Raw genomic sequence first — 128,134 nt, 5'->3', positions numbered from 1 at the left:
ACTCGGGATCTCCCCCTCCCTCCCAGGTTTGAGAGCCTGGGAGGGAGGGGGAGACCCCGAGCCGCAGCGACGCGCGAAACATCTGATTCGCGTGCCGCTGCTCCCCCTCCCTCCCAGGTTTGAGAGCCTGGGAGGGAGGGCGAGTAGTGGCGCGTGAATCAGCTGTTTCGTGCGCCGTGGCAGCAGCAGCGGAGGTGAGCTAGGGCGGCCGGGGCACATTTTTAGGGGCGGCATTCTGGCGCCGGCCATGCCGCCCCTAAAAATGTGCCGCCCCAAGCACTAGCTTGTTTTGCTGGTGCCTAGAACTGGCCCTGATTAGGTCTACCAGTCATTTACGTCTACCCTTAGATACTAATACATTTTACCAAGTTATCTGGTTTTCTGGCATTCTTATTGCTACTTTTAAACCCCCCCAAAATTGGAATGTGGTGGAAACATGTTGCCATGATGCTGGCTGAGCAGAAGTGAAGGTCTTTTAAAAATTGACAAAACCCTGACAAGTGTTCTATTTTTCATGATTTTTCCACCACAATTTTCCAACATTTTGGTGCAACACACTGCTTTGCAACTATAGATCTTTGATTTTAAGTGCTGGAAGAGAAGGAGCAAACTCAGGATTACATTCCATCAGCCATGTTTCAGCCTTTTTTCCTCTTCTGGGCTCAATGTACAATCTTTGCTTTGGGGTTGGTCAGTCTGGCTAAATTATTGAAATGGTCCATATCTTCCCTTAATAGTTTTTTGATTTTGTCCTTGTGTGGTTCTCAGTTCTTTGTAATTTAGATCAAGCCAGATTTCCACTTAGACTGTAACAGTAGTATGAACCTATAAACTGTTAAGTCCCTCCAAAACTTATTTAGTGTCTTTCTGCAGAGTCCCTTGATGAATAAAAGGCTTGCTGTGTTTTTAACAAAGTTCTCCTCTGGCTTGGTGCATATTCTAATCTGTTTATGGCAAACTGGATGCAAATGTAAAGACACAATCTTCCTGAGATGTCTAGGGAATACCACTGGAAAGCTGAGGCAGCAATCCTCCTTTTTCAATCAATCATGAGGCTGAAGGTGGTCATATCCAGGATGAAGGACTTCAATTATTTCTTTAAAATAGTTCATTTTGTGTTGCATCAAAGGCAGGTTGGTGGTATAAAAGAAGTTCAAGTCTTTGCCTTTTAGTTGTTTTTGTGGTCTACGCACTGATTAATCTTTACCATTTTTGGGTGTGTCACTTGTAGCATCCTCAAAGTCACCAATATTCTCCTCTTCACAAAGTTTCATTCAGTGAGGCGTGACAATATCATCCTCCATCCTACTTTCTATTTTGCTACTGAACTTCTGCTTCCATTTTACTTTAGAAGAATCATCTGTTTATGTCCATCGAGCCAATTCTTTCTTTCAATTCACTTCCTTCAGGTTTAGGCATGCTGAGTCAGAAAAAGTCACACACTAATGTCTGGTGATCACTGACCATTCGTTTGCAGCTTTCACATATATCACACTTAGAATGAGAAACAGCCACTTAGGGTATGTCTTGCAGAGTGAATTTGGGTGACTGGCACCCAGATCTCAGCACCCAGGTTAGTCTAGCCTGGGTGCGAACAGCCACGCTGCAAAGCCTTACCCAAGGTACTGAGCCTTCAGTGGTGCTGCACTCACCTGTATGTGCCTCCAGGACTTCTTGGGGCATATCCAATAGTTCTTTGGGCTCCAGTATCTGAGCTGCTGTATGCTTCTTTCCCAGTGAACTGTAGAACTTGTTGTCCATCCTCCTGGATACATGGGAGGGATTATGGGAAGGCACTGGAGATCTACCACCAATGATGTGGTTTAGCCCATGCCCTCACTGCAAAGTGGGTGGGTTACCAGCCCAAGGGAAAAGCTCACTCAGGCTTTAGCTTACAGCCCAAATGGGTCAGCTAGCTTGGCTTGAAAGCACTACTAAACTCAGGCAAGAGAGACGATTTTCTTCATAGAAAGGAGAGTGGCTAGTGGCAACCCCCATGTAATAGCCCAAATTAACACTGCAATGAAGACATACCATTAGTGAATTCAACCCTGTCAATACTGAGCTTTATATATAACCATGTTATCAGATGCCCAACCCTCTTTCTAAACATTTCTACATTATGGCAACCCAATACTTCTCTTTCTTTTAAATGTAATGTGTATATCCAAAATTACAGTTAGCTATATCACATACACAAACCTACATTAAAAGAACATTAATAATGCAAAGTCAAGTACTCAAAAGTTAGGAAATACTAGAGTAAAGATTGCCTGTGCAACCTTAATTCAACACTCCTGTGTATATGAATTATGACAGTCTCTAATTACATGTTTTTCCACAGGACCCCGCCGCATTCAGTGCACAGCATGGACAGTGCTCAGTTAATGAGCAGCTGTTCAATATATTGTTTTTCCTCATTTTTCAATGTGTGGCCCCATTCCTGCCTTACTGCATGCTATTCAAACCCTGATCTGAAGACAGAATTATTAATTTCCTCCTGGACTTTTCTATGCCGCACTTCACTATAGTAACTGAGGGCTTCACAAACTTTATTTTATCTTCATAAAACCCCTGTAAGTTAGGATGGGGGGGATAATTATCCCATTTTACAGATGGGGAACTAAGGCACAGACAGATGAAGGTCAAGAGTATTAGTATTAGTCAACACTAATTTTGGTGCCCAATTTGAGAAGCCTGGGTCTTGACTTTTCAGAGTACTTAGCATCACAGAGCACTTTATATTCAAAGAACAGCTCCCCTTGACTTCAGCTGTGAGTGCTTAGCACTTCTGCAAATCAGGCCCCAGGGTCTCAAGTCAAGCACCCAGAAAATGAAGGACACACAGTTAGTGGCCACCTGTGAAAAGTCTGGTTTAAATGATTTGCCAAGCATCACACAGGAATTCTGTGACATAAGCCAGGATAGAATCCAGTTCTCCAGGCCCATCTTGCACCAGCAACGTGAATTCTGGCATTTCCTAACATTTGTATGCTTGACTTTGACTCCTTCATGATGTTCTTTTGATGTAGCTTGTACGTGTGTGTATAATTTCCTAAGTTTTAAAAAAGCAAACTGAAAATGTCGACATTCCATCGTGTGGCTGTCATAGTTTCAGGGTAACTGCACCTGTACCCTCCTCCGTGGTCCCTGGGAGCATCCAGGTAAAGGTTTCTGACTCCCAGCCATCACCTATGTTGGACAGAGACCTGAATCTCATGCCCTTCTCACCAGGGGTTTTAAGGCTGCACAGCTCCCTGGATCACACTATGATATCCTCAGCAAGCTAGACTACCTAAACTGTCCCGTCCTTGCACTTTGCTTTCAGTTCTTCAAAACACACAACTGGGTTTTCCCCTGGGTTACAAATTTATTCATCTTAGATCCAGAGCCAGAACCATGGCTGGGCAGATCAGCCTTTTGATGTTGGCCCTCTGGACCAGGTAATCAGCAGACAAAGACCCTCTCCTCAAGGCATAGCTTCAAAAGGCTGGGTTTTTGCATAACCAGAGATGTGTAACACTAAGCTCTCCCTAGGGTATTCCCCAGGAAATCCACTTAACACTTCTTGTCCCAAAAGTCCATACTTGTCTGGCATATTTTCAGTATAGTCTTTTGAACTCCCATTGCAATGACATCCACATGGGTCACCAGCAGGATTGGCACCTTTAGATCTATCACACAGGCCTGTGCCATTTGAACTAAAGGAGTCACTGACAGCAGTAGTAAGTTGTCCTCCGCAATGTGGAACAGCACAAGAGGGGAATAGGACACTGCCAGGAGATTTGACAGATATTTGCTGACAGCAGAGGAATGGTGAGACTTGTGAATCTTGAGTTGCATTCTAGGCTCTGGAGGAGTATGTCGCTAGTGGGTACAGACTCATAAGAACATAAGAACGGCCATACTGGGTCAGACCAATGGTCCATCTAGCCCAGTATCCTGTCTTCCAAAATGACCAATGCCAGGTGCTTCAGAGGGAATGGCTAGAACAGGTAATCATCAAGAGATCCATCCCCGGTTGCCCATTCCCAGCTTCTGGAAAACAGAGACTAGGGACACTTCAGAGCATAGTTTTGGATTCCTGCCCATCCTGCCTAATAGTCATTGATGGATCTATCCTCCATAAACTTATCTAGTTCTTCTTTGAACCCTGTTATAGTCTTGGCCTTCACAACATCCTTTGGCAAAGAGTTCCACAGATGGGCCATGCGTTAGGTGAAAAAATACTTCCTTTTGTTTGTTTGTTTAAAATAATTAATTTCATTTGGTGACCTCTAGTTCTTGTGTTACGAGAAGGAATAAATAACACTTCCTTATTTACTTTCTCACACCAGTCATGATTTTATAGACCTCTATCATATCCCACTTTAGTTGTCTCTTTTCCAAGCTGAAAAGTCTGAGTCTTGTTAATCTCTCCTCATATAGAAGCTGTTCCATATCCCTAATCTTTTATGTTGCCCTTTTCTGTACCTTTTCCAATTCCAATAGATCTTTTTTTCAGATGGGGGCAACCAGATCGGCACTCAGTATTCACGATGTGGGCGTACCAGGGATTTATATAGAGGCAATATGATATTTTCTGTCTTATTATCTATCCCTTTCCTATTGATTCCCAACATTCTGTTCTCTTTTTTGACATTGAGTAGATGTTTTCAGAGAACTATCCACAATGACTCCAAGATCTCTTTCTTGAGTGGTAACAGCTAATTTAGACCCCATAGTTTCAACCAATTTGCCTTATACTGAAGTTAGGCTTACTGGCCTGTAATTGCCGGGATTGCCTCTGGAGTCTTTTTAAAAAATTGGCAATACATTAGCTATCCTCCAGTCATCTGGTAAAGAAGCTGATTTAAATGATATTTTACATACCACAGTTAGTAGTTCTGCAATTTCACATTTCAGTTTCTTGAGAACTCTTGGGTGAATACCATCTGGTCCTGGTTACTTAGTATTGTTTAATTTATCAGTTTGTTCCAAAACCTCCTGTACTGACACCTCAATCTGGGACAGCTCCTCAGATTTGTCACCTAAAAAGAATGGCTCAGGTGTGGGGATGTCCCTCACATCCTAACCCTGAAGATTGAAGCAAATAATTCATTTAGTTTCGCCACAATGGCCTTATCTTCCTTGGGTGCTCCTTTATCATCTCAATCGTTCAGTGGCCCTAATGGTTGTTTAGCAGGCTTCCTGTTTCTGATGCACTTAAAAAAATTTTTTTGCTGTTACTTTTTGATTTATTGGCTAGCTGTTCTTCAAATTCTTATTTGACCTTCCTAATTCTGTTTTTACATTTCACTTGCCAGAGTTTATGCTCCTTTCTATTTTCCTCAGTAGCAGGGCCAGCTCTGGCTTTTTGGCCGCCCCAAGCAAATAAATAAATAAATAAATAAAAATAAAATGGGGCAGCCAGAACGGCAAAGCAAAAAAAAAAAAAAACCCTGTGGTGCGGCCGGAGCGTGAGTGCAGGGGGACCAGCTATGGGGGGGCAGGGGAGGGAGCTGGCGGGGGAGAGAGAGAAGGGGGGCGACCAGGGCTACAGTGGGGCGCGGCCACGCGGCCCCTACCGCCGTGCCGTGCCGCCTGCCGGCAGGGCTCCACTCCAGTCGGCAGGGAGGGAAGGACAAGGACTGCCCTGCCGGGCTTGCTGCAGGGCGCTACTGTCCTCCGTGCCACCGCCCCCTACAGGGCAGCCGGAGCGAAACAAACAAACAAAAAAAACGGCCGTGCCACTCTAGGATTGGGCAGATGCCGCCTCGTTCAGTGTGCCGCCCCAAGCACCAGCTTGCTCGGCTGGTGCCTGGAGCCGGCCCTGCTCAGTAGGATTTAACTTCCACTTTTTAAAGGAGGCCTTTTTGCCTCTAACTACTTTTTTTACTTTGTTGTTTAGCCACCATGGCATTTTTTTTGGTCCTCCTATTATATTTTTTAATTTGGGGTATACATTTAAATTCAACCTCTATTATGATGTCTTTAAAAAGTTTCCATGCAGCTTGCAGTGATTTCACTTTTGGTGCTGTACCTTTTAATTTCTGTTTAACTAACTTCCTCATTTTTGTGTAGTTCCCTTTTCTGAAATTAAATGTTACCGTGGTGGGCTGCTTTGGTGTCTCTCCCCACACACACAGGGATGTTAAATTTTATTATGTTATGGTCACTATTTCCAAGTAGTTCAGCTACATTCACCTCTTGGACCAGATCCTGTGCTCCATTTAGGACTAAATCAAAAATTGCATCTCCTCTTGTGGGTTCCAGGACTAGCTGCTCCAAGAAGCTGTCATTTAAGGTATCAAGAAACTTTATCTCTTCACCCCATCCTGAGGTGACATGTACCCCGTCAATATGAGGATAATTGAAATACCCCATTATTATTAAGTTTTTTATTTTTATAGCCTCTCTAATCTCACTGAGCATTTCACAGTCACTATCACATCCTGGTCAAGTGGCTGGTAGTACATCCCTACTGCTATATTTCTTATTATTCAAGCATAGAATTACTATCCATAGAGATTCTATGGTATAGTTTGGTTCATTTAAGATTTTTACTTCATTTGACTCTGCGCTTTCTTTCACATATAGAGCCACTCCCCCACCAATATGACCTATTCTGTCCTTTTCATATATTTTGTACCCTGGTATTACTGTGTCCCATTGATAATCCTCATTCCACTCTTCTGCCAGTTCCCCCCAAAACTCTATCCCTTCTGCCCAACCTGTCCCAGTCCTGTTTCTTCTCCACTCCTGGCTCCTCATCCCAGTTCCATTCTCCTTACCTAGTCTCCATTCTTCAGGATTCTCATCCTTAGGGTGACCAGATGTCCCGATTTTATAGAGACAGTCACGATTTTTGGGTCTTTTTTTTATATAGGCTCCTATTACCCTCCACCCCCTGTCCTGATTTTTCACACTTGCTGTCTGGTCACCTACTCATCCTTGTCCCAGTCTCCTTGTCCAGCAAGACCCAGTTTCACCCCTCCAAACTCCTTATCCCATTCCCACTTCCCCTCACCCATCCCAGCTTCTTTCCCCATCTCCTTGAATAACCAGTCCCCATTGTCACTCCACTCCCAAGCTACTCAAACAGCTCTGTCCCCCTCCCCCTCAGCATATTCTGCTCCATGCCAACTCACTGCCTAGTCAGTCCCAAGCACCACCCCCAGATTTCTCATCCAATTTCTGTCTCCTAGTCCCCGAACCCATCCCCAACTATTCCTTCCCAGCTCCCAGTCTCCTAACACAGCCAATCACAGTCCCCTTCCTCTGGATCCCAGTCTCCTTGTCCAGCCAGGCCCAATGTCCCCAGCCCCAACTCCCAGTCCCAGTTTTCCTTCCCCCACCAGTCTCCAACCTTAGTTTCCACCCCCAGCCCTCCTAATTCCTTGTCCCAATCTATTCCCTCCAACCCTCCCCCGCCCCTCAAATCCAGCTCTTGTCCCTTTTGCATTTGAATCAGGAAACTTCCTCTCCCATGCTGCCTGGACCCAGAGGGTGGGGACGAGGGTGTCAGTGAGAACACAGGGAGACAGGTCCTCTGCTTTCCTTTCAGGTGCCTGGACTCAGTCCTGGAACAGCCTGTAGCAGCCCACAGCTACAATTGCAGGGATAGTCCTGATCCAGCTATCCATTGCAGACAGCATCTTCAGGGAATTTGGCTGCTAAATACTAAGAATTCTGTACTCAGCATCTGTTAACTGTGTTTTTTCAAAGGCAGATAATTTGGCCAAATTTGAACAGATTTCCATGGATATAATAAAAGGCACATCCCTAACACAAAAGCCACCTGCCAGCCAAACTTTAAGTCCCTCCTTCAAAGCATGGGGGCTGTAGAGCTTTTCAAAGAAAAGGTCACCAGAATTTCACATTAGGGAAAATAAGTTGTCAGTCTTATTTTTGGAAATATCTAAACCATTTTGACTGATTCTTTTTTTCAGAAAAGTTCAGTCTGGGGCAGACACCCAGTATAGAAAATTTCAACCCAAATGGTTTAAATTTAGCAAAGTTTTAAGCAACTAGAAACAGGATCTTAATAGGAGGAAGGGCTACTGTGCTGGCAAGATCAAAATTATCAACAATTTCCTACAGGAGGATCCTAGTATCAGGAGCTCTCGGATGAGTGATTGTTAGGCCCATGCTCAAGAAACCATCTCTAGCACTGACAATCTCAGTCCCTCACAATCTCTAACCTTTCTTCGGGAAAGATTATGACAAAGGGACTTTTGTGGCATTATCTAGTCTTGAACCTTTGATTGGTTCTGAAGGCAAGTTGATCATCTGACCCAAGGACTACATGGGGTCCATCAGGGTTCTATAACTTCACCTCTTTTGTCACAATATGTATGCAAAGCCACTAGGAGAGAGAGTAAAGTTTTGGGATGCTGTGCCAGCAATATATCAATGTTTGTCCTTTTCATCAGATCCAAATGATAGTCCCCGTTCTTCCCTTTTTTCAATTGTCTAGCCATAATTACAGCTTGGATGAGAACTAACTATCTGATGCTCAATCTAAATAAATCATAAGGGATGTACTGGACTGGGGGAAACATTGGGAAGAGATAACAGAGGTGATGTCTGCGCCTTTGGTAAGGAGGTTGTGGCCTTTCCTTTCAAACCAGGGTCTCACTGCAGCAATCCATGCCTTTGTCACTTCTAGAATGGCTTATCACAATGAGCTACTCCTGAAGTTCATTTGTAATTTCAGCTACTACAACAGCCCTGCTTAGTATAACTTCTCACATGGGTCGTAGGGCATTTGTACTTCACAAGACTGTAGTGGCTTTGAATTTGTGGGTATAAGGTACTCATTTTGATCCATAAAGCCCACATAGTATGGATCCTGGCCCTTTTAGATACAGACAGATTCTTTGTGATCCATCCACACAGTTGAGATGAGGTGAGATGTTCATGCTTACAGTCCCTAGATTTAAATAATTGGTTTTGACCCTAAAATTTGCTTCACAAATTGGTCTGAGAGAGCTGAAGCTTGTTGTTCTTTAGAACATGGGCTTTTGCCTGAGGGGTTTTGTCTTTTTTTATTTCCAAGTCCTGGCAAATTTTGAGTTGACCTTGGTTTATTTGACATAGGCTTTAATTCATGTGCTTTTTATCACTTGTGTAAACTCACAGATTGCAACAGGTGCAATTTAAAAAAGTACAAATACAGAAAAAACACCAACATTTTATTTTAAAAACTTCTTGCTAAAAAGCCAAGGCAGCTGAAACAGTGAAATCAGCCTAATATGCTTCCAAATAGTGTCCTAATGTGCTTCCCTTTTACATTATTATTTTGACCCTTCTATTTTTATTTCCATTTTAAGCAATAAGAGCATGATAAATCTTTGTCTACTTGTTCCAAATAACTTCCTCTCTGAGAACAGTAAGCCTCATTTTTAACCTCCTTGCTTTGAAAAACATTCACTTTATGAAAACAGAGAAAATTAACATTTTCTTGACTCTGTCAGTTGGTGCTTCTCTTAGTTCAAACCTGTGAGGAAAGTGTATCACACCTGGAAAAAAAGAGGGTGGGGCTTTTCCAGATCCATGTAATATTTACACAGTACAGTCACAGATAATCACTGAACTTAACTGTCTCCTTATCTACTACATAGTAGCACAGCATCACTTAGTTCAATACAACACAGATGCAAACAGCTTAGATGAGGAGAAGTCAAATCTGAGTGAGGAGAAGTCCTGACTGCCCAGATTTGCCTATCAAGGTTTAAGAAAAGCACATTATGTACCTGAATAATGTGCCTGATGTTGCATACTGGCTTCCAAGTCCTAAATTTCATGCCTTTGATTCTTTGTGTAATGGATTTGATTTGTTATGTAAGATTCATTTACAGACACCTCTATATTTCTCTTTCCTCCCCCGCTTGTAGTTTTATTTCTGATAAAAGATGGAAGGAAAAAACATTTTCTTGAAAGTAAAAGTTTTAACAGACATTTTTGAAACAGCTCTAGTCCTGATTATTTTCATCTGCCTACAACATAATTTAGTGTGGAACCCTTTCTCAAAGACACAGAAACAATAAGCAAAGGAAAATGGTAATAAAAGCCGTGATACTGAAGTCACAAAAATCAGCCCCTCTAACTTAAGCAGGAAAAAGCTTCTGATGAACTTCATCTCCTGTGGAAAGAGGTTTAGAGAAAGCATAAAATGTTGTAGAAAAATCAGAGAAAAAACTCTCTGCCAGTCTGCCACAGAACTTAGAACTGGAATTCCATGGAACCCATGGGGCATTGCAAATAATTTAGATCCAGCTTGCCGCAGGGTACACAGGGCATTGGTTAGGGTTCAGTTTCCTGTTGAGGCAGTGCAACTACCATCTCTTACCACAGGCAGCTTTGCTGTAACATCATGTGTCAGAGGTAACAGAAGTAAGCGCAATCTATAACAAATGATGCCTTTGCAATACTGTTTCCTCTGGAAATGTCTTGCAGATAAGTGGCCCAATGCAAGATCCCGTGAGAATTCCAAGCAGCATATGGCTAAAGTTTGTATTGTCTCAGGCCAAGCATGTTACTGATGCTCAATAGATAGTCATGTGTGGGGATTTTTTTAAATGTGTGTTCATAACAACTATCCCTATGGTATGATTAGGATGTTAATAGGAAGCTTTCCTAATCTCCCCTCCCCCAAAAAATACAGTTTGCAAACTCATATTGATAGCCAGGTTTCACCTTGCATTGATACAGTCTAACATATGAACTCTTTATAGTCCACATCCAGATATGTATTGAACTGAGCCATCTGTTCCATCTGAGACACAAAAGAGATCACATAAAATGAACTCAAACCCCAACTCTGGTTCTGAATAGGTGGGCAAATAATCAGGTCTACAATAAAACAGAAGTTATTTTGTATTGGTGTGGATGGCACTTTACAGACAACTGAGAAAACAAGGTCCCTGATCTGAAGAGCTTGTAGCCTAACTGAGAAAGAATCATGAGCAAATTATGACAGATGATTGGGGAGAGAGGCTAACAGCAGAAAGCAAGGCAAAAGGCAAAACTGCTCTAGAGGGATTGCTGTTTACAAAAGGATGTGCTGTGGGTTTGAGATTTTTCAATCTGACATGTATGTTCTAGATGTTTGTTTGGCCTTTTCTTTCCATGTGTAGTCACAGATGAGAAGGGGATTATTATTATTTGTAAGGCTATGTTTTAGTCACGGGTATTTTTAGTAAAAGTCATGGACACGTCTTGGGCAATAAACAAAAATTCATGCCAGTGACCTGTCTGTGACTTGTACTATAAATACCTCTGACTAAATCTTGGAGGGGGGACGCTGCTCGGGGGGGGCTTCAGGGAAGCCACTGCTGGGGGGAGGAGCCAGCGGGCCGCTGCTGGGGGGAGGAGCTGGGGCCAGCAGCACCAGCTGCCGGGGGCTGCTGACAGCAGCTGCTCCAGTCGCCCCTGGGACCGCTGGTCAGGCAGTCCCCGGACCAGCTGCACCAGCCACTGCTTGGGCGGTCCCTGGGGCCAACTTCCCGGGGCTGCTGAGCAGCGGCCAATGTGGCTGGCCACAAGGCCGCTCCAGCAGCGGTCACTGTGGCTTTCCCTAAGGCTGCCCAAGCAGCTACCCCCCAGAGCCAGCTGCTTGGGCACTCTGGGGTCAGCCATACTGGCCACTGCAGAAGTCATGGAGGTTGCGGAAAGTCATGGAATCTGCTACTTCTGTGGCTCCATGACAGACACGGATCCCTATTTATTTGTATTATCATAGCACCTAGAATTCCCAGTCATGGACCAAGAGCCCATTGTGCTAGGCACTGTATAGACAGTGCCCCAAAGAGCTATCAGGATTGTACCAGAGCAAAGATTAAGAAGGGGAGGCAAGTTGAAAGAAATGATTTTTTACTGGCAAATTGCAAGAAATATCATTGTAGGCAAAAGGGGTAGCATGGAAATAGGCATCAAATCATGTGTCAAAGCAGAAGACAAAGGAGTGTGGTCAGGTAAGAGGTATGGGTGGAACAGAGTATGAAATGGGAAATGAGAGAAGAGATGTAGATATGAGGCTGGAGCAGAGCAGAAAGGGATAAGGTGCCAGTGATGGGTTTCTTGGAGTGGAAACTGAGCTCGTCAGAGTGGCAGGAAAGGAAGAGGATTATAAGCAGGGCCGGCTCCAGGCACCAGGCACCCAAGCACATGCTTGGGGCGGCACCTGGTAAGGGGCGGCGGGGGGAGCGCAGCGCGGCATTCCGCGGGGGGGGGTGCTCCGGCTGCACGGCGCTGGGGGGGTGGGCTCCGATTGCGCGGGGCCTGGCGAGGGGGCGGCTGGCGCGCGGCGCTCAGTGGGGGTGCGGCACGGCGCTGGAGGGGGGTTCCGGCGGCGGTTGGCCGCCGTGGCACTCGGCTGGGGGCGGCGCGGCGCTCGGCAGGGGGGGGGGACTGGGGGGACGGCGCTTTTTTTTTGCTGCTTGGGCAGCAAAAAAGCTAGAGCCGGCCCTGATTATAAGAGAGCGATAGTAAAGCCTGTGGTGCAATCTGACAACTGAGCAGTGAGTTCAGCTGCTCATTGCTGTTGGAGGAAGAGTGCAGAAGGGTATGACTGCAGGGAGTGCTGTCAGATGACTTGTCCCTAGTGGTATAGAAGGGTTTTGGCAGATTGGGGTGGTGTCTGCTCCACGGACATTTCCCCTGATCATCCACTTGCCTGACAGTTTTCCCCTCTTCCTACCTCCCCCAGATCTCTCTCTGGGGAGATTCAAATTTTGGTCTTGGATGATACAAGCTCTGGAATACCTAGAATCTAAAATAAAGGCAGATGACAGGTAACAATGTATCTAGGATGCTCTGCATCCCAGTACAAATGCAAGTGGATCCCAAGTTCATTGAAGATGGGCAAAGAGTCACAGCTGGACGAGAAGGGATCACTATGTGGTGGCAGGTCAGACATCTCCTAGAACCTATGCAGGTTGGCTCTTGCCCTCCCTCTCTGTTGGCTATCACTGCAATAGATAAACGTCGTCCTCAAGCCCTGGGTATGCAGGAAGCACATGCACATCATAGTACTTCACTCTGTGTTGATAACTTTCTAGTTTTCTCTAACATCAATTCACTGATATCGAGCTCAGTTACTGAGGCTCAAATTACTGAACCAATTAAACCCAAACTTACACCAGTACAATCCTGTCCGCATCAATGGAGTGGCACCGGTGTAGACAAGAAATGAAATGGTTTTGTCCCTCTGAGTAATGAGTTCTACTACCTACCTGGAATCTCCCTTACTATAACCTCCAAAGACTTTCTTTACCTGGAGGTTTTAATAGTGAGGCTGTACTAGAAGTGACTACATGAAAGTAACACTCTCTTACTCAAGGGATGTGGAATTGTACGTATTCAGAACAATATCTGATGCATGAGACTAACATACCTTTTTACTGCTTTGTATTTATTTGTATCGTTATTAAGCTAAAATGAAAAAGCACCCATTCAGTTCCCTATAAAAATACACTAACAATCTGTTTAAAATACACTAATAAAAACATGTCCATTACCCCAGATCATAATAAATAACCCAGCAACAACATAAATATAACAAAAATTAGCTGACTTCCTCAGATAGCCCCCAGAATCCTACACCACCTCTACCAAATCTCCATCTCCTTGTGGGCCAGGGGAGAAAAAGTGAGTCTTTTTACTCTTATTAGCTAGGGTTACCATATTTCCACAAGCAAAAAAGAGGACACTGGGGAGGGGGAGGAGCCCCACTCTAGCCCCGCTGTAGCCCCGCCCCTGCCCTGCCCCCATCCACTCCTTCCCACCCCCGACTGCCCCCCTCAGAATCCCCAACCCTCCCCCGCATCCCCTGACCAGGGCCAGCTTTAAAGAGCCCAGGAATTGGGCTGCACACCGGCCGGCGCTCCAGCCGGGGTCGTGGGGCTTGGGGCTGGGCCGGAGGTGCTCTGCCACGGTTGGGCTGGTGCGCTTGGCAGGAACCGGGGCCGCCGCCCTGGGGCCCAAGCCAGGCCGGGCCGGAGCGGCTGGGGCCGAGGGTGCTCGGCTGGCGCTGCTCGGCCAGGGCCGGGGCCGCCGCCATGGAGCCTGAGCCGGGCCGGGCCGGAGCGACTGGGGCCGGGCTGGCACGCTCGGCCGGAACCGGGGCCGGTGCCCCGGGGCTCGAGCCGGGCCCGAGCCGCTGGGGCCAGGGCCAGAGCCATTGGGCACTACTCGGCCAGAGCCGCGCCTCCCCGGAGCTCTCCTCCCCACCCCTCCCCGACTTACCTGCTGCTGCCGCCCGCCTGCCCCTACTTCTTTTCAGACTTCCCGTGAAGATCTGATTCGCGGGAAGTGGGAGCGGGAGGAGCAGGGGGCCGGAGTGTTCAGGGGAGCGGAGGAGGGGGAAGACAGCTGCGGGGCCGGACGGCGTGGTAAGGCTGCAGGGGATGGGGGGAGCAGGGAAGGGGCTTTGGCTGCCGAGCGGCGTTTGGCTGCCGCTTTTCTGTCTATAAATAGCCAACGGGGGGGAAATCCCGGATATTTTTAGAAATCCCCCCTGGACGGCTATTTATAGACCGAAAAGCCGGACATGTCTGGGGAAATCCGGACATATGGTAGCCCTATATTAGCTATGTTGCCTCTGAAGTACTATTGGAGAGGGAGCTGGATTCTATTCCGTTCCTTTGAAAATAAAATATTAACTAAATTTCAACTGCAACGGCAAATTTTTCCCTCAGTTAAAACTATGCACACCCCTTGCCTTCATGGAGTAGCACAGATGTGACCAAAGGCGAAACTTGGTTTTGCAGAATCGTTTTTACTGTGATATTGTTACTGTGGTACATGGGAAAAACCCACGTGGCTTGACTGACATAGTCCAGGTAGAATTTGCATAGCTAGGAAAAGCATTTTTACTTGTAAATGGAGCAAGCTGGCTCTGGCATTCTCAGAGGCTCAGAAACACCCAACCACGAACACAGAACTCCACAGTATGTTTCATACAGTCACTTTTCAAAGTAGAACCACACTTTACTATTAAAAATCAGGCCTAAAAAATGCCATTTCTGTGCAACTTGAGCTCTCATTTTACATATTTAAAAGAAATTATCACTGAAAAAATATGACTTACAAAAGGTATTTAACTGACAGAGTTCCATAATACACTGTTATACATACATTTTAAAATATTATGCCTATGATGGACATGTTCAAATATTAAAGAGTACATGGATGCAATTCATAACCAAATGCTACAAAATGGTGGTTATTTATTACCAAATGATCCTAAGCCTCCAGGGACTTACCAGTCACACTCAGAGAAATGAAGAATTAATCTTTTATTGGCAAGCAGCTGCTAGACTATTGGTAGGTTCTCAATGGAAAAAGAAAAATAGCCCAGTATTAGTGGGGTAGTTCCAAAAAATATGGAAGTTTATTATTATGGAAATATTAAGGCATCAAGTATGTACCCAGCAAAATAGACAGAGGATAAGTAGACACTTTGCTACTTGGTTATTATTTATTTATTACTCAGAATACACCAAACAAGACTCACATCTGATTAATGTTTTTGAATATTAAGTTTGAGATACATGCCTGCATTAATAAACATGACTAAAGAAACGTCTGATGCTTTGCCAGTGATGATTTGTAAACCTGTTAAAACTTCCTATATAAACAGTTAAATTTTAAAAGTTTATACAGCCTGTAGTTGCAAAATCTTACATGCAGATGTTCTGTGTAGTTACTTAGAAGGCCCCCAACACTGCAATATCTGAGTGACTATGAAATATTAAAAATAGACTCTTACAGTGACCATCTCTCCCTCTTTCTTCCTTCCCTTCACGTAGCTTGATTCATGAGTAAGCGTTTGTTTATGTTCATGTGTCAATGAGTGGGTGTGCTGTGGGTCTGAGTGTGTGAAGAAACTGGAGGAAAGCCAAGTCAAAGAAGTGAGCTTCTGAACACATTGAGATCAGTGGTCATCTCATTGCTTGTGGGAGCGAGTTTCCCAATCCAGATCCAGCACTTATGAAAGTTCTGTCTCAGGCACACACAAACCTCCCAGCTCTTCCTTCAGAACTATCATACACCACCCTACTGAACTGAGTTTTGCTGAGACTGGGTCAGTAGGACCCTCAATCTAGGATAAGTTAGATTCATTCTAGCCTTTATTAAGGGGAAATGGCAACATTTCTCTCTTATGGTCTTTTTATCAGGCCACATTAATGAGAGTTGGAGTATCTAAAAATTGGAACAATCAACAAGGTTCTTCCCCTTGTTGCTTTATACGTGAAATATCAACAGTGCTCCGTGAATCCAAAAGGGATAACACTACCTCCCTTAAACAAAACATTTAAAACACTTCCAATGTCCCCATATGTCATCTTGCCTTGCAGTGATCTTGGTGAAAATACAACAGCACACACTAGCTAATCTACTAGTCTAAAATCACGATCCATGAGGTTGTGTCTCATATGCTTGCTTGTCTGTCTCTCTCTCTGACAGACACACACTCTTTATACACTCCCATGTGTAAAGTCTCCCTGAGTAATGTCACAGACACACATCTTTATTTTAGAAACATGAATATATTAAATGCCATTTTGTTTCCAGTTAACCTCATTCAAGATAATGCCTCTCTCCTTTCTAACTTTGATTGGTTCGCTGTCATATATAGCCCATCTCAACTTCATTTATTTTGCTTTATTTGATGTATTCTATGCTATTCTCTCTCCACCTGTATATAAACACATGTATTAACGCTCATGTTATAGCCACTGCTGTGACTGCATTATTATAACATTATTTTGTTCGCAGTAAACTCCCTGTTGTGTCTCTGGTGTTCTGTGATTAGGATCATTCAGACACACAGTTTGGTTATGGTTCATTTGATCAACTTATAACAGATTATTTTCAATGGCTGCATTTTTATTCCATGCTTTTGATGTTGAATAAAAAATGAAAATAATGGAGAAGAAAACATTACTTACCCTGCATCTCGGTCTAACATATTGCCTGGATCATACAGGAGGGCAGCAGGGATATCAGGAAGATGTTGTTATGGAGAGAGGAACTTGAGAGACTTTATTGGACAATATCCTAGGAAGAAATGACAAGCTAGTACCCACGTTTACCGTTTCTAAATCTGAGCATTGATTCTGCTTTCACAAGTGGCTTTCATCAAATGCAAATCACAAGCTTGGCATCTGCTTGAGTAACCAGGCAGCCCTGTCCCCCTTGAAGGGGAACAAAAGCCATCGAATCAAAGGGTTTTAAAAGGACGGCAAACTTATTGTAAGCAAAGGAAGGTTAAAAGTCTGCCAGGCTAACATATACCTCTCAGAAACCCCAGCGATGAAGCCACACTTATCTTTATGATTCTGTGCAGGAAAAACTTACATACATTTAAAGCATGACAAAAAGCACCTAAACAAAAAAGTGATAGATTAATTGGATTCCTCCTCACATACCTCCTCCTCAAGCCCCTGCCAAAAGCTCCACTATGCTAGCCTTACTTAAATAATAAAATCTTAATTCCATATTTATTTTTTCAATACCCAAAAATTCTGACAATCCAGCTGTGACCCTCTCCACCCCGCTATCCTGTTAGGACTCACTTTTGTTCCCATTGCAATTAATGACAATATTTCTCTTTGAGAGGAGGTGTAAAGGCTGCCACACCTGCCAAACAATGTTATTTTTATGATCTGACAGATTTTCTCTAAGGAGGAGTTTTTTAAACATATTAGGAACAAAAAGAATCCTGACAATGGTATTGGTCCATTACTAGATGGAAATGGGAAAAGACAGAAACGTTCAATAAATATTTCTGTTCTTTATTTGAGGAAAAAACAGACAATATAGTCTCATCATATGGTGACGATCACACTCTTTCCATTCCACTCCTAGCTCTGGAGGATGTTAAACAGATCTACTAAAGTTAGACATTTTTAAATCTACAGGTCCAGATAACTTGCATCCAAGAGTTTGAAAAAAGTGGACTGAAGAGCTCACTGGACTGTTAAAGCTGATTTTCAGTAAGTCTTGGAGCATAGGGGAAGTTCCAGAAGACTGGAGGAAAGCTAATGTAGTACCAATATTTAAAAAGGGTAAATGGGATAACCCAGGTAATTATAGGCCTGTCAGCCTGATGTCGATCCTAGGCAAGATAATAGAGCAACTAATACAGAACTTGATTAATAAAGAATTAAAGGAGGGTAATGTAATAAATCCAAATCGATATAGCTTATGGAAAATAGATCCTGTCAGACTAACTTGATACTTTATGAGATTACAAGTTTGGTTGATAAAGGTAATAATGTTGATGTAATATACTTAGACTTCTTTAAGGTGTTTAACTTGATACTGCACAACAGTTTGATTAAAAACTAGAATATAAAATTAACATGGCACACAGTAAAAACTGGCTAATTGATAGGTTTCAAAATGTAATTGTAAATGGGGACTCATCATTGAGCAAGCATGTTTCCAGTGGGGTTCTGCAGGGATTGGTTCTTGACCCTACACACCATTTAACATTTTTATCAAATGACCTGGGAGAAAAAATAAAAGCATCACTGATAAGTTTGCAGGTGACACAAAAATTGGGGGAGTGGTAAATAATGAAGGACAGGTCACTGATTAAGTACTGTTAAATGTAAATATATGCATCTAGGAACAAAGAATGTAGGCCATATTTACAGGATGGGGGACTCTATCATGGGAAGCAATGACTCTGAAAACGAATTGGAGGTCATGGTGGATAATCAGCACAACATGAGCTCCCAGTGAGATGCTGTAGCCAAAAGAACTAATGCAATCCTGGGATGCATAAACAGGGGAATCTCAAGTAGAAGTGGAGAGATTATTTTACCTCTATATGTGACACCTGCTGGAATACTGTATCCAGTTCTGGCGCCCACAATTCAAGAAGAATTTTGATAAATTGGAGAGGGTTCAGAGAAGAGCTACGAGAATGATTAAAGGATTAAAAAAACATGCCTTTATAATGATATACTCAAAGAGTTCATAAGTCTATTTAGCTTAACAAAGAGAAAGGTAAGGGGTGACTTGATTACAGTCTATAAGTAGCTACCTGGGAACAAATATTTAAAAATAGACTCTTCAATCTAGCAGAGAAAGGTATAGTATAATGTCTAAAAGTTGAAGCTAGACAAATTCAGTCTGTAAATAAGGCATACATTTTTAACAGTGAGAGTAATTATTCACCGGAACAATTTATGAAGGGTCATGGTAGATTCTCCATCAATTTTTGTATCAAGACTGAATGATTTTCTAAAAAAAATGATCTAGGAATTATTCTGGAAAAATTCCATGGCCTATGTTGTACAGGTGGTCAGACTAGATGATCACAATGGTCCCTTCTGGCCTTGGAATCTATGAAACTATAAGAGATCTTGAAAAATCACCTGAACCAAATTTGAACAGATTTTCAGGTATGCTGAGCACTTATGACTCCCATTGACTTCAGCTAGAATAGTGAGGTCTCAGAACCTCTGAAAGTCTGATTCAGGGTATTTCTATTGAAAACCTTATTGCTGACCTTTCAGAAAACTTCCTAATACAAATTCCTATTTACATTTATAGTGAAAACAATATACAGGCTTATTATCCCACTATTGTGAAAGTAAAGCTTTCGTTATGTCAAGTAAAGGCTCAAGACAGAAAATTAAACAAGAGGAAATTAAAGGGAGGGGGGAAAAACTCAATGAACTCATCCCTCAGAGTCGCTTCATAATGTCTTTACTCCCCGTTTACTTGAGAAACTTTGCAAAGATTTTAATTACTATGAAGTTAGAAACTAAAACCAGATAGCAGATCTGAGAAGGGTCTACGTGGGTTTATGGCTTATATTTCTAGTGTTTTTTTTTTGGGGGGGGGGGGGGGCGCTGTTTTAATTATTGATTCCAGATTCACAAATACAGAGAGGAACACCATTCCTCACACATGTTTTAGTTTCACAGGGAACCCAGTTGACTACATTTTATTATTTTCTAGCTAGTTAATAATGATCACAGAAAAGTTTGAAGGCTTTCACTGCTGAAAGGCCAACCATACTCTACCATTATAAATGAGATTTAATTTAAAACAGATCACAATTCCTTCTGTCTTGAACAAATTCAGTGTGTGACAGGGCTATTTAGGATTATCTCTGAAGAAACCATAAGTGTTCGTGGTACTTTACACAACTATAAAGCAAAGAGACAAAGTTTTTAAGTAAGATGATATGATCAGGAAAGAAAAAGAAAAAAGACTGTTTTGCTGCCATTTCATACAATATTTTGAGTTTGAAGGTGATGTGGGGCCAAAGCATTCTTACTCAGTGGGATCTGGCTAGGGAACTAACTTCCATAGGAGAGCAGGTGAATCCAGAGTCTAACCAACTTTAGGAAATGCTATAAAACCTTCCTCTTTGAAAAAGCCTTTGCACCATAAGAATGACACACAACATTGACATCCCCTCATCCCCAATAAACCCCTAACAACAGAAATCTTAAAAAGTTAAAACCAAAACCCCTACCCCAAGCAGGGTTTTTACTTTGATAAGACATAAGTGCCAGGGACTCCATGAAATCAATTAGGGACTGTGCAGTTGCTATTGACTTTACATGGAAGGTGCTGAGGTGTGGTGATGGGCTGCAGTATAAAACTAGAAGATAGAACAGCACATAAATGTTAAAATGGAATTAAATTTTGAAGTGCACAGAATCCACCAACAAACTAGGCTATAAAGAGAGGGAACTTGCCATGCCACACAAACAACGTGAGGGTACAACTACATTGCCAAAAACAAAACAAAACAAAAATAAAAAAAACCGTGGCGGCAGAGTCTGGGTCAACCGACTCGGGCTTACGCTATGAGGCTAAAAATAGCAATGTAAACTGTCACATTCTGAGGATCGCTCAGACCAAGAAGGGTTCTTCACCACCTGCCTTGTAACTTGGGGTGCTTTAATGCTGTACTGCTCTGTCTCAGAGTCCTGACACCAGTAGTCAGCCCACATAAAGGTCTCACTCTGGCTTCCTCCAGCCTAACTACTCCTTGCCAGGTGACCACAATAGCTTCTGGTCCCAAGTGTCCCCAGATCTGTCTACCCTGAGTTCTTAACTATAAGACACACTTTTGCCATCAGGTTCTTCACCACCACAAGTATGAAAACAGCGCCCAGTTATCAGTTCACTTTGGCACATGCATTCCACACAGTTTGCACAACAGGGACCTGCTTGTGGTAAAAACAAACAAAAAGTTTATTTAATAGAAAAATCATGGCTTCAAAGATGAAATAGTAAGGAAAGCAATCCTTACATCCACCTTACACAGAAAAGAAACATAAAGATGAAGCTTCAGGCTTTACACTTCCATATTAGCTAAATTCCCTTTTCTAATATGTTATCTATTGCCTTTGAACAGTTTTCCGTGAACCCCTCATCATAGAGGGGACCAAGAATTTCATGGACCACTTGCTACTTCCCCTCCATTTCTGAATGTCCTCCACTTCCCACCCCTTCCCTTTTAAGGGTTTGCAATTTATTCCCTTTCTCTCAGACTGTGGTGATTCATGGTCAGGGAAATTCCCTACTCTTAGTTTTCCAAGACTGTTTTTTTCTTTTCCGTTTCACATTTTTTCAGTGTTTTCCCATCAACTCTAATGGTCCACCATTGTCTTTTCCTGGCTGGACAATGTTCTCCCCTTGGGGTGTCTGGACTCTGATTGTCACATAAACATTTCCATTTGGGCTGGAGCCCGGGCTCTGAGACCAATCCTCCTTGCTGGTGTTCAGCGCTTGAGCTCCAGCCTGAGCGGGAATGTCTACACTGTTATTTTTAGCCCCATAGCATGAGCCCTGCGACCCCAAATCAGTTGACCTGGGCTCTGAGACTTGGTGCCGTGAGTTTCTTTTTACAGTATAGATATACCCTGACTCACTTGGGACCTATGAGCCACATCAGTGCAACTGCCGTGTCTTCTACGATCTGTGACATTCCAGAATATAAGAAACCCAGAACCACACAGCCTTCACTCAGTATCACTGAACCTTCACTTTGGGATCAGGAAAACTTCTCCTCTCATCCATAGACTATAGCAGCATTGCACAGCTGGGTCGCTACAAGGTTTTTGTAACTTCCTCTGAAGCATTCAGCTTACATGAATAATTGATCAGTTCCCTAAGGCAATTCCTAAAATTTCTCGCTTCTAAGAAGACAGATATGTTTTACATTTCCAGTTTTAATGTTCTCCATCTCAACCCTCACACCTGCTAATCTCCCAAGCGAATCATGAGTACAGTTTCATGCATACAGATCACTTCTGAACTATAGGTTTAGTGATCTGCTCCCTCAAAAGTGTGGGACTCTGGTGTGGTGTGCTTTTCAGAAATCTGCTTCAGACACATCCACAGACAAAATAACTGGGCAACTCTGTGCTGAATCATAACCAATATATATATATATATATATATATATATATATATATATCACACTTTGCTCACTTCACTTTTCAGCTGTGGACACTGTTTGCTAGGTGTAGCCTTGAGCCCTTTGTGAAAATCCAAATAACTCAGTTTCCTCCTGGCATCTCAGAGATGTCACTTCCACCAATCAACCCTTGCACTGAAAAAAATTAATTTAAAATAGTTGTCTCTCTGATACTTGGACCTTCCCTGAGACTCTTCCCCATGAGTCCAAAAAATGTAAGAACAGAGCACAGGAAACATCTGTGCTCTGTCCATTTGGATTTTGTCACCAATGCACAGATGAGGAGTTTAGGTGGTGTGAGAACTAGTAGCAAAACATTTAAGACCAATAAGCACCTTGCTAATATTAATTTGCATTAGCCTGTTCTATACAAGGCAATTAAAAGCAAGGAATTGTTCAAGCTATTGAGTGGAAACCTCTCCATCTCAGTGAGCTATATATCTGATTTAGCTGCCTGCGTGATGTACCTTATGTTGGCAGTGTTGAAGGCTGGTAGTGCTAGACATTAGTGTTATGTTTGCTTAAGATAACTCTCCTGGTGTATCTGTATTGATGCACAGTGCACAACAAGCATGCTATGTTTTACTAATGTTATCCAAAGTGCTGATAGCCTAATGTTAAGTACAGTATCCTTCTTCGTTGTGTTTACATGAGATAGTACTGTCTATAATATAAACATGACACATTGCGATACAATTTTAATATTAATACAGGCAGATAGTAAAACCTGTATATCAGTTGCATGATGCTCCCATTTTAGCTAGATCTCACTTGAATCACTGAATGAGGTGTATTAGCACACAATACATGTCAATTATCCAAAGTCACCAAAGTTTTACATACAATACCAGTGTATCTAGGCACTGTGCAAAACAGAGGAAGATTTGGTTTTGCCCCAAAGAGCATAGGGCAAGCTTTTTAAAGGTATATTTAGGTACCTAATTCCCCTGTCAATGATTAAAAAAACAAAACAAAAATTCTTGTCTTAAATTTGGCTCTAATTTTACTCTTATTCAATCATTCTCGTAGCTATTTTATATGCTTAAAATTAACTTTATTTTGGAAAAGAGGCATTCCTCTTATTCCCCCCTCTCCCTCCAAATAAAATGTTCACAAGATTAAAGATCTTTTTAAATCTAAAATGTTAAGCCATCCTCCTTTGGGTCTAAACATGCAACATGTAATTTGTATCTCTAATCAACATATCTAATTTTGCTAGTGCACCCTGACTGGGATGTCTGAGTGCTAATGAGAATCCCTGAATGCTAATGACTGTGAGACTAGATGCCCTCTGAACAACACATGGATTGTCTCAAATTTATTTACATGTCAGATCCCCAGCACCATTCAGATTCACCTCAGTTTGACCTTGACATTTCATAACCCAGAGGGAACAGTTGTGTGACAAAAGAAAAGCACAAACTAAATAGATCAAGAAAAAGGCAGGCAAGGAATACATCCACTCTAGACAGATTTAAAATAATATATTGAATGGAGCATTTTCGCAGTAGAATTTGCACACTTTTCAGTGTACTGTACAGGCGTTTAAGTAACAATTCCCAGAGAGACAAGCAACCTAATTTTATAAAGATACACAATGCAGGTAGACAGGAAAAAAATTCAAATAGGATATCTTGACTCCTCAAAGTACTCAAGTAATTGATGAATGTTTATGGAATATACAATTCATATGTCAACAAGAAATAACCCACCCTAGTATATCGATGTATTTATTCATTGTTAGCTGTGCATTATAACTTTACAGACCAATAAAAAAAAGTGTCCTGCCTACAGGTTTTACAGTGCTTGGCTTCCATAATAGTGATGAGTAGAGTTGCTTGGAAAATGGATTTTCTGTCTCATGAAAATTTTTGAGATTTTGTTGTGCTGTTTTTTTTAAACAGCACAAAAAGGCAAAATTTCAAATGTTTTTCACAAAATGAAAATTACAAAAAAAATATTGTTTCTGGTAAATTAAAACATTTCCTTTCAATTTTTACCCTTATTTTTTATTTTCTGAATATGAAATGAATTTCACTGGTCTACAATTTTTGAGAAGTCGTCTGCTTCAGAGATAAAATGCGCTATTTATTATGTATTTTGATGTGCTGAATTCAAATATGACAATTAAAACAACTGATTGGCTACTGTTTCTAAGATATTTAAGTTTTTACATTTTATGTCTATGTATATTGTGTAGATAGTAGAGTTTTAATCATAAATTGTAAACCTAGATCTTTTCATGTGTTTATGGTTGCTTTACATGATAATATTTCACCTGTCCTGTTTATGTAACACTTTAAAAATCAGCAAAAGGGTTATATAAATAAAATTGACTATGAAACAAAAGGCAAAAAAATATTCTGTACATAGTTTAGTCCTATTCAGTGTCTACTCAGCGCTTCTTGGCTTGTCTCTTGTATTCATTAAATGGAGCATCTCTTGTCACTGTCCAGCAATAAGAAGAACAGGAGTACTTGTGGCACCTTAGAGACTAACAAATTTATTAGAGCATAAGCTTTCGTGGACTACATATATTCTATATGCATCCGAAGAAGTGGGCTGTAGTCCACGAAAGCTTATGCTCTAACAAATTTGTTAGTCTCTAAGGTGCCACAAGTACTCCTGTTCTTCTTTTTGCGGATACAGACTAACACGGCTGTTACTCTGAAACTTGTCCAGCAATAGTCTGCAAGCATTGGTGGGCTCCATTTGGCCTGATAGTATTTCTCCACTGTTGCAATGTCCTGGTGAAATCGCTCGCCGTGCTCGTCGCTCACTGCTCCGCAGTTTGATGGAAAAAAAATCTAGATCAGAGTGCAAAAAATGTATCTTTAGTGACAACCAAGCCTTTTGTATGCCTTGAGGAGGTTTTCCACCAACAACCTGTAGTTGTCTGCCTTGTTGTTTCCGAGAAAATTTATTGCCACTAACTGGAAGGCTTTCCATGACGTCTTTTCCTTGCCACGCAGTGCATGGTCAAATGCATCATCTCGAAGAAGTTCACTAATCTGAGGACCAACAAAGACACCTTCCTTTATCTTAGCTTCACTTAACCTTGGAAATTTTCCACGGAGGTACTTGAAAGCTGCTTGTGTTTTGTCAATGGCCTTGACAAAGTTCTTCATCAGACCCAGCTTGATGTGTAAGGGTGGTAACAAAATCTTACTTGATTCAACAAGTGGTGGATGCTGAACAATTTTCCTCCCAGGCTCCAATGACTGTCGGAGTGGCCAATCTTTCTTGATGGAGTGGGAATCTCTTGCATGACTATCCCATTCGCAGAGAAAACAGCAGTACTTTGTGTATCCAGTCTGCAGACCAAGCAAGAGAGCAACAACCTTCAAATCGCCACAAAGCTGCCACTGATGTTGGTCATAGTTTATGCACCTCAAAAGTTGTTTCATGTTGTCATAGGTTTCCTTCAGATGGACTGCATGACCAACTGGAATTGATGGCAAAACATTGCCATTATGCAGTAAAACAGCTTTAAGACTCGTCTTCAATGAATCAACGAAGAGTCTCCACTCATCTGGACCATGAACGATGTTGAGGGCTGCCGTCACACCATCGATGTTGTTGCAGGCTACAAGATCACCTTCCATGAAGAAGAATGGGACAAGATCCTTTTGACGGTCACGGAACATGGAAACCCTAACATCACCTGCCAGGAGATTCCACTGCTGTAGTCTGGAGCCCAACAACTCTGCCTTACTCTTGGGTAGTTCCAAATCCCTGACAAGGTCATTCAGTTCACCTTGTGTTATGAGGTGTGTTTCAGAGGAGGAGGATGGGAGAAAATGTGGGTCCCGTGACATTGATGGTTCAGGACCAGAAGTTTCATCCTCTTCCTCTTCCTTGTCTAACTCAAGTGAGAATGATTCTGGTGCATCAGGAACCGGCAGTCCTTCTCCATGGACTACTGGGCATATAGCTGATGGAATGTTTGGATAATGCACAGTCCACTTTTTCTTCTTTGACACACCTTTCCCAACTGGAGGCACCATGAAGAAGTAACAATTGCTGGTATGATCTGTTGGCTTTCTCCAAATCATTGGCACTGCACTGTTGGTATGATCTGTTGGCTCTCTCCAAATCATTGGCACTGCACTGTTGGTATGATCTATTGGCTCTCTCCAAATCATTGGCACTGCAAAATCGCTCTTTTTGAACACTGTCACTCTTCCAGTCTTCTGGAATGTCCATGATATTCCCAGATACATTAAATATTAACATCACTGAGCCAGAGATCTCAGTCAGATCTCTTAAGACTCTTGGGTACAAGTTATCTGGGCCTGCTATCGTAAACATTTTTTATCCCCAATAGGTATTTTTTAACATCCTACTTAGTTATTAATGGATGGGAAAGTACTTTATCATCTTCTTATGATACAAATACATCATCCTGCTTCTTTCCAAAATACAGAACCAAAATATTTACTGAACACTTCTGTCTTTTCTGAATCATTAATAATTTTACCATCTATATCTAGTAATTGGCCTATACCATTGATAGTATTTCTTTTGTTCCTAATATACTTAATACCTTCTCATTTTCTTTAGCCCTGCCAGCTCTGGATTTTTTTATTTGCTGGTATCTTAAGCTTCCCTGATCAATTGTCTATACTTTATAATTCTAATTTAAATTGACTGCTATCTATTTGCTGAAAGTACCACTCAGTAACTCATACTTATTGCATTCCCCTACATAAATACAGTCAATTTTAGAATATATCTGGGGACCCCCAAAACTCTTGTGAAAATCAGCATTTTGGCAGGGCTGAAGGTAAGCTCTACAGGAGTGGAGCAGCAACAGATCTTAGCTTCAGTCTGACAAGACTTAGTCTGAGGCCTGAAGCTGAGTTACTGCAGGCCTGGAGCTTCATTATTATTTGCATTATGACAGCTTCTAGAAGGCCCAGTCAGGAATCAGGGCCCCATTGTGCTAGACACTGCATGCGCATAGATGCACAGTCCCTACACTAAAGATAGAAGTCAATATAAATTAGAGGTTAGGGCCTGTAGGGACTTGATGAGGGGAATTGGCTTAAATATTTGATGAGACAACAGAGGTAAATAAATTTGGAGGACAAAATAGTGGTGAAACAAATATAGTTGGTAAAGTAAGCAATAGTCACAGCACATACACAGCATATGCCTAGCTTCAGTCAGTGCAGCCTCCGAGGACAGAACCAACCTTTGTGTAACTGGTATTTGTGCTTAATGGGTGATAAGAATTTGAGTTATTGGAAAACATATAAACAGTTTTTAAGAGAGTATGGAAAAAAATCATCCAGATTTGTAATATTCCAATGCATATAAAACAGTGGTATTGTTCTACCATCAATTTTGATGTGACATATTAAGAAAGTAAATTATTTGGAATGTGTGAAGTGTCAGGAAAATCCATATTTCTAAAGTAACTACATTCATCTTTTTCAATTCCTTAAACATTTTTGTTAACTAAAATCACTAAGAAGCAAGGCATTTGGTTGACCTGAATCACAAAGAATAGATAATCATGCTAGAATCAATGGCTAAATGGTATATTGTAACAGTCATATTGACAAAGTCTGTGATCATATACTATCCTCTCATTACTGGCTAAATAATTTACTCAGGTAAACGCCCATTAGTGTTAATGGGAGTCTCCTGATAAATCCTATATGTTTATTTTAATAATCTACAAATCCTTGTTATGCATGATATAATAATCACCTTCTGCAGTGCAATGTACATGTGTTCATTTCTTTGATATTTAACATATTATGACATTTAAAAACATTAAGCAAAGTGATTAGAGTTTATTGCTAAGTACTCTAATCAAGAAGTGACAACATTAAGGTTGTACATACAAACCTTAATCCTGCTACCTATTATGTGGTCATTATATTAGTATTTAGTTACATTATCATTTTCCCCCTATAACTACATTTGATACATATGTAGCATCTTGCAGTACACTCCAGGTATGTCAAAGAGGCCATCAAAGTCACTCACATGATAAGTAAACAATAATCTCTGTAGTATGTGTATAAGAATCATTTAAGCCTTAAAGAATAATAGTGAAAATTTGATAACATATACAATCTTTTTAAGATTACAGTAATTCACACACAATAGTTATACACTGACCCAACTACATTAAAAACTATTCCAAGATACTACATGTATGTCTAAGGTAGCAGCGGTAGGGGAGAGTGTGTTGCACTTACAGCAGGCTGGAAAATTTTAACATTTTGTCCTCTCCCCCACTTCCCTCTGAAAATTTTCAGATTTAAAACTGATCTGCTGGCTCTAATTGGCGGCAATTCAGCAAGGTACGTAAGCACATGCTTAACTTGAAGCATGTGAGCAGTCCTGCTGAATTCACTGAAAAAGTGAAAAATCCCAGAATTTAGACTAGGGTAGGTTTAGTTCCTTATGCATTTGTTTTATTATTTCTAATATGTTTATTACTGTGATATTTGTTTTCCCAATAAAGCTTTTTTATTTGTTTCTTACTCCTGAATATGTGCACAAGCACTTTACATGCTATCAGATTAACTAAGATCCCTGGCCCATGGAGCTCACTAGTTTTTAAATGTGATGTAGCAAGAGGGAACCAATGGTGAGGAAGGGAGAGGGCACAAAACAAGATCAAACTACCTAGAGACATAAAAGGTAACAATAAAACATTCTACAAATACATTAGAAGCAAGAGGAAGACCAAGAACAGGGTAAGCCCATTACTCAATGAGGAGGGAAAAAAGAATAATAGAAAATGTGGAAATAGCAGAGATGCTTAATGACATCTTTGTTTCCGTTTTCACCAAGAAGGTTGGTGGCAACTGGATGTCTAAACATAGTAAATGTCAGTGAAAATGAGTTAGGATCAGAGGCTAAAATAGGAAAAGAACAATTTAAAAATTACTTAGACAAGTTAGATGTTGTCAAGTCATCAGGGCCTGATGAAATGCATCCTAGAATACTCAAGGAGCTGATTGAGGAGATATCTGAGCCATTAGCGATTATCTTTGAAAAGTCATGGAAGATTGGAGAGATTCCAGAAGACTGGAAAAGGGCAAATATAGTGCCAATCTATAAAAAGGGAAATAGGGACAGCCTGGGGAATTACAGACTGGTGAACTTAATTTCTGTACCCAGAAAGATAATGGAGCAAATAATTAAGCAATCAATTTGCAAACATCTAGAAGATAATAAGGTGATAAGTAACAGTCAGTGTGGATTTGTCAAGAACAAATTGTGTCAAAACAACCTGATAGCTTTCTTTAACAGGGTAACAAGCCTTATGGATGGGGGGGGGGGGGGGAGTGAGGGGGGGTAGACGTGGTATATCTTGACTTTAGTAAAGATTTTGATACTGTCTCACATGACCTTCTCATAAACAAACTAGGGAAATCCAACCTACATGGAGCTACTATAAGGTGGGTGCAAAACTGGTTGGAAAACCATTCCCAGAGAATAGTTATCAGTGATTCACAGGTCCCACAGGGATCAGTTATGGGACTGTTTCTGTTCAATATCTTCATCAATGATTTAGATAATGGTATAGAGAGTACACTTATAACGTTTGCAGACGATACCAAGGTGGGAGGGGTTGCAAGTGCTTTGGAGGATAGGATTAAAATTCAAAATGATTGGGACAAATTGGAGAAATGGTCTGAAGTAAATAGGATGAAATTCAATTAGGACAAATGCAAAGTACTCCATTTAGGAAGGAACAAAATTGGAAATTAGTGCCTAGGAAGGAGTACTGCAGAAAGGGATCTGGGGGTCATAGTGGATAAGCTAAATATGAGTCAACAGAGTAACACTGTTGCAAAAAAAGCGAACATCATTCTGGGATGTATTAGCAGGAGTGTTGTCAGTAAGACACAAGAAGTAATATTTCCACTCTACTCCGTGCTGATTAGGCCTCAATGGGTGCCACATTTCAGGAAAGATGTGGACAAATTGGAGAAAGTCCAGAGAAGAGCAACAAAAATGATTAAAGGTCTAGAAAACATGACCTGTGAGGGAAAATTGAAAAAAATGGGTTTGTTTAGTCTGGAAAAGAGAAGAATGAGAGGGGACATGATAACCGTTTTCAAGTACATAAAAGGTTGTACAAGGAGGAGGGAGAAAAATTGTTCTTGTTAACCTCTGAGGATAGAACAAGAAGCAATGGGCTTAAATTGCAGCAAGGGAGGTTTAGGTTGGACATTAGGAAAAACTTCCTGTCAAGATGGTTAAGCACTAGAATAAATTGCCTAGAGAGGTTGTGGAATCTCCATCATTGGAGATTTTTAAGATCAGGTTAGACAAACACCTGTCAGGAATGGTCTAGGTAATACTTAGTCCTGCCATGAGTGCAGGAGACTGCACTAGATGACCTCTCGAGGTCTCTTCCAGTCCTATGATTCTATGATTAATAACATATCCTAGTTTATAGCATAAACATTACCTACTTAAAAATAAAAGCAGTGCTCCTACTATAAAGGAAATGAAGGAGGTCTAATCATGCTCTTGTATGTCAAGAAACATGTATGCAAATCAATAGGAAAATCTGTCAATGAAACTTTTATTGTCAAATATTTTATTTTTTCTTGCTGTATTCCACAGGAGTGTTTTTTCCTACTGGCTCTCTCACCTATCAACAAGGCAGATCATTAATTCTATAGCCAGCAGCTAAAGAAAATTAGTGTGTCTCATCTCAGATATTATAGATCTTTCACATCCCTTCCTGATCATTGATCTCTGTATTGCAAAAGAATAGAGCTTTCCCTTCCTCCTAGAAATTAACAAATCAGTAGCACCGGACTATCATTCCCAAATCTAACAAAAGCTATCAGTTACACACACTATTTCCATTGGGGTATTTTTATTCCAAAGTTCATGTCCATATAAAAGTAGTATAAAGGAAAATATAGGTATAATGTATAATGACAACAATTAAAGTTATTTATACATTTAGGTTTAAGACTTTAACATACTTCCTTTAATGTATTTAGCTACTATTCTGTGGACTAAAACAGATTGCTTATAATAGCAACTCAGGATCACAAAGAAATACCAATCCCCACTTGTCCTTAACATGAAAGGACCATGAAAAAATTTTACCTAGGTAGTGTCTATTTAAAATTAGAGTCAGTACCTGAATCTTCATGATGAAGGCCAGGACTACAGTTCAGAAACTCCATCTCCCAAGGGGTTAAACACTGAACAACTATTAACCTATGGAGGTTACCCTGCACTCAGGGCCGGCTCTGGCTTTTTTGCCGCCAAAGGCAAAAAAGCCTCCTGCCACCCCACCCCACCCCCCAGCGTGGCAGGGGAGGGCGCCGAGCCCGACCGCGGGCCGCTCTCCCCGACCGGCCGGAGCGCCAGGGGGGAGGGCGGCGAGCTGGCCGGGGCTCTGCTCTTCCCGGCGGCGAGCCCGCCACAGATTCGCTCTCCCCGGCGGCCAGAGCGCCAGGGGGAGGGTGGAGAGCCTGGCCGGGGCTGCGCTCTCCCTGGCGGCCAGAGCGCCGGGGGACGGGCGGAGAGCCCGGCCGGGGCTGCGCTCTCCCCAGCGGCCAGAGAGCCGGGGAGAGGGCGGAGAGCCCGGCCGGGGCTCCGCTCTCCCCGGCGGCCAGAGCGCCAGGGGACGGGCGGAGAGCCGGGCCGGGGTTGCACTCTCCTTGGCGGCCAGAGCACCAGAGGGAGGGCGGCGAGCCTGGCCGGGACTCCGCTCTCCCCGGCGGCCAGAGCGCCGCGCTGCCCCCCTCCAAGTGCCGCCCCAAGCACAAGCTTTGTGGGCTGGTGCCTGGAGCTGGACCTGCCTGCACTGACCATACCCGCTCCCAGAATTTGACATAAGGACATGCAGTGTGAGGTAGCCATTCAAGCTGCAGGATCTGGGATCATATTGGAGTAGTAGTGACAAGAGAGGACAATAAACTGGGAGCGGAAAAGAGAGAAGAATAGGGATGGGGGGAAAAAAGAGGGAGAAAGAAGTTAACCTCCAGTAAATAATTCTCTGAGGGGATTGCCTAGCCAGCACAGTGCATTCATGAATCAAAACCATCTATCATGTGGTCACTTTGCAGATTTTTATAAAGCTGAGGTATTGCATCTTTCGACTTCCAGTTTATTTAAGCTTGTATGCTTGCCTGGATGTAAGCCTGACATTGATTTCTCAGCTGTCTACGTGATATGGAAAACCACTTCAGCTGCAATATTGCAAAATGAATCTTTGTCATGTGATATTTTTAAAAAAAATCTCAGGCAAGAGTGTTTGAGTGCTTTAAACTATAAAATCCACCAGTGGTTAGTTTTGCAAAGAAAAAAAAAGCATGTCACGTAACTGAACACATTCTGTAGTTATTCCCAGAAGCTAGAAAAAGTAGCTAGAGGCAAAAATCTGACAATAGTTATATTGCCTAGAAACTGACAGCATACATAAATCCACTACATTAAGCCTTTGTTCATTGATTCCCTTTCCAAAGCTCATTGCCACAATTTCCCAGAAGTAACTTTTGCCAGACATTTCTTTGGGTTTTAGAAATTTTAAGTAAATTTTGATTCTTCAGACTGCAATAATTAAAGTTTATATATGCTTGTTCCCTCCCTTCTTTTTGCACCAACTGCCAAGATTTTTTACTGCAATTTTCCTATCTGGTGAATTGTCAGCCATATGTGAAATAGAAAGCAGACGTGGGCTTAAATAAGGGTAATTCTGCCTTCATTCAAATTGTTATAGATACAATATGGGCCCCCAGTGATGGCAAGACAACAATTCAGTCTTGAATTTCTGTTGATGTTAGATCACAAGAGCACAGTCCAAGCAGTTTAGACACAGCAGGAATTCTTGGTTGAACTAGTTTTAATATTTCATTGAGAGATTTTGCATTAGTGTTTGTGTAAGAAAAAATTAAGATTTGTGGTACTGTAAAAAAAGAGCTTATAGGCATCTGAAGAGAAAAAGGCTTATAGCACATTGTAAGAGGCCATCTGATCGAAGGATTTTTTAAAACCCTGGAGTCTTCAGGCAACACAGTGTTAGAGTAATTAATGTTTGGTGCACAGTATATAATATTACATTAGGAAATGCCATAGGTAAGCTTACCAGATTCTTTCAGGTTTCAGGTTCTTTCAACCATTTTTGAAAGCCCAGGATCTAACATCACCAGTGCAGAAGATACTAAATACTAAGGAGTCTGAGTACTATGGTGGCAATGATCTGTTGGCTCAGAATCTTATGGTATCACTGGGATTATACCAAGTGGTTTTAATTTCTGCTCCTACAGATAAGCACTCTTTGAATCATAACTTTAGAAGAGAGCTAGAGACAGAGGGTGAAATCCTGGCTCCATTGACTTTAAGTAGAATTTTGCCATGGACTTCTGCAAGACCGAGGATTTGATGTCAGGCTAATATTGTTCTTGTGGCCTGCCCTCGAAGGCTGGTGGAGCCAGAGGGATTCCAGGTTTGTTTTACTGAGACAATGGACCATTCCTATTGATGGCTGGCTGGTACCTAGATGTCCCAGCATTTTCCACAGGTCACCATAGTTTAGAGATAGCCTTCAATGGCTAAGAGATAAAATTGGAAAACAACAAAGTCTAGCATTGTCCCTTCTGTCCAGGTACTAGATCCAACCTGCACTGTCAGTGCTCAGTCACAGGTTTGGTGGGGTGTACTGGCTGTTGGCCACCAAGGATGGTCTAGTGGGTCGGATGCTAGTTTAGGATGTAGGGTCCCTTGGTTCAAGTCTATGTTCTACCACAGACTTTCTGGGTGACCTTGGGCAAATCACTTATTCTCTCAGTACTTTACTTTTCCCCTGTGACGTTATCTAATAAAATATGACCATATAGATCATTGTTGCTACCACGGTTATATAATTGCAACAAAACTGTACAAAGGTTGTCAAGTAAGATATCTATGGAAAGATTATGGTTTGCTGAACATAATTATGCTCTTTGTATGCAAATACATTTTTGTATTTGAAGTTACGAGCACTGGCTTTATACCTGTATTTCAGATGTGGGCGTTACCACAGGAACAAACATAAGGTATTTAGCCTGAACATCTTGAAGTGACTATTCAGATTAAGTGGCCCATCAAAAGAACACTTAACTCACAATGGAAGATGCCCATCTACACTGCATGGACTTTCCTGTGAACGTTCCATCTGAAGTATAGGTAATGGCCTCTGCTGTGACTAAGCGAAATCATGCATGGACATGTGACTTGCCCATGTGACGCCAAACTCCATCTTTTACCTGTAATTTTCCACTAGCTGTGCTGACGGCTTTGTTTGAAACAATGGATTTCCCTCCACAGGGCAGAAGCTATAAAATGGGAAACATCTCCATTTTGCCTCTTTCCTGCTCAAGCCTCTGGACTATGGCCTTATACTAATGAGAGCATTCTAACCAAGGGACTGAGGTCCTTCCAATGATTTGGAAGCAGCCAGAGACTTGATTTAAGCCAGCAGTTTATTCCATCACTGCTACAAGTTGAACCAAGAACTTTGCAATTACTGTATGTATTTGATTCCTTTAACCAATTTTAATTCTCACCTTTCTTTCTTTTTATAAATAAACCTTTTGATTTTAGATACTAAAGGATTGGCAACAGCGTGATCATTGGGTAAGCTATAAGCTGTATATTGACCTGGGTGTGGCTGGTCCTTTGGGATCAGAAGAACCTTTTATTTGATGAAATTGTTTTTAAGTCTAGTGGTTTTGGTGGTGATACAAGGACAGGAATGCCTAATGAAACTGCTTTTCTGACTTCTTGTTAGCCAGTGTGGTGAAACAGAAGTTTATTTTTGTTGCTGGTTTGGTATATTTGTTTTAGAGTGTGTCTGCCCTATTTCTCAGCAGTTTGTCCTGAAATTGGTATTCTCAGTTGTTACCCACAGAGGCACGGTGACACTCCCCACCCCACCCCCATCTATAAATTAGGGATAATACTTCCCTACCTCAAAGAGGTGTTGTGAAGGCAAACACATTAAAAATTATGAAGTCCTTTGGAGATCTACTGTTGAACAGTATGATATAAGAGAGAGGTATTATTATTACCACCTATGGGTGTCTGGCAACTTTTTATCCACTGAGTAAAGGTTACTCAGACAAACAGATCATCATTTGATTAAAAGTTTGGAGAAAAAAATCTATTTCTTACATTACATATTTACTTATATTTATTATGATCATCTGTGTTCCTGCCCTTTGTGTGTCCTTCCATATTTCCTTTATTATTCATCAATATTGTTCAATATTACTTAATGGCTTCAAGGAAAACACTTTTTCAAATTAGAGACTTTCACCCTGGTGTTAAAATTTGTAGCATTCCAAGACACCAATTTTATGTATTGGATTTGTATGTAATTAAGTGCTGTGCAATATCCTTTGAGATGACAAGATAAATATGTATAAATTATTTTGATATAAATTGCAGTCCACTTGCAATGATGCTAAAAGGTCTGTGCATTGCCCATTATGCAGCTTTGTAAAAGCTGTTTGACTATAAGGCCAGACAGAGGAAAAATTTGTCATGCAAGATAGGTACTGCAGTTATGGTACAATAACTAGATATGTCCAAGACAACTAGAAAGTGTTATGTAAATAATAGCAACAGAGGGTCCTGTGGCACCTTTGAGACTAACAGAAGTATTGGGAGCATAAGCTTTCGTGGGTAAGAACCTCACTTCTTCAGATGCAGGTCTGGCATCTGAAGAAGTGAGGTTCTTACCCACGAAAGCTTATGCTTCCAATACTTCTGTTAGTCTCAAAGGTGCCACAGGACCCTCTGTTGCTTTTTACAGATTCAGACTAACACGGCTACCCCTCTGATACTTGATGTAAATAATAATATACCAGGAGGTGAATTGGAGGATCGCAGTGGCAGCAACGGTGACGTGTGGGAGGGAGCTGTAAGCTAACCCAGGTGGAATCACCAAAATAAGGCACTACTCACATGTTCAAATATGATCTTGCATGCTCTCTGGGATCCTCGCAATTGGCTTCTCACTGAGATCTGAGTATGCCCACAGGGTCTGCTGGACACTTGGGCTTGGTTTCCCCCTCAGTTGTTCTGTGCGCTTTGCTAGACTACTTGGGCTGGCTCCTTCTTGATTTGGGAGAGGAAAGGGTGAGAGTGGGAGTATCTTTCCCAAATATAGCCCTCATGCCTGGTGCCAAAATGAGATAACACTATTATATTTTATTATAGGATGTGCAGGTAGCAATGCACCAGAGAAGAGCCCACGATGACATTAATAATTCTGCAATCAATGCATGGTTTGGATGGTGTGCAGCAAATGATACACAAGGCCACTGTGACCCTAAGACCATCTCAATGCCAATCGACAAAAAGTCCACTGTTCTGTAACAGCAACTCCTATTAGGCCTGAAAAACTCATTACACCCAACATGCTGCTTTCAGAGTATTTATCCAAAAAGTATCTTGTAAGGTGTCAAGTGAAAGCTGGTGACACGCTGTTCATTAATGTCACTGTGAAGTGTATGTATTGACACTATATAAGGAGTTGTGTCGATATACACACTGAAATTATGTTTTAAAGTCTGTAAACTTTTGAGAACGGCGAACCGCAGGCCACTGGGAGCTGCAAGTGGCCGTGCAAATGTAAACAAACAGTCTGGCGGCCTGCCAGCGGATTACCCTGACGGGCCCTACAACTGGTCTAGTGGATGTTCACAGTGATGGATGGGGAACCAAGTTAAATGGACTCCAGTGAGTGTTACTGTGGAGTGAGGGGGGAGTGTTTCACTTGTTACTTAGATATATTGTTGCTGTTTTCACAGGTCCATGCTGTGTTCCCTTTTTCCCTAATAAAGTTTTCCTTGTTTCATACATAGACTCCATGTGGGGAAGTATTACCTGATAAGGGTGTTGTAACACTCCCTCACTCACCCCGGAGGAGGGAGATCACTGAAGGGTTGGCAGTAGCCCGCCTCCAAGCTTGTCTCTGTTTAACTGGGGCCTGGGCTTGCCTAGGCTCAGGCAGCCGGCGAACAATAGTCTTAAGGGGCTGGCTATAGCCTGGGCAGGGCTCGGGCAGCCAGCAAACAACAGTCTTAAGGGGGCTGGGGACACTTCTCTTCAGAGCGAGAGCCCCTTGCAGAGGAACGAAGGTTAGCCACCTGGGGTGGGAGGGCAAGGGGACGCAGGCCCTCCCTACTCTACCGCGTCCCAGCCCAGGACCCTGGCAGAGGTTGCATCAGCTGCCCCGGGGTCGGCAGGGATCCAGCTGCAACACGCCAACGCTGGGACTCTGGGCTTTGCAGCCGGCCCTACGGCGGCTGCTCCTGGGCCACTTCCTGCCTTCCCTGGGGTGGGTACCTCTGATGTCCAGTCGTCGTCCGGCTCCTCCGGGTAAGCGGCGGCGGGGACTCCAGGCCAGTTGTCGTCTGCGTCCGGAGCGTGGGCCGAGCCAGGCGGGAGATCCGCTCTGTGCTGCTCCAGAACCGGCGGGACGTCCTTCCCCTCTGTAGGCTTCCCCTTGAATGGGCTGTGGGCCTGGTCTTTTATACTGCCGGCCACGCCCCTGTCCTTCCAGCAAGGGGGACGGGACGGCCTCGGCTCCACCCTCCAAGGGGCGTGTAACATTCCCTCACTCACCCCGGAGGAGGGAGGCCTGTTCGCCTCACTACAGGTGTCCACAAATTCTGGCTGTATGCTCAAGTCAGTGATATTTGTTAGTTGTGAGAGTGACTATCTCACTGAGCAAAGTCATTCCCTTGGGCCAGAATGAAACATTGCAGAGGATTTTCTGCTCTGGCACCTGTGGCATGTTTAGCAGTCTGCTTCTTCAGTGCCCTGCTCCTCAGTCCACATCACCTGTCAGTGTAGTCCCCCTCCAGGAGGACAAAAAAGTACAAACAGAAAATCTGAAGTTCAGTGGTCTCTGTGCTAGGTCTTTGGTCCCCATCTGGGACTCATCTGTCTTTGTCTCTAAGGGTGTGTATACTCTTGGAACTGGGAATTACACTCCTAGCTCCAAGGAGACATACCCATGCTAGCTCTGATCATGATAGGATGCAAAAAATAGTGTAGTCTACTTCCTACCTTTTAAGAGATTTGAAAATGTCTATACAGTATGCTACAAAAATACCTCAGATAGAAGGCCTTCTGACTGAGCCTTGAATCATCCCAGTCAGAGACCAGTACAAGTACTAAATGATTTAAGTTAAACAAGACTCTTCTTACAGGTTGTCATGCTGTCTAGAGTGGCTCATGAACATGAGGGCAGACACCCCAAATTGATGGCATGCTCTATAATTGGATTTCACCACCTCAGTAACAAATGCGAACTCCTGAAGGACTATAAGGGCATGGCTACACTTGCAGATGTAGAGCGCTTTGAGTTGAACCAGACTTCGGAGAGCGCAGTAGGGAAAGCGCTGCAATCTGTCCACACTGACAGCTTCAAACGCACTGGCATGGCCACATTTGCGGCACTTCCAGCGGCATTGGGAGCGGTGCATTATGGGCAGCTATCCCAGCATGCAAGTGACTGCAACGTGCTTTTCAAATGGGGGTGGGGTGGGGTGGGGTGGAGTGTGACAGGGAGTGTGTTGTGTGTATGTGGGGGGGAGAGAGAGTGGGTTTGGGGGGGCTGAGAGCATATCAGCATGCTGTCTTGTAAGTTCAGACAGCAGCAGACCCCCTTTCTCCCTCCCGCCTCTCTCTCTCTCACACAGAATTCCACAGTAATGGATGCTTTGTCTCGGAGCAGATAAGCATGCCGGCTGTCAGAAACGGAGCTTTGAAAGGGCATATCCGCATTCCTGCAGCGATTCAAAAACAATTACAAGAGTGGCCACTTGACTTAAGGGGATTATGGGACCTTTCCAGAGGCCGATCAGAGCACAGTAATGCAACATCTCATTCACACTGACGCCCGAGAGTTGTAGCCAAGGCTCAGCAAACGTTATTCCACTCGCCGAGTACCAGAAGTGCTCTAGCTGAGGAGTCAGAGCGCTCTACATGCCTTGCCAGTGTGGACAGGTCAGGAGTTAGGGCACCTGGGACTGCTTTAATGTGCTCTAACTTGCAATTGTAGCCAAGCCCTAAGAGTCTTACCATGGAGTCAGAGGCCCCTTGGGCACCCCAGTCTATCTTGCCACTCAGGCAAGCTGGACTTAGTGATAAATGGTCACTTACACCAAAAATCACAAAATACTTAAGTTGCTCCCAGTCCCAAGAGATCAGTCACTTACACCAGGTCAATTTGTACCTCAGATCTCACAAAGACAATGCTTGTAGCCAATCCTATAGTAAACTCAGGATTTATTAACTAGGAAAAAGGAATGAATTATTACACGGTGAAAACAGGCAACATATATACACAAATGAGTTTAGTCTATAGTTCCATTAAGTGACAGTTCTAATAATCTGTCAGCACTGTATATATTCTAGGGCCAATCCAGAATGACGTTGGGGATCATTGCTTTTATTTCCTAGCGCCAGCCCTGTGAGTTCACACAGCAAGGAGATGAAAAATTTTCATGTGAGCTATCTTTATTTCCTTCTTCCAGGATTCAAGCTGAGTGGATGAACTTTCTTGCACAGGGAAAGTTCAAGGGTGTGAGGAGGCCATTAACCCAGTCTTTGTATTTTGATGTTCCACAGTGGCCCATGTAGTCCTGACAGCCCTTCTTGATGGGCAGGGGAACTACTAAAAGTTCAAAGCAGGCTTTTTTTTTTACAGTTCTAAAGCAAAACTTACCTAGTACCTTTTAGCATCAGCTGCAGACATTACAAGATTAATGCATGCAGCAACTTACAAACATTTTATAGAGTCTAAACACTGAACACATCCTTACACATCTAACTCCTCTCTTGAACGATACTAGCATATAGATGCGCAGGTCTGGTTTCCAGCTATGAATCTGTCAGTGCTAGGCTGACACCTAAGGCCTTGGCAAGAGCTGGTATTCCAGCATCCCACAGGTTTACTCAGTTCAGCTCTCACACCCTTTTTCTTCCCTCTCTTTCAAATTGCTGATGCTGTAAATCCTTGGAAAGGAGAGGTTGGCCTGGTAGATGTTGTCAGTTACTTGCTTATAATTAACTAGGAGCTGTGTTCAAAGCAGACTTCTACTGCTGCTCCCTCATGCACCTGCACCTACAGGTTAAGTAGCCAAGTTCTCGAAGTAAAGCCTGAAATTACAGCACCAATGCATCTCTGAGGGGACAACTAGGGTATGCCTATGCTGCAGTAAAACACCCACAGCTGGCCCAGTGGCTATAAAACTGCAGTATCGATGTTTGGGCTTGGAGCCTCCAGCCCAAGCCCAAGCATCTACACTGCACTCTTATAGCCCCACAGCCCAAGCTTGTAGATACAGGCCAGCCACAGGAGTTTTACTGCACTATAGACATACCTCTACTGTTCAGAGTCTTCTGATATTCATGTTCTACCAAATTCACCATCCATTTTGGTCAATGTCACAGTCAGAGGATTTTAAAAATCATAAATTTCATGATTTTGGCTATTTAAATCTGAAATGTCATGGTGTTGTAATTGTAAAAATCCTGACCCAAAAATTAGTTGTGGGGGGGGTCACAAGGTTATTGTTGGGGGAGGGTTGGGGTACTGCTACCCTTACTTCTGCGCTGCTGCTGGCAGCAGCACTACCTTCAGAGCTGAGCAGCTGGAGAGTGGTGGCTGCTGGCCGGGAGCCCAGCTCTGAAGGCAGAGCTGCCACCAGCAGCAGAGCAGAAGGATGGCATGGTATGGTATTGCCACCCTTGCTTCTGCACTGCTGCCTGCAGAGCTGAGCCCTCAGTCAGCAACCGCCACTATCTGGCCACCCAGCTCTGAAGGCAGCAGCGCTAAAGTAAGGATGGCATGGTATGGTATTGCCACCCTTACTTCTGTGCTGCTGCTGGTGGTACACTGCCTTCAGAACTGGGTGCCTGGCCAACAGCCGCCACTCTCTGGCCACTCAGCTCTGAAGGCCACATAGAAGTAAGGGTGGCATTACTGTGACCCCACTAAAATAACCTTGTGACAGCCCCCTCCCCGCAACTCCCTTTTGGGTCAGGACCCCAAATTGAGAAATGTTGTTTTGCCCTGTGAAATCTGCATAGTATAGGGTAAAAGCACATAAAAGACCAGATTTCATTGGGGGGAGACCAGAGATTTCATGGCTGTGAATTTGGTAGGGCCCTATTCACGTGGCTCTGCAGTGGTAGCAACCAAGGATTTGTTATAAAACACATCTAAGCTGTTTCAAGCAGCAGTGTTCCAGCTGACAAACGCTTATCTTAAATAATGCCAGGTAGTTCTATCTTCATTGCTGCAGCACAGCTACACCACTGTTAAAGAATCCAGTGATAGCAGTAGTCAAAAACATTCTGGCATTGGTCTCTCAGGCTGGGACTTGGATAACACGCTGGGAGTTGGGCTGCTTGCCTTATCTCAACCAAAGTATGAGTGTATAGACTGCTCAATGTACACTCCTTCATGACTTATTGTTTAGACACACAATATTGTGTTCCCCTGAGGCTATAAAAGTTAAATTTCCACATATCCTCTAGTCTAACATGCATATGTCTCCCATCCCTGTATATTTTTAGTGCTACATGAGTGCATGACGGGTGCATTGACTTTCTCTTGTACAGCAATAATCATCATCATATTCAAAAGTCACCTCATAGTCAGGTACTTATTACTTGTTAGATAGACATGTCCATTAATCTAAATCTTCTAACAGCTGAGCTTTTATATTTTGAAAATTCTTTACTAGTAGAGTACTAGCAGTGTCTTCACAATGCACACTTCAGGCTTGATTTGCTATTGCCAATGCTACCCAATCAGAATGGAAGTGTTTTATGCACGCTTGCACAGGTGGAATGATGACACAAGGTGAAGGGATATGACAACTGAGTCTTCCACAAAGAGGTAGTCTCCAGAAGTGGGCAGTGAACAGGACTGTATTTAGTGTGACTCAAAGAAGTTAAGAGGATATACAATCAATGTAGTATACCCAAAATAGGTGCAAATACTATCACCACCCCACAGATGGAGAAGATTGCCTCCTATACTCTCCTAATACATGAGAGATGGGACAAAGGAGCCCTGGGGAATCTATGCAGGCAGTATACTAAGATGAAGGCTTAACCTTCTCTAGATCCCCACTCTCATCCCTTTGCCAATCCATCTTTTTGGAAAGGATCAAGCAACACCTCCCCCTCTCTCTGCAGACCCAAAACCCACCATCAGGAGTGTGCCACTTTGCCCTGGGATATTGTAAGAGGGGGATGTAGGAACTCAAACCATGAAAGAAGAAGGATATTTTCCTTCTATTGTCCATCATAAATTTCATGAAGATAAGCTAGGTGGAAAGAGAACTTGCATCCCTGATGCTGCTTTATGCACAAGAGAAATTGTTTAAGATCAGTTTACCCATGTTAAAATACCAGAGAGAGTCCTATGTGGTAATCTGATGCATAAGAAATGGTCATAGATGTTAAAGTTGCCTTTAATGTGCAGCTTTATTACGTGCACCCAATTTTCCCAGTATTCTTCTTTTTGCCTCTCTCTTTAACAGCAAAATACAGACCACCACCTCCTCATTACCTTATCCTCTCCAAGTCTGCAAAATGTACGGGCATGTGCAACAAGCTTTAAGGAGGGAAATATAGATGTGGATGTGAAATCAAGTTAGCATCATCACATTTCTAGTCAAGTGATGCAAGTATGAAGGATGCACAAGGTAAATGAAAGCAGCACAGAGCTTTTCCACGCAAGAGGGACTGCTCACAGTTTGCCAAATTCCAGATGCCTGAGCAAATGGACCTTGCACAGAGGATCTTTCTGGGGCATAATGGAGATGGAGTCCTTCCCAAAGTCAGAGTACCAGTGCAGCAGCCAGCAAAGCTCACCCTTTACCTGTGTCTGTTTTCCCCATTTTCCAGGTGGCAATAATGATGCTTACCACCTTTGTAAAGAACTTGGAGATGTACAAATGAATAGCTCTGTGTAACAGCTGAGCATTAACTATCATTTTCTGCAGTATGGAGAGGTTTGGGCTTGTGGATACATGAAGTTGCAGAGTGCTGGTCACACCACCTCCACACTTCTTCTTTGCAACTTCTCCAAAGTCATCCTGCCCGCCCCTCCCATTAGGCAGAGCCAGCCATTCTGTTGTATTTACCTGTAGTGAGGCGGGGCAGGATTGCAGACTGTGAAAGTAAATGCACAGAAAGGCTGCCATACCACTTGGAAAGGGTGGTTGTGTCTTCTGCCATTTAGTTATTTGACTACATTTTCCACTTGTATACTTTAGGAATCTCTATTGGGGGGAGTGAAGGCTGGAGGGCTGTGTGAGAAGAACATTTCCATCTTCTAGAACAACCTATAATTTCCATTTAGCTGTGGCTGACAAGGCTGTGTGTAGTAGGGCAGAGGAATGTTGCTGCTCTCTCGCTCAGGCTGTTGAAGAGATCGACAACAGTGACTTGGTTATAGAATTACAAGAGAAGAAAAGGTTAAACTGGGTTAAATCCTGCTCCTGGAGGCTCACTAGGGACAAAATCTGGCTCTTTATGGTTCAAGGAAGGGTCTGATACTTGGCTGAGATTTCAATATCCGATGCTGATGTAAGCAGAGTCAGGATAAGCTCTACCCTGACATCTGGTGGTGAATTGTGGCGAGTTGTGGAAAAGAACTTCTTGTTTGCCTAGGCACACCCACCCCGCCTAGCCTGAACCCACGGCAGCCCAAATGGTCACTTTGACTGCTGTGGGATCCCCAGTTTCTCTGTTATTGGGGCAGGAAGAATTAAGTGTTACCCTGATTACACTGGTCTACAATTTTTGAGAAGTCGTCTGCTTCAGAGATAAAATGTGCTATTTATTATGTATTTTGATGTGCTGAATTCAAATATGACAATTAAAACAACTGATTGGCTACTGTTTCTAAGATATTTAAGTTTTTACATATTATGTCTATGTATATTGTGTAGATAGTAGAGTTTTAATCATAAATTGTAAACCTAGGTCTTTTCATGTTATGGTTGCTTTACATGATAATATTTCACCTGTCCTGTTTATGTAACACTTTAAAAATCAGCAAAAGGGTTATATAAATAAAATGTATTATGAAACAAAAGGCAAAAAACTATTCTGTACATAGTTTAGTCCTATTCAGTGTCTACTCAGCGCTTCTTGGCTTGCCTCTTGTATTCATTAAATGGAGCATCTCCTGTCACTGTCCAGCAATAGTCTGCAAGCATTGGTGGGCTCCATTTGCCCTGATAGCATTTCTCCATTGTTGCAATGTCCTGGTGAAATCGCTCGCCATGCTCATCGCTCACTGCTCCGCAGTTCGGTGGAAAAAAATCTAGATGAGAGTGCAAAAAATGTATCTTTAGTGACATGTTGCAACCAAGGCTTTTGTATGCCTTGAGGAGGTTTTCCACCAACAACCTGTAGTTGTCTGCCTTGTTGTTTCCGAGAAAATTTATTGCCACTAACTGGAAGGCTTTCCATGACGTCTTTTCCTTGCCACGCAGTGCATGGTCGAATGCATCATCTCGAAGAAGTTCATGAATCTGAGGACCAACAAAGACACCTTCCTTTATCTTAGCTTCACTTAACCTTGGAAATTTTCCACGGAAGTACTTGAAAGCTGCTTGTGTTTTGTCAATGGCCTTGACAAAGTTCTTCATCAGACCCAACTTGATGTGTAAGGGTGGTAACAAAATCTTCCTTGATTCAACAAGTGGTGGATGCTGAACACTTTTCCTCCCAGGCTCCAATGACTGTCGGAGTGGCCAATCTTTCTTGATGGAGTGGGAATCTCTTGCACGACTATCCCATTCGCAGAGAAAACAGCAGTACTTTGTGTATCCAGTTTGCAGACCAAGCAAGAGAGCAACAACCTTCAAATCGCCACAAAGCTGCCACTGATGTTGGTCATAGTTTATGCACCTCAAAAGTTGTTTCATGTTGTCATAGGTTTCCTTCATATGGACTGCATGACCAACTGGAATTGATGGCAAAACATTGCCATTATGCAGTAAAACAGCTTTAAGACTCATTTTCGATGAATCAATGAACAGTCTCCACTCATCTGGATCGTGAACGATGTTGAGGGCTGCCATCACACCATGGATGTTCTTGCAGGCTACAAGATCACCTTCCATGAAGAAGAATGGGGCAAGATCCTTTTGACGGTCACGGAACATGGAAACCCTAACGTCACCTGCCAGGAGATTCCACTGCTGTAGTCTGGAGCCCAACAGCTCTGCCTTACTCTTGGGTAGTTCCAAATCCCTGACAAGGTCATTCAGTTCACCTTGTGTTATGAGGTGTGGTTCAGAGGAGGAGGATGGGAGAAAATGTGGGTCCTGTGACATTGATGGTTCAGGACCAGAAGTTTCATCCTCTTCCTCTTCCTCATCTGACTCAAGTGAGAATGATTCTGGTGCATCAGGAACCGGCAGTCCTTCTCTGTGGGGTACTGGGCGTATAGCTGATGGAATGTTTGGATAATGCACAGTCCACTTTTCTTCTTTGACACAGCTTTCCCAACTGGAGGCGCCATGCAGAAGTAACAATTGCTGGTATGATCTGTTGGCTCTCTCCAAATCATTGGCACTGCAAAAGGCAAAGATTTCCTTTTCCTGTTCAACCACTGGCGAAGATTTGTTGCACAAGTGTTGCAGCATATGTGTGGGGCCCACCTCTTGTCCTGATCTCCAATTTTGCAGCCAAAATAAAGGTGATAGGCCTTCTTAACCATAGTGGTTATACCGCACTTTTGTGATGCAAAAGTCACTTCACCACAAACAGAGCAGAAGTTATCTGCACTGTTCACACAAGTACGAGGCATCTATGCTCACTTTGGCTAAACAGAAATGTGTCCCTTTGCAAAATCAAACACTGACAAATAAGAGAGCACGACACTGTATGATTTCTAGAGCTGATATAGGGCAATTTGTTCAGCAGAGTGATGTAGGCTTCGTTATGATTGCATCATCCATGACTTCTAGGAATAACATGATGCAATTCATATCATGTATGACACAATAGCAGCTTCAGATTGCATCATTCATTGTTTTGCCTAAAAAGCAAGTACTGTCCAAACCCAGTCATAGATTTATTCATAGATCCAGTCAAAGATGTATTTTAGTCATTTCTGGTTTAAATTGAGATCCTTTCCCTTTATAACTCACTTATCCTCCGCCATTCCCAAGTCAGGGGTCGTATATACTGACCCAATAGCATATCTTGAAAACTAGAGCCAATCAACAATTTTAAGCATCATTTTCATTCTCAGTGACTCAGAATTAGTAAAGTTTGACTACATTTATTTCAGAAGCATTTTGGCTGTAGAGCAGTGTTATGTGAATCAAGGGCAGTAGAACTGTACTTGGCATTTTATGATGGAGGGACTCGCCATCAACTAAGTAGCATTCGCTAGAAAAGGGACATGGTTTCCAAAACCCAGTAAATTGAGAGAGAGGTTGGGGACATATATTTGTACAAGATGGCATGGGCCCCTTTTGAGGGCCTGAAACACCAATTGTACCTCCTTCTCTCTTTCTCTCTTCCCCTTCTTCTCCCCCCACCCCCCGGCCCCGTGGAATATCAGAGCTAATCTTGATTCTATTAGGAGTCTAGTTACAAGCTGCTAAGCTAAATTTACCTTGGGCCAATGGTGCACTAGCACTGGGGCTCCCCCTACTACAAGCTGCATTCACTGAGTGCTGTGTTAAGTAGTGGGGGGGGGGGGCTGAGACTCTATAGCTGAGCAGCTGGCAGAGCGGCACAGTTGGCGGGACAGCTGGTGGAGCAAGCGGCACAGTTGGCAGGACAGCTGGAGCGGCTCATAAGACGGCTGGTGGAGCAAAGCAGCTGGCGGAGTGGCGCAGTGGGACGGCTGGTGGAGCAGAGCAGCTGGCGGAGCAGCTCATGGTGAAGGCTGCAGCAGAACCCCACAGAGAGGTGGGGCAGTCGGCCTTGGACCATGTAAGGTGCCCCTTAACACCCCGGGGGGGGGGGGGCATTTCCACCCAGGCTGGGAGGTAAAACTCTGCAAATAAACTTTTGAACTCTGGGGCTGCACCGACTAGGAACAGAGACTTTTGGGGTGTTGGACTTTTGGGACTTGGGGTTTTTTTTTGGGGGGGGGGTTGTTGGACTTAAAACCCTGAGGGGAAAAGGACACGGCCAAACTTACTTGGGGGTGGGTCTTTTGCTCATGGTCTGTGTTATAAATCCTGTTTGTGGTGTTTCCCCAATATAATGCCGCATTGTTTCCCTCCTTTATTTAAAGAATTTTGCTACACTCAAACTCTGTGCTTGCGAGAGGGGAAATATTGCCTCTAAGAGGCGTCCAAAGGGGTGGTATGTAATTGTTCCTGGTCACTGGGTGTGGGCTCGAGCCGGTTTTGCATTGTGTTATTAAAACGGAACCCCTAAATACTGAAACCGGCCCTTGTTGCTGTCAACTCAGACGGGCAGAAGGGTTACACTAATATAGTCATTTTATGACTTTAAACTGTCAGCCGTAGACTGACATGCTGTAGTTAATGTATTATGTGGAAAGGGGCATTCAGATGAAATCTGGTTAAACTAGAGTATTTAAATAGTTGCTGCAGCTTTTATCTGCAATTAAAAATCCTAATATATAATACAATCAAGAGTACAGAACTCAAGTCATGCTACATAAATATGATGTAACTGCTTACTCTGCAGCCTCACTCGGCACTGCAGTCTCATACTGCAGTGGCAGCAACTCATGCACATCTTTTGATACGGACACTGGCAAAATGAGGACAGACACATGGATGGATTTAAGCAACAGGCTGCAACTTCTATTAAATTTCAAAACAGGGGAGGGGCACTCCCCCCCCCTTCACCTATGCTCTCCTATACCAGGCATTTAATTGGCTCCAGGGTAGGGGTACAGGGGTCCCACCATATAACCTTTAACTCAGGGTGGGCTCTCCTCAGCTTATCCCCCAGCACTCAGTTCTCTCTGAGTCTTAGCACACTCATCCTGTGAGGGGGACAAAAGGGTGGGGACCTCAGCCCATGAAGGCTGACCCTATCCCAAGAGCCCAAGGCCTTTCACCAAAATCCCAGGTCTTTTGCCTCTGGGAACCATTCATTTTATTCTTTTAACCACTGTGGAACCTAGTCACAAAGGGGTGCCAGCAACTAGCTTGGTCGCACCCCACCCAGCCATGAGGCCTGGAATCAAACTCCTGGCCAGTCCCTTCCCTCACATTCCTTAGCCATGCCATCATCCCTGGGAAATTCAGGCCAACACTAACAGATGTGCCTGTGCTGTATCACTGAACCCCCCTGGCTCCAGAAATATCCTGGTGACCTCCCTACTCACTTTCTTCCTAGCCTTGTCCATGTGGGTTGTGTGTGTGGCTCCTGGCCGAACCCGACTTGCGAGCGTTTCTGGCCATATGAACCTCATCTCCAGCCACAACTGCCTGATCATGCTAACATGCCTCTTGATTCTGTCCCTGAAGTTGATGCCTGTACAGCTCCTGAGAGTGCTCCCTCCAAGGTGAGCAGCCAGGACATGAGGTGAGTCAGCATAGCTTGTCAGTGAGTTCAGAAGCAGCATGAGTTGATCCCACTGCCTTCCTCTTCTGCCAAACCATTGGATGCAAACAGCTTCAGCCCTGAAGCCCAGCTTAGCTCTGCCTGTTGTCCTGGCTGCCCTCTTGTGAGCCCAATGCACTATAGAGTGCCTGCAAATCCAAATACCGAGTACGCTCTGGCTAGCCTGTGATGCAAACAAGCTCACTGGGTTAGTTACACTTCCTATTCCCTGTCATCTTTTCCCTGGTGCGAATGTAAGTCCTGTAACACCTTGATTTCCAGATCCTTATCACCTGCACTGGCTACAGGCCAAAACCTCCTGCAGCCACTGATGTCCTGAAAGAGCGAATACCAAGTTTAAGTGGGTCGAGACCACAGTAGAGCAAGGTTTTTTTCAGTACTGTGGCAAATTGGTACCTTGTGAGAAAGCTGCCATCAGTGTGTATGAACAGTGGACTTGACTGCTGGCCCCAGATTTTTAGTAAAGCTTTTACAGGGCACAAGAGTTCATCTGCAAATTCCTTTGACACTACCTAAGCCCCACTTCCTGCCAAAAGAGGCTCCATGTGGCCTCTGTCCTTGATCCAAGTTAAATCCTGGGAGCTGGACATGCTGGCAAATCAACATCCCTTCTCCCAAGTTAGCCAGTGGGTGCCTCCTTCCCAAGGTGGGGAGGAGCTACCTGGTGTCTTTCAGCCAATGTCTCCCTCCCTCACTGCTGGGCTTGTCCTTTTTCACCCTCAGCCCCATCAAGTTCCCCCATCCGTTGAATCAAGTGGGTTGCTATTATGCACAAATTGAGCAGTTCAGTGGTTCTAGAGATTTGAACACTTCCCTGGTGATCTGCAGCTCCACTGCTTCTCTTGCTCCCATGGCTGAAGTAAGCCATTTCCCCAGTGAAATACAGCCACTCCTGTCTTCCCTCAGCTCCTTATTTGGAAAAGAAAGTCTGGGACTAAGACTCAGCCTGATCCCATGTCTCTTCCACTTCTTCCAGTGAGGACTAGGTGGGAGCAGAACAGTGGGCCAGACTTCCCTCCCCTCAACACAGGGAGCGAGATGCCATGATTACAAGCTTCTAAGTCTGCAGTGAGCTCAACCTAAATCGAGACTTTTGTCCAGACAGATATAGAGCAGAACTAGGAAGACAAGGCCAGAGGAGAGGGCATTTGAAGAAGAGAATGGAGCAGAACTGGGGAGGGAGGCTGAGTTAACAGATATCACTGAAGGGATGCAGAAGTGCTTCAAATAGCACATCTAGCTTAATGCCCTAGTCTTGATCTTCAAAGCCGAAGGAGATTAGGTCAAGTCTGCTTCATAGACTGCCTCTCCCACTGCAGCCAAGAGACAGTGTCTGCTCAACCTAAAATTAGTCTACAGCCAAAGGATGTATTCTTATCCCTTACCAGTCACATGCATGTATGTGCATTTTCTGGTGGTTTTGTTTTGTTTGGAGGAGGGAGGAGAGATGAGGGGATTTGTTTAATCACAAAAATTGTACCAAGTTTTGGGAAGTTAGCCTGGTCTGTCCAAACCCCTGACTTTCAAGTGAATAACATTAATAAAGCCTCTTTTAATCCTGCCAAACTTCTATTGCTCTTCATAATATGCAATAAATTAGGCTCATTTTAACAGAAATATTAGCTTTTTAGTCATCACTCCATCCAGCTACAAATCATGTGGCTGACAGTTAAATTGCCAATACGAAGATCCTGTCTGACATTGTTGTGGCTCTAGTTTGCCCCAGGATGTAGGTCACTGTTAATGCAGAGCTCTGCTTGTATCCTTCGCTCCTGTGCTGCATTTAGATGATGGTTTGTAAATGTGACATTGTTTTGGAAGGAAATTGGAAAGATGTAAATCCAGCTTTCTACATACATGAGTCTTAATCTGCAATTCACATGACTCTTGACATCTGCCATCAAATGAGTTTGGCTTGTTTATCCGAGGGTGAGTGGGCAGATTGCTGCCATCTCAACTGCCAGCCTTGGTCTGATCCTTGTTCTTAAGCTGTTGGGTCCTTATGTTCAGAGGTGCTGAGTGCCTGCCGCTCCCATGGATATAAACTCGATTTCTGCGCGCTCAATAGCTCTGAAAATGAGCTCATTAGAGTTTCTGTCCCTGAGTGGGCAGTTAGACATATGGACCAGAGGTACAATCGCTGTTGCCGGAGATTCAAGTCTCACCTCCTGCACCAGGAAGGGCTGCTGTAGCCTGGGGAAGGCAAGTGGTATTTCTCTCCCCAACCCCTTTTGAGCAGCCCCTGCCAGCCCCTGCTTAGCTGCGATAGATTTCATTGAGTCAGCACTCATACCCCAGCTTTCTTTGGCCACATTCCCTCCCTGGCCAGCTTTGGCTTCTGACCCACACCCTGGTGGAGAGGAGGTTGCAACTGCCTTGGGATGTTTGAACTCTCCTACTGTCTGCCACGGGGAGACCCAATGCCTGGCTTTAGGCCAGCAGCTAAGAAGCACCTCTCACTGAATAAACTGAAGTATGTTTTTTAAAAGGTTTTTATCTGAGCCTAGTGCTCGTAGCTGAAGAGAGACAAAAAGATGTGACAGTGACACTACTGGAACCCATTGTCAGTGCCTGAAAAACAGTTTCCTCCATCCTTGGTTAGCTCATCTGACAATCGCGAGAACAGCTCTGGTTATTGTCCAAGAAAAGGATTTAATTTTTAAACACTGAAGTTCTTTTTATGGTTGAGAGAATTTCCTCATTACATTGTGACAGGTTTCAGAGGGGTAGCCGTGTTAGTCTGTATCAGCAAAAACAGCAAGGAGTCCTTGTGGCACCTTAGAGACTAACAAATTTATTTGGGCATAAGCTTTTGTGGGCTAAAACCCCCTTCATCAGATGCATGGAGTGAAAAATACAGTAAGCAGTATATATATTACAGCACATGAAAAGATGGGAGTTGCCTTACCAAGTGGGGGGTCAGTGCTAACAAGGCCAATTCAATTAAGGTGGAAGTGGCCTATTCTCACCAGTTGACAAGAAGCGGTGAATATCAAGGGAAGGAAAATAGATGAAGTGGGTTTTAGCTCATGAAAGCTTATGCCCAAATAAATTTGTTAGTCTCTAAGGTGCCACAAGGACTCCTCGTTGTCATTACATTGTGTTTCAAAACAGTCACATAACAGGGCTCCTAGTGTCACTAATTTCACTTGTAGCACAACGGTTGTCAGCAGCAGGCTTAGAAATTTCAAAGCTTCATTTTTAAATACACATCAAGGTCTGTTTGCAGTGGAATGTGCTTTTTATCTTCCAGTTTCCAAGTGCCGGGGTAAACACAAGAGGCATCAGTTTCACCACAGGTTAAAAATTGAAGCATTTTGGGCAGCTCCACAAGTGACACTTTACACTGTTGATGACAAGCTACTGAGTTCCCTTGCAGGGTTTCTCCTGTTGGGAGCAGTGTGGGGAGAGGGAACTTTATTCCTTGTACCCCTTAAAAAGGAAGAGGGGCGCATTGTGGAGAACACACACACACCCCTTGTCCAGGAGCTAATGGTCAGAGCCAGAGGCGAAATGTGAAATAATAGCAGCTGTGAAACTGATAAGAATGTCAGTTTCACTGCTGGTAGGCTCCCTGCTTTGCAATTGAGCCCTGTGCCTACCTGGCAGACAGCTCAGGCTGTCAGCACTGGTGGGGGCCAGTTGTGAGCCATATGCCCGCCCAGCTGACAACTCAGGCTGTCAGCACCCTGGCGGAGTGGGGTGTGGAGTCCGGCTGTCAGCCCCATGAGGGGCTGATAGCCAACAGGAAATGTAAGTAATGCAGTGTCTACATGGATACTGTGTTGCCTCTCATGGAGGTGGAGTTAAGCCGATGTAGTGGGCAACTTACACCAGCGGGACTGCCATTGTAGTGTAGACACTGATAGAGCTAGGTCAACGCAAGCTGCCTTTCATCGTCCTAACTCTGTAGTGTAAATCAGGCCCTACGCTCAGGTCGATAAGAGATGAGCAGGGTTTATTTCACCCACTGCTGAAATGGATCAGGACAGCTCTTTAACAGCACACGGTAAGGGTTTAGAACAGGAAATAAACAGAGGCATCTCAAAGAGGAGTAGAGAGGTTACATTATATCTGTATTTGGCACAGATGCAAATGCTACTGGAATACTGGCATCCACAACTGAAGAGGAATGCTGATAAATGGGAGGGGGTGCAGAAGAGACCCATGAGAAAACATGCCTTCTAGTGATAAACAGTCTCAAGCTGCTCAATCTGGCTTAACAGAAAGAAGGTTAATGGATGGGGTGGAGGGCACACTCACCGTTGGAGCACACCTTTGTATCAGTGCAGGGTATTGCTGCTTCTTCGGCTTCCATGCTTCCTGTCTGCCTCTGATTCCAGGGTCATTCTCTCTTTTTCTGTCTGTCTCTGGCCGAATGGCTATTCCACTGTGGATAAATACTTAAATAGTCATTGGGCCAGAGAGAGCGAGAGCGAGAATGATTCTGAAATCCAGTGGTTAGGAAATCCCCTCTGGGTCCAGTCCCCTTGCTCCAATTACTCGTCCACTGTGAATAAATGATGAAACAGCTTCAACAGGAGAGATTGAGGGTACCCTACATCAGAATATCCCATAGCTCAGTAGTGAAAACATTGTCCTGAGAAGCAGGCGACACCTGTTCAAATCCTTTTGGCACCCTCTGAAAGAGAGGGGGGAACTGCACCTGAGTGACCCACATGACAGGCGAGCGCGCTAACCACTGGGATAAATGTTACAAGGTGACCATCACCACCTTCTCCTCCTTTGGCAGTAGCCAGATTTAGAATGGGACCTGATCCAGTCAGTGTGCTAAAGGGCTGCCATACACTCAACTGATTTGTCCACCTATCTTCCACTAGCATGTGGATTGCTCTGGGCCTGTGGTGGGAGATAACTGTGCAGGCTCTTAGAGGGAGGCAGCAGTGCACATGCTCAGAGGCAGAAACTTAGGCAGCTAGGGAATTTTACTCTGAAAATGTTAGCGCCAAATAAGTTTAGATGCCTTCAGGGTTCAGCGGGAGTTTTGTGAGTTGCAGTGGAGGCTAAAACTGGTGCCTAGGTGTGAGACTGGATAAGGCCACTCCCCCTCCCGTCCTTGCAAACCTGATTAACCTGGGAGTGGGGAGTGCTATTCCAAAACAAGGACACACAATTAACTACAGACTACCTGGGAGGGTTTGAGCCAATGAGACAATGTGGATGAAGGATGGGAAAAAATCGCAGGAAGATTTGGAGAGAGAACAAAGAAAGAGGACTGGAGAAGAAGAAGCAGGGCTGAGCTGGGGCAGAGAGACACAAAGAGTGCAGGGGTGAAGAGACTGAACTACAAGCTGCTTGGAGGAGAGCCAGCCACTGCACTAGTGTTTGCAAAAGGGGTCTCTTACGGATATACAGCCTAAAGCTGACAGGACAGATGAGACCACATAGCAACACCCACCAGTTTGAGCACACAACACATGCCAGCATCAGAGCACATGGACAGGTTGGACTGACCCAATTAGAGGTTTGTGTTGGCATTGGGCAAAGAGTCTGTGTGTCTAGCCAGGCATGGGAGAGGAAGGGGTGGGAACTACATGCTGTATGCTGTATCAGGGACAGGGGAGACTGTGTATGTAACTCCTGCCAGAGATCCTGACCTGGGGCTACTCCTGGCTTTGCTTGGGTTAGATCGGAGTATGGTTCTCTTGTAGTGTGTGGTGCTTGTTCCAGGAGTTAACTCTAGCCCCCTAGGAGGGAGGGCTGGCGTTTTTGCAATGATGTGTGGCTGGGACCTGGGAACCCCCCCTTCCTAACACAAATGTGGATTTAGTATATAAGTTCCTTTGGAGATCCCACTCTTAGTGATCAAAAGTATTTTAGCCCATGAGTTGTACACTTTATCCAATTGGCAGTATATGCAGCTACACAGTGCCTGCTAGCACAGTGCTGTAGCATTCATTTTGTACAGACTCAGGGAATGGTGGCACCAAATATATCATCAAAAACACGTCCTGAAGCAATGGGGTTTTGCAATTGGAGGCCTCCATCCAAAAACTGGCTCTGCCCTGCTCAGTATATGAGATTGCAGCCAGAGGTGAAGTTCTAGCTCTTACTTCATAATTTTGGGGTTGGGTTGCTAAGGCTGGTGGAATTTTATAGCCCTATTTGCTCAGAAGAGTTCAATTAGTGCTTTAAAATAAAGTGAAAACTAGTTCTCTAAGCAACATTCAATATTTTCAGCTTCAGATTTTCATGATAAATCCCTTTTAGTTATATCCCTAGATGCCCTTTCTACTTCACGCCATGCTTTACTCAGCTGCTTTCAGTCTGATCAATGTTCTCTCAGCTTGTAGTGCCGCTCTCACACGGTCCCTAATACAATATACCAATATGTTCATTAGCCTCTAATGTAAGCTCCCATACACTAGAGGGCCTCTCTCCTCATTAACAATTGTGCTCCAGTTTAAAAAAAATACAAAACAACAACCTGTAATAGTAATAGCTGGCTCAGAGAATACAATCAGGGCTCATTTAACCGCAAATAAATGTTTTAAATAGTTTCCATTGAACAAATGGGAAAAAACATTTTAATGGCAGAGAGGGGAATAATTAATACTGAGCAAATGGAACAGAACTATTTGAGATCAATACCCATTTTTGTCGGTTGTGCTTCAAACTATGAAATTACCCCATAACTACAGCCTTTCATAGCCTTTTTATTGAGAGAACCCGAAGCATTAAGTATTTTTCTAATCATGATACGTTTAGCTGCATTCAGAGCCTCCGCATGAAAGCTACAGAATGCATGAGGATCTACAGCAATTGTTCGGGTTTGGCCCCCTTCCTGAGGATTATTAAGTGAAATGGCTGCATCATACAATGGGAATGTACTACGCATTTGTTCCAGCTTTTAGAAATGTTTTACTTTAAGATGACCATTGGCCAGACCATTTTGTAGGTCTGCCAGCTGGAGAGCCTATATTTAGGGATGTATTTAGAATCCTGAGAAATGGCGCTGGCAGAAGCAATAAGCACAGTAGCCTTGACTGAAGAAGAGACAGCACTGACTGTAACCATTTTCCATCCCCTTACCTAGTAGACAGAAAAATAAGAGTAGGATCACTCAGTCTTCAGTGCTCCTTGTCTGAAATGCTACAGTAATGATGAGAGAGTCAGGGTTAGGAATTAGGAGTTCATTTAAGAATCCAGTCCACACTAGACAGGATTACTAAGGAACCTGAAACAGTGGCTGTGTTACAATATTTTAAAAGGTATCGAAGGATGAAGGGGTCAGTTAGTGCCTTGTTTTACAATACAGCTCCTAGGTAAGGCATCCATCAGACCTCTTCCGCGCGCTGAAAGACTTTTATACAGGTGGGTTCCTTTTTAAATTGTTTAACTCTTGAGGCCAACTGCTACTTGAAGCATTTGCTCACGCTGTACTACGTGAACACATATGAGTGTGTAGGCAGACTCATGCCCCCACCCCTCTCTTTATTTGGAAATGCAGACAGGGAGAGTGGCCATCAATACATGGTTCCAGGCAAAGAGCCTACAGCAGTGGTGCCCAAACTTTTCCTGTCATGCCCACCCCCTACCAGTAATGGAATCTGTCCCCCCGCCTCCTCCCCTCCCCCCACCATTACAGCACAGTTGGCTTAGCAGAGGAGCTTGGGCTGGAGGCAGAACTGGGGATGGGGGAGGAGCTGGGACCCATTATTAAATAATTGTTCCTCATGTAGGTACTTAAAGACTGTAATCAAGTGATCCCTTAACCTTCTCTTTATCTATCTGAAAAGACTGAGCTCCTTGAGTCTATCACTCTAAGGCATGTTTTCTAATCCTTTAATCATTCTCATGGCTCTTCTCTGAACTCTCTCCAATGTATCCACATCCATCTTGAATAGTGGACACCAGAACTGGACACAATATTCCAGCAGCGGTTGCACCAGTGCCAAATAAAGAGGTAAAATAACCTCTCTACTCCTACTTGTTTGTGCATCCAGGGATTGCATTAGCTCTTATGGCTACAGCATTGCACTAGAAACACATATTCAACTGATTAACCAACCCCCATCCCCGCCCCAATCTTTTTCAGAGTCATAATGGCCTTTTCCATTGATTGTGGCTTTTTGGCCATTGTCGTGTTTTGGGGTTCAACCGAGGCCAATGAGAGCTTGCATCACCACCTGCACTATAACCCTGGGTACCATAAATGCTTTGCTACTGTGGCTCACAGCCCGGACCCCAACAACCAGCAGACAAACATGCAGTTCCCTGAGTGTCTGTGTACTGTGCAGCTCTGGTTCAGTACTCTCACCCCAGCAGTCTGCCTACAGCACAACCGCCCCACCCTGATCTCCAGCAGCCTTGGTAACTACTTGAAGGGTGACCCCAACACACCTCCAGTCCCAAATTCCCCCAAAACAGTCTGCCCTGCAGTGTCCAGCCATTTCCTGGAACACTCAGAAGTAATAATGTTCCTTGCTCCTTTAAAGAGACAAAAACACAGCTTATTATTTTATCGTTAACAATCACTTTGATTCAAACACAGCACTGAGTTGGTTTAGATTAAAAGTAAACAAAGTTATTAACAAAAAGAGGTTTTAAGTGAGTTCAAGTACAGAGTGGTCACTGGTAGACCAGGTACCAGCTCACGCTAAGGCTCAAGAACTCACTGAACACTGACAGGTACATAGGTGGAGATGAGTCTGGCTTATCTCTATGTTAGTATTGTTAAGATTAATATTAGATTTGTACGACGGTTTGGTGTCTAGACCTTATGAGTAGTGCGGGAAGAATCAAAGAATATCAGGGTTGGAAGGGACCTCAGGAGGTCATCTGGTCCAATCCCCTGCTCAAAGCAGGATCAATCCCCAACTAAATCATCCCAGCCAGGTCTTTGTCAAGCCTGATCTTAAAAACCTCTAAGGAAGGAGATTCCACCACCTCCCTAGGTAACCCATTCCAGTGTTTCACCATCCTCCTTGTGAAAAAGTTTTTCCTAATATCCAATCTAAACCTCCCCAACTGCAACTTGAGACCATTACTCCTTGTTCTGTCATCTGGTACCAATGAGAACAGTCTAGATCCATCCTCTTTGGAACCCCCTTTCAGGTAGTTGAAAGCAGCTATCAAATCCCCCCTCATTCTTCTCTTCTGCAGACTAAACAATCCCAGTTCCCTCAGCCTCTCCTCATAAATCATGTGCTCCAGCCCCCTAATCATCTTTGTTGCCCTCCGCTGGACTCTCTCCACTATTTCCACATCCTTCTTATAGGGTGGGCCCCAAAACTGGACACAGTATTCCAGATCAGGCCTCACCAACGTTGAATAGAGGGGAATGATCACGTCCCTTGATCTGCTGGCAATGCCCCTACTTATACAGCCCAAAATGCTGTTAGCCTCCTTGGCAACAAGGGCACACTGTTGACTCATATCCAACTTCTCGTTTCCGCATTGGAAGCATATGCCACACCTCCTCTCTCTCAGATTTTGGAAGGCACTTAAGATTCTTAAACCTCGGGTTGAGTGCTGTAGCTATCTTTAGAAATCTTACATTGGTACCTTCTTTGCATTTTGTCAAATCTGCAGTGAAAGTGTTCTTAAAATGAACAATGTGCAGGGTCATCATCCACAACTGCTATAATATGAAATAAATGGCAGAATGCAGGTAAAACAGAGCAGGGGACATACATTCTCCCCCACGGAGTTCAGTCACAAATTTAATTAATGCATTTTTTTTTTAAATGAGTGTCATCAGCATGGAAGCATGTCCTCTGGAATGGTGACAGCAAAATGAAGGGGCATATGAATGTTTAGCATATCTGGCATGTAAATACCTTGCAATGCTGGCTACAGAAGTGCTATGCGAACACCTGTCACTTTCAGGTAACATTGTAAATAAGAAGCCGGCGGCATTATCTCCAGTAAATGTAAACAAACTTGTTTCTCTTACCAATTGGCTGAACAAGGAGTAGGACTGAGTGGACTTGTAGGCTCTAAAGTTTTACACTGTTTTGTTTTTGAGTGCAGTTATGTAACAAACAAAAAAAATCTACATTTGTAAAGGTGCACTTTCACGATAAAGAGATTGCATTATGGTACTTGTATGAACTGAATTGAAAAATACTATTTCTTTTATCATTTTTACTGTGCAAATATTTATAATAAAAATAATATAAAGTGAGCACTGCGTACTTTGTATTCTGCATTGTAATTTAAATCAATATATTTGAAAATGTAGAAAATCATCTAAAAATAGTTAATAAATTTCAGTTGGTATTCTATTAACAGTACAATTAAAACTGTGATTAATCAAGATTAAATTTTTTGAGTTAATCGCATGAGTTAACTGCAATTAATCAACAGCCCTAGTTATAACCATTGATTTTAACATTATGGGAATCATCCCACCAAGTTTCAGTAATATCAACTAAATAAAAATCATAAATGGTCAATTTCAATTCTTCTTGTTTGTTCCCAGGCTCCCAGCATTACATAAGTAATCCTTACTCTGGTAGGTAGCCTCATTTGGTTAATGGCATTACTTACCTGAATATCAACTGCTTAGGTGACAAAAGATTTGCAGGAGTAAAGGTTAGTAGGATTTGGACCTAAATTTGCAAATCATTAGCATTTATTTTATTGCCGTAAAAAACCAAAACTTGCTATTCACTTAAATTACTCACATTAAAGATATTTATCATCTATTATGGAAAAATGAGACATTGATAGTTTCTGGATTGAGGACTGTTCCCTTTGAATAGTTGCAACAGACATGTGCATAGAGTACCCAGTGATAGTATAAATGAGACATTTCTCTACCTGGCTACAAACTGGCACTTATTTTAATTGTACATAACTACTCCCTGCTGGCTAGGACAGCATTTATAATTTTGGACAGCTAAGTCCCTGGCATTTTAAGATTCTTGAAGTGACAGAAATTCAAGGACATTTGCATTCTGCATGGCTATCAAGTATCTTTAATATGTTCATAAGACTAGTCCAGCCAAAGATATGTGGCTCTTAACTGTGAGAGCATATTTTTCATATGTTGCAGGTGCATGGTCTCACATGAAAGAGGCAACTTTTGTATTAGCTCATCTGAATCACAGGGGTCTAATATGGACCACACATGCTGCTAATATAGCTTTGTCACTGCAAGGTGTGGGCATGGGACTCGCTTTCTGCAGTGGAGGCAGTAATGATTCCTTCCAAAACCACAAAGTGTTTAGATTTAAGCTTTAGTGGTAACAAGAAAAAAGGTTAACACTTACTATACAATACTGTCTGAGATACTACACTGGGGGGCTATGTAGACAAGCCCAAAGATAATAGTAGTATCTCAATTACCATTGTGTGGCAACTGTTGGTAAATCATTACCATCGATTTGCAACTACTGTACATACCTGTCAATGAAAAAATGATTGAAGTGATGTAAGTTGGGGCCACCAATTACACCTTTAATTTCCCTTCCCAGAAAGAAACTGGTTCACTAAAAAAGTTTGTGTGTACGTATACTGAATCTGTGGGAAAAAATACCTAGTTTGTATATAGTGCTTTCCAGCAGTAGATCTCAATGTGCTGTACAGAAGAGGAATCATTAACCCCATTTTATAGAGGGGAAAACTGAGGTATAGAGAGATGAAATTACTTGTCCACAATCACTCAGCAGCTCACTGGCAGAATCAGCAATAGAATTTAGTTCTCCTGAGTCCTAGGCAAGTGATCTATCCTCTAGGCCACACAGAAGTTATGGGCATAGGCTACATAGATGTTATTAGATTCTGCTGCTGTTCTTGAACAATGAATAATGTAAACAAAATGGTAATTGTGTCAAAAAGGAAATATACAAAGAAAAGAACCACCATTGCCTAAGGTAGCTTATATTTTCAGAACAAAAACTTTCAAATTATATCACTAGCAATTGTGTGGCTGGCTGCTTTGTGTTCCCACCCCTAAGTAACATCGTTGTGATATTATCTACTTCCTAGGGCCACTTGTTTAAGAATTAAACCAGATTTCAGCTCCTCCAAATTTAAATGATATCACTAAACCTGCCTTCTACCCAAATTCTGCATTCTTGTTAACTCTTGACTTCTGAAAATAAGCTGTTTCCCCTGACTTGGGCGCAGGCACACTGCAACTTCTTGCCCTCCTTACAAGCAGCGTCAAAGTTAAATGCTCCTCTTCCCATCCCAGACATGTCTAGGCCCTTGAACGAAGCTGCATGACAGAACGTGCATTGAAAATGCAACTGCTGATAACCTGTCAACAACTCATTGCTGTAATGGCACACGCCACTGCAGTGCCTCCTCCACAGCCATGGCACCCTGGGGCTGGGAGTAGCAGCAATCATTTTTTTAAATTTTGTTTTCAAGAGGAAGATGGAAGGGGTGAGAATAGTGGGAAACTCTTGAAGGGGGATGGGTCTGGGAGCCTCACAGGGAAGAGCAGCAGGAGCCTCATGGGGAGAATGGTAAGTGGTGGGAGCTTGGTCTTGCACAGTGCCCTGAAAGGCCAGAAAACTTGAACTAGGGACAACAAAGCGGGGGGGTAGGACAGCATGCCATAGTCTTTGCTGAAATAGCTGAGGGTTCCTCATTGCCAAAAAGAGCATTTCAAAGACTGTTAAATAACCATATATTCAGGGGAGTAAAAAGGAGGTCTTTCCCATGTACTGCAAGTTTCTGCCCTCTACTGGCATTTTTGAAGATTGCTCACAATTCTGCTGTAAGATTCTGTAATTCTCTCACAAAAAAACCATCAGTGTTCAAGGGCTGGCCATGTTGGATAACCGTTTGCAGAGCAAATCCTTAGGATAAGGTGTGTCAAACTCTAGGAATGAGTATGTCTGACAGGCATCCAAGTCATGAGTGACATTTGTTATTGACTTCTGCAACAGTTTTCAGATATCAGTCAAACACCACAAGGATTAGAATGAAACACCTCCCTCCCACACAGACAGTGGCTAGCTGCATTCTGGATAGCTGATACAGGGAGGAAGAGAAAGAGGTGGGAGCAATAATGCATATTCCCTCCACCTGTTATTCTGCTATAAATTCTTGGGCCTATTAAACACACGTGGATTATTTCCACAAAAGATCTCACTGCATAATTTTGGCTTGACTAAGAGTTGTAATTCACAAATGATTCAGAAATTGATATAATCATATTTGTTAGTGGTGATTCCATTATATAAAATTCTCTGCAAATCAATCAAATTTACCATGACTAAGTGCATCAGTTTTCTATAGGTGCAAAATATCATACTTTTTAAAAAAATGGATACTTTTCATTGGTTAATTCACCCAAATTTGTGGCAATGTTGCACTGAATGCTGAAAGTTGCAATTTCCACAACAAAATCGCAGCCCATGATTTTCTTAGTCTTACTTATCCTTCCAATATTTAGAGCTCTTCATATTTTTTTATCAGCCCTGATCTGTTGCTTCCTTTTCAATTTTCCTTTTTTTATGCACAATGCTTTCTACATGGTAGTCCAGGGAAATATTACAGGCTGTACAGTACATTACCTCATGAAGAGAATATAAACTGGGAGAGCTAACAATCCTTTGCAGTTAAGTTTGTTGCTACTTTGCTTTGTGATCTGTTCTCATATGACATTTTTGGGAAACTTTTTTCTGGCCACATTTAATTGAATTAATTCTTCATATTTAAAAAAAAAAAAAAAACTAGGCCCAACCATGCACTTCAGATCCAAATCTGCATGTGGTAGAAGCAGAGAGATATTCTTATCTAGTTTTGGATTATCTCGTTTTACAGGTAAAGCTAGTATGAAGTTCAGACCCTCATCTGAACTTCAAAAGTTCAGGGGTGTTCGTATCCAGAGTTCAGTTTGGGCCCCCATCTTCTCTATCCTCATCATTTTACATTTGTTCCAATCCAGATTCTAAATAGCAGGAGGACCAGAAATACCATAAAACCACAACAGAAAGGTGTTTTCTCATAAGAACTCTAGCAAACTCATGAGGTTTGGTTCATGCCATGGAACAATGAGGAGGTCACAGTGCCACTACTAGGAGGAAGACGATAGGCAAAATACTGCTTTCATTAATGTGTGTACTATGCCAAATGTCCCAAAGTATATCAGCTGATGTTGACCACACTTCCAGCCATCTTCTCACTCTAGAGAACCCCAGTCAGTATGTCTTAGCCCATACCTATGAATTTGAGTGGTGCGGTAAGTCCGGCCCCAGTCCTGTGACAGACAGGGGGTGCTGAACATGAACACAGAGACCTCTAATTGACTCAAGTCTCATTTCCAAATGAGTGTTTTTGGACAGTGGACAACAGATACAAAGGAGATAAAGCGAGTCCAAGCTAGAGAAATGCTAGGGGTTCTCCTTACTTCTCTATAGTAAGAAACTATTTATAACATTTCCATAACACACCATAAGAAAGAAAACAGGAGACCTTAAAGTATTCCTGTTGTCTGTACACAATCTCAAGTAGGGAGCTAAGAATTGTTCTGGAAGCACTGTACAAATCTGTGTAGATGTTACCCCACAAATTTAGATTATAAAATAACCAACCCAATAAATAAAACAATATATATTTATTTAGCACAAAATCCTCTATAGTCTAACAATAGTCTGTGCATTCTACTTCTATTTCCTAGGGCACTTTTTCTCCTTCAGATAGTAAAGAGCCATCAGGAGTTACACAAGACACATTTATAATATTGTAAATCAGTTATTTGGGACAGAAAACACACAACAATAATTGTTGGGCTGACAGCCCTTTTGAAACCTTTAAGGCAATTTAAGGGCTCTAATCTTGCAACCCCATCTTGTGCAAGTAACCTTTATTCAGTCCCATTGGCTCCAATGGGACAACTTGAATTGGTATAGAATACTCACAGGAAAAGGGGTAGCAGTACTGGGCTTTCCATAGGGCTGCAGTAATTTTATTTTATATCTATGTCCAACAAAAAAACCTAGAGTTAGGATATTAGAAAACGATATTGCTGAAATGGACAAAAAAAAGTTGCCCAAAAGACAACTGAGACAGAACTTGACAGTTATATATGTAGGTACATCACATCATTAAGCACAATTTCTGATACATAGCCACCCTGTTTGCCTTATTTTAAAGAACAGAGGTAACCCCATAGAGAATGTGCAAGATTAGGACATTTGCAGATTTTAAAAATCTATAGCCTTGATATATGAGATAGAAGACAACGGATACTTTTTGGTAAAGGAATGTAGCTTGCATCTAAGAACAGAGAAACATTAGTCAACATCTAGTTTCACAAACCAGATAATAGAATCACTGGATACAGACGACCACTCAAACTTGACTAGAATGTTACAACCTTCTCATGTGCTGTGTTTTCACAATCACACTGATGAGTCTCAAAGATGTGCAGCAGCTAGTTCTGTCTTCCCTCCTGTGGTTACCACCTGGATTAGGCTTCCTGAGCTTGGTCTGTTCTTCCCTGTGATCCAGTCATAAAAGGTTCTGTTAAAAAATATGAGAATATAATAAGTGTAAATAGGCAAGGGGTGTTTTTAAAAAAAAAAAAAAAAAAAAAAAGTCAGCCTGCAATATCCACTTTTTTCTCTGTATGCTGTCTTTTTATGTGTGGATCCTTTATAACTGTCTCCACGAGGAACCTCTTACATTCACACAGAGCCCTACGAAATCAATAATGTTCTGCACAGGCACAGGGATCCACCCACGGAGATCTGATCGCACGACTGGGGCCTAGAATGTAAGTTCTTCAGAGCAAAGAGCTGTCTCTCGTCTGTCTACAAAGCACCTATTGTCCTGTTGGGCTTTATCACCATGATTTTCAGAGAGTGTGCAGCACCTCTGAAAATCCAGTCTTACATACATAATAAATATTAATAGTTAACTTTGGGTGGAAGGTAACTGTACCCTGATTCTACTCCTAAAGTTTGCAAAATATTTCAATTTCTTAGGGGAAAAAAAACATTTTAAAGATAAAAAGTAAATCCTACAGAAATTTACTGAAACTGATGTCATCAAGGTGACTAGGCACATTGTGGTCCAAAACAAAAAATATTGTTGGCATCCCAGTAGAGAACTGTTTTTTCCTTCAGAGTCACCCTTCCACTGAAGATTATGGCTAAAATAAAGTTAATATACTTCAAAGCTGTGACTTTGCTTTTTCTTTTCCTTTCTCATATTTGTTCTCCTCTCTCATTTTCCACTTATTCTTTTCTCACTCTTCTCCCATCTCTGACCATTATTTTTTCCCTATTATCATCCTCTGAGTCTCTCCCAATTCCCTCCTCTCTTTACTTCACCTCCAATGTCCTCCCTTCCTATCCCATCCCTATCCTTCTTGGTCTCATGCTCTTTCCCTTGTCTAGTGCTCTTTTTTTTCCAGCTTTTTTCCTTCCCTAGGCATCCTACCCCTTTAAACACTCTCTCCCATCATCACTCCACTGAACTGCACAACTGTGGAAATGATTCTTCAGGGCTGTGAGGGGAGCAGTGGGACTTTGAAGTCTCACAGGGAGGAATTCACCCCTCAGCAGAGGGCCACCGCATTGCCTATGCTCAATTTAAACACTATTTTGAAGATCAGAAGAGGTGCAGAGGCCTTGTGTTAGCTACTTAAGGTGGAAGGGAGAAGTGCAAAGCATTCTTCAGGGCCCATACTCTATCCTCATGCTCTGCACTCCCCAGTAGCCATTTTGAATGGTCATGCAATCTGATGCAATGCATTCTGGGACATACTAAACCCCAGAATGTGATTACCAGATGTTATGAGAATTCCTGTGAGGATTCTCGAGAGGAAGGCACTGTCACCAGCTCTCACAATATTTGGTGGTTTTCTTGAAGCCCCAGCTCCTTGAAGGCAAGTGATTATGTGAGAATCTCAGCTTTCATTGAGGAAGTAAATCTTTTAACACCCTACAGGCTCAGCAACCAGGAGGCAAATTAAAGGAAGCACGATTTTCAAAATAATCTCATGATTTTGGGGGGCCTGGCTCCTGATTTTTGAATACATGGGGATACCAATACAGGGAAATAGTCTTTGGTTCTACCACGAAGTGTGACGGAGCTTCTTACAGAGTGTGATCATTACTGAATCATAAAACAAATTTCAGAGATAAAGATTTTAGGTTGATGGTGCTGGTTTAACTCTTAAAGGGTGGAGGTGGGGGGGGGGGGGCGCGTGCAGAGGATTGTTTTACCCACTGTGGCTAAAATTACTCTAGTGGAACAGATTATGGTTTAGTCCTCTTTTTTTCTTCCAGTTTATTTACTTTATGCAGCACTCCATGCAGTCAGTCTCACACGTAGAATCAGCTCCCATGTTTGTGAGCATCTCTCAAGTGAAAAACAGTTTAAAAACAACCCTTAAAATTAGGAATGTGTTTGTAAAACCACAGCATCTGGCCAAACGGTCTCAGGAGTGCGGGTAAATAATTGAAAGTATTTACTTTTTTTTTTTAAACTAACTAGATGTCAAGTTGGCAGTGGCCCTTTAAATAAGGCAACTCAAACAGCTGCCTAGGCCTCCCCTGCCTAAAACCATCCCTGAATGGAAGGTCCAACTAAAGCACTCCAAAAGGCAAGGAAATCCAGAGTCACAACAGACACGCTGTAAGAACAACAGTGGGAAGTACACAGCTTCAGCCTCGTTTCCAAGTGCCCTGGCTTCTTCAGGCTTAAAGGGAGAACTAGAAAACTAGAGAGATTTTTTCAATGCCCTTCATGATGTATGAAGTTGGATCTGTTTCCACTCTTCCCCCCCCCCTCCAAAAAATTTTGCTGTTTAAAAAGAAACAAAATCCTACATCATGCCTTCACTTCCCTCTCTATGCCATGCCATCTTTGTCAAGATAATGCCACAAAGCCAGCACCAATGAGCTGCAGGGCTCCCTACCCTCAGCCGAGTGAAGGAGGGGGCGCTGAGCCTCTACCCCTCAGTATGGAGCAAAGAGATCTGCAGCTCATCTTGCAGCTTTTTGCTGCTTTATTCAGGTCTGACCCTCCACAGATCTAGCCAGTGCGGACTTGATTGAGTGATATTATTCAAGAAATAAGCAGACAACGGCACTTCTGTGGGAGGAAGTGGGCACACAGAAGGAGGGGGAACTACATCTACCTTAACACAATATAAAAGAAGCATAAATGCTTTTCTCTTTACAGTTCACCTTTAAACCAGACTGCTTATGTCGGACACAGCTGATTGTGATTTAACTTAATTGTCCGCATGCTTTATCAGGGCTTGCTGACTTTAAAACACTTAGGGCTAGAGCCTCAGCTGGTGTAAATTAATGAAGGGCCACTGAAGTCAATGGAGTTATGCCAATTTTCCACCAACTGAGGATTCGGCCCTATAAGCTTAAGCTAACTTCAAGGCACAGAAAATAGGGTGTGCACAGAAACATCCAAATCTAAGTGACAAGACTGTCTATTTTTAGAAGAGAAGATGCAAAAAACCAGCTGTTTTAAAAGGAGAGCTAGGAATTGTTTAGTCATTGTGCATGTACTCACTCAGCAAGGAATTCTAGGGGTGTCCAGGAGCTGAAATCTGCATCAGGCATTGATTTCCTGTTCATTGGTGTATCCAAGGTAACCCTGCAATTGAGAGAGATAAGGCTTTCATTTGTACATTATGCTTCTGATAAGAGCTGTCTGCTCTTCTGTTCTTTGCGCTAGTATATGCTGCATTTTTAGAACAGGGCACTGAAATCCAAACAGTGTTAGATGGATTTCTCTTGAAAGCTGTATGTCTCTAACAGCATGTAATCATCAGTCTTAAGTTTTTAAATCTATATAATTAAATATTATATTTGTAAGGTAGGATCTTCAAAAATGCCCAAGTCACTAATACGTTGCTGAAAATGCCCCCCTTAACAGTTACTCTCTTCAAACTTTATACAGTAACAAAACCTTTCAAGGCATCTATGCAAATTTGGAATGGCCAGTAGCCAAGACACCAGTGTGAACTTAGTATCTGACTGTTGGTGGTACTCTGCAGGGGCAGGGGTTAATTATTCAAATATCCTGTATGTTGTCATTCCCTGTCCAAAAAGAAATGCAGGTGGAGAAGCTTGTAAAGAAGAAGAGGGGGAGATGTAATTAAATGAGTTCAGACAGCATTTTTAAGCCCCTCCACAGTACTTCTGAGCACTGACAATCTTCAAAGACTGTGTTTCATATGGGCCTGGAAAGGAAATACTCAAATCCTTAACTAGGTTATCAAAGAGAATCACAGAAGTTAGATCTTTTCCATGTCTATTAGGCCAGCCAGTTCATCCACCCCTCTGTCAATGCAGGCAGCCAACTTACAATAAAGTGTTAATAGGCTTGTAGCAGGGAAAAGAGGAACTAAACCTTTTGTATTCACAAGTCTTCAAGGGACAATTACTTTAGCTGCCCAAGTCACTCTATCAAGAGGATATATAATATGGTGCACTACAGTAGAAGCTACATTTCTATGGAAAAAAATCTCAAAAAAGGTAAAAAGTTTGGCAAGACATATTTTCCTCATCTAAAACACCACTTGGCATTCAGAAGTAAAGTTTGATAGACATCGGCTAACTTTGCCCAACCAAAATTAAGGAATAGTGAATGCAAACATTCAAAAGCACTTTCAGCTAAATAAAACATTCCAGTATTTTCTTTTTCCACATGAACTATAAAGCACATATTTTAAACAGTTTCATACATCTAATTTGTCACTTTTAGACTCCTATCTACACTACAAAATAACCATATTTAAACATGGTTTAACCATCTGTCAAGGTTAAATCATGGTTTTCTAACATTGTAACAATGATTTCTTCTGTCTGCACAGGAAAGAAAAAATATGCTATTTATTGTTTATGGTAATGCCTATAACATGCTAGGTATGTTCTAGACTATTGACGAGGGATGGCCTCTGCTTTGAGAGACCACAACCATGTTTAAACTGTTATTTCTGTAGCGTAGATGGGGCCTTAGAAAAGAAGTACATCCATGTGTCACTCAGTTACAGTCACACTTTAAAATTAAACAATGCAATAGTACAGGTAGCTATGCAACCACTTACGGTAGAACAGCAAGAGCAGCAGATCCAGATGGCAAGCCACTGTTTGCACCAGCTAGACTCTGACAAAGCTGATGTACTGCTCCTTTTGCCATGCCATACCCAACCATCCCTAACAATTAGAAATAGAACAAATTAAAAAAAAGTTCTCACTGACAAGAGTTGTATAAAAAAAAAAAAAAAAAAAAAAAAGAGTGAAAGTTTCTATGTTATTTGATGAAAGGAAGGTTTATATTCACCTGCAGCAATCTAGGAACAGAATCAGTCTTATAGCACATTGCAAAAACGTATACACATTTTTAGAAGAACTTACCCATGACAAAGGAATTGTGTTGCTATCACAGAGCACAATTTATCTAGCAACACGGAATTTAAAAAGTATTTTTAAAAATTATGATTCGCTTAGTTGGTCTCACAAATTGTGTGCCATGGAGATCTGAACACAGCGTTATGGCACTTGTCTTTATAAAAACACCCAGAGAAGATATATCTAGAGCTGAGAGAACAACAGATTTTTCAGTTCATTGGTGATTAAAAAAGTTGAAAAAAAAAAAAAAATTGTTTCACGTTCAATAAAACACTTTGTTTCAGTTTTGACCATTTTAAATTTTTTGAATATTTAAAACATAAAATTAAAGAGAATTTTGAAAAAAAAAGCTGTTTTAACCCCCACCCACCCACCCACCCACACTCCCCCCAAAAATCAATATTCTGTTTAGGAAATGTTGTAATGAAATGTTTCAATTTTTTCAGATTTTTTTTTTGTTTTTCTAATTGAATACTTGAGTGAAATCTACACATAATTTTAGAAATCATCATATCTGCCTTTTTCGCCAATTTTTTTTTTTACCCCGCTCTAGATATATCTACTATCTATGGCCATAATCTTGCAAACACTTATGCATGTACTTAACTTTAAGGACAAGTAGTCCCACTGACTTTAATGAAACTATTCACATACTTAACAGTAAAAAGGTGCTTAACTGTTTGCAGAATCAGGGGTAAATACATACAGCCATATTAGATGAGTCCAGTGGTCCACCTAGTCTTGTGTCCTGGCATGTCTGACACAGACTTTTACCAGATGCTTTGGCAGAAGCTGCAAGAAACCCCACAGTGGAAAGTCATTAAATAACTTCCCTTATGGGCAGGTTTCTTCCTAACCCTTATCAGTTACTAGTTGAATTAGGTTCTGTAGCATGAGAGTTTCTCTCTCCAAAAACAAATGTCTTATACTATCTAATGTAACTATGGATATGTTTTCACCATCCATATAAATTCCTGTTACTTTATTTGGAATTTTACTGAATTCTTGCACTCAATGATATCTTGTGACAATGAGTTCCACGAGCTGTTATGCATTGTGCAAAGACGTATTTCTTTTGATCAGTTTTAAATGTGTTGCCCTACAGTTTCACTGAATGTTCCTTTTTTGGGTATTAAGAGAAAGCCTAAATAGAAGTGGACAATTTACCTTCTCTTTACTATTTGTTGCTTGTATCCCTTATATCCTCTCTTATTTGTCTCCTTTGTAAACCAAATGGTCCCAATCTTTCAATCTTTGCCATCCATCCCTGAGCCCCTTCTACTTCTGCTATATATTTTTTCCAGTTAGCTGAAGGCGATTTTCATTTAAAGTTACTATACTTAAATAGGAAAATTGTTTCCAGAGTCTACTGAAAAACAAGAGGACATACCATAAGAATGGGGGGAAAGAATAGCTAGACTTCCATAATTATGAATAATAACAAGCCTAAATGTCAGAAGATACATTTGCACTAGTTGAGCAACAATTCTTTCCCAATTCCTCCTCAGATTTAATAAGGTTCATGTGTTTTCCCACAGCACTGCTTGTCTTAAAAATCCACAGTGATTGAAACCATCCTGCTCAAAACATGAAAGCAAATTAAGTTGATTCTCTACCCTAACAAAATGTCACGGAATTACTCCAAAGGGTTCACCTATTTGTATTTTTGACAGCATATGGTCAGTCTGTTGCAAAAAAGGAAACAAACAACCTTTTCACTCAATAACAATTTTATCTTCAGACTAGGTTAGATGCAGCTTTAAACATGGGAATATAGAGGCCAAATGATTAACTAAAAAATACAGTATACTTTCCTAGAACATAATGGTAACAGTTAATTCCTTTAGCTCTGTTTTCAGACATAGCTTTGAAGACGCACCCCTTATCTTTACAACCTATCCTATCATTTTAACGTTTAAAGTTTCTTATGTCACATCAGAATATTGTTGCAGATATCTAAGAGAGCAAAGTAACACTAATATAAGAGACATGGAAATGGAAGTTACTTCATTTGCATCTCAGATAAATCTTGCAGACTTTAAGGGATGTTAACCTCTCTGTCTTCACCCTTCACACTCACAGTCCCCTAGTGCCTGTGTTTTTTAAATTGTTTTCAGACTTTCTTCTCTACAAAGAGCAAGAAAAACTGGAATGAGATCAAAGATCATAAGGTATATTTCACAAAGTCTATACTAAACAACTAATGGAGACAGAGGCTGAAGGTCATCAAGCTTATCTGTGTCTGAAGCAAGGTGAACTGGATTCAGAACATATCCAGGATGGCCATGTTCAATAAAAACAACTGAGTCATCACTAACTTTAAAAAAAAAATTAGTTACCTAAGAACCCTGCCTTCCAGGAAAGCAAATATGGAGTTTAACCTTCTCCAAGGGTTTACAATGTTGTATCTAAAATTTTTAATGTGTTGTTATTCTTAATTATTTCCCAAGCACTTCTGACTGCTTGCTATATTAAAAAAGATTTTACCAAAGCCAGACAACTAGTATTTAAGCAACAGATTTTCTCTCTTCTTTTTTTGCACTATACTTGCCATGGGTTTTGGATTGCCAACTGCAAAGTTACAACTTTCCTCAAGGGATTCAAACAGCTGATTATCATATGTATATGGGAAGAAATGTAAGGGAGTAAAACTGTTGTTTCTCAAATAAAAATAATTAAAACAATCATTGTTGGTGTCAAAGCAAACACCACATTTTGCTTGTTACCTGGAGTTCCAGCCAAAGCAGCTTTTGCTCCAGTCAGAGTCAACAAGCCTCCTTCTTTCAGATGTTTTGTGGCTAAGTGACTGGAAATAGTTGATGTCCAAACACTCTGTTTCCACATCAGGTCAGAATTTTTATATAAAGCTGAAAAACAAAATAGTTCATAGAATATTAGGGTTGGAAGGGACCTCAGGAGGTCATCTAGTCCAACCCCCTGCTCAAAGCAGGATCAATCCCCAACTAAATCATCCCAGCCAGAGCTTTGTCAAGCCTAACCTTAAAAACCTCTAAGGAGGGAGATTCCACCACCTCCCTAGGTAACCCATTCCAGTGCTTCACCACCCTTCTCGTGAAAAAGTTTTTCCTAATATCCAACCTAAACCTCCCCCACTGCAACTTGAGACCATTACTCCTTGTTCTATCATCTGGTACCAATGGGAACAGTCTAGATTCATCCTCTTTGGAACCCCCTTTCAGGTAGTTGAAAGCAGCTATCAAATCCCCCCTCAGTCTTCTCTTCTGCAGACTAAACAATCCCAGTTCCCTCAGCCTCTACTCATAAATCATGTGCTCCAGCCCCCCCAATCATTTTTGTTGCCCTCTGCTGGACTCTTTCCAGTTTCTCCACATCCTTCCTGTAGTGTGAGGCCCAAAACTGGACACAGTACTCCAGATGAGTTGGGTCAATCATCTAGAATGCAAAAGTCTTCTAGTTCTAGTTTGTGCCCCACCATACAGACTGAAACAACAGTATGCAAATCTGCCTTATGCCACTTCGTATACCCCACTTCTGCTGAAATCCTCATCACTACCTTCAGTGCCTCTCGCCTTGCCCACTGTATCTCCATTCTCTTTGGCTTCCTCAAGTTCCTGCTCAACAGCACGTGCACAAAACTGTTACCTGCCCTCACTACAACAAGTGTGACCACATCCCCTATCCTCAGCCAGTTCCATTGGCTCACCTTTAATTTCTGTATCCTGTTCAAAACTCCCCTCATTTCTAAAACTCCCATGGACTTGCTTTCATCAGTGTCAAAGACCCTGTCGGTTTCTTTACACCCTCTTCCTGTGCTCATCTTGCACCACCTTCCTCTCTCTGTCCCTTTGCATAGTCTCAGCTGTGATATTGAGAGCCTTCTCTTCTACAGCTCTTACCTTCTAGAATGACCTTTTCATCTGTATGGAAAACAACTCTTCTCCTTGCCTATTGTTCTTAAGTTCTCACTCTTTATTCTTTTAACTTTGTAACTGTATTATTTAGCTTTATAGTCCAGTTAGAGTTTGTATGAGAGAAGCTGTATAAAATAAAGTTGCATTGTTTTGCATAGACTATTGGTTTAAGTCTGTTTAGTTCTTGGATGGGTGACCACCTGAGAAAACCAAATGCTCTATATGCTTTTTCTTTTCTGTGATCGCAAAGACTGCTCTGAAATATTTTATGTCTGCAGTGGTGGTCTTTGGGTAGTGCTCTGTAGTATTACATAAAGTCTAGTTTTTTATTTCAACCGCTGTTTGCTTACTCCCTGGAATGTCATGAAAAACAACAAACTGCTGGACCGCAACCATTTTTTCCCCACGGGTTTTGGTCTTGTTAGATCTCATAAGCTATGCAGGACTGGACCTAGTGGATGGAAAACCCCAAGGAATAAAGGAATTGGTGGGAAACATCTTTTGTTCAGACTATTGTTCAAACAGGGGCTCCATCTGCCTACAGGAGGTCTGGACTCTATGACTGCTGCCTAGACATGCTCAGAATCTCAAGACTTCTTAAGGACTGGCCTGCATGTAGTTTCAATTTAAAAAAAAGAGTTGTAGTATTACAGCTAGTCAATTCAAATGAAAATAGAATTTTAAAATAATTCAGCAATCGTTAGTGTTAACAACATATTACTGGGGGACAGAGGGAGAAAAATTAAGATTAAACAAAGAATATTGAATACCTATACCTTTAGCATTTAAGATGTTTATTTCCATAAAAACACTACCTTAAACTCAAACACACACACACACACACACACACACATATATTAATAGCATGAAGTAGACAGGATGATCACCCATCCCTAGACATTCCCATTTGCCATCCTGATTATCAATAACTTAAACTGACAGAACTGTATTATCTGTTAGCTAATTTACAGTAGTTAAACTGTTTGACTGCATTGTGTTGGATTATAACAGATTCATAAAAAAGTAAATATTTGTATGTAACAATAGTGAATGTCATCTTCCTATGTTGTCTTTAAAAATAAGAAACACTTTTGCATTGTATGTGGTGAGAAAGGGAGGGTCCACCAGCTGCTTTATATACTCCAGATAGGAAATTAGGCTAATAATTTTGGGTACCCTAACCTAGGTTAGAAAAATTCTATTCTGGCTATTATGAAATGTTAGGAGCTCAGTAACAAGCCATTTTAATGTTAAACTTGAGGACCTGCATCCATTTAAAAAAAGCTATTTTAGGCACTATATAAAAACCTGTCAGTATGCGACAGTATAGTGTCACAATACACCACCAGTGAAGACTCTGGAAGGTAGTGTGGCCTAGTGGATAGAGCATTAGACTGGAACTCAGGAGACTTGAGGTTTATTCCAGGCTCAGCCAGTGACCTTGGGCAAGTCACTTTAAATCTCTCTGTGACTCAGTTTCCCCATCTGTAAAACGGGGCTAATGATACTGACCTGGTCCGTAAAGCACTTTGAGATGTACTGATGAAAAATGCTACATTCGAGCAAGGTAGTATTATTAATCACATGTTACCATCAAATAGAAAAGGCTATGAAAAGCACTTAGAGGTGGTCCAGCTCCCATTGATTTGGATACTGTGTGATCACAGTAAAAGATTTTAGTCTGAGAGATCTACCTCTTATCATGACTTTTTCTTCCCATTGCATTAATGTGTTTGTCGGTATACTACTAACAACGGGCTTACATTTAGCTTTTGCACTGCCACCTGCCCATCCTCCAGCTACACACAGGATAGCATCCACCTTCTGTTCACCCAGAAGTTTTCCAACATCTGCTGTCACCTTAAATATATATAACAAAGAAGTTATAAAGTCATTCTGAAAATACTGCATTGAAGAAGTAAAGATATAAATACCCAACCTTTAAATTGTAATTTTTAAAATTATTTTGCACACATGGTGATGTAAGCAGCTATATAAAATTAGAGTTTATGATTTTACCCACTGGAAGTAAAACAACAATGCTGAATCCTGAAAACAGATTAAACAACCACCATATGCTAGGTGATGTCAATGGAACTAATGTGTGAGTAAGGCTTGCAGGATCAGTTAGTTTCAGGGACCAGGCTCTCTATGAGCTGAGGGGTGAAAACATTATCTACTAGCACTTTGAGTTTTTCTTGGGACACTGCTTTCCAGGTAACAGTCCTTCCTTTTGTATTGTACTGTTCAGAAACATGGAATGAAGGTGTAAGAAAGAAATCTCATAATGGAATAGCCTCGCTGTTGGTAAAGTTTCTGCCTAACCCTAAAGCTTATACCCTAAAGCTTGGGAGCATAGTTTATACCCTCGCTTATAAGTTTAAAGCTTGAGAGTTTATACTTTTAACCTACCCTATTTGTTTCCTCTCCCAAGTGTAGGACTTCATATATACATTAGCACTGAATTTTATCTCTGTGGAACTTATACCAAGAACCTTTTGTTGTTGTGCAAATTATTCAGCGACAGATCAGTTTCCAAGTGAAAAACCAGGGGTATAACCAAATCATTTCATGTTTTAAAGAAAAGACCAACATTAAAAAAGCAGAAATATGACAAGTTTGAGGTTTGAAATACTCCAATCTATTTAAAAGCCTTCTGAATTATACATGCATAAACGTAACATTATGCCTAATGATTCAGTTTATCAGCATCAGGAACATGCTCATATGTGAAGAACAAGGCTTCACTTGTTGATAATACTGTAAAAATCACACGTAGGCCCCAATTCTGCAAATTCTGCATGGAGGTGGACTGTTGCATCTGCATGGAGCCCCATCAAGCTCTCGGAGGCTCTGCATAGGCACAGCAATCTGACTGCACACAATACATTTCAGGATTGAGACCCAAGAAAGAAGTGGAAGGTTAGGAGACCAAGTTCTTAAATAAATTGTCACAGCTAAGTCTCCAAGAAACATTTTCATGCAGATAAGTTGTGTTCAATTAGCCTATCCAACTCTAATGGCTTTTCCTGAAAAGTGTTGTGCCTGCTGCCGTGGCTCATAACGAAGGGTGTCTAAATAACCACATTAACAAAATGTGGTCATCTTGACTACAAATGTGGGTGACTGTCAAGAAAGGAAATCAGATTAGGAGAGACAGGTAATCCAAAACTGTAGTACATTTACAATTTGAATTTTAAAATGACAATGTCTGGTAATTTAGGCTCCAGAATTAGGTAGGGTGTGTGTGTGTGTGTAGGGTTGTTTGGTTTTGTTTTTTTAAGTTTCATGGAAATGTTTTGGGCACCAATCCTGTGAAATGCTCTTCGCAGTTCGACCCATGAGTCCGTGTTAGCCCCACTGATTTCAGTGGTACACTGCATGGGTGTACAGGCATGCCCATGTGAGGCGCTTGCTGCATTGATGACTGAGTGTTGATGAAGCTATTTTTTGTTTCTTTATTTCTTTTCATCATTTTGCAGAATTCTGACAGAGAAGGAGGAAATAAGGAAATTGACTAGAAACTGGCAAGTCTAGTTTCACTGCACAAAGTGCAAAAAGTAAACCAATGTGACCAATGGAAAAAAAGAAAACACAGTTTTGTAAAATTCTTTCAGATTCTGTCTACAGCAGAGGTTCTCAAACTGGGGGTCGGGACCCCTCAGGAGGCTGCGAGGTTATTACCTGGGGGGGGGGGTGTCGCAAACTGTCAGCCTCCACCCAAACCCTGCTTTTCCTCCGGCATTTATAATGGTGTTAAATATTTTTTTAAAAAGTGTTTGAGTTTATAAGGGGGGGGGGGCGCGCACACTCAGAGGCTTGTATGTGAAAGGGGTCACCAGTACAAAAGCTTGAGAACCACTGGTCTACAATTTGTTGTTACCCAGATACCGATTTTAAAGATAAATATGGTTTTAATAAAAGGAGGGTATCCCTGGGCTCTCTGAATGTAATAATACATATACATAGGTTCCCTATTATCCCAAAAAGAATGAACAATGGAGAGTGAATGAGAACTCTGTCTTTTTTTAATATGAATACACTGATGATAGCTTTAAGTGTGGGGAAGCCAGGTATCAGGCTGAAGAGGACCTAACTGCATGGCCACGGGGAAACAGCTTATAAGAAACAAAGCAAAGCAGTCTATTCTATAATCTATTCTAGATAGGATTATATACTGCAGTCCTTAAGACATTTAGAAACCTAGTGCTTTTCTCAACACTTGAAAGAACTGCCCAGGCACCTTCCTAACACAAAGCAGTTGATGCCACAAGCTTTATTACAACATTTAAAGGAAAATGAATCAGTCACCTGATCTGCTTGCTCAGTGAAGGAGTCGGTCATTTTCACAACAACACTGGCATTAGCTTCTTCATTTTCTGCTAGGTCAATGCTGGCAACCCACTGATAACAACAAACAAGAAGAGAGCGTTTGACTTTTTAAATGGATCGTTTATCAGTAAATAACTGAGATTTTAAAAACAAGTATTTAAGGACAGGTTTCAGAGTAACAGCCGTGTTAGTCTGTATCCGCAAAAAGAAGAACAGGGGTACTTTGTTAGTCTCTAAGGTGCCACAAGTACTCCTGTTCTTCTTTTTTTAAGTATTTAAGGAGCCATACAGTCTGTACTTTGCCCACTTCACAGCTGGGGTGAAAAACCAATGAACTTGATGATTTGTAAGGAAGGCAGCAATTGGCCAGCTACAAACTAGCTGCCAAGCTTTACTCGTTCGCGGGGAGGAAGCCTCCCCCCGCTTTGGGGATTAGCTGCTGCAAGGAAGGGTTTAAAGTCTCTTCCTCTGGCAGGAGAAAGGAGTTCGTGGTGTGTCTCGGCGAGATTTACACTCTCGCTCGTCGGTTCTCAGAGCTCTGCAATTCGCGGGTCACTGCACGGGGGAGAGCCCTGGCCGCTGGGCCGAAGCAACGCAGAGCGGTGCAGGGCTGCGATACACAGGAGCGCGCGTCCTTCGCGGGCAGCTGGTCCCAAACACCCCCCCGCCCCAAGCCATGCAGCGATGGCACTAAGTGCCCAGCCCGCTCTGTCAGTGGTTACCCAGTGCTTGGCTCTGAAATACTGCACGCATTTGGCTCCCAGGGCCCCTCTGCCTCCATACACCAGCACCCTGTGCGCCTCTGCTGCCGCTGCCATGCTCCGTCCGCTGCCTGCACGGCTCCCTCTCGCCTTCTCAGCCTGCCGCGGCCAGGGGCTTCGGAGCCCGCCCCGCCCAGCAGCTCCGCCTCCCCGCAGGGCCGCCCAGCGGCAGAGGGACCCCTTCGCTTCCCGCTTCCGCGCTCACCACCGCCATCTAGGCTGGCTGAGAAGCCGCGGGTGGCGCTGCACCAATTCCGCCCGGGCCAGGGATCAGTACAACACGCCCCTGCGGCGGGCCTTCTGTTTAAGTTCGAGGTTTAAATAAGGACGCTTGGTTGCACACCATGGATGGATGTATCTATCAAATGCCGGTGAGACAGCGCTGTGCAACAGAATCCTTTGATAACACAGGCGCTATGTGCATTTTCGATCATTTTCCGTCCCCGGTGGATTGCCTTTGCGCTCCTATGCAGATTTCCCACGCGGCTAGGAGTCATTGTAGACTAGTGGCAGCAGAAACTTTCTGAAACTAATGCATTTTAGTTAAAAATAAAAAGGTCTAGCAAGCAACACGTTAATGCCCCAATACAAGGAAAAGCGAGGGTGCAAATGGTGCTGGAAATTCAGTAGGAGACACTCAGTACTAAGCCAGTGCCCAACCGGCATGTTTGCGAGCAATCCTCATGGTCACTACGGGCCACACATTGCACTTCATATAAAAATAAAGGCATCTTGGTCAAACTCCAACTCAAAACATTACATCCTACTTAAATTTCTAGCGCATATGCAATGACCCTATATCCCTATATGTTAATTTACCAACAAAATGCAGCTACCCCTGACGACAGCAGGTATTAAGCAGAACACTACATAATAACTTAGGGCAGGAAATGTTTGTTCCTTTTAATACATTTGTTAGGTGATCTTATTCTCTGATGCTGGGCTCGGGGTAAGAATATGTACATATAGATTAGATAAAAGAATATTAAGTAACCGACTGAATCTGCAGGTGAAATTTAGGTCCACTGTAATCAACAGAGCTGGAATGTATCCAGGACTCCAGGGTTACTCTCCTTACTTTTGCAAATAGTGCTATGTGGGACCTTCACTGACGATAAATGATCAAGCCTTTGGTTTTATATTTTACTCAAAAGACAGCAGCACCTTTTGACAGCACTAGTACCCCTCCACAACTTGTTTAGGCACTAGTCAGAGGAGTATTATGTTACCTACTTTACAGGGATGCTGGGAGGATTAATTGATTAATTAATCATTGTAAAGAGCTTTGAGGTCCTTAAGTAAAAGTGCCTATAGACGTGCAAACTTTTTTTTTTCTTTCAGTGTTATCTGGTAGTACTTCTGGCATGTACAGTTGTGACTGTTTCTGCACATGTTTACATAGCAAGTCGCTGGTATATATTAAAGAAGGCTGGCATTGTGTTCTCTAAGCTACAACAAATTGCTTTGCATCCTATTTTATGTGGAAGATTAATCTAATAAATCTTGGCATCCTGAAACATCATTTATACACTTCAGTTAACAGGATTGGCGAATGGAGGGTCATCATTTTGTTGTTTACAAACAGTTCTGGTGGCTGTGACAGTAGTGACATTTAGAAAAAGGGGGACCGCAGCAAGCACCAAGGGAAAGACATTTGATACAGCTTCGGTGTCAGCAGAATTCTGTTGCCAATTTTTTTTTCCACATTACATCCCTTTCACACAATTTGTTTAACTTTTCTTTATAATCCATACAACTGAATTGTGCATCTAAATTTCTCCCATGTGGTCCTTGTCAAGAAATTGGTGTCATTTGAATATTTAAAACAGGGAACAATTAAACCCTCTGATGAAACATTAGTCATGCAATAGATATAGGATTACTTTCTGCAGAAACAAGCACCACTGCGCTACAGTGTAATGAAGTTGTTCTTCGCAACCATTTCAGGATGTTGTTGTAGCAAATCTACACTTTGGGCTTGCTTTTTAACCGTGCCTCTGGTTTTAAAATACAATGAGATTTAAAGGGTGTGTGTGGAATAACTGGCATCTTACTACCTGTGGATTTCTGAGCAGCAGCAAAATGTGAAACTCATCTAATTACTGCAGAGAGGCCTTGGAGATGATTTCTTGAAACTACTAGGATGCCCAACTGCTTTAAAAAGATCTTGTTTGTCTTGGCTTCTGCATTGAGTTTTGTGTCTTTTCTCTTGATTGTCATTGCTATGGGGACCCAAAAGTGGATGACTGGCAAAATCCTTTGTAAAACAGGAGCTGATTTGGTCAACGCCACAGACCCAGAGCTAGTTAAGTTCATTGGAGATATTTACTACGGACTCTTTCGGGGGGGCAAAATACGACAGTGTGGTTTGGGTGGGCGGCGTTCCAAATTCACAAGTAAGTAAAGTTTTGGTTGAATATATAAATAAATTCTAAGAGCATTGTAAGTCCTTTTGTTTGTAGTACCTGTAGAATTGGAATAGTTATTGAACTCATATCTATGGCTCATTTTCCTTGTGGCTTTTATGGTTCTGAAATATGAATGAGAATTTTAAAAAACAAACATTTAGTTATGTTCTTTGGTACAACCTTATATCACTGCATAAGCAGATAAGAAAAATATTCCTTAATTATTATGGGATAGACAGAGTTTCCTTTAAATTCTGTGCTAGGGCCTGTGTATCTCTGTACCACCCTAGGGAGGAGTTCTAGGAAGGAACTGTGACTCAGAGCCTCCCCTCCGAGTCAGGATTCTCTTAGAGCTCCTATTTTACATGGGGGAAGGGAAAGTATGTTGTGTTGGTCAACTATCCTTCCCTTGTGTCCAGCTGACTCCAAAGGCTGTAACATAGAGGGAGGAGCCAGGGCTCTGCATGCTCCTTGACTCTCTCTTCTTCCACCATGCCCAGCTGTTTGTGGGAGGGAATATTGGCATATGGCCCCTGCTCACCCACCTGCAAATGCCTGAGCTCAATATCTGGGTAGATCCTGTTCAGGGGAATGGAAGAAGGGGCAGCTTTATATCCCCTTAGTCTCCAGCTCAATCATATAGGGCTAATTCAATCCTTAATAAATACAGACTTTCTCATCAGGTTACTATGCAACCTGAAGGGGAGTGCTATAATTGCACAGTGACTACTGGAATGCATGGATATTATGCCAAAAGGGTCTGATCCTATAGTGATTATGCAAACCAAACTCCCATTAAAATTGGTGTGACTTTTCCTTGCTAGGACTGCAACCAGATGGCAGAGTTCTGTAAATGAATACGGTATCAAGATTTCCTTTTTTAAAAAATTCTGAGATCTTTAGTTAGATGCTGTGGGCTAACACCTGGCCTCCCCTCGAGAGATTGCCTATGCTGGGTGTGACTGCCAGGCAGGCACTCCGGAGCCATTTTGCCAGTGTGCAGCATACATGGGTAGAATACCTCAGGAGGCCCTAGAGGACCACACTTAATAAGGACCCTTCTTTCCATTGCTTTAGAAACAAGGTACTGAGCAGACCCCCAAACCCAGTGGCCTCAGAGGACTGTGTGATGGGTTATCTGCCCCAGCCCATGATGAGGATGCACAGGAGCTCTCTTCATCCTCTTTCCCTCCTCCACCGTACAAATCTGCAGGCTTAGTCGAATTTTGCCCTGTATGTTTTGTCCTTATGCCCCCTCCCCTAATAAACTGCTTCATATTAGTGCTCCCAGTTTCACACTGACAGTGTGTGCCACAGAAGGCCCTGCCATGATAATTATTCTCTAATAACAAAGGATACTAGTTTCTGTCTCCACACTGCTCAGGTATCCTCCTACCTCCCCCACTCTCCTTCCCTCTATTGGTCCTGTTCTTCCTCAGGCTCCAATTTATAGCAAAGCCTGTTAGTGTGGTGATTAATTTTTAACCCAATTAACAACCCAAAAATTAAATAATGGAAGCATAAACTTTAAAAAATACACATGCATGAAGAGCACTGAATTTTTCAAAGTAATCCAATCAACTTGCGTCTATGGAGGCATGGACATCTCAGAGAAGTGGAAGAGTTGCAAGGGATCCTGCATGTGTTACTTCACATAGAGCCACATCAAACCTAAGGCCAGCCCAGATTGGGATGCTCTGCAAACTTTATACAAAATGTAACTAAAATTTGGCCAGCAGCCCAGCAAAACTAGCTGTTACCTAAACTACAACCGAGCCAAACATAGAAAAGAAAAAGAAGGTGAAAGGGGGAGGCTAAAATGGTCAGTGATATACTGACCCAAATAAAAAGGCCTTAGACCATGCCTGAAAAACAGTCATAGAAGGATTCTGCTGAACAGCTTCTTGATTCTGTAGATGGGGTCCCTAAACAGAGAATGGGGGTTCCCTTGCCTCGTTCAGAGTCAACCTGAAAAAGGAGACTGAGAAAACTCATCTGATTGCAGATACATTGGAGGGCCTAGATTATTGAGAGCTTTTTATAGGTTGGGCCTGCGGACATGAACTGGCAGGGCAAGGAGACTGGGACTAGGAGACAGAAAAGGAAAATGGAGGTTGTGGGAGGGACCGGGAGCAAGTGGATGTAGGGAAGACTGAGATTGGATGAGATGTCGAGGGAAACTGGGACTGGCTAGGCAAAGAGTCTGAGAACCAGTGGGGCATTGGGAAGGGGAAAGATTTATCTGCTGAGCAACCAGGGAGCAGGGGAGAACTGGTACTGATTAGGGAAAGGAACTGGAACAAGGACACAGAGATTGGATGGAGAAAGATTTGGACTACAAACAAGTGGGGTCTGTGGTGGGAGGGGGGCAGTGTCTACACTCCAGGTGAGGATGATAGATTGCATGAGGAGCTGGGAGTGGCAGGGAACTGGGATTATCTGGGCAAGGAGTTGGGGGAGGGGGGCCTGAGAAGGGGAGTTTGGAGGGGTGGGATTAAGACTTGATGGGCAGGGAGACTGGGTGAGAAGCCTGAGAAATAGCGAATGGGATTGGCTAATTGAGGAGAATGAGGCTTGGTCTACACTAAACCCCCAAATCGAACTAAGGTACGCAACTTCAGCTACGTGAATAACGTAGCTGAAGTCGACGTACCTTAGTTCGAACTTACCGCGGTCCAGACCCGGCAAGCAGGCTCCCCCGTCGACTCCGCGTACTCCTCGCGGCGAGCAGGATTACCGGAGTCGACGGGGAGCACTTCTGAGTTCGATTTATCGCGTCCAGACAAGACGCGATAAATCGAACCCAGAAGTTCAATTGCCTGCCGCCGAACCAGCGCGTAAGTATAGACAAGCCCTTAGACTGAGATGACGAGCCGGGTAGGGAAAAGAAGGGACCGGACTGGGACAGGTTGGAGGGAACAGGGTAGAAAGGGTTATGCTTGTGGAGAATGGGCAGAACAGTCTGGACCCATGGGAGCATGGAATGATGCAGGGGTCCTATGGAAAAAATAGTATGTGACTCTGTAATTAAAAGCTGTATTATAATACATACACACATGGAGAACAGGCAACCTTAACTGTGACATTTCCTAACTTTTGCATACTGGGCTTTGCAACCTTAATAATGTTCTTTTAACTTTTTGTGTGTAGGAGGTGGTGGTGGTATCAAGAGAGAAGTAACTTGTTCATTAGCACTATCTATTGAGACTGCAGTATCATATCTAGCCTGCTTAAGGCAACCTGGCCTGTAGTGAAGTCTCCTAGGCTTACAGCCTGATTCAGCAAGGCACCTAATCACATTTAGTTGCTGTATAAATTTAATACAGATACATAACTATTAGAAATGAGCTCATGGTACCGGGTTTGGATCTGAGATTGTGTCTACATTTGGAACTAGGTGTATGATTCCCAGCTCATATAGACATAGTTGCCCTAGCTCTAATCAAGCTAGCATGCTAAAAATAGTAATGTAGCCAAAGTAGCATGGGGATCAGTGAGCAGTGGCATAGGCTAGCTGCGTTGTGGGCCACAAGGGTGCATAATCTGGGCGGCTAGCCCGTGCTGCTGCTCGCCACTGCCCATGCCACAGCAGCTACACTACTGTTTTTAGCACACTAGCTCAATGACGGCTAGTGTGAATATGTCTACTCGAATTGGGAGATCACACTCCCAGCTCATAGCATAGACATATTCTGTATCTGAATTTCCCCAAAGTTCAGGGGGGTACAGGGTCAAAATTCTGCTCCTCTGATGTAGTGAGCAGATAAATTCATCCCTCATGAACTAACACACCTGTATCTACCCAGATTGATTCCTCCCGTAAATAATGTCCTGTTAATTTGAGTGAAAAGCAGTTTATAGCATCAGTATAATGTGTATCCTGTAATTTTCACTGGAAGATTTATACACTGAATAACTGAATATTTGTTTCTTGCCAGTCTTCCCTCATCTGGTGAAAAAGCTGAATGCAGGCCTTCATGTGATGATTTTAATCTTCCTTTGTGCAGCCATTTCCTTTGCTCTGGTCAGTTTTGGATTCTGCATTCTCAATGCAATAAAAGTTCCATACCGAGCTATTAAAGGTCCAGCAGGTATTTGCCTATGGAATTTACTTGCAGGTAATATAATTTTAAAATAATTTTTACTACCAACCACATTTGAATAAAATGGTAAATGTGTACAAAAATAAAAACATCTTCCCCTTGCCATATCTATATTTCTCCTTGGTTTATATACTTGTGTGCAAAAATAGAGTTAGCACTGAATTTCCCTATATTAGAATAAAACTATTAGAAGGCATTTCAGCCTTAAGCATATAGTAGATTGTTTTGTATGAACAGGGAATTCACATATATAGCCTCAATATCACATACAAGAGAACTTTAATAGAAACATAACATTGGTGCAATGCTTGGTCACCTAACTAATAAAGGCCCCAGTTCAGGAAAGCACTTAGGCACATCCTTAAATCCATCCTTAATCTGGATAGCACTTAATTATGTGTTTAACTTTAAGCATGTGCTTAAATCATATTTTTGTGAATCACAGCCAAAATGTCTGACTTGTTTTGAAAATGATTAATTATTTTTTTCATTCTGTTGCAGGAGGCTTTACAGCACTGGCAGTCACTAGCTTTATAGCTGCTGTTAAACTTCATCACCTCACAGAAAGAATTGCCAATTTCCAGGAAAATGTCTTTCAGTTTGTAATTTTGGAAGAACAGTATGAAAGCTCCATTTGGCTTTGTGTGGCTAGTGCTACATCTCATGTAGTAAATTTATTGCTAATAGCCATAAGTGGGGTTCATTTCCCTGAATTCAAGACTAAAACAGAAGAAGTGACTGTTACAGCAGAAGATATCATGTACTGATAACCTTCACCTCCATAAAACTAGTTCTACAAAGTGAACTCTCATGATAAGAACAGCTCCTTGGTTCTGCAACTTTTGAACTGGATGGCGATTGTTGCTGTCATGGACAGTAAAACTGCAACTTGCAGAAATATACAGTATATTTGAGGCCAGTTGTCAGTACCAGCAATTAATATTCACTGCAAGGAAGACAAACTATAGAAACCTCATAATTGAAAAACTAACCAATATGGACAACAATAAAGTTATTTTCTAGAATATTTTTCATCTTAAATATTTTACATATCAGAGTTAAAGTATGTTTTCACCAAAACCAAAAAGTGAGCTATAGGTAAGGAAGAGAATACATAAATCGCAATACTTCGGCCTTTAATTTACTAGAATGGATTTTTATTTCAAAGCAGGAAGAACAGACACAGGATTTAAGGTTTTATCCAGAGTTGCAAGCTATTTCCTCAGAATTCTCTAGAAAATCTGAGAGGGCCAAGTACACCTTGTTTATTGATGTGCTACAGAACTGTAAAAAGCAACAGAGGGTCCTGTGGCACCTTTAAGACTAACAGAAGTATTGGGAGCATAAGCTTTCATGGGTAAGAGCATCTGAAGAAGTGAAGTTCTTACCCACGAAAGTTTATGCTCCCAATACTTCTGTTAGTCTTAAAGGTGCCACAGGACCCTCTGTGAAGTTCTTACCCACGAAAGTTTATGCTCCCAATACTTCTGTTAGTCTTAAAGGTGCCACAGGACCCTCTGTTGCTTTTTACAGATTCAGACTAACACGGCTACCCCTCTGATACTTGAGAACTGGAAAAGTAAACTCCATTACCTGGAAAACTGAAATGTAAGGGAAAGCACCAAGAACTTGTGGAAAGATTTAGAAACTTAGAAACAAATATCAAAAGCTAGACTCTAGAGAAGTGGAAAGAAGAAGAATATGGAATATTATAATAAGAATATTCTTAGGGAAGAATAATAGCATCTAAGAAAAGTGAAGAGCTGGAAAGTGAAGAGTTCTCTAGCCAATGATGGACAAAATGTTTGTACACAGATGCTAAATAATATTAGGATTGTTATGATAACCTGAAGATTCATATTCTGATAGACTTATGGTCCTCGGGCCTCTGCCAATTCTTGTTTTTATCTGAAATTAAGTACAAAATGTTGTCTGATGAAACAGTATTAAAATGAAAAAGTGTTATACTAAAATGGTTAGATGTGTGGAAAAGTTTGTTTGTGTGAAATACCAGCACTACCACAAGCATTTAATCAACTGAGTCACAACTGATGCGTCATAAACTGAAAATCATCAAGCCTTAAAGTGAACGTGAGACTTCTTGAGTTTAACTATCATAGTGAAACAAAATAGATTCCTAAACTATTTATAGATGACAGTTACAGAAAATTGGATGTAAAGAATTTATTTGAATTCATGAAAAACTCTTTTGGTAAAGCTACCATCCCAAATTGATTCTTAAAACACATTTTATTTGTAGTCATCTGATTAATGGAAAACTGCTATATTTTGTAAATTGCAAATACAAATCTTTATTTTAGTCAAAGCCCCTATCAAAAGAGGTATGAAAATCTTTTAGAAGAAAGATCTGAATAGTTCTTATACTGCTGCAGGATATTTTAAGAAAATGCTTCATTTTTATATGAAAATCCCTCTACACTGAAAAAATAATTTTAAAAGCCAAGGTCAACACTTTCAAACTTGGGTACTTGCATTTAGGTAAAATTCTGTATCTGATTCCAGACAGAGCAGCTGGAAACTCATTCCATAAGCATTCAAAAAATTCTCCCATAAAGATTACAAAATAGCAGGATAAGGAAAGCAGCGGGAATTTTCAGTGCTTTTGGAGCGCTATTATCATCGGCTTTGCATGAGTGAGAAGCTAGAGTCAATAAAGGAGATGTTTCCTAACCCATAAGCTATAACAGCCAATTTTGTCCTGTATTTGTTTTACTTTTGTTGACTTTCCTTCCTTGAGTCCAGAGGCCAGGGGTCGACAACCTTTCAGAAGTGGTGTGCCGAGTCTTCATTTATTCACTCTAATTTAAGGTTTCGCGTGCCAGTAATACATTTTAACGTTTTTGGAAGGTCTTTCTCTATAAGTCTATATTATATAACTAAACTATTGTTGTATGTAAAGTAATTAAGGTTTTTAAAATGTTTAAGAAGCTTCATTTAAAATTAAGTTAAAATGCAGAGCCCCCGGTACCGGTGGCCAGGACCTGGGCAATGTGAGTGCCACTGAAAATCAGCTCATGTGCCGTCTTTGACACCTGTGCCATAAGTTGCCTATCCCTGGTCCAGACTATGGTGAGGAGGCAATATTAGGAGCCGAACTGCAGAAATCCAACCCACAATGTGAATATGACTTATATCTTAACAGCCCACTCTTGTCTATCAGTGCCCTCTGGAAGAACTCCTCATTAGTGTTCCCACCTTACCCTCACCTCCCAAAACAATTCTGGCTGGTTCTGAATCTTGGGCATCTGGCTCTGCTTTACTACATAATTGCAGACCCCCCTAGTGCTGCTGTAGTTAAGACTAAATTTAAGCACAAACTTAACTGCAAAACTTCTTTCCAGGTTGAAGCTTGCAGCACTTATTTATTTTTAGTCAAAGAATTTAGTGTAAAATGAAATATTTGTCAAATTACAATGCTGTTCTGTGAACATGTAACTTAAAAGCGGCTTTGATACAGAAACAATAAAATCATGGCAAGTAATTTATCCATAACTACCTTTAACTGCCTTAAGGAACTGAAAAAGGAAAGGCACTTAGAGATATTTAATTTTGAGAAATAGCTATAAAAGTGTATGGGAGCTACTTTTCATGAGGATTTTTACCACTTATTCCAACACATTTTAAAAACTGCTGACATAGTGCATGGTCCTGAAAACCCTTACTCACGTGAGTAATCTACGTGGAGACTACATACCTGAGTAAGGATTACTGATCAGAGTGAACGTTCGTTGGACTAGGCTCGCAAATTGATCAAAGTGGCTCTAAAGGTACCATTAGGAGCCATTGTGTAAATAAGACTAGAGAAGATGGCTCAGAAGATTGGTATAACAACCTTTTACTTCTCGGTCACCAGTTCAAATTCAGCCAACATCACACATACAAAAATTGATGCAACATTTTGCAATAATAGTCCAAAATGATATCACTTACAATAGGTTCATGGCTATCACTCTAGAAGACTGTAGTACTGTTTGCACAGTGTGTAGTGTGATCAACTATCATTATCATCTGATGACTGGGAAATGAGTTGGTAACCTGAGTTTTGTTCCTGATAGACAAGTGCTTGTATCACAAAAACTACCATGACAGCTGATACCCTTAGAGGAAGTCACCTGGACTGAACAGATTTGCAGGCTGAATTAGCCTTTCACCCCCAGAGGTCATCTCCCCAAAATACGGTTGAGACATGTTGACAGGAAAGGGTGGAGGACACTTGCATTTTAGCTGTCTGTACTGTAATGTTCTGTAAAATCCAAATTCTGATTACAGTTAATGGTGTGCAAATACAGAATAACTCCCCATTGATTTAAGTGGGTTATTTTGGATTTAAATTGGTATAAATGATAAGAGAATTTGACCATAACCTCAGTCAGTTCAGATGCTGAGGGTTCATTAGCATTTTGTGCTTTTAAATGTCCCTTATTACTAGTGTAACGTCCTACACACATATCCTTGTGCTTTCAAATGATTTTTGTCATAAAGTCTCATTCAGTTGTCAACAAATACTGCTATTACTTTAGTTCACAGATTTACATTTAGCTTTATACTCCCTAGTATGAATAATACTACTGTACTAGAATTACTCCACTCTTCTGGCTTAAAGCCCTTTTAGAGCCTTCACACATTACTAATATTTGCCAGTGATTCGTATTAGTGATTACAATTACTAGTGACTGAACCTATAACCTTAACTAAACAAGACTAGCAGTCTGCTACAATTATAGATGGGACTGGTAGCACTACCTATTTTAAGGTTGCCCAACACTTCCTAATTATAAGACCCTGTTTTCAGTTACCAAACTTTAATTGTTTGGTCAGAAATATTCAATGTCAGGAATCTGCCTCAAGCTGGTTACTATTATCATTATTTGTAAATTTTAGCCAAAATGGTTTGTTTTTTCCAAAAATGAAGTTGTGGGAAAATATGTTGTTTTGCTCATGTTAAAAATTATTCTGGCAGCCTTTTCTTGAGAAGCTTTAGAGCAGTGGTGACAGCAAAATGACTGACCAAGTATTCTACAATTGGTTAATAACATAATAAATGCATCCTGATTGGTTAATAATTAAATCAGTGTTCTAATATCATGTGATGCAACGAGCCGCAGGAGACATATTAAAGAGCTATTTGTGGCTCCCGAGCTTCAGTCTGAGTATCACTGCTCTAGAGCTTTGGAGTATGAAATTTGGGTAGGGTGTTAGCTTTATTCCAGGAATGTGTCTTTTGCTGTCTCCATGACAATCTGTCCATATTTGGCCAAGTTATAACCCTTTGAAAAATTGCAGTTCACCCGTGCTCAGAGATTTCTTAGATTCTAGCAGTTACATTCAACTGAAGATTCTGTCTGCACTGGGCATGCTCTAGCTAGGGGCTGAGCACAAATTTCTTGCAATTGCAGCTCTGCACTGCTGCAGAGTGTGCTGGGTTTGGGCACCTGAACAGAGAGCCAGTCTCTCCTCGTCTATCAGTCATCCTGCTGCTGGGCTTAGGAGTGTGGCAGAGGAAACTGCCTTATTCAAATACAGAGGGGTGGTATCTGTGGGGGGAGAAGGGAACTGGGACTGGGAGTTGGCATAGGGGAGATTGGGAATGGCTGGGCAAGGCAATTCTGACCGGGAACTGGGGAGAGCAATGGAAGAGGGGGACTGGGAGCCATAAAGTGGGGAATGATTGAGACCAGATGAGGAGTGGGGGGAAACTGGGACTTACTGGGCAAGGAGACTGGGAGTGAGAACCAGTAGGGCAGAGGGAAGGGGGTGAAGGGAGAGGGGAGACAAATCTGACAAGAAGTGGGTGTCCATGGGGAGAACTGGGACTGGAGGCACAAAGAGGCTTGGACAAGGAGCTGGGAGGGGGAGGCTGAGGGATACTGGATGAGTAGCCCAGGGAAGGACTTTAGGACGGGGAGTCAATGGAGAATGTGGGTGGTGGGGGGAGCCTGGAAGCCAGGATAGGAGAGAGATAAATTGGATTGAGACAGCAGGTAAGGAAACTGGGACTGGCTGGGCAATGTGACTGGAGCGAAGAAATGGTGAGGGGACGGACTGGGCCTGGGAGTCCAGAAGGGTGAGACTAGGACTTGTTGGGCAAGGAGAGTGGAATGAGAAGCCTGAGAAATAGAGACTGGGACTTGCTAAGTGAGGAAAATGGGACTGGGACAAGGAGCCAGGAGTGCGGAAGAGACAGGATGGGGATACAGACAGGTTGGAGGGAACAGCACAGAAGGGATCAAGCTTGGGGAAAATATGCAGAAGAGTCTGTGCCCATGAGGGCAAACTTCCCTCCAGTGCCTGGTATGGTACCCAAGATCACTGAGCCTCACCATTTCTCTGCTATCAGCAAATATCTGTGAAACCCACTGACAAAGTGTCCCATCTCCCCTGTGGACAAGGGGGCCCAATTAAGGTTGCATAGTCAACCATACTGATGGCATTTCCCAACTTTTGAATGCTTGACTTTGCACCCTGGATAGTGTTCTTTTAATGTAGTTTGTGTGTGTGTGTAAGTGTACAGCAGTTGTGACTTCCAAGCTTTTCATTTTACCAAACTTAAGCTAGATCCTTGGCCTTACTAAGGCCTTTGCACTACCTTTAAAAATCTCCCTCAAAGAGCCAAATTCCAGCCAGTGCAAGTGATGATTGTGCCCGTTGCCTGCTGTTTTCCATTCAACTGCAGTCAGATTGGGTTGCTCCAGATCCAAATGCCATGGTCACTGAAGATCCACTGCAGGTTAGAGTATCTACACAATGGAAGGTGGACAGCAGGGCATGATGAAGCCTAGCATAGAGGCTCATTAGTTGAGAGTCAGGAGTCTAGTGCGGCAATCACAAAAGCCTGAAGTACTTCTAGTTGTAGTACAGTACTTGTGCACAGGCCAGTGGCTGTGAGCTGTCATCTTGTGTAGATTTTTCTGCTTACTACTAATTTCTTTACAAAAAGAAGAAAAAGACGAAGTATCACTTACTATTCATTTGATCTCTGTAAAAGAATGATAGAAACTGCTCAAGTGGATGAAAGAGCAAGAGGCAATGGTTCCAGCCAGTCAGGAACTGCAAGGCGGGGTGTACAGATTATTGATGATGAGCCACAAGCACAGAGCAGTGGAGGGTGCTGTTCTTCTGGATAACTGTATAAAACTGTGGATTGTTGCCCCTCAACATGAAGACTGCCATATTTCAAGTCATGCATTCTTTACCAATGGAGTAATAGAATTAACAGTATTGAAAAATAATCACTTATAACACTGCAGAGACCTCAAGTGCTAAACTAGTGGAGTCTGAGACCAGAGAATTGGCATTTTCTACAGTGGTTAACAAAGCAATTACCAATGGCCTTTTTACATATTTTTCTTTAATGAGGAATAATATGCATGTAGAAAAGACCTACTTAAAGGCTTCATTTATATTCTTTTAAATCAGATCATTATTTAATAACTTATATACATTGTTGGAATGGTATACATTTTTGCAGCTGTTTGTATTTTGTGGTAGATTCAACTATATCACTTCTAAACTGCAAACTGATTTTTTTTTTTTAATTAGCAGATACCTGAACTACTATTTTTGCTGGGCTTACACAAGTCCATAACTGTCAACTACTTTGATATACTATATATTCATTCTGTATGCCAAGCTGGTAAAATACACTGTAAATTACGTATTAAATATTTTATCTGCTTTTACAAGTGCAGGTGCAGAAATACATCAGCCTTGTCAGCAATTGTCAAGTGAATAACAATTGGTGAAAAGATGCAAGTTTTTCATTTGTACTTTGTCAGATTGCTTGTTTCTTCACCCGCTCTTCCTGCAGACTCCTAACAGGTTTTTTGGTGTATTCGGTTACACAGAGCTCTTTAAAAGTCTCTTCCTGGCGAGCAGCAATATGCTTCAGAGCACCTCTAGTGACAGGGCAGGAGTGCTTCCTGAAACTCCAGTTAACCCAGAGGGACTTGACTCCTAGATGAACAGTGGAGCACATTGCCATCTCAAGTCTGCAATTGCTTCATCCTCTCCCTAGTCTCCAAGGAAGCTTAATCTTAAATAAATTAGCCCTTGTCCATCTGGTAGCCACTAAACAATGTTTTTGTGAAAAGTTGTATTAGTATCCTTGCCTCCAAGACAGCCTTTTAAACTTTAATGAGCATTAGTTGTTCATCCTACAAAGCTTGAGTGAACAAGTAAATGAAATTTAACTTTCCTGAATTACTTTTGATTTTGAGTGGTTTATTGACTATAAATGTAAGATGTAAAAACTTACAAGATGCAATGTAACTATAGGAACACTAGAAAGGACTAAATTATATTCATGCTTTGCTGCTTTTGTAAAGCTTGGTGAAGCCTACTTTAAGGTTTTGGGCAGATATTTTTTTGGAAATATTAAAGTGTGTTAAACTGTAGAAGGAACACACATGGTGGCAATTAAAACTTAAATTGTTGTGCTCTGACTTTTTTTTTTTTTTTTACACAATTTGTCATGTTTGGAATTACTATTCATTGATGGCCACTTTGCCCAGACCAAAGTTGGGCAGAGAATGAAAATATAAGCTTAAGTGTGGCATGTCAGTTTTAGAGGGCTGAACATCACTCTTGCGTTTTGAAGAAATGCAAAGACGTGGCAACTAAAAATGGCTGAAACAATGTTTCTATACAAAAGGCAGGTTTCTGAGTGATGCGGAACATTCGGTTTTATGTATGGTCAAATGTGCTATTAGGAAAAGGGAGAGCTTAACTTGCTCTTTTGCCCTTTTTAAATTAACATTATTGATTCTATTTTTGACAGAGGTGTACATATGAATTGAGAAAAGTGAATCCAATTACTCTACTGTGTTGCTAATATGGATGATGGAGTGACGCTTCTCCAGACAATGTATAACAAAGATAAAGTGATGCACCGTGGTGCACGGTTAGCAGAATATTTAAGCCATGACCGTGCAAGATTCTAAGTGTTATATATGCTCGATCATAAGCCAGTTCGTTTATAAGCCGACCCCCACAAGATGGATAAGTAAAAATGGAAATTTTTTATGACCCATTCATAAGCCGACCCTATAATTCAGGGGTCAGCAAACTTTGGCTCCCGGGCCATCAGGATAAGCCGCTGGCGGGCCGAGATGGTTTGTTTACCTCGAGCGTCCGCAGGCACGGAGGTAAACCTAAGTAAACAAAGTGTCCAGGTGCACCAGTGGCTTACCCTGATGGGCCGGGACAGCAACTGGTGGGGAAATTTTTTTTGGGGGGGGGAGGGAGGAAGAAAAGCTGGGGGTCAAGAGAGTAACCCCTGTGACCACCCCCCACATGACCTCACCCCCTAGCCCGGGACCCCCACACTTTCCCCATTCCATCCCTTCCTACCTTAGCTGGGGCAGGCCAGGTGAGGATGTCTCTGGCCTGGCCAGAGCTTCTCCGGCAGGCTGGGCAACGCGGCCACAGCCTGCTCCGGCGGGCCAGACCAGGTGGCGTGGTTGCAGCCTGCTCTGGCGGGTGGGGCCGGGCGGCGGGGCCGTAGCATGCTCCGGTGGGTGGGGCCAAGAGGCGTGGCCGCAGCGTACTCCAGCAGGCGGGGCCGGGCAGCGCGGCTGCAGCCTGCCAGCCCCGGAGCTGCAGCTGCTTTGGAGGCTGGGGGGGAGAGCAGCATGGCCAGAGACTCTGGCCCTGCCTCTTCCCTCTGGCTCTGCTGGGTGTGCTGCCTCTCCTTGCTCCCTCTGTTGCCGGGGGGGGGAGGGGGGAGAAGGGCTGTGTCTCCCTCTCCCTCTCTATACCCGTTCATAAGATGACCCCCTTCTCTGATGCTTCCCTTTTTTCTAAAAAAATTTGGCTTATGAACGAGTGTATATGGTATATCCAGCAAAGTAATGAGTGCCCTCAGCCCACAATGACAGTACTCAGTGCCTTCCAAGATCAGACAAACCTATTAAGAGTCTTTCTCCATACTACATAACAAACTTTTCTTGTGCATAGTAATGATGACATTTATTGCTTTTGGTAATAAAGTGTTGTTATCCCTTACTTTCCTAAACTACAGCATTACACTGGCATCTAAAGGACACTTATTTAGGTGTCTAATGAAGATATAGGAGCTTAACCTGAAGCAAATTTTCTTTGAAATCTTGGACTTGATGTAGAGAACTATCTGCTTTATTCAGACATCTATTTTAGTTAGACCTCTGTAGAGAAGATATTACAAACTCCAGCGTCGTGCCCTTCCACGTACTGGATATGGTCTAAAGACTAGAAAGGATTCTTTGAGGGCCCTCTCAACTTTGGAACAATAAAAATCCTAGTCAGGAACAGGGAGGGGAGCAGTAGGGAGGGGGATAATATTTCCAGAACATTACAGAGAGATACAAGTAACATGGTTCCTCTTTCAGCACACTCAATCATTTTCACACACTTGGAAAAATGAGCCACAGAGTTTGTATGTATGTAACCCACTGGTGACTGAATGTTACAGGCCGCTTGCTCTCTGCTGATCCAGAGAGAATATGAATTATTACAGCCTCAGCTACAGAGCCTTAATTTTTTAGCTCAAGATGGAACAGCTCATGGTTTTAGCTCTGGAGCTCCTCAATTAAATTCCTGGTGTGCTGGCCAGAAGGGTAGAACATAACATATAAGAACATAAGAACAGCCACACTGGATCAGACCAAACGTCCATCTAACCCAGTATCCTGTCTTACAACAATGGCCAATGCCAGGTGCTTCAAAGGGAATGAACAGAACAGGTAATTATCAAGTGATCCATCCCATCGCCCATTCCCAGTTCTGGCCATCCCATATACAGGAACCAATAAAACCTATGTAGCTATACATACTATTCCTAAGGCTAAGATTTTGTCACAGTTATTTTTAGTATAGTCACGGACAGGTCACAGGTTCTGTGAATTTTTGTGTATTGCCTGTGACCTGTCCGTGACTTTACTAAAAATAACCGGGGGGCAGGGCTAGGTGAAGGGGTGGAATAGAGTCCCATGGAGGTGGGGGGAGAATGATAGGCTGAGCTCCTCACCATGGCGGGTGACACAACCCCAGCTCCAGCAACCACAGTGGGGTGGTGCAGCCCCAGGTGGCGCGCAGCCCCCTCCCCCACAATTGGCCGCAGCTGCATGACGGTGGTGCACAGCCCTTGCTGCAGCCCCCACCAAGCCCCGGCTGCAGCCAGGGGAGGGGTGCATGGCCCTCAGAAGCTGCGAGGGGGGCGCTTGGCCCCTGCTGCAGCCGCCAGGCAGTGGCGCATAGCCCCGGCTGCAGCCCTCACCAAGCCCGGGACACCGCGGGGCTGGAGTTGCAGGGTCCTGGTTCCAGCCCCAGTTGCAGGGCAGGAGCACACAGTCCTTCCTGAAGCCCTAGACGTCACAGCGGTCGGGTATAGTCATGGAATCCGTGACTACCATGACCACTGTGACTAAATCGTAGCCTTAACTATGACTCCCTCCAATGGCCGACTCATGCCCTTAAATGTTTGTTTTTAGCTATAGGACTCCCAAAAATAAATAACTATTTCAAATGTTACCACTTTGTTGATTTTCAAATGATATATTGTGCTGCAACTGTTTAAAAATATAATTTAAAAAGGTGATAAGGAAGATTGTTTGTAGACCCATTCTTGCTGAGTGACACCAGGTTAGATATCACACAACATCTCTGAATCTTGATATAATTCTATACCACTTAGTAATGCTGCAACATCTTATTTAAAATGCTTCCTAGCATTTAGTGGAAAAACCGCACAGTTAGGTGAGAGAAGAAATTATGAATACACCAGCCATTTCAAAGTGTACTTTAAATATAGCAGTGTAAGTTCAGTTACAGGAATCTGGAAAAGGAAAATGATTTTTTGCTTCGCTCAGCAGCTCAGGGTCTCAGATTCTTGTGCTTAGCAGTCAACCATTCTTCATTTCTCAAAGATTTTCCAGATCATTTGGCATTAAAAGGTAATTCATATGAAGTCCTACTGAAATGCTATGTTCTGGTGTACATGCTAACAATCCAATAAATGTCAACATACCCAAAGTAGTTCCTTTATGACTGGTACTTTTGCTATAACAACATCACAAATCTACTTATGTTCAGAATATATAGGGTACACTCATGAGTAGATTTTGCAAGAAATCTTACAACAGTCATTCTCACTAATCTTAAATTTTCAGTTATTACATTTTTTTTTCTGTTCATCTCATTTACATTCTCTTCACTCAGAACCTAACCTCTCTCTCTAAACATGTATACTATGCTCTTAACTGTGGTATCTGAGCAGTTTATGGCCTGATCCTGCAAACATGCACATAACTTTATCTATGAGTGAGTAGTCCTATTGATGCAATTCATGTAGGATCACAGCCAGAAATGCCAAATAGAAATAATTCAAAAGATTAATTAACCAAATAAAACAAATCAAGAAAGCTTATCATATGCCACGAAAACCATAATCCTGTACTGAGAATTCTTTCCATCCCAATGAAATGCAATTTACAAAACAGGATGGCTTTTAATGTGACCTTAAAACATACATTACAACTATATGCTTTTAAAAAGCGTATAGTAAGCAAATGGAGAAAATATTTTAATAACGTTCATTTCGAACAGTACTTTTTACTACTATGAATGAATGCATCGAACCACTATCCACTAGAGGGCAACTATCCACTTTTTCTATGCAAGATGTACTGCATACTAATATGGCTACAGCAAATTTAACACTGTAATCTCTATGGTGCTGGATTGATTTAACTGTTTCTGAATGAGACATAAAACCATGATCTAGCAACTTGTCCTTAATGATCCCATTATTTCAGGCATTTCCTAACTCTTGAGTGCTGACTTTGCAACCTTAACCATGTCCTTTTAAGGTAGTCTTTGTGTGTGATTTTATATACAAATGACCCCGAGCCACATAGTCCAGCTCCAAATCCAGATGTTCCCAAAGTCTCGGGTGGTAGGGGGAAGGAAAACAGGGGGACAGCAGTTCAGACGAGATTGTCTCTGCACCCGCAGATACTGAACACCGCAGCACAACAAAACCAAGAGCCCCTTTAAATTAGCCACGAGGCTGCTCCTGCCTCCTTCTGCAGGAGTCAGCCAGACCCTCGCGCCTGGCTACCCCGTGCGCCAGAAACACACCACTCCCGGCTTCCCCAGTGAGCCAGGCCTGTCCCCACTGCTCCTGGCCTTTCCCGGGAGCCCCAGGCGAAGGCCCGGCCCCCGAAGCACGCGGCGTGCGCCGAGGTCAGAGGGGCGGGACACGCTCTCTCCTTCCTTCCCTGCCTGCCTGCTGCGGCCGGGGACGCGCGCTGCCGCCGGGCTGGTCATGCTGCTGCTGCCGCCGCTGAGGAGGCTCGTTCGCCGCAGCCTCGGCAGGGCTCCCCCTTTCTCCTGCTGCTGGCCCTGCCAGGGGCCTTCCCCCGCCCCGCGGGGCTACAGCAGCAGCGCGGGGTGCAAGGTAAAGGGTGCGGGGCTGGGGGCAGTGCATGGAGGGGAGCGGAGTGACTGGCTGCAGACAGGCGCTGTCCTGGCCACGCGTGTCTGTGTCCGAGGGTGGAAATGCCAGCGGCAGGGCGGACACCCGAGGGGCGGGGCTCGGACAGGGGTGGGTCGGGGAGACGGTAGCTGGGTTGTCCCCGACAGTCGCCCTTGTCTGTGAAGACTGGCCAGGCTGCCCATTAAGTATCATCATCCCCCGGCTTTTCCCGGCCCTCTTCACTCGCTGGTTTAGCTGCTGCCCCCCCCCCCCCCGCCCCCCCCCCCCCCCCGCACGTGCGCTGGGGTAGTTGCATGGAAGTCCTTGCGAGTGTCGTGCTTAGAGTTAAACCTCTGGCTTTGTGGGATTGGGGCCAGAGTCAGCACCTGGGACGTCCTGAAGTTCTAGAAAGATTTGTTAGGGTTCTGTAGGTTGACAGCTGATCTTCGACCGGCTGCCAATGCAGAGCCCTCCTGCACGTGATTTCCTCTTGTTTGGTGGTTTTGTTTCCTTCTCAGTGCACCTGATAATGTCCTTGACCCTGACTCAGTCGCAAACAATGTAACTTTTTCCTTTTTTCAAGATGTGCCTGTTCAGAGATAATGTTAATTAACAAACAAAATAGCCTGTATTTTAAATTTGTGTCTGGAAACTTCATTTTTATACATAATGAACCAGATTTTTAAAGGTATTGAGGGTGCCAAAATTCAGGTAGGTGCTTAGTAGGATTTTATAAAGCACTTGCCAATCTGTATCCCTACTTACCTAAATACCTTTAAAAAGTAGCACAATGATCTGAAGCATGGCATTATTCATATTATATCTCTTTCTTTCTCCTGTTTAAAGAATGTTACTTTTGGTCTGGGCTTGTATCCTGATTTATCTAATCATGACTTTATACTTTAGACTCTAGATTATTTAATAAAGTGAGTTCACTAAACCTATTTCATACAGTATTATGGTTATGTTCAGAAACATTTATCAAATCTCAATATATATTATTTAGAAAAATAGTATCTTGCATTAGTGTACTTTTTGTTTTTTTAAAGGGCCTTGTCTTAGGAGTCTATGCAAAAGAAAAAGAAGAGACGGTTCCTCAGTTTACTAATGCCGGAGAGACTTTTGATAGACTTATATCTGGAAAGCTGACAGAGTTATTGTCTATGTAAGTGTTTAGATCAGTTTCTTATATTTTTTAAGATATTGTAAACACAGAAAATACATCTTTATTGATTGTTCTAGTTTGCAGCCGTACCACCTCATGCACTGACATTCATATTTACTGACTTAACCCAATTGTTTAGCCAGAATCAGATAAGGGGACCTCTAATGAAAAAACAGTGCAGCAGGAAGTGGAGATGGTGATTCTGTAGGTAGTATGTTTCCCTTTGAATCTATTCTTAGCCAGTGCCCCTGTGTGAAGTTAAGGAATATTGCATGATTGGAGAATAAAATTATTACCACAAAAATCAGGATCTCTGTTTTAAAAGCGCTCATGGCACTTTTTTGTGTTCTAGATCTGGGCCTCCTTTGAAGAAAGGCAAAACACGCCTATTTCATGGCTTGCATCAGGTATGAATCTTGAATTTTTGTAAGTATAATGACGACTGGGTGGCTTGAATTTGAGTCTTGGCATTATTCCTTATTATAAGCTTATTCTGGGTGCAGCATATTATTACAGCAGAATGTTATACTCTCTCATTAAATACTGTGGTGTTTGAATTTAATGTGTTGCTATACTGTGTTTTTTCTAAGATTTCAAAAAAATACTTTTAGTGATTTTTGCCTTCTCTATCTAAGTTCCTTTACAAGGGCCCACAGAGTCAGTGGAAAGACTCCCATGGATTTCACTGAAGATTAGATCAGGTCCCAAAATCCCAATTCTGTAGCATGCGGCACTGCCATTAAAGTAAGTAGGGATTCCTTGCATGAAAAGGCTGCAGAATTGGACCCTACGCAATTCTCTCCCAAGAGCATGAAAAAGTGATAAAAAGAAGACCGTTCAAATCACTATTGGCTGGAGCCGGGCTGGAAAGCTTGCACTAGCTGCCGTCTCTTGTGAGCTGGATGTTGCGCGGTGCAGCAGTTTGAAAACTGATTATTATAAACTGTAGCAGAGGGGTATCTGTGTTAGTCTGTATCCACAAAAACAACAGAGTCTGGTGACACCTTAAAGACGAACAGATTTATTTGGGCATAAGTTTTTGTGGATCTGAAGAAGTGGTTTTCTACCCATGAAAGCTTATGCCCAAATAAATCTGTTAGTCTTTAAAGTGCCACCAGACTCCTCATTGTTGTTATAAACTGAAAGAGCATAGTTTTTGTAATAGAAGTGTGAGGAGACCTCAAGTTGAATGTTCTCGTAACTTTATCCCGCTCAGGAGGAGTGGGGATCCCTCCACCTCTATATCTTTATGGATGGAGACACATTTTAAATAATTTTTCAGTGCATAGCAGCACTAGAAAGAGCTCTCAGCAGTGGTAAGGTGCAGAAAGACAGTTTGCCCTTTTGAGACCTTTTTCTCCTTTCTCTCTGTAGTGCTCAAGAGGTAGGGGTATGTGTGCAGAATATCAGTTAGCCAGTGGCCTGCTGCCCTTGAGTTGTGGAGCAGCCACAATGGTAAATACCCTTGCTCAGGATGGAGGCATCCTGCCATGCCGTGTAGACTAATAGGTGGGGACAGGCTGAAAAGTGCACAGTCCTTGTCATGTTATACTGAACATAAAGCCCTAACCAATAAGAACAGTCCTATTACTTAGATTTCTTTTTGAGGCAGACACCAACTTCTCAGAGTGTGTGTGTGTGTGTGTGTGTGTGTACAGGGCGTAGCACAATGGGACCCTGACTGGGTCCTCTACGCACCACAATAATACACATAAATGTTAACAATTAGATAACAGTGAAGTTGTCCATCTGCTTATGCAAGATTACTGAGAGATAGAGACAAGATCACTATCATAATATGCTAACGATAATGGATGTATTTTCATGTTATGTTTGCCTTCATTTAAAAAGAATGCTCTTTATCATTGATATTAACCTTCCATCATGGCAATCAGAGTGAAAAAATTAAATCTGCTTGTGTGTTGGTTTTGCACAGGATTTTCCAAGTGTTGTAGTTGTTGGCTTGGGTAAGAAGGCTGCTGGAGTAAATGATCAAGAAAACTGGAATGAGGACAAAGAAAATATTCGGACAGCTGTTGCAGGTTAACTTGTTTTCATTTAATATTTGTTCCTTTTGCAAGTATTTGATCTATTGAAGCCCTGCTGTAACGTGATACATTCCATTTTTGATGAAGCACATGAACTTAAATCAAACAGGCCATAACACATTTTGTTTTAAAGCATAAGACCTAATGCATGGCTTGGAAAATTCACTCACTGCTGACAAGTGGGAAGGTTTCCCTGGTGAGAAAAGGGCCTAGGTCTTTAATTTTTTGCAGAATATATATTTTCCATGTTTTTAAACAAAACCCAACCCTCCCCTCCTCTCAACCCCCAAACTATAGCCTTATGGTTGTGGAGATAACCTTCCAAATATGAATCAATGTAGAGTAGTCTTCCTAAGACTAGAGTTGTTTGTCTGAAGAATCTGCTTCTCATAGCTTTCCCAAGTAGCATGAAATTGAAAAGACCCGTGTCACTTTCACTTCACTATGTGAGTATCAGTGAAATTGACAAGATTATAACCATGCTCAGTGTGCCCCTAATCTGTGCACATATGACAACCTTAAATATTTCCTGTTGTTGCTTAGGTGGTAATTAAGACTTTGATATCCTTGACAATATAACATGATATATTATGTGTTTCATCATCAGAGAATCGTAGGACTGGAAGGGACCTCAAGAGGTCATGTAGTCCAGTCCCCTGCATTCATGGCAGGACTAGGTATTAACTAGACCATTCCTGACAGGTGTTTGTCTAACCTGCTCTTAAATATCTCCTGTAATGGAGATTCCACAACCTCCCTAGGAAAATTTATTCCCAAGCTTAACTATCCTGACAATTTTTCCAAATGTCTGACTTAAACTGCCCTTGATGCAATTTAAGCTTATTGCTTCTTGTCCTTTCCTCAGAGGTTGAGAACAATTTTTCTCCCTCCTCCTTGTAAATACCTTTTATGTACTTGTTATCATGGCCCCCTTCAGTTTTCTCTTCTCCAGACTAAGCAAACCCAATTTTTTCAATCTTTCCTCATAAGTCATGTTTTCTAGACCTTTAATCATTTTTGTTGCTCTTCTCTGGACTTTCTCCAATTTGTCCACATCTTTCCTGAGATATGGCACCCAGAACTGGACACAATACTCCAGTTGAGGCCTAGTGAGTGCAGAGTAGAGTGGAAGAATTACTTTTTGTGTCTTGCTTACAACACTTTTGCTAACAAATCACAAAATATTTGCTTTTTTTTGCAACAGTGTTACATGATTGACTCATATTTAGCTTATGGTCCACTATGACCCCTAGATTCCTTTCTGCAGTACTCCTTCCTAGGCAGTCATTTCCCATTTTGTATGTGTGCAACTGATTGTTCCTTCCTAAGTGGAGTACTTTGCATTTGTCCTTATTGAATTTCATCCTATTTTCTTCAGACCATTTCTCCAGTTTGTCCAGATCATTTTGAATTTTAATCCTGTTCTCCAAAGCACTTGCAACCCCTCCCAGCTTGGTATCATCCACAAACTTTATAAGTGCACTCTCTATGCCATTCTTCAAATCATTGATGAAGATATTGAAGAAGAACCAGATCCAGAACTGATTCCTGCAGGACTCCACTTGATATGTCCTTTCAGTTTGACTGTGAACCACTGATAACTACTCTCTGGGAACGGTTTTCCAACCAGTTATGCACCCACCTTACAGTAGCTCCATCTAGGTTGTATTTCCCTAATTTGTTTATGAGACGTTCATGTGAGATAGCCTTATTAAATTCAAGATAAACCACATCTACTGCTTCCCCCTATCGACAAGGCTTATTACCGTGTCAGAGAAGGATATTAGGTTGGTTTGACACAATTTGTTCTTTACAAATCCGTGCTGACTCTTACTTATCACCTTTTTATCTTCTAGGTATTTACAAACTGATTGCTTGATTATTTGTTCCATTATCTTTCGGGGTACTGAAGTTAAGCTGACTTAAGTTCCCTGTAAGCTGCGAGGCCGTGTGGCCGCGCAGCAGCCTATTTAGTGACGCATAGGTGCTCAGGGAACCCACCTGGGGACCTACTGAGGGAGGGGCGCCCTTCTCCCGGCCCCAACCTAGCCCGGCCCCCAACCATGGCTGGGGAGGGGCAGTGTAGCGCAGCCCAGACCCAGCCAGGGTGGCGCGGCCCAGACCTGTCACGGGGCACCCCTCCCTAAACCCAGCCCTGGCCTAGACCTGTAGGGGTTAGGGGAGGGGCATCTATCCTGTGGCCCCAGTCTTGGAGCTGCTGCAGCGGGGAGAGGCTGCTGCAGAGAGAGAGAGAGATGGGGAGAGTCCTCTCTCCCCGCCATAGCCCCAAAGCACCCTCCTGCACCCCAAACCCCTCATCCCTGGCCTCACCCCGGAGCCTGCACTGCCAGCTGGAGCCCTCACACCCCTGCACCCCAACCCTCTGCCCCATCCCTAAGCCCCCTTCCACACTCCGAACCCCTTGGCCCTAGCCCTACCACATGAATTTTGTTATGTGCACTGATATGAAGGTGATGTGTCATACATCACCTCCATTTTGGTGCACATAACAAAATTCATTCCACACACGGGTGGGAAAAATTAGAGGGAACACTAAAGCTGACTGGTCTGTAATTCCCCGGGTTGTCCTTATTTCCCTTTTTATAGATTGTCACTATATTTGCCCTTTTCCCCCATCAGTTGGGGGCTGAAGAAAGTTCCATGTGAATTTGTGAAGTCTGTCTCTCGGAATCAGTGAAATCATGCTGTGTGAGCATTGGGCATATTTATGTGGTGTCTTATAATTTGGTATAACCTTGCTTTCTAGCATTTTAATTGAGAGGGATATTGCATTTAACCTTAGTCCTTGTCACAGGGTGGCTGGCCCCAGTAAATGAAGTAGGTCCAGCACCCCTGTGCCAGAACAGGTGCTCCTAGTTGGCCAATTAAGTGGGTTGGACAGCACCTGGATGCTGTAAAAGACCAGGGAGACCCAGACAGGAAGAGATCCAGTGAGTTGGAGAGACCTGGTGAATCAGAGCTGCCTATGTGGGAGTCGGGGTAGCTGAGAGTTGCCAAAAATTGTATGTTTGGGACCTGGGAGAAAGCTGAAGGCAAAAAAAAGAGTGACAGATTTGCTGACTGATATCCCCAAGCCAGAGAGTGAGGGCTGAAGGCAGGAGGAGCAGCAGGAAGGAGAGTTGTTTGCTGGCTGTAACCCAGAGCCAAGGGCCAAAGAGAGCTGAAGGCAGGCAAGCAATGGAGGAGATTACCCGCTGATATCTGCAGGGCTGGAGAGCTGGTCCCAGAGGAATCATGGGAGGGCCAAGCAGAGTGAAAGATGCTCCCCTGGCAAGGATGTTCCCAAGCAGAGAGACTGGCAGGGGTTCCTGCTGGGAAGAGCAGGGTTGCACTCCACTTGAAAGGGCTGGGGTGGCTGTTCTGGTACAAGGCTGGCGTGGACTGACAGAGAGTCTGGACATGGATGAAGATGCCAGGGTGATATGTAGGATGTCATGGGATAAGACAACAGGTGATCTTAATGACTACACAGGGGTGAGAAACGGGCTTGGGTTTTGGGGCCTGTGTTTTGGACCATGTATGTTATGCTGCTGTAATAAACCAGCACCAAGAAGGGGTAGTAGACAAAGCCGGAGTGGAGTTACTGGGGATGCTGAAAGAGGGAAACTGAGGCAGATGTGTCTGTCATGCCCCAACCTGCAGCAGGAGGGTGCTTCCAGGCGGGGCTGCTATATGGGAGTCCCTCTTAAACAAGTGTTTTGTTTATGGAATACGTTCATATTTTCTGCTGTGCATAAATGCACCTTTTGAATCAAAAGGCTTTTGTGACTTTAAAAAACTAACTGCTATTTAAGTTATACTAGCAACACACTGTATTACAACTTCATTTCTGATGGCTACAGGCTTTGGTCAGCTGAAGTACTCTAAAGTTGTGTAGTTTTAAGAACTTTAGTTTTGTCTTTCAACCCTTGCTGAATTGCTTATTTGATAAGTTATATTCAGAGTTGCATGATGAATACCAATACTCTGCTTTTTAAACATTGCTGCTATAGGCTTTGCTCTATTGAATATTTTTTTCAGCTGGTTTATGCCAGAATCTACCAGGTGTCAATAGAACTGGGTTCTTTCCTTGAAAAGTTATATTAATTACCTCAGGAATTTTGCTGCTGCAGTTGGTACTCACGTATTGATGTATTGTATTTTCCAGTTGGATGCAGACAGGTTCAGGACCTGGAGGTCCCTTGTGTTGAAGTAGATCCCTGTGGAGATGCTCAGTCTGCTGCAGAAGGAGCTGTTCTTGGGCTATATGAATACAATGAACTTAAGCAAAAAAAGAAACCCGTAGTTACTGCTCAGCTACATGGAAGGTGATGGCAAACTAAAGTTTTACTTGTGAAACATTTGGATACCTAGAGTATGTATCACTCCTTTTCCCCCCACCTCCCTTTTAGTTGGTATTGCATAAAATATTTTAGCAGCAGAGACATCTTTACAGCATTTTCTTTGCATGTCTAATTGCCATTGCTAGTGTGTCATGTTGTTTGTTTTTCCTCTCCTAAGTGCTTCCCTGCAGCAGAGAAGGGAATGGGATTAAGAAAGAAGGGGCAAAAACAACTGTCTGTTTTATGATGTGTACAGTGCTTTTAATGGTACTAGGCCCAAAAACTCAGAAATGCAGGAGTTCGTTTTTTCTCTCTCTCTCCTCTCTCTAAATGAACAAATCCTTCTAAGACATGAGAAATGCTATAGCAGATCACACCAGAGGTCCACTTTATACCTTGTCTCTAGCAGTGGCCAGTACCAGGTATGTCAGAAGAAATTGCAAGAAACCCCCAGTGAACAATTATAATACTGGATCCATGGGGAAGACACTTCCTAACCTTTGTCACTTAGAGGTTGGTTTGTGCCCTGAAGTGCATGGATTTATATCTCCTCTGTTTATTTTGTTGTTCAGAAATGCCTGATTCTTTTTTGAGTTCTGATAAACTCTTGAACCCCAGCATGTCTTACATACATTGCCTATCACAGTGTATCTAGTGATCTATTTTTTACGCAACAAGAAAAATGACACACGCTCCTTTTGGATTCTGAATGGCATTGGCCTCTCCTTGGGAGATGAGACAAATAACAGAACTTCTCTCAGTAATATAGCACTTTCTCAGAAAAGTTCAATGGCTTCTTTTATATCCCCTCCCCTACCAGCCTCCGACATCTTCCCTGCTGCTAGGGAGTGAATCCCGGATATGCATGGGACAGTTCCTTCCTTGAAAGAGGGAAGCTGCACCCTGCCAAGTAGTCGTCTAGGTAAATCTCTCAACCTAATCCTATACTAATAAGCCTCAGTGCCACACTCATCCCTTTCCCAGGGCAACAGATACCTTGAGAGTCACTCAGGATTACTGGTCTTTATGAAACAACTGACTTCTCAAGTATAATTGTGGCTTTGTGACTAAGGCACTGGAGTGGGATTAAGAAGAGTTGGGTTCAATTCCAGCTCTGTCACAGACTTCCCCTGTTCAACTCTGAGCCAATCACTTATTTTCTTGGTGTCTCAGGTCCCCATCTGTAAAATGGGGCAATAATACTTCCCTTCCTCATAGTAGTGTTGCGAGCTCCTTGATAGCACAGCAGGCATTGGATTTAGGGATATCCCTCTATGAACACCTTTCTGTGATTGTTGACAATTCATTGACCAGAACTATGCTTTGAAACGGGGATCCCACTATCCAAGCTCCACCTTTATCAATTAATAATCATAATTTTAGCAAGATTCAAAAATGGATTGGACAGGTATGTGGAGAATAAGAATGTCCAGAGTTGTTGTTGTTACTGTAAACACATATTTTGGAAGGGATATTCAACCTCATGCTTCAGGGCTTAAGCCAGTCTCTAACTATTACGAGACCTAATATGGGTGCAGAGAGTATACCATATCTTCTACTGCAGGGTTCATGCACCTTCCTCTGAAACATCACCATCACCAGCTAACCATTGCCATAGACAGGTACTGGACTAGGTTAGGTGGACTTCAAGTCTAACCCAGTATGGCAGTTCCCATGTTCCTATAATAATAGAGGTAATGTAATGTTCCTTCTCACCTCTCCTTAGTGGGGCAGCTTTCTTTTCAAAATATAGACAACAATTGAATACTGACAATCTTATTTTTGCAAGGGTTCAATTATAATTATGTGGTGTTTGTTTAGTGATGGCAAGGAAGCCTGGCAAAAAGGTGTCATGTTTGCTGAGGGTCAAAACCTGGCTCGCTATTTGATGGAGGCCCCGGCTAATTATATAACACCAATGAAATTTGCTGAAGTTATTGAACAGAAACTCAGAAGTGTTAATAGCAATGTGAAGGTCCATATAAGGTATGTTCAATTTAAATCATTCCTTTTCTGTAAGTTGTAATTGATTAAGATGCAGCATGTAAAATGTTCCTGGAGTTTGTAATGAACTTGCTTATTTTTACCCTTTTGCCGTTCACAATGACAAATGCAAGGAAAGTATTTGTGCAACAGTCTGTAAACTTTAAATAACTGAAAGCTTTGTTGGTGCCCAGAAATAGCAAGTTATTCTCAGTATCAAGAGCAGGACTTCCAGTCGCTACAGTAGGCAGAGATAGACTGCTGGGACAAAAATAAAGAAACAAGACGAATATGTTAATTACTTTTGTAATATGACAAGCTGCCTAAAAAACTACAGAAGAGGAAGCCTGACAGTCTTTTCGTATTACTTCCCAGTGAATATACAATCTGCAATCTGTCATTTAGGAAAAACAGAATTGCTTGCAGACATGTTTAAAACTCTTAAGAATTATGATCTTTTTTAAACATAATTCTATATTTGTAAGTTCAACTTTCATGATAAAGAGATTGCACTACAGTACTTGTATGAGGTGAATTGAAAAATAAATTTTTTTTGTTTTTTACAGTGCAAATATTTGTAATAAAAAATAAAGAGAGCACTGTACACTTTGTATTCGGTGTTGTAACTGAAATTAATACATTTGAAAATTCAGTAAACATCCAAATATATTTAAAATAAATGGTATTTTATTGTTGAACAGCGCGATTGATCGCACAATTAATTTTTTCTAGTCTCTTTTTGTAATGGATCTTATTAAAATCTTTTTTTTATTATAGGTCAAAAGCATGGATAGAAGAACAACAGATGGGAGCATTCTTGAGTGTAGCTAAGGGCTCAGATGAGCCTCCAGTCTTCTTGGAGATTCACTATTCAGGCAGTGCTAATGCAAATGACTCTCCGTTAGTGTTTGTTGGAAAAGGAGTTACCTTTGATAGGTATGTTTGCTAATATTTTTATGACTGAAACAAAAACTATAATCCAATTGTGGAGGAATTGAGGTGCTTATAAAAAAAAAAAGTGGGTATTGCAAAAATATTTGCCATTGTGTCACTCACTCTTTTTTCTAAAAAAACAGCCAGATTAGCTAACACTTTACCGATCTATTGTTTGTAAAATGGGCCGTTAAATTGCAGAGGAGAGGGAGAAATTGGGAGCAAGTATGCCAACAAATTTGAGATTATCAAAGAAAATTTACTAATAGGCATCTTGGTATTTCCATTGAAAAATCAACAATATTTGAAACAACCCCACTTACTATTTACAGTTAGATATTCTGTTGCAAATGACTAGAAGAAAACATTCTCCAGTCAGAACAGCTTGCTTTAACAAAATTTGGGAAAATACCACGAAGAGTTTGGCAATTTCTTTTATTTTATTCACGGAGGAAATAATCCATTATTGCCCACTTCTGTTTAGTGATGCTGATAAATAGCATTTCAGAGGAAATTCATGAAACGAGAACTAGTAATTGGTATGTAAAATTATATGAAAAACACAACACAATAAAATTGTACAAGTTGTGCAAAACTTTAATAATTCACTGAAGATCTCAAACCCCTAGCAGAATATATGGAGACCTAAATACAGTATTGCAGATAAATGCATTTAAAACAGGATCTTTGAAAACCTGTCCCTTTTTCACTTCCCTGCCAAGCTCAGAGATGGGGATCCTGTGTTTCCCTTGTACAAGTTGGCCACTACTATGCATGCTTGGCTTTATCAACTGTTTCAAGGGAAGTGAAAATTCCTCAACTTATGGTTTGTCAGGAGAATGAGAAAAGAATGGATTTTAAATGCTGCTGTTCTAAAATGTATTTAATGGTAATTTCAAGGCTTTGTATGTGCCAATGTTGTTGTCTTGGTCTGAGATTTTAATGAGAAGTTTTTAAAAAATTTGTTTGCAAAAAGCTTTGCAGCTCACCTTTTAAAGAAACTTTGAGAAGCATATTCCAATCAAAAAATCCAAATGTTACTTCAGAAGGTCAGATACACTGGCTGTGCTGTGGCTCAACCGGTCCAGAGGAAAATTTAGCCTCCAGTGCAAGAGCAAAATGAAAACCAAACATGCCTGTGGCCTGGTGTGTGTGCAGCTGCTCAGGAGGAAAAAGGAATGCTCGCTTACATGTGCTGTGCAGCACAGTGCCCATCTTTTAACCATCTGTCTCCCCCTGGAGGCCAAGGAAGCTACTGCAACCCCCATGCGTGGGGCTGGGCAGGTGATAAAGAGAGAAACTGATGAGTCCCAATATCAATAGTAGTTTTGTTTTATATATGTTTACTATACATCAGAGTAAGTGGGTGAGTTAGGACTCTCCCATCCTGACTGCTGGTGTGGGGGCCTCCGCCACCCCCCATCATTCTGGAGAGACAAAGGGATCTCCTGATCCAAGTGAAGAGGCTCCCTGCTTTTTACCCTCCCCTTTCTCCTCAGTAACCTTGGTGGTGGTGGGCAGGAGGGAAGGTAGGGTTCTTTGGCTCAGATGGACTAGTTTTGGAACTCTGCCATGGAGATAAAGGGATTATAGTGTCAGAAATTAGTTAACATTTATTCTCTGGGCTGCTGATCTCAGCCAGGCACAGATGAATTCTTGCCAGTGTCCCTCTAATATTATATATACAAAGAGATGCTTTTATCATTCCTGTGAATCTGTTATATGTGGTAGACTCTACCACTCTCCCTGGGAACACAGCAAGGTTGAGTGTATTGGCATTACAAACTCAGAGCAGCAGAGTTATGAACTGACTGGTCAACCACACACCTGATTTGGAACCAGAAGTATGCGATCAGGTAGCTGCAGAGACCCAAAAAAAAAAAAGCAAATACAGCACAGTACTGTGTTAAATGTAAACTATCTACAAATAAAGGGAAAGTTTAAAAAAAAAATTGACAAGGTAAGGAAACTGTTTCTGTGCTTGTTTCATTTAAATTAAGATGGTTAAAAGCAGCATTTTTTCTTCTCCATGGTAAAGTTTCAAAGCTGTATTAAGTCAATGTTTAACTGTAAACTTTGGGAAGAACAATCTTAACGTTTTGTTCAGAGTTACAAACATTTCAGAGTTCCAAACAACCTTCATTACTGAGGCATTCATAACTCTGAGGGTCTACTGTACCTTGTTGCTTCCAAAGGGGAGATGGAGCCTTAGTGGGCCAACAGCAGATGTAGAACAGACTTGTGGGTTTTTGTTTTTGTTTTTTTTTTTGGCCCGGTTACAGCTCTAAATGAGGTATATGCTTCTTAGAGTCTACAGTCACTGAAGCATCTGCTTTGTTTCTGCAGCGTGTTTTGGCAGAGTGAAAATAGTTGTTTTTTTTTTAACTTCCTACAGAATTTCCTCTCAAAACTCTCACCTGGAAGACCTAACTACTGACTAATTTATTAATCTACTGCACTTTATTTAAACTGATTTACTAGGGCTATCACTTTCCCTTATTTTAAATCCCCTTATCTTTGTTTTCCTAAATGTAATTCAGTGTGTTTACCTTGTTACATTTTAGCATGTTGCAGATTATCTCAGAGATGTTTTATTGAGTCATATTAAATTGATATGAGGAGATTGGTTTTACTAAAACCAGATATACTGCTTTTTAGAATACTAGGAAATTAAAAAACAATAATAAACTATTGATATTATTGTCATAAACATACAGATGGACAAAATAGTTATTTTAAAGCATGTGGTGTGAGGTTTCTATGTGCTGAATGAGATTTTTCTAGAATGTCTATTCTTGATCTGTGCATCCCCAGTGGTGGCATTTCACTTAAGCCTTCTTCAGGTATGGATGCAATGAGAGCAGATATGGGAGGAGCAGCAACTGTGTGTTCAGCCATTGTGACAGCAGCAACACTAAATCTACCTCTTAATATAATTGGTAAGTTGGGGGCAAAGGGGAGAACATCAGAAAATATGATTTAAAATGTTACATTAGGGCAAAACTATTTTAATTTCAGTAATGGAAATGGCTGCTCAGAATTTTCGTGGACACTTACCAGGCTAATCACATCACCTACTTGCTTTCATAACAATGTAAAAAATCCCAATATTTTACTCACCATCAAAAATTGCCTACCCTGGGTGAGAAAAATTTTGCAAGACTGAATTAAAACTTTTTTTTATGAGGGGAATGCATGACTCATAGAATTGGGTGGAGTCTTTTGTCTCTGTCTCGTTGGAGCTGCATGTCAAAAATACCTGTGCATCAATCTGAGCACTACTTGTTTGGTGTTTGAGACCTACAGATTAAGGAAATTAACAGTTAGTCTCAATACATTGTTACAAAGAAACAGAATAGGGTATATCTAGTAATATAAACTACTGGAGAATCTCTTATGGTGGGTGGCGTCTCATAAATGGTCTGGATGAAAACCGTTCTGACACCCACACTGGGGTTGATCCTGTGAGGTGCTTATCCATTGATGTCTTAAAGGAGTTGGGAGCATTTGGGACTTGCAGGAGATGCCTGACTCCCATGGGATACTCCTGATGACTAGTGTTGATTTACAGATAATTACACTTTCTTTGTTTGAAAAAAAGAGGACTCGTCTACCATAATAGAGACCATTTAATGTAGAAATGTTCATCAAAGAAGGTCTCAAGATCATAGACTGGCATGTTGCATCCCCAAAAGGATGGAAAATCTAACTTAAAATATATGCTGTCAAAAGGAATGGCCTTTTTACAGTATATTAGGGTACATCTATACTTAGCCGCTGGTTCGGCAGCAAGCAATCGATCTTCTGGGATCTATTTATCGCATCTTGTCTAGACGCAATAAATTGATCCCGGAAGTGCTCGCCGTTGACGCCGGTAATCCTGCTCTGCGAGAGGAGTAGGCGGAGTCGACGGGGGAGCCTGCCTGCCGCATGTGGACCCGCGGTAAGTACCTTTAAGTTCGAACTAAGATACTTCGACTTCAGCTACGTTATTCACGTAGCTGAAGTTGCGTATCTTAGTTCAAACTGGGGGCTTAGTGTGGACCAGCCCTTAGTATATGAATAAAACTGATAAAAAAAAATGTTAGTGTCTCCAAGGCATATATTGTTGAAGTACTGGTGGCTGACTATGTAAATCACAAAAACGCCATTTTTGGGGCAGCAATATTGAGTTTATACATCGTTAATAAGGTAAACCCTAGTATGGAACAAAAGCACCCAGTGTTGAGGGGAGAGAGGATATGAATCTGATGTGCAAAGTACCAGTGTATAACTAAACATATGTTGTCTGCTAACTGCTCACAAATCCAGTATTGGGAATAGAACTTGCAGTCTTTGGTTCCAGAAAAACGAGCCCTTGCTGTTGAGGTAAAGGAGCAATTCCATTAGTTCAGCTAGTATTAAAAAATACTTGGTCCAGGGAGCACTTGCAGATGGTCTGTGAAGAGCTGTAAGGCCACGTGTTGCTAACTCTCCTTTTGTTTCCAACTGCTTTTACAAATGCCCTGGCCCTTCATTGCAAAGATACCTGCAAAAGCAGCTGGAAATGAGAAGGAGTCAGCCTACTTGCCTCCCTTAGGAGCCACTCTTAAGGATGGAGATGTGGATAGCTAAATCACTTTTTAATATTTTCCCATGTAAGCAGTGGTTGTAGTTGCCACAGCATGTTGTGCAACTGTGAATAAATGAGTTGATTCACACAGTGGCAAAAGTGGATGTCCAGGAGGAGGTTGACACAACTAACAAGCTTGAGAAACCCCAACTTTATGGGAATTAAAGATGTTCTGAAAACAACTTCATGTCAGCCCAGCATTATCCTTTTTAGTATGCTCTGTCCAGAACACAAGATCATGGGCTTCTCCTTGTGTGTGGCTGGTGGACTGCCATTTTCCTTATCACTATAGCCACAGATGGAACCACAGCATTGACTTGGGCTCTTTACCATCTTCCCCAGCTGCCCTTATGTCAGTGCTGTATAATGGTTCCCCTGGATCTCTTTCTTTTGACATTGTAAAATGTTAGTTTGGAATGAGATGCTCTTGAAATTCCCCAGAGAGCTTTAGAATTCCAGAAATAAACAGCCCTTTATAAGGATATGAAATATGCATATAGTGCCACATGTTGTAAGGTTCAACTTATTGAGGGGGAGCCTCACCATTGAGATGAGATGCTCACAACTCTTTTTTCAAGACCATGTGCCTGATTCTGACCTCACTTGATGTAAATCAGGTGTAACACATGGTGTAAAAATAGCATAGGTTAGGGAATGCAGCATGTTAAAGATAAATGTGCAGACTTAATTGTGTAATACTGAAATGTCACTAATGGAGAAATTTGGATCGTTGTCATTCTTCAGACAGGAAATTTCAGATGCAAATCTAGAAATTGTATGTACATTCCAGACAAGAATGCTATCCTTCTGTTACAAATGATTTTAGTGTAAAGAGTTGTCTTTTAAGTAATTTTTCTGTAACTACTGAATTTAGAAACCCATGATACATTGCAGTAATTCTTTCTTTTCCCTTCAGGTTTGGCACCTCTCTGTGAAAATATGCCCAGCAGTAGGGCAAACAAGCCTGGAGATGTTGTTAGGGCTAAGAATGGGAAAACAATCCAGGTATGTGTGTGTTAAGTTGGTTTTAGACACATTCATTGCAAACCAAGTTGGTTTTAGACACATTCATTAATCAAGTTTTACTGTTTCAACTTCTGTTATAAGTAGTGCACAAAGACTATTTTTAAAAACAAATGTATTTCTCCTACTGTGTAAATTCACTGATTTAACTAAAATTGCTAACAGAGCATTCTTTCAGTTTTGGGGGTCTTTTTGTATTTGCAAAAACATTATAAATTACTAGGGAAAAGTAAAAAGCCCAGTCACATACATTTTCCAGAATCTGCTGTATCCATAGAGGAGGCTGTTATAGTGCTTATAAAGCCAGAGTTAGAGAGTCTTCAAACAGTGTGCAAAGCAGTAGTTGCTTTTGGTACATTTTCAAGGCCCTCTTCCAGGCACCTCTTTTGTAAAACACGAGAGCATTACTCTTCTGCTGATATAACCAAGGCGTTGACCCTACAAACTGCTCCACATATGTGGAACTCGGATGTCGCAAGGTCCACTCACCGCACATGGTGTCTCCTTCTGGTGGCACTGGGGGTTAGCTCTTGTCAGGCACTGCCCTCCTCTGGTGGTGTCTCTCCCCATCGTCTCTTTCACCCTGCGGCCCTTCTCACTCCCAGAGCTGCTGCTTCCTGTTCATGGCTTGGCCATCTGGCCAGGTCACTAAGGCCCTCCCCTTCTGGGGAATTCAAAGTCCTTCCGGACCAGCTGTATGGCTGGCATCTCCAACTCCCTGTGTCACTTCCCAGTGGCTGGTAGGGGAACCCAGGCCTGCCTTCAATACTGGGTTCTAACCCAGGGACCCTATAACAAGTAGCCAAGGTCTGTACAGTCCTACCCATTGCTGCTGTTTTTCTGGACTTCTTCCTACTTTTCTGGCTTCTCCCTCTCTCTCTGGGTTTGCCAGCCCAACCTTCTTCCTCCCAGGGAGTGACTGTAGACTGCTTCCTGTTCCTGTCCAGCTGAGCCCATTTCCAGTTATTGGCCTATTCCTTGTCTCCTCCTTCAGGTGTAGTCTGGGCAGTTAATTGGTCTGCCTAGCCATTTCAACCCCTCCAGGCCTTGTCTGGGGTGAGCATCACATAACACCAGGTCTCTCCATAGGCACAGGGTCTGCTGTGCAAAGCAGCTTGCAGAATCAGGGCCTAAAATACATATTTTGTGTTTAATCTGCAATACATAATCATTCCCCACTTTGGTTAAATTCTTAACACATGCCCTAATGCTATAGACTGTTGTTTCCCTGTAGGAATTGATGGATAAATCAATATTTTCCTTCCAGAATTTCTGTGTAATTCTGTTACCCCCCATTCATGACTTTGACATTAGGAACCTTTCTGTTCCTTGAGGTTTCACCAAGCTATATGTATGACTATCGAGTTCTAAACCACTGTGCTTCTCAGGGGCCTCATCACCCTCTGCCAGAGCCAGAGGCTCAGGAAAGCACCACAAGGGTTATCATGCTAAGTTCACTATAATGCACCCCCTCAAACAGGAGGGGCTGCAGGGGCCATATATTTTTGGAGGGAGGAAACAGATCTCTGAATCTACAGATGTCGGAACCATTTACCGGGATATCTCCTGTCTCTGTGCTACTCTACAGTTCCTTTTCCCTCCTGGCAATATAGTTCCAGTAGGATCTTTATTTCCACTGACTAGGTCCCCTTGCAGCTGCTAGATAATAGCCATTGGATTTCCATGGGCTTTGCAGGGGTCAGCAGCCAATCTTCTGCTGTACCCTCCTGCCCTGCTCTATGCTGCTGACACCTACGAGCCCTGGCATGGGAGGCCTGGCAGCAGTGCTGTGAGGTTCCCTGATTTATATTAAAAATAAGCTTTTTGTGAATGCTTGACAACTCCATCTTGGGTTGATTTTAGTGTCCTGTTCTAGTTCACTTACCTAAGATCACTTGGAAAAATAATTGATCGTCAAAATAGTTTTTGTTTTGTATTTATATTAGAAAATAAATTTCAACTTCTTGCAGTTATTACACAAGCTGTAATGCACAGATCACTTTCAGCCTGATAGCCAAAAACCCAGCTGATCTCTTTAAAAAGAATTTTTAAGAAGCAAATCAAGTAAAGGGGAACTTTTGAGTAGATGACTTTCTTCCCCCCCCCCCCCGCCCCCCTTGTATCTACAGGTTGATAACACAGATGCAGAGGGAAGGTTGCTATTAGCTGATGCTCTCTGTTATGCCCACAATTTTAATGCAAGGGCCATTGTGAATGCTGCGACACTAACAGGTAACTAATTTCCTTTTCCTGCTTCATGTTGCAAAACAGTTTCTCATAATGGAAAAACACATTTCTTAGGAGTTCTATTAATAAATGAGAACTTTGTGTATTTTGTCCTCCTTGTTTATGCATGAGGGTTGTAGTTTTATTTTTAAAAATATTAAAAAATAAAATGTAACTTTTCTGTTCACATACATCACAGTAAAGCAGTTGTCATAAAAAAAATAGGAAATCTTTCGTTTACAAACAGTATTTCATTGGGTTAAAATGCATATGTGAAACCAAAGAATTCTTTATGTATATGTCTAATAATGCCTTAAATTACATTTGTTTAATCACTTATGCTAACATATATCGGCGGAGGGCAAACTACAGCCCGCAGGCCAGATCCTGCCTGTCGGGGCTTTAAATCCGGCCCGCCGGATTGCCAGTCCCATGGCGCAGCAGAGCTAAGGCAGGGTCCCTGCCTGTCCTGGGCCGGCAACACTCCTGGAAGTGGCTGGCACCATGTCCCTGCGGCCCTTGGGCCGCGGGGGAGGGGGGTTATACCCACCGGCAAGGGCAGCGCATGGCAGAGCCACCTGCCCCATCCCACCCCCAGGAGCCACTGCTGGACATGCCATTTCTGGGAGCGGTGCGGGGCCAGGGCAGACAGGGAGCTTGCCTTGGCCCCGCTGTGCGCTGCTGCCACTCCAGAGCCACTCGAGGTAAGTGGTACGGGGCCGGACCCTGCACCCCGCACCCAAGCCCCCTGCCCTGAGCCCTCTAATCCCCTGCCTTGAGCCCCCTCCTGCACCCCAACCCCCTGCCGTGCCCTGCATCCCTCCTGCACCCCGCCCCCTGCCTTGAGCCCCCTTGCCACACCCCCCCGCACCCCAACCTCGTGCCCTGAGTCTCCTCCCGTACTCCGCGCACCCCTCCTGCACCCCAACCTCCTGCCCTGAGCCCCTGCCACACCCCGCACCCTTCCTGCACCTTGAGCCCCTCCTGCACACTGCACTCCCTCCCACACCCCTGCCCTAGTCCTACATTCATGGCCCTGCATACAATTTCCCCATCCAGTTGTGGCCCTCGGGTCAAAAAGTTTGCCCACCCCGATATATACTCATGTATATGCCAGATTCTGCAGCCAAAGAGGAAGCTGATTTCAGGATTACTGGCTTATACAAAAGTAACTTCCCCTTGAGCTACTTGACAGCCCAGAGGAAAAGAAGGTAGTTGCCACCACCATGATAGTGCTGCTTCTGCCTGGGGTATCTCGGTGTCAGGCAGATGAAAAGGAGCCAAAGCTCGGCATGCTTCTGATTTGTGCAGGTCTCCTGCAGAGCATTCAGTTTTGGTATGCTCTGTTGTTAAAATGGGCCGCCTCATTATTGCCTGGGTACCCAGGGTATGTCTACACTGCAGTTAGAAACCCATGACTGCCCAGTGTCGGCTTGCTCAAGCTCACGGGGCTTGGGCTGTGGGGCTGTTTAATTGCGGTGTAGAAATTCAGGCTTGGGCTGCAGCCTGAGATAGCTCTGGGATCCTTCCACCTCGCAGGATCCTAGAGCCCTGGCCCAAATGTCTACACCACAATTAAACAGCCCCACAGTCCGACCCCGTAAGCTGGCACAGGGCAGTCATGGGTATCTAACTGCAGTGTAGACATACCCTACGTGTCCTAAGAAGGGTCAGCATCAAGAAGTAGCTCTGTGGCACCAGTTATACTAGTGTGTAAGCCCTTTGTCTTATACATGGGTCAATATTTTGGTAGGGTATTTTCCCTTTAATTGGATTGGCATGTTGACTTGTATTCACTCTGTTTTAGACAATGATGTAAGCTTCAGTTTTCGTGGGTTTTTAAGCTGAAAAGTTTAGATTACAAACACTGCAAGGGAATTTCAAACTCCTGTTTCACCTGAATACTTATAAGAATTCTTTGACGGGGTGGACTAGGCCCAGAGCCCCCCTGCTGGAGGCCTCAGGGTCCTGCCACACTGATCCCAAGAAAGGCACAGTAGAGAAATCCTCCAAGCAGCCTAGAGTTACTGCAGGGGAATCAACTAAGCAGAGAGGCTGCAGGAAGCAGCCAGTCAGGGTCCAGAGGGCCATATAAAAGAAGCTGCAGAGCCAGAGAGAGTCAGTTCCTTGCAGGAGCTATAGGAGTGCAGCTGGTGCTCCTGGCTGGCCAGAGGGAACTGCAGCACCATGGACAGCTCAGTGCTCACAGGGACTAGGGGAGTGAAGAGAGAGCTCCTGGCTGATTGCTGGGTCTGAATTTAGATGAGCCCTGAGGTAAGGCTGAAGCTTTGACAAAGGCTGGGGCCTAGGGAAGTGGTCCATGGAACTGAAAGCAGTATAGTTAAAGGGACACTGCAACACATGGCTGGTATTCTTAGGGTCTCTGGTCTGGAACCCAGATTAGTGGGCAGGCCTTGGACCCTCTCTACCACTCATAGGCCACTGGGAAACTGGTTTACAATTGGACAGCGAGAAACCCCCAGAAGGGGAACTGAACTACTTAGTGGCCCAGCTGAAGAGCTGGGGCCAGAGTAGACCAAGAAGGTGAAACCATTGCCTCCAGGGAGGAAGCTATTTAAAGATCGCAGACGTACCTGACTGGAAGGGGCGCTCATGAGAGGTGGGTGCCACGCCATTACAAATTCTGTAAGAAAATATTATTTTGGGCTTCAGTTACCTGACAGTGTGCCTTTAATGTGCCCCAAATGGTAACTACAGAGCTGAAGGACAAGGAACTTCTAAAACTGGCTGTATAAAAAGTCCATATTAAGGTTATTGGCCAGACCACCCCTTTCTGTGGTAAAATCCATGGCAGGCCAGTTATAAAGGAAAGTAAGTATGCAAGTTTCCTCCCAGATTGTTGTGTGAACTATGGAACAGGTGTTAGATGATTTCTTGTGCCTAGGGATCTATAGGAGATTAGGGCCATCTACCATTTTATTTTGGGCAGCTTGCCTGCTAAACCCAGGGTTGTGAGTTCAATCCTTGAGGGGGCCAGTTAGGGATCTGGGGCGAAAATCTGTCTGGGAATTGGTCCTGCCAGTTGGACTAGATGATCTCCCGAGGTCCCTTCCAACCCTGATATTCTATGATTCTATTGTCACTCATTCTATCTGTACTATTAGGATTTAGCCAGCTGATGACTAGATCCTCCTGAAAGGGGAATTCCTGTTGCTAAAAAGACCTGGATTGTGCTTCCATTCTTGCCTGATGATCATGGTACAGGGGACATAGTATTTGTCAACCTGCCCTCTTCCATCCAGACAACCTTCCACAGGATCCTGGGCAAGGGGGGATGCTGTTGTGGAGATACCTGCCCCTCCCTTTCCATGTGAGAGGGATGACATTTGTCTCCATCTGGGTAGACCAGAGGGCACAATTGGGCCCGTTACTGATTATATACTAATTAACAAAGGAGCAGGTTTTCAATAATACTTTTTCAAGTAAACGCAAGAGTACCAAGACTCCACTGGGGATAAGGACAGGAAATCATCTTTAAAAATACAATTGGAAGGTAGAATGCAAAAGAAATGTTCTGCTCCATCTCCAAGAGCAAGAGGTATAATTTACAGGGTGGTATTTTACAGGTGCCATGGATGTAGCATTAGGATCTGCTGCAACTGGAGTTTTTACCAGTTCACCTTGGCTTTGGACTCACCTTTATGAGGTAGGCCATACAATGGATTTTTTTTTTTAAATGTTAGGTGTATATGTTCCTGAAGGTCTCTCTTATATAAGTGAGATGACAGATATTGTATTACATTTTAAAATACAGTGGTTTGGGGGGGGGGGGGGGGGGGGGGGGGGGGGGGGGAGGAGAGGTTTTATTTTTTTTAATTGTATTTAATTGAGAAGCATAAGTTGTATGTGTGTGTGAATTGTTAGCTCATTGATACACTTCTTGGGTAGTTTACAGTGCACTGGTAGTATGCACCTGAGTCTCAAGGATACACACCCTCCTATGGCTTATTGCTTAATTATAAGCTCTAGGTCTACTGGTTTCCAGTAACTTGTGTTAAAAGGTGAATTGGTCTTGATTAGATGTCATTCATTAAATTCTTTAAAATGCCCAATATATAGTCAAACTATAATTCCTGAGGGAATTCTCCAGAGGAAGTGATTTATGAAAAATCTGCATTACCAGCAGAAAAATGAGTCTTGCAGAAAATTGGCTCTTTTTTTCTCATAAACCGAGGGCAAAATTTAAAGCATCCAAAATTGAGTTTCATCTTTTATTTTTCTAGCATTTTTTTTTTCCAGATGCCGGAAGTTACCTTGTGTTACTAATTTCGAAGTGGTTTCATAACTACCTAGTCCACCCAGAGCTACGATTACAATATACATTACAGTACTTGCATAGTCCATCTAAACAAAAAATACCACATCAATATGTCCCAAGTATAACAGTTGTTTCTTCTGTAGGCCAGTATTTTGACAGGAGACCGTGTTTGGAGAATGCCTCTCTTTGAACATTACACAAAACAAGTTACCGATTGTCCACTTGCAGACCTCAGTAATGTTGGAAAATATAGCAGGTACATTATTTAACTGAAATGCAGCAACCCTTGTCTTGACTGATATACCTGTTTATCATCATGTTATTGCTTTAGAAATAGCCAGCATTTCCATGGTTACTGGAATGCTTTGAACTTGCACTAACATGCACTAGTACAGTTAGATTTTAAAACAGGAGTTGGGATTTCAGTATTTTTACTTTTAAAAATTGCTAAAATATAGAGCCAAATCTTGATTTGTCAATTTAGGATCAGATGGTGACAACAGCTCTTGTTCAGGGGGAGAGCACACAATGAACCTCCCCAGCCCCACTCTGTGTCCTGCCCAAGAGTATGTAACAGTCCCGTCCTTGCACACTGTGAAACATGAAGAGTTCGCCCTTTGTGTACCTAGGGGCATGTTTCTCTGCAAAGCGGGTGAGAGTGGGCCAGCTTCACCAAAGAAAAGAAGCTCTACCATCCTAAAATGATGCAACCAGCATATCTGGAAGCTGGGGAACAGAATACCAGTACTATCACCGCACATGTCTGGGAGAGGGGTAATATTATGTTTAAACAACTGCAGGGCTCTGTAATTCTACCAAACATTGAGTATTACTGTGTTCTTCAAATGCGTGTTAGTGTGGATCCCCTGTAGAGGTACATGTGCCTCATGTCACAAAATAAGTCTTTTGAATATTGGGGGCCATGCATGCATCTTGAGCTGCCTCATGCTCTTGTCTGAGTGCATAAAGGGCAGCCACAACTCTCCATCAGTTTTCTCAAGGACCTCCTGAATACTCACTCACCTGTCTGCCAGCTTCTGCACGGAATCTCAATATTATTCGCCAGAAGCTCATGGAGCATCCTCTTGAGCTGCTGTCTGATTGCTTGGTACATCATCTTACCCTCACGTTGCTGTTACCTCAGAAGAGAATGCTAATGAGCTCCAAGCTCTCAGGGCTGGACCTCCTTACACCTTCTTTCACAGGGACACAGTTATGCTGAGACTGCACCCTAAGTTCATCCCTGAAGTGGTCTCAGAATTTCACCTAAATCAATCAATTAATTTACCAGTCTTGTTCCTGAAACCACACTCAACACAGGGAGAAAAGTTACATACTCCAGATGTTTTGAAACAGGAGCAAGTCTTTTAGATTGTCTCTCCACCTCTTTGTGGGCCTATGTGACCCATCAAAATACCAGAACATTTTGTCACAAGAGAACCTCTAAGTGGACAAAAGCAATGTATTTCCACCTGCCATCAGATAACTGGCAAGCCTCTCCCTGCAAACACCAAGACACACACAGGCAGTGTTGTCAGCTTGGTTCAGAAGCATGCTAGTATCTGAGATCTACAACGTAGCAACCCACTGACTTTTGTTAAACATTATGTCCTTAACATGGCTGCCAGATCTGATGCCAAGTTCAGCAGAGCAGTGCTTCTGTCATTTGAAACTGAGACTCTTCATTTCCATCATCCTGAGGCGATACTGCTTGCTACTCCACACTGATGCATACTTGAAGAAGGAAGAATGGTTTCTTACCCTGTGGTTCTTTTGAGATGTTGTAGTGCAGCATGGATCTGCCCTGCCCTCAGTCCCCACTTTTTGAAGTCCTCAGCTTTTAATTGAGAGAGAACTGAGGGAGAGTTCCAGCTGCTTCACCCTTTATGCCCTTGTATGGAAGCATTAGACAGCACAGGGTGCATCTACAGCTATGCAGAAGCTTCCAATCTCATGCACGTGAGGTGCATGCACACCTTCAGTTAGGGTGACCAGATAGCAAGTGTGAAAAATTGGGACGGTTTGGGGAGTAATAGGAGCCCATAAAAAAAAAAAAAAGTCCCAAATATCTGGACTGTCCCTATAAAATCAGGACATCTGGTCACCCTACCTTCAGTGGATCCACACTAATTAAAACATATTGAAGAACCCCAGTTGCTGGAGAGTAGCTAACTATTCAGTGTACATTTTGTTGTTGACTTAGAGTTGTTGAAGTTTTTAAAAATCAACTTTTTTTCTCTTCTCCCTCCACCCGCAACAGAGCTGGAGGCGCATGCACAGCTGCTGCCTTCCTGAAAGAATTTGTGACTACAGCTAACTGGGCTCATTTAGATATTGCTGGTGTGATGGCAAATAAAGATGAGGTTCCTTATCTTCGAAAAGGCATGGCAGGACGACCCACACGAACATTAGTAGAGTTTGCTACACGCTTGAGCCAAGACAAGGAAAGTGTCTAGTAAAATGCTAATTCTGTAATCTTCCACTCTGCCTTAAATCTGTCTACTTCAATTAATCTTAAAATTTATTTTAAAACAAGTTAATGGCCTACACTCTAATAAAATGCCAAATGTGGAAGTACATCTACAATCCAGGAATACTTCCCATAATCTATAAAAAGATATGATGAAAGACAAATGCATTTTATAAACAGTTCTTACTGAGTAAGAATATCCCATACATGAGGTTCCCTCTTCCCATTTTATGCTGTTGAAGGTGAGAAGTTCTGTTTGAACTATTTTTAGACACTTAATACTGAAAAAAATGATAATTGTAAACATCTGGACTTGTGTTCAGATGTATAATAAGTAGTGATCTGTATACTGGTCACAAACAATAAATCTACCTTTTTAGTTGCTTTACCAAGTTCTTTTGTCTAAACAGTATAATGTAGCCTCCACTATAAAACCATTAATCTGGAATCATGGCCTTTCTTCTGTGTTTTGGATATACCATACATGGAAGAATAACTCTTGACAGGGTTTATTGACAGAAATTTTGTCAGAACAACATAAGGGAGAAGCTAGAGGGACTGTTACCATTTGTTTAATCGGCTAATCCGTGGTAGTGCTTTATTAGGTATTGGGAGACTCCATTGATAGAGGTATCTTAAACTAGACAAAGAACCTGAAAATAAGCCGTAAGGAACCTTCCTATGTTGGCAGGCAGATGGATTGTCTTGCCAATTGCTATATGAGATGCCAATTTATTGAGCATAATTAAAGGAAATTAAACAATTTCCTGCAGTTGTTTATAATGCCTCTCAAAAAGCTTGGCATAAAAATTTGTCTCCCTGGTTGTTTTACTTTTTTCATTGTGCTTGCATTGATTTTTCTCTTGTGCTTTCAATAAAGCTGAAATTAACATGACTGTTTATATGGGTAACTTCCTTGTTTGTGTAATAGCATAGTTAATGGTACTCTCAATCTGAGCACAGTTTAGGGGAGGGATTGTTAAAGAAAAACTTTTTCTTGGAGGGTGTGTCAGTAAGAGGGACAGCTTTTCTAAGGTGCAGTATGTCAGTGTATTTAAACAGAGGAGTTTACAGAGACTAAAACTATTCATTTTTTTTACTGATCAATCTGCACTATCACGTGACACCAGATGAAGGATTCTGTTTTAACTTCTGAAATCTGACCCCTCACCTGTAAATTTCCCAACTGCAGTTCAGTCAGGACATAGTTGTGGCTGGCTAATTGTTTAGAGCAGGCCTGCACAACTCGTAAAGCGGTGAGGGCCATATTACTCCAAAGAAAACAGCTGAGGGCCAAAACGTCCCCAAGCGTTGCCCAACCCCCCCCCAACCCCCCCGAAACACAACCCCCCCCCAGCACCGCCCGCCTGCCCCACGGAAACAACCCCCCCCAGCACCGCCCAACACAACCCTCCCCGCCAGCGCCACCCGCCTGCCCCATGGAAACAAACCGTCCTTCCCCAGCGCCGCCCCACCGAAACAGCAGTATTGAACCTCGGTAATTTGTTATAGCGGGCCCTTAAGGTAGTATAATTAAAGTAAAAGAAAAATGTCTTTTTGCTAGAAGTAGAATAATATATTCTTTGTAATCAGTTGCCCTCTTGAATGAATGAGGTGTGAATGAGGAAGGCGTGGAAGGCAGGCACCTCCAAACAGCTGCAACCCTTGGAGAGGGCAGGGCCGGCTCTAGGATTTTTGCTGCCCCAAGCAAAAAAAATTTTGGTGCCCCCCCCTTTTTTTTGTGCCCCCCGCCCCCACCCCAACTCCACCCCTTCCCCAAATCCCCAGCCCCGTCTCCTCCCCCAGCATGCTGCATTCCCTCCCCCCGTTGCTTCCTGAGGGCCCCCCGTGACCTCCCACCCTAGCTCACCTCTGCTCTGTCTGCTCCCTCGGGCGTGCCACTGCTCCGCTTCTCCCCCCTCCCTCTCAGGCAAGGGAGGGTGGAGAAGCGGAGCAGCAGAGTATTCAGGGGAGCAGGCGGAGCAGAGGTGAGCTAGGGTGGCGGGGTGCAGGAAGTAACCAGGGGGTAGAGGAACCACTCCCCCCTCCATCTCATCTCCGCTCCGCCTCCCCCAAGCGCCCCGCTACTCGGCTTCTCCTCTCTCCTAGCCTTGCTGCGCGAAACAGCGGTTTCACGCGAGGTAAGCCTGAGAGGGAGGGGGGAGAAGTGGAGCGGCGGCGGTGCGTTCAGGGGAGCACGTGGAGGCAGAGCAGAGGCGAGCTGGGGTGGCAAACTGGGCCAGCGGGGGCACTTTTTCCCCGTGCCCCCAAGTTGGCCCCTATGATGGCCAGCACCAGAATGCCGCCCCTAGAAATGTGCTGCCCCAAGCACCTGCTTGTTTTGCTGGTGCCTGGAGCTGGCCCTGGGAGAGGGGATGGGAGCCGGACCAGATCAGTAGAACAGGTCAGCCACCGATTCGCTGCTCGCCTCCTCATCCCCCACCACTGCCCGCCCGCTCGCTCACCTCCTCAGCCCCCCACCCCTCCAGCTCGCTGGCTCACCTGCCCCCCCGCCACTGCCTGCCCGTTTGCCTCCTCAGCCCCCCATCCCCCCTGGCTCGCCAACTTACCCCCCGCCACTGCCTGCCCGCTCACCTACTCAGCCCGCTCCCTCACCCGCCGCTTGCGTATTCACCCCCCCTCCCCCCGTGGGCCACACAGTGAGCCCACCTACTCAACCCCCGCGGGCTGCATGTTGTGCAGGCCTGGTTTAGAGGACAGCACCTGTATTTTGCTTTCTATAACCATGGTTGGCCACAAGAATTCACAGCAGATGTGGCATCAGAGTGCCATAGGTGCACTCCTACAATTGTGCTGAGACTGTGGCAGAAAAATAAACTGTTAGCGTACATGTGAAAGGATAATCTTTCCCTCTGTCTTGCTATTATACTTTGCACTTGTAAAGCTCCTTCTGTCTGATCATTTCAAAGCAGTGTGGTGATAATTTTACAGATTTGTCCAAAGCCCAACACCTAACCAGGGGCAGAGCTGGAATTGCAACTTAATTGCTTTAACCACTAGATGATCCATATGCAGATAGCTGTCCTAAATTTAACATTTACCTGTACATAATACTGCAAAAGCACCAGTATCTCAGCACATATTGCTAATTCCATATGCAAATTAGATGCTTAACTATTAGCACTGATTTATTTTTCACCTGCTGTAAAAAACTCACTCTCCTTAGATTTTTTTTTTTATGATGATGGACAGTGAAAAGGCAGCCCAGATTTTTTAAAAAATGAAGCATCTTTTACCAAATTTAAACATCTCCAACTATCTGTAGCATAAGGAGAAAAAGGCTACTATGATCACAGGTACTAAGAAAGAGCAGAGGCATTTCAGGACAGAAGCTGTAGCTTCAATCTTCGGAGAATTAAGCTGCTGGGGGTTGTGTATGGGACTGCCAGGACAGAGTCCGTGAAGGAGAAGTGGGAAAACTTGTACCCCTGTTGGGTCAGGGCCGGCTTTAGGCCGATTCGGCCGATTCCCCTGAATGGGGCCCCGCGCCTAGAGGGCCCCGCGCAGCTGTCTATCCGGCCCACGGCCCATTTACCCCTCCTCCCCTGAACGCTCCACCCACCTTCTCCTCCCCGCGAATCAGATGTTCGCCGGGAAGCTTGAAACAAGCAGCAGGCAGGAGGTAAGCAGGGGGGTGGAGGAGAGTTCCAGGGGGGCTCAATGCGGCCCAGATCGAGTGCGCGGCTCCCTCCGGTCTGGCCCCGGCTGAACACCCCCAGCCCGCTCCCGGCCAAGTGGCTCTGGCCCGGCCTGGCTCAGGCCCCGTGGCGCCGGTCTCAGTCCCGGCCAAGTGGCGCTGGCCCGGCCCGAGAGGCTCCGGCCCGGCCCCGCAGCCCCGGGCCCGGCCCCGGGCCAGACGTGGACCTGGCCGAGTGGCTCTGGCGCGGCTCAGCTCGGGCCCTGTGGCGCCGGCCCAGCCCCGGCCCGGACGTGGACCTGGCCGAGTGGCTCTGGCCCGGCTCAGCTCGGGCCCTGCGGCGCCGGCGCCAGCGCGGACCAAGAGACTCCGGCCTGGCCCTGGCCCAGCGGCTCCGGCCCAGGCCCAGACCCAGGCCCAGACCGAGCGGCTCCAGCCTAGGCCCAGACTGAGCGGACCCGGCTCAGACCCGGACCCAGGCCCGGACCGAGCGGACCCAGCCCAGACACGGACCCGGACCCAGGCCCGAGCCGAGCGGACCCAGCCCGGACCTGGCCCTGGACCCAGCCCGGACCGAGCGGACCCGGCCCAGACCCGGACCCGGCCGAGCGGCTCTAGGCAGCGCGGTTAGGGGGCAGGGAGCAGGTGTTGGAAGAGGACAGGGGAGTTCGGAGGGTTGTGGGGGGGTGGATAGGGGTTGGGGCCGTCAGAGGGCAGGGAACAAGGGGATTGAATGGGAGCAAAGGTCCTGGGGGGGCAGTCAGGAAGGAGCAGGGGTTGGGTTGGGCGGTGGGGAGCAGTCGGGGACAGAGAGAAGGGGTGGTTGGATGGGGCAGGGGTCCCAGTGGGCCATCAGGAATGAGAAGAAGGGTTGGATGGGGTGGCAGGGGACAGTAGGGGACAGGGAAGGAGGGGTGGATGGGGCAGGGGTCCCGGGGTGTGTGTCAATAACTTTAGGCAGGCTTAGCATGCAGCCACATACATTACGCAATGTATGTAATATATAATTTTATTTATATAGTTATGGAAAGTAAATAATACATGGAAGAAATGAAAGGTGTTTTTTACGTGT

The 128,134-nt window shown here is 42.9% G+C and overlaps 3 protein-coding genes across 3 annotated transcripts; 2 read left to right on the top strand and 1 right to left on the bottom strand.

Annotated features, from left to right (window-relative positions):
- Window positions 1-63,569: 63,569 nt before the first annotated feature.
- Window positions 63,570-78,472, bottom strand: QDPR (quinoid dihydropteridine reductase). Its single transcript, XM_034772319.1, has 7 exons — window positions 78,302-78,472; window positions 77,559-77,651; window positions 75,011-75,107; window positions 72,081-72,221; window positions 69,051-69,159; window positions 67,511-67,594; window positions 63,570-64,492 (listed from the first exon to the last, which is right to left on the bottom strand). Exons 1-7 carry the CDS (start codon window positions 78,395-78,397, stop codon window positions 64,387-64,389), a joined length of 726 nt encoding a protein of 241 aa, XP_034628210.1. The 5' UTR covers window positions 78,398-78,472; the 3' UTR covers window positions 63,570-64,386.
- A 2,011-nt stretch (window positions 78,473-80,483) lies between these two features.
- On the top strand, window positions 80,484-85,618 carry CLRN2 (clarin 2). The gene is made up of 3 exons (XM_034770922.1): window positions 80,484-80,736; window positions 84,687-84,866; window positions 85,353-85,618. The coding sequence occupies exons 1-3, from the start codon at window positions 80,484-80,486 to the stop codon at window positions 85,616-85,618; spliced, it is 699 nt and encodes a 232-aa protein (XP_034626813.1).
- A 12,490-nt stretch (window positions 85,619-98,108) lies between these two features.
- Window positions 98,109-124,304, top strand: LAP3 (leucine aminopeptidase 3). Its single transcript, XM_034772064.1, has 13 exons — window positions 98,109-98,304; window positions 99,372-99,487; window positions 99,840-99,894; window positions 101,424-101,529; window positions 105,704-105,863; window positions 107,700-107,864; window positions 108,639-108,797; window positions 111,609-111,733; window positions 114,323-114,411; window positions 116,559-116,661; window positions 120,243-120,322; window positions 121,078-121,190; window positions 123,195-124,304. Exons 1-13 carry the CDS (start codon window positions 98,173-98,175, stop codon window positions 123,388-123,390), a joined length of 1,599 nt encoding a protein of 532 aa, XP_034627955.1. The 5' UTR covers window positions 98,109-98,172; the 3' UTR covers window positions 123,391-124,304.
- Window positions 124,305-128,134: the final 3,830 nt, after the last annotated feature.

Source organism: Trachemys scripta, chromosome 5, assembly GCF_013100865.1.
Source record: "Trachemys scripta elegans isolate TJP31775 chromosome 5, CAS_Tse_1.0, whole genome shotgun sequence".
NCBI classification, from domain to species: Eukaryota; Metazoa; Chordata; order Testudines; family Emydidae; genus Trachemys; species Trachemys scripta.
The sequence above is the reverse complement of the archived record's forward strand: the minus strand, read 5'-3'. Positions and strand labels throughout refer to the sequence as shown.

What these genes read in the sequence shown, in the direction of transcription:
- QDPR (XM_034772319.1), bottom strand. Translation starts at nt 78,397, where the DNA reads ATGGCAGCGGCAGCAGAGGCGCACAGGGTGCTGGTGTATGGAGGCAGA. An exon ending in TGGCAGTGCAAAAGCTAAAT is followed by an intron (nt 72,222 to 75,010) that starts GTAAGCCCGTTG and finishes TTTGTTTTTCAG; the next exon opens with CTTTATATAAAAATTCTGAC. An exon ending in GCTGCTCTTGCTGTTCTACC is followed by an intron (nt 67,595 to 69,050) that starts GTAAGTGGTTGC and finishes TCTCAATTGCAG; the next exon opens with GGTTACCTTGGATACACCAA.
- CLRN2 (XM_034770922.1), top strand. Translation starts at nt 80,484, where the DNA reads ATGCCCAACTGCTTTAAAAAGATCTTGTTTGTCTTGGCTTCTGCATTG. An exon ending in GCGGCGTTCCAAATTCACAA is followed by an intron (nt 80,737 to 84,686) that starts GTAAGTAAAGTT and finishes GTTTCTTGCCAG; the next exon opens with TCTTCCCTCATCTGGTGAAA. An exon ending in CCTATGGAATTTACTTGCAG is followed by an intron (nt 84,867 to 85,352) that starts GTAATATAATTT and finishes ATTCTGTTGCAG; the next exon opens with GAGGCTTTACAGCACTGGCA.
- LAP3 (XM_034772064.1), top strand. Translation starts at nt 98,173, where the DNA reads ATGCTGCTGCTGCCGCCGCTGAGGAGGCTCGTTCGCCGCAGCCTCGGC. An exon ending in AAAGGAGTTACCTTTGATAG is followed by an intron (nt 108,798 to 111,608) that starts GTATGTTTGCTA and finishes GTGCATCCCCAG; the next exon opens with TGGTGGCATTTCACTTAAGC. An exon ending in GAATGCTGCGACACTAACAG is followed by an intron (nt 116,662 to 120,242) that starts GTAACTAATTTC and finishes GGTATTTTACAG; the next exon opens with GTGCCATGGATGTAGCATTA.